At 35.0% G+C, this 143,826-nt stretch overlaps 12 protein-coding genes across 23 annotated transcripts in view; 6 read left to right on the top strand and 6 right to left on the bottom strand.

Annotated features, from left to right (window-relative positions):
• Positions 1–16,531, bottom strand: part of LOC108366614 (venom carboxylesterase-6-like) — a 23,030-nt gene extending 6,499 nt beyond the window's left edge. For both annotated transcript variants that reach the window (XR_001848113.1, XM_017621069.1), the window contains exon 1: positions 16,451–16,531. The gene's annotated coding sequence lies outside the window, so the exon portion shown is untranslated. The remainder of the gene's footprint in view (positions 1–16,450) is intronic.
• On the top strand, positions 9,750–18,302 carry LOC108366629 (venom carboxylesterase-6-like). The gene is made up of 7 exons (XM_017621084.1): positions 9,750–9,973; positions 10,041–10,184; positions 15,222–15,375; positions 15,487–15,672; positions 15,738–16,282; positions 16,334–16,626; positions 18,072–18,302. The coding sequence occupies exons 1-7, from the start codon at positions 9,779–9,781 to the stop codon at positions 18,241–18,243; spliced, it is 1,689 nt and encodes a 562-aa protein (XP_017476573.1). The 5' UTR covers positions 9,750–9,778; the 3' UTR covers positions 18,244–18,302.
• Positions 18,303–33,464: 15,162 nt separating this feature from the next.
• On the top strand, positions 33,465–42,919 carry LOC108366593 (venom carboxylesterase-6-like). Its single transcript, XM_017621046.1, has 7 exons — positions 33,465–33,663; positions 33,731–33,874; positions 41,039–41,192; positions 41,300–41,485; positions 41,551–42,110; positions 42,162–42,454; positions 42,526–42,919. Exons 1-7 carry the CDS (start codon positions 33,469–33,471, stop codon positions 42,695–42,697), a joined length of 1,704 nt encoding a protein of 567 aa, XP_017476535.1. The 5' UTR covers positions 33,465–33,468; the 3' UTR covers positions 42,698–42,919.
• A 9,428-nt stretch (positions 42,920–52,347) lies between these two features.
• Positions 52,348–58,129, top strand: LOC108366587 (venom carboxylesterase-6-like). Its single transcript, XM_017621040.1, has 7 exons — positions 52,348–52,542; positions 52,641–52,784; positions 55,757–55,910; positions 56,028–56,213; positions 56,285–56,847; positions 56,939–57,234; positions 57,751–58,129. Exons 1-7 carry the CDS (start codon positions 52,348–52,350, stop codon positions 57,920–57,922), a joined length of 1,710 nt encoding a protein of 569 aa, XP_017476529.1. The 3' UTR covers positions 57,923–58,129.
• A 3,112-nt stretch (positions 58,130–61,241) lies between these two features.
• LOC108366577 (venom carboxylesterase-6-like) lies at positions 61,242–67,534 on the bottom strand. 2 transcript variants are annotated; one of them, XM_017621031.1, is made up of 7 exons: positions 67,304–67,534; positions 67,070–67,213; positions 64,591–64,744; positions 64,304–64,489; positions 63,669–64,234; positions 63,310–63,609; positions 61,242–61,464 (listed from the first exon to the last, which is right to left on the bottom strand). In XM_017621031.1, exons 1-6 carry the CDS (start codon positions 67,496–67,498, stop codon positions 63,310–63,312), a joined length of 1,545 nt encoding a protein of 514 aa, XP_017476520.1. In that variant the 5' UTR covers positions 67,499–67,534; the 3' UTR covers positions 61,242–61,464. The 2 variants fall into 2 exon arrangements, with proteins under 2 accessions (XP_017476520.1, XP_017476509.1); XM_017621020.1 differs by having other exon boundaries at positions 61,246–61,464; positions 63,314–63,609.
• A 1,506-nt stretch (positions 67,535–69,040) lies between these two features.
• Asph (Aspartyl beta-hydroxylase) lies at positions 69,041–100,964 on the bottom strand. 4 transcript variants are annotated; one of them, XM_017620988.1, is made up of 12 exons: positions 100,510–100,962; positions 84,560–84,742; positions 83,651–84,447; positions 83,395–83,581; positions 81,501–81,578; positions 80,759–80,866; positions 79,476–80,381; positions 78,012–78,118; positions 74,271–74,511; positions 74,090–74,195; positions 73,298–74,017; positions 69,045–70,728 (listed from the first exon to the last, which is right to left on the bottom strand). In XM_017620988.1, exons 1-12 carry the CDS (start codon positions 100,559–100,561, stop codon positions 70,578–70,580), a joined length of 3,636 nt encoding a protein of 1,211 aa, XP_017476477.1. In that variant the 5' UTR covers positions 100,562–100,962; the 3' UTR covers positions 69,045–70,577. The 4 variants fall into 4 exon arrangements, with proteins under 4 accessions (XP_017476497.1, XP_017476477.1, XP_017476483.1 ...); XM_017620994.1 differs by having other exon boundaries at positions 83,654–84,447; XM_017621008.1 differs by lacking the exon at positions 73,298–74,017 and having other exon boundaries at positions 69,041–70,728; positions 100,510–100,964.
• A 2,863-nt stretch (positions 100,965–103,827) lies between these two features.
• LOC108366537 (CDGSH iron-sulfur domain-containing protein 3, mitochondrial) lies at positions 103,828–105,202 on the top strand. 2 transcript variants are annotated; one of them, XM_017620970.1, is made up of 4 exons: positions 103,828–103,991; positions 104,205–104,364; positions 104,433–104,526; positions 104,591–105,202. In XM_017620970.1, the coding sequence occupies exons 1-4, from the start codon at positions 103,947–103,949 to the stop codon at positions 104,712–104,714; spliced, it is 423 nt and encodes a 140-aa protein (XP_017476459.1). In that variant the 5' UTR covers positions 103,828–103,946; the 3' UTR covers positions 104,715–105,202. The 2 variants fall into 2 exon arrangements, with proteins under 2 accessions (XP_017476459.1, XP_017476466.1); XM_017620977.1 differs by lacking the exon at positions 103,828–103,991 and adding an exon at positions 104,045–104,133.
• A 5,270-nt stretch (positions 105,203–110,472) lies between these two features.
• On the bottom strand, positions 110,473–128,634 carry Eb1 (microtubule-associated protein RP/EB family member 1). Of its 6 annotated transcripts, none has more exons than XM_017620925.1 (8): positions 128,440–128,634; positions 119,629–119,981; positions 119,423–119,568; positions 116,819–117,107; positions 112,719–112,858; positions 112,572–112,654; positions 111,915–112,005; positions 110,473–110,684 (listed from the first exon to the last, which is right to left on the bottom strand). In XM_017620925.1, exons 2-8 carry the CDS (start codon positions 119,747–119,749, stop codon positions 110,634–110,636), a joined length of 921 nt encoding a protein of 306 aa, XP_017476414.1. In that variant the 5' UTR covers positions 119,750–119,981; positions 128,440–128,634; the 3' UTR covers positions 110,473–110,633. The 6 variants fall into 6 exon arrangements, with proteins under 6 accessions (XP_017476414.1, XP_017476434.1, XP_017476441.1 ...); XM_017620945.1 differs by having other exon boundaries at positions 111,933–112,005; XM_017620952.1 differs by lacking the exon at positions 116,819–117,107 and adding an exon at positions 113,671–113,929 and having other exon boundaries at positions 128,440–128,630.
• A 1,919-nt stretch (positions 128,635–130,553) lies between these two features.
• Mccc2 (methylcrotonyl-CoA carboxylase subunit 2) lies at positions 130,554–133,426 on the bottom strand. Its single transcript, XM_017620917.1, has 4 exons — positions 132,661–133,426; positions 132,351–132,604; positions 131,413–132,299; positions 130,554–131,353 (listed from the first exon to the last, which is right to left on the bottom strand). The coding sequence occupies exons 1-4, from the start codon at positions 132,790–132,792 to the stop codon at positions 130,878–130,880; spliced, it is 1,749 nt and encodes a 582-aa protein (XP_017476406.1). The 5' UTR covers positions 132,793–133,426; the 3' UTR covers positions 130,554–130,877.
• Positions 133,427–138,027: 4,601 nt separating this feature from the next.
• On the top strand, positions 138,028–138,785 carry LOC108366713 (cytochrome c oxidase subunit 7C, mitochondrial-like). The gene is made up of 3 exons (XM_017621177.1): positions 138,028–138,206; positions 138,297–138,421; positions 138,651–138,785. Exons 1-2 carry the CDS (start codon positions 138,123–138,125, stop codon positions 138,411–138,413), a joined length of 201 nt encoding a protein of 66 aa, XP_017476666.1. The 5' UTR covers positions 138,028–138,122; the 3' UTR covers positions 138,414–138,421; positions 138,651–138,785.
• A 358-nt stretch (positions 138,786–139,143) lies between these two features.
• LOC108366475 (uncharacterized) lies at positions 139,144–139,657 on the top strand. The gene is made up of 2 exons (XM_017620901.1): positions 139,144–139,381; positions 139,439–139,657. The coding sequence occupies exons 1-2, from the start codon at positions 139,280–139,282 to the stop codon at positions 139,559–139,561; spliced, it is 225 nt and encodes a 74-aa protein (XP_017476390.1). The 5' UTR covers positions 139,144–139,279; the 3' UTR covers positions 139,562–139,657.
• A 14-nt stretch (positions 139,658–139,671) lies between these two features.
• Positions 139,672–140,702, bottom strand: sel (canopy family protein seele). Its single transcript, XM_017620889.1, has 4 exons — positions 140,395–140,702; positions 140,170–140,337; positions 139,939–140,090; positions 139,672–139,878 (listed from the first exon to the last, which is right to left on the bottom strand). The coding sequence occupies exons 1-4, from the start codon at positions 140,483–140,485 to the stop codon at positions 139,714–139,716; spliced, it is 576 nt and encodes a 191-aa protein (XP_017476378.1). The 5' UTR covers positions 140,486–140,702; the 3' UTR covers positions 139,672–139,713.
• Between the last annotated feature and the right edge of the window lie 3,124 nt (positions 140,703–143,826).

The raw sequence follows: 143,826 nt of genomic DNA, 5'->3' as shown, positions 1-143,826 counted from the left end.
AGCAAAAGTTTTATGTGACATCAGCTTTATTGAAGCTTTGCTCGATGCTAGCTCTTCGCTCAGCTCTCCGCTCCACTATGTTTCGACCCTAAAAGATGGTTTTTGAACCCGCTAACAGCTTCTACTGGCGATGTAGATCGTTGCTGCATAGTTTATATTTATGTACGAAAACAAAAAAAAAAATAGGTGCCAAATTATAGGTATATAGAGGATCGATCTGTTCGATAGTTTCAGTGAATAAAAAAGGTTTGTTTGACTAAATAGGTGTGTGACAGTACGCATTGGCTTAATGAAAGACCGCTTGACGTTAGTTGACTGTTGCCAACAAATGGTTGCATCTGACTACACTGAGCCAAAAGTCCAATGGTTTCTTCAACCAAGTTATTGTTTGATTTTTTTCACGGTAAATACACCGATTGTAAGAACACATTTGTATGTCTGGTTGTAGCTAAACGTGCAGAGATGCTTGCTGTTATTGCTTGGCTTCCAGCAGGTTTGCGTTCGAATGTGTAATTTTTTTGTTGTTGTTTTTTTGTATTACGAAAAAGCATCCGTGAAGTGAAGAGCACGATCGAACGTCGAAGAAAATTTATTCAAGTTCAACATTTGAGGGTAAATTCACAGAACTGCTGTAGCTGAGCGTGCAGAGATGCTTGCTGTTATTTTCTAAATTTCAGATAATTCTGGTTCAAATCCCGCCAGAGGCTACATGTTAAAATTATATTATACATTTCTGTTTTATATCTCCGAATTTTAAAAAGCATCTATGAAGTGCAGAATACAAACAAAAATTTGTTTAATGTAAACAAAAGTATGTTTAATATTACTAAATCATTGTTGAAAATATCAACCATGGCACTGTAATATTAAACAGAAATAACTTTGATTCCTTTTCAAGTTTGAATTTGGTAATGTTAACCAATTTTTTGTGATTTTTTTTCACAGTGTAAAGGCTTATTTTCGCTATGTCAAATTCAATGGCATTTGCCGTCAAATAAGTGAAAACACATTGTGAAATGGGATTAAAAAAGCGATATATCGATTGATTTCGATGAGTGTAGGTCTTTAGTCGCGTACATGCGCTACTAAATCGGCTATCTATCTGGCTTAGTAGGCCCATAACATCAACGGTAAAATTATGTATAGAGCATAAAAAAAATTTTTCAAAATATGTCCACAAATTTTGGTGGCAAAATATGACATGGTGAAAACCAACCATAGGAATTAACTGTTTCACATCTTTCTATCTGTTATTTTTATAAAAAAAAAATCAAGGATATTACTGGATCCTATTTTACTGGAAAACCCCGTTTTAATTTTCTTAACTGTCTTCCTTCATTTGTTCCATCAAATTATATCATACATTCAATATAATTTTTCCAATCCTGGGGCCCATGTAACTAGATTTTTGAAGTGCTTTAAATACATAATTACAAATTTCTAATTCAAAGGTAAAAAAAAACTCAAAGACTAATTTACCTACTACAATTGACCTCTTCTTTCTCACACTTATCGCTTTTCGTTTGGACAAATTTATTGAAAACAAAATTTTCCCCACAGCAACATTCTACCGGAAAACGACCCGACAAACGACAAATTGTGTAATAAAGCAATATTTTGTCAATTTACATTGGAGTATGATCTTAAATAATCAAAATTGAAACGATGTGAAACAAAAAGGACAACATTTATAAACATTCACAAAATTGGGTACAAATATGATGGATTTTGACATGATCAAAAGCAATTGAGCTTAATGCAATGTTACTTAACATAATGAAATAGTAGAGCTTTAATCAAAGCTTTTAGCAAAAGCTTTTAGTAGAATCTTTTAACAAAAAGCTTTTAACATAATATTTTAACATAACCAGGGTTAACACAACTAATAACATGTATAAATGATAACATAAGTATATAAGTGAACATGATAATAAATAGGGCAACCAAAAATATGTCGTAAAAACATGATTTTAAGCGCTTAAAATATGCACGATAAAACAAGAAATATGCACCAATAAATATCAAAAACTTACTTAAAATATGAATTAAAAAAAAAAATACTAGCTCAATTATCTTTGTAAAAATCTATTGAATTTTACTCAAAAATGTTCAAAAACACTGATAAAAGTGAAATGTTACACATTCAGATCGTATTCACTTACATATGTATGTATAGAAAAAAATGCAAATTTAAATTAAATATTTTTGTTGCAATAAAAAACAAAATATTCAGACAAATTTTCAAAAATGATTGCCTGTCATCGCGGAATACATTCCTAAACATGGAAAAGGCACGAGCTTTCCATTGTATTCAAATAATAAGCACAAATCCAGATAAAAATTGTTTCGAAGTTAAGTCAACATTCTAATTCGATGGCTAAGTGGAAGATCGACCTTTCTCGGCAGCCAGTTCAAAAACGCCCTATTTTTGAAAACTTTTCAAGAACGCCCTACATCAGAATTTGATTCCCTATTGATGCCCTATTTCAGAATTTTATTGAAAAACACCCTATCTCGGAATTCGGTTCAAAAAAGCCCTATCTCAAACGAAAATACATTGAAAAGAAGCTGAGATAGGGCGTTCTTCAGCCAAATTCCGAAATAGGGCGTTCTTCAGTCAAATTCCGAAATAGGGCGTTTTTCAATCAAATTTTGAAGTAGAGCGGTCTTGAAAAATTTTCTGAGATAGGGCGTTTTCGAACAGACTGCCGAGATAGGTCGATCTTCCACCCAGCCATCGAATTGTATATACTCGCAATGTTGTCCTCAGAAAACTACTGGTGGAAAAACTGGAGATTTGATCTCTTCTTTTGTTAAGAGCGAAACGCACCACATAAGCGGCTTTTCCAACCTTCAATACACAATACAAATGGCTCGAAGAAAAGGAAAATTTCGCTTGGTTTTCCAAGCCGCTTGTGTGGTATATTTCGCTCTTTAGTCCACAGCTGTATGCAAAATTTTACGAATCATATAGACGGTTATCGATACAAAAAATCACATTGTCAACTATAATGCAGTGTCGTAAAGTACGTAATCGCGGAGTGGTGAATTTCAAAATACTTATTGTGGGCCTGTAAAAATCAGTAGAAAAGTTCCATGGTGAGAAAATTTTACATTTCAGATGTGCCACTTCGTAACTTTTTACTGCTAGAAATTTTTGACAGTAGCTTTGATGCCACAAAAAGGCTAGCAAGTTAAGCAATCAAAATGAAGTATTTATATGGAAAATGTTTGCCTTTTCTGATTTTTCCAGAACAGAAAGCCATGCACTTATTAGACGTCTTAGCAATAATATAAGGTTCTTTCCCGTATGCAACGCGGTATCCCGCGGGTGCCCAAAACAGCCCAGAAATCATTCCTGTACTCCAAAAATGGGTAATAGAGAGCGAAAATTGGAACGTATTGGAAGAACTAGTTTGTCCTAAGGTCGGGTTTGGCCGGTAACATATGCATATGAGCCTTTCTTTTTTAAGTCGGACGGATTTCGTAAAAAAAAAAATTATGTCATGTCTCCGATTCGCTTCAAATTTGTTTTATGGGTTCTATACATGAAATAAGCTAAAACGTGTTCGAGGAATTTTTTTCTTCTTTTTTTTCTTCTTCGGGCAGATCATATTTTTTCGTGATTCTGACTATATCATTTATATGATATTTTAATAACTAAATATATTTAGTTTAAATTTTAAATTTTTTATATGTTGAAAGTTTATTTATTAATAATCAAAAATTTTCTCTTCAACTACAAACAAATTCATAGAACCATAAATTGAAAATCAAGAATTTAAACAAGTATAAAAACATACAAGTAAAATACCCTCACTGACTAATCATGTACTTCCTCAAATGTTATATCTCGGGTTCGGCTCACCCTAGAGACTTCATCTTAATATCATTTTAAAGCTAAGAAACGGGCTTAATATTTCTATATATAAGATGGTCAAGATTGTCCTAAAGCTATCTTAGCTATTGAATAACTCAGTGAGAGGGGAGACCAGTATGTTTGCATGGATGTATTTATAAAAAAATATTTATTGGTTCAAAAATAGTGGGTAGGCACTGTGGCCAATGGTAAAGTTCATTTACCACCTCTGCACGGTTGTAAGTCATGCAGAGTCCGCAAAATGCTCCGGAAGCAGTGTCCGGAGGATGCACCAGACTAGGCCGAGCATACTTTGAAGTGCCATCTTATTGAAACTAAAGAAAGTTCAATTACTTGGCAGTTGAGAAATGCATGTGCAAAAATTTCTTAAATTGCATAAAGGAAATTTTTGCACAGGCAGCAGTACATAGCACGAATTTAGGCCGTTCCCACGACAGTCGGGTCTACGTAACCGGAACGACCCAGATTTATATTTGGCCAAGGACCGTCACTCCAGCAACACTCCCCAAAAACTCTTTGCGGAATTTGTATGCTGCTACAACAACAACAACAACGAATTTAGGCGCCCAGTGTTAGCAGTCTCGCCTAAACAGCTATTAACCGTTGAACTGTTTGAAGTTGATCTGCATAGTGAAGACCAGTAAATTAGGGATTTAAAATTATACCATCGTAATTCTTGTTTAATCCTCTATAAAAAGCGTGGTTCGAAAAAATTGGGGTTTTTCAAGAACTATTTTTAAAATATTTTTCTTTATGACGAGATGGTTTATTTTGTGAGAATCAAAAATTTTTTTGTAATTTTTTTTTCGAAAACTTATGTTAAGATATATTTGGTAAGGTGCTAAACATCGGGTTTTATCATACACTCGTGTACATCTAAAGGCTTTTGGTATTTCGAGGAATTTCAGAATATCATAGAGGGAGAGGCTTTAGCATAGAAATACTCCACGGGAATAGTGGGCAAGCCTGGATACTTGGAACACTTGCCTGCGGTAGAACCTTTTGGCTGGTATGCGGATCCTTTCGGCGAGCACATCCACACGCCAATGTCCTTGGAAAACAACCATAAGTTTGTAGGTATTTTCCTTGCTCATTCTTAAAGAGCCTGGTTTTAAGCGACCTCGTAGGTATTCCACACCTATCTGGTAGTATTAAGCGATTCTGTACAGCTCCATGTCTGCTTAGCTATAGCATGCTAAATTACGTTAATTATGCTTTATGATTTCCGTGAGCGAGCCGCCCATGTCCACCGAGGTATACAAATTTTGTGCAGCATTTCACAATGATCAGAAATTGAGCCCTGCTCTCTACGTTGGAATTGCCGACTGGCTATTATAGATGACGTTGAGCACAACTTTCAGCTCCGTCCGAATTGGGAAATACCTCTCCGCTCCGTTTGAGACCAATAGTGGATAGAGCCATAAGATCTGCCACCCTGTTTCGCAGCGGCACCATATACAGTAAAAGAACTATGCTGCTGGTGTATGCGGATGACATAGCCATCGTTGACCTGAAACCCAGGGATGTCGGCTCAGCATTTTTCAGCTTAGAAAACGAAGCTAAAAAGGTTGGTCTAGAGGTGAACCAGCATAAACGCCACTAACAATGTCATGTATTACAAGTGCCAACGGGTGCTACTTTGAGCTCGGTAGGCAATTTAAAAGCAGAGCCCTCTTTCGAAGAACAAAAATTACGCTCGCCAAACCGCTCATCATGCCCGTGGTGAATTAATTACTTCATACAAGACGCAAAAGGATCTGTTTAGTTTAATGAATCCGATTTGTCACATATCCGATTCTTAGTTTTCTTATTGACTTCTGAATAATTTCCACTAGTTGCCTTCGTACTCAACTATTTGCACTTTGGTCTCGATCAAAGCAAAGTCTTGAGTTGAAGTTTGTTCTATTTGTATTAACAATACTCGTATTTACCTCAGCTGTTTATTTTAGTTCGCTTGGTTTTGAGAACACAACAGATTTAACTCCAAGCTGAGTACATAAAACGACCACCCTCAAATGATAACAAATAAAACACCTCTATGAGGTAAAATTTTCAAGTAACGTCAGCAGAACTAGAAACCAGTGTACGAAAATAAACTTTTTAGTCCGTGTTACTTGTGCTTACCGATCATTTCTTTCACCGAATATAGCGTCTTGAGCAGGTGCACTTATGAGTTCACAAAGTATGCAATAAGCACATATGTACCTTGTACATAGGACCTTGCCACTGTTGTCCATATGAATGGTATGTTATGAGTGGTGCGGCTTGAGTGGCAGTTTAAAAAATTGCTTTTTTCATACTTTGAGGCACCAGCCACGCCCACAAAGGCGTCCGCATAGTAACGTTCTAGAGCAAGAACTTCTTAGTTTTTTTTTTTGTACTTTAATTCCATAAAGTTTGAAATTAAAAAATACAAACAAAAATGTATTTCAACGAGCTCGATTTTCCTACCGTTGAGTTACGTTTAAGCGGCTGCTTAAACAACCTACTTTTAAAAGCTAATTTCAATTTTCTAGTCAAGGAATTGCATTTGGGATAGCGAAGAAGCGTCGATATCTTTGTTTCTAGGGCTTAGAATAGTATTTATGAAATACATTTGTACAAATACTATATGCCAATACATATTACCTGCTTTAAATCTTAATGTGGTGCTACTGAAGTTTCGGAGTTTTCTTTTTTATATATGTATGAATGCGTAAGGAACGACTTTTATCGTGGACGCATACATTTTGTGTTGCTGAAAGCACATTTCGTGCATATTCTGTAAAAAAAATTAAAATATGTATACTAACTAATTAATTGACTTCAAAAAAAGGAGGAGGTTATCAATTCGTCGGAATGTTTTTTTTTTTATTTTTTTATGTACATACGTTACCGCATAACTTTGTACCGCGTCAACCGATTGGAATAATTCTTTTTTTAAAGGAAAAGTATAACCTCAGAGGTGGTCCCATACTAACTTGGTTTAGATCCGAGCATTGGATCATGAAGAAATTAACGATAATTTTAAATTTTTATACGCGAATTGTGGTCCGTTTTTAATTAAATTTAATTTTTCAACTTTCAGTAACGTTCTGATGAAAAACTACCTGTCTTGGTTTATATACACAATGGTGGATTCTCTGTCGGCACTCCGAATCATGAATTTTATGGTCCTGACCCGTGCATATCATTTGGGTCCATTTGGTGAGTATTGGTATCTATTTACTTAGCGATCGATCATTCGCTGCGATTTGTTTTAGTCAAAAGCTTCAAAGAGGAATTGAATTCACTGCTTTAATGAAACTTTTTTCAGGGTTTCTAAGTACCGGAGACGAGCACATGACAGGTAAGTTTACACTGAGTGAAAATGTAATGTGTAGAAATGTAATTTTGAAATTTTAAAATTACTACGGTGTATTTTTCTTAAAAACATATGACTCAAAACTTACGATTTAAAAAAATATATTTCATTTATAAACAATATATATATATAATAAAATAAAATGTCTATCATAAATACTTGAGCGTACAAAATTTTTGATTTTTATTCCACCACCAAAATCAAGTTCACGATGCGGCCCAGCCGCATCCGTTTATCGAAAAGTCCGTGTAGGGCAGAGCATTTTGTATGGAAAAAATCCAAATATTGTTCGTTCCCGAAAATGTGTCCATTTATAGGAAATGTCCGCTTATTAGATCGTCCGTCTATGAGAGCTTTCACGATATTATGTTATGTTATGTTATGTTATATTATGTTATGTTATGCTATGCTATGTTATGTTACCGTTTATGTTATATTGTTAAACGCAATTCACCTCAATTCAGCATAGCTCATTTCAAGTCACCTCACCTCAGATGAACTCACCTTCACTTATCTAATTTCACCTCACATGAGCTCACTTCGCTTCAATTCACTTCTCCTTAACGCATCTCGCCTCAACTCCCCTTAATTTTTGTTGTTGAATTTCAACAGCTGGCCGAACACTATGACGTATAACTTTTTAACTAGTATTTTTTTTACAAAATAGTATAATTGTTTTATTACAGGGGACTCTGTAAATGGACCTGGCATCAAAAGTAAAATTATATCACAGAACACTTTACTTCGCACTTCATAAAAATTACTCGAACCTCTATTTCCATGAAAAATATATGAGGGGTTCAAGCAGGTTGGATGGTGTAGGTCACATAGCTTCGATTGGCCACTCCGCTGTGAATCAAGTCAGATGCCTGTAATTTAATGTTATTACACGACAATTTAATCCCAATCGCCCCTCCCTAAATAAAATCCTGTATCTGCTACTGTGTGGGGGGGGAGCTGCTTTGTGAGACCGAAGGTGACGATTTTTGTCATTTCTTTTTAGAATTTGAAGTGTGCACATAGCGGAAAAATGGCAAGAACATTTATTAAGAAACTAATAGAGCAGATGGCTTGCCACACATGACAAAAAACAAGGAGCTTGTCCAACATTTTTAGCTTGAAGGCATCTTGGACTCCATTTGTCTGCGTTGCATTATCAAGCTCAGCGCCCCGAACCTGCATAAAGGCTGCTTCGACGTATGTTTCCTCGTTCACACATACTTTTTCTTACTTTTTGATCAAAATTTTCTCCGCAAGCTCACACTTCGCCGAAAACATTTCGAAGAATACGTAGAAGTTACAAAAAGTGGATACGCGATGGTAATAAACGACAAAGTACCTTATGAATGTGTATACTTACTTTATATTTACAGTTAGTTTTACGCAAGTCATGAGTAAACATAATCGACTAGTTTTTTTTCGTGTCCGTTATTTATAATTAAATACTATTTTGTTGTTGAATTGCTGTTCTTTTTGTGCACAAATAAAGACCTTACATGGCAAATGTTGTCTCTCCGTGTTTCATGTTTACTCATATTTACGTACAATTAGAACAGTTAACCACGCATGTGGCGAAATGAATTTCAACCGATCGTTTTAATTTCTGGTCCGTTTGGACCCTGCTTTAGAGGGCAAAGTTGCTAAGTTCATTTTTTATTTTAATTTTATTTGAAAGGGAAAAACTTCTGATAGCCATTTACTTCCAGTATTTCGCAAATCTTTGAATACAACATTTAAGAGTGATTTAATGGCAGAAATGCTAAAAAATTAAAGTATTATGGTGATGTGTAATAAGGCGCAACGGAAGTAACGTCCATGGGCACTTCTTCTTATTTGGCGCTGTAACCGCCTAAGCGATTTTGGCCGAGTTCAACAAGGCACGCCAGTCGTTTCTCCTCTGTGCCAACTGACGCCAATTGGAAATGCCAAGTGAAGCCAAGTTCTTCCCCACCTGGTCTTTCCATCTCAGTGGGGGCCGTCCTCTTTCTCTGCTACCACCAGCGAGTTCCGAGTTGAATATTTTCAGAGCTAGAGCGTCGGTGTCCATTCGAACGACATGACCAAGCCAGCGGAGCCGCGAAGGCATATTTTGTGCAGCATAAAAGGTCTGCACCGTTCGCTCGATACGTATATATGTACATACTACGTAGTATACAGCTTTAAAAGTGCAGTGAAATTATTTCACTTTTGGCCTGTGTATTAATGTCATTGACATTAATTCCATTGACATGATTGCACGTCACCAATAAAACAAGTACCTTAATCCTATTCGAAACGATACATTTTTTAATATCCCTTGCTTCCTAGTTGTATCAAAACATGCGTTTTCATAAAAACTGGACTTAGCAATTTTTCACTCTAAGCTAGCGGTATTTGCAGAGAGAGATAAACAAATTTTAGTTAACTTAAAAATTCATTTAATATGAGTAAACAATCAATATTTGTTTCACTTTATTCTCGCATAGAAACCAACAACAATAATTAACTTCGAGATAGTATAAAAGCCTGTGCAAATTTCTGTACGACCTGACTTCTTTCGAATAACGTTAATCAAAATGCATAATCGTCTTATAATAATTTTAATATTTTATTTGAATGTTGCTACCACAAAAGCAGACGCGCCGGAAGTTTGCATTGACGCATTGGGATGCATTGAGGGCATTTATGAACCTGGAAACGAAGTTGAAAGATATGCAGCTTTCTATGGCGTGCCATTTGCTAAGCCGCCGATTGGTGAATTAAGATTTAAAGTGAGAAAAAAGTGAAATATCTTAAGGGTTTCGAAAAATGTGTTTAATAATTTTGCCTATGCGACAGAATCCCGTACCAGTTGAGCCATGGAATGGCAAACTTCTAGCAAAAGAGCCGCATACAGAATGTACACAAAGGAATTACCTTTTAACTCCCCTTAATACAACTGGCGATGAAGACTGTCTTTATTTGAATGTGTATCGACCTGCGGTGAGTATTTTCACTTTTCAACGTTTTTCATCGCACACCAATCCAAAATATACATGCAAATATATGTGTCCGATATTTTGCTGAGCTAGTGGCAAGCAATTGGCGAATTTAGATATATATATTTTTTTTTTAATCACACACTTGTGAAGGCCTACAACCCCTTGGAAATTTGGAGGATTTTCAGAATATCATATAGAGAGAGGTGATTGCACTATGAAATACTTTGCGGGAATAATTCGTTGGCCCCGAGCTACTTTATGTCAAGTGACCGACAGCCAACAATGTGGTGAACTATCCGTAGCTTAATGAGCTCTCTTAACTTTGTACTAACTCAGGCAAGCGCGAATGTTCATCTTATCTAAGTGCTGTCAGACAAACTATCGTAACTCAAACGTGTCTAATTTTTGTGTCTTAACTTCACAACTTCACAGCTTAACATAAGGTGCATCAGTCTGCTATTCATGATACGCGGGCAGTCACACAGAATGTGCTCCGAGGTTTCCTCCGCCAGCCCACAGAACCTGCAGTCCGTCTCTACAGAAAGCCCCATTTTGTTTAGATGGTACCTTAACTTGCAGTGTCCTGTCAGGTAGCCTGTAATAGTCCTAAGACCCTCCCGGCTGAGTTCACGGAGTCTTTCTGAGTTCCTCTTGGAAGGAGTTATGAATTTCTTTGATTGTCTCATTCCCTTTGACTTACGCCAGTGGGCAGCAATCTGAGATTCCTCCCAACTCCTAAGTAGTTCTGCAGTGTATCCTATAGATGTACCACAGAAAGGCTCGGGACCATGCATTCGCGTTTGGGCCCCACGTTTTGCGAGATAGTCAGCCCTTTCGTTGCCTTCAAACCCTTCATGCCCAGGGACCCACCACAGCGTAACTCTATTATGGGCTCCTAGGCTATTCAGAAGAGTTTTACAACTGTCCACAAGCCTAGATGTCGTTTTAAATGAGTCTAAGGCCCTTAGTGCTGCCTGGCTATCCGACATAATATTTATTCTGGCCCCGTTTGTCCTTCTCCGAAGACATTCTCGAACACAGACTTCGATTGCGAAGATCTCCGCCTGGAATATGGTTGGGTATGAGCCCATTGGCAGACTTTTCTGGAACCTTGGTCCAAGCACGCCTGCCCCAGTACTCCCGTCTTCCATCTTTGATCCATCGGTATACCATACTTGGGACCCTTTGTCAATCATAGATATTATCGCTTTACAGCAGTCCCTTTCAGGAATTCTGACCTTGTAGGGCTTATCAAAGGATAATTTCGGTAGCATGATATCTGTGAGCTTGATAGCGGGATCATCCAGAAAAGGCTTGAGAACCTCCAAGTGACCCCAAAGATCTCCAGTCTTCATGCTGATTACATTGGGCAGCCGTATGGAGCTCCAGCAGGCCTCCTTTTCTATCAGAATAGATATACATAGATAGATATATATATATTTTTGTTAATATTGCTTTTAAATGAATTTTTAACGCAAATAAAACTTGTATTTTATGTAGAATATACTTTATATTTTGACTTCAGCGCCAATTCAGGGTCAATTTATTAAAAATCTATGATTTATTATGTTTCAACCACATACGCCAAATTCGAACCAAATCGGACCATAAATACGGGTTTTCGAAATATCTCGACCTTGGCACCACCTAGGAAGACCATTTTATGCAAACATGATACTACTTACATAGCCAGTATATACTTTAAAAAGCAGACAAATCGGCCCGTAAATACGTTAGATATAAAACTTTTATTTTTTTTTGTCGTGGTGGACCTTCCGCTGGAAACACCCATATGCGATTTCATTATAGCGAGCACGAAGTATGCGTGTTAGTCTAGCGCTCGCCGAGCTCACACTAGGTCCAACCGTCCAAGAGTGAACCACAGGAGGACAGAGGCGTCCCTAATTACTCCTTATCGGGGGATAACGTTTCAAGGGTGCCTTTCCATCGCCAGGTCAGCAGCCACGCAGTTTTCCGCGATGTTACTGTGACCTGGCACCTAAACTAGAAGAAGTACTGTGGTTCAAAAAAATTAAATTAAATTAAGGAAACGCCTGACGGAATTCGAACCCAGCACCTTCTGGAAGCTAACAAATAGCGGCACGATCCTCTCCTCTGCACGCTCAGCCACTGCTGACTACGAATGCATGCTTTCAAATGTTTAGTTTGAACAAATAAAATACAATTATTGCTTTCAAATTACACTATCTTTTTCGAACGTTTCGAGCGTTTTCTGGATACGAAAATGAATTCGGTTTCTATTCGTTTCCGCATACGAAATTTTTTTTTTAGTTGTGCTTCTTTTGAAGACGGTGATATTTCAAAATACTGACGTGGTAAGGCGATTCTTCTGTCAGACTCCGGACTCAGCACCAAAAAATCTATAAGAAAGCAGGTGTTTCACTTAGGTCTTAAAATTTTGTTACACTGCGTAACCGAAAGAAATCGATAGGGCTACACTATCGGACTTGCTTTGGCAGACTATTTCCGTCGGAATTCATCTGCTCCTGAACAAAGACACGATGCACGATCGGAAAAATCTATATACACTCGCCTTATTAAAGACACTCTAGACATATGTGATATAAAGGAAGTCATGGTAAACTGTTTGTAGTAAAGCGAACTCTCAATCGACCAAACCTGAGCCCTTTCACCTAACCATAGAGCAGGTGGCCAACCGATCTCTGAAAAGCTTTGCAAGAGCGAGTCTTGGGAAAGGAAAGGCCATATCCTCTAAGAATGTGGAGAAGATAGGTTCTCTGCTCTCGCTAACACTGTTTTCTGGAGACGACACAGAGAGAATGATATTTTTTGTAAAAAGGTTAAAAATAGAGTTATGCAACAAGACAACAAGAGGCTTCACTTCCCTTTTAAAGGCTCCTCCACCTTATGTTATTATATATATATTAATTAAAATTATGTACATAAACTTTATGCAAATACGGCCTTCAATTCTTCACTATTGTTAGCTTTCTTTAAAAAAGCCAAATGTGATAACTTTCAATGACTTTTTCATATAATAATTCGGGCAACAAGTAAACCATAACTTCACGTATTTTGTACTTTGATTTCAACAAAGATGTGGAATTATTCATAGAAGCACAACAAACCAAGGAGTGGTCACCAAGCCATATTGTCGAATTTCGCGCAATGGAGGAAAATTAAATACTGCACACGTTATGCCTACGGTGACCATCCGTCCTTTATTTTAAAGGACAGTCCTTTATTTTAACCCCCTGTCCTTTATAACTTTTTTCAAAGTAAAGGACGCTTTTTGTCCTTTATTTCTTGAACTGTCCTTTAAATCGGCTCTTCATTTTTCAGGGGTAAATTTTTAAACGCAGAATATGAAAAATAAAAATGTCCCTTGTAAAATATAATGAAAACCTTCGCCAGTTTGCTTCGCACCCCACTTAAGGGTTTCTATTGAATCGGTAATCTTTGTACAAGCTATAAAGCACAGGGAAAGTTTTGCTCAGGATCGTGTTGCACGCTGAGTTTCCAGTTCCACTGAAAGAGAACAATGAACCCCCTGCTGCACAGTGGTTCAAAACTGGCATTTAGTGTTCGCAATTCACTGGAGCCTTCATTTTTCACTTAATTTGATGAATTTTTATTTTTTTTGTTTATGAAAGCTTAAGGTATTTGCAAGAGACCAGTTGAGCCTGATTTCTGAACTTTTATTTGATAATATCAATTTTTTTAGTGCAAAATACAGATAAAGTAGCAATTTTGAAGAAAATGTATTCTCCTGTTCCAGTTAATAAATGTTACATAAAAAAAACTAGTTGAAAAATGTTGTATGGTTCTCCCTAAACAAAAAAAAAAAAATACACAAAAAAATTTTTAAATATTATAAAAAAGTGTTCACTAAAATAAATATTTTTTTTTGGTTTTTAGTAAAAATTTGTTGAAAAATGAAACCTACGCATTATGAACATTAAATTCCAATTTTGAACCACTCTGTGCGGCTTCGTCGTGCCGTATGAATTATGGTAAACGCATTTTCGTAGCAAAGGATGGCGAAGTCCTTGAAAAGGATTTGGCTTAATTTTTCGCTACAGAAGGGGAACTTGTACAATTAAATAATATAATTAACTGCTATATATTTGATTTAAATTACGATATCGGTAAGGTACTTTTATCACACAAGTTGTATGTACGTATTCCCAAATCATTTTGAAAAAAAATGTCCCTCATTTTACGTTGGTTAATATGGTCACCGTAGTTATGCCGCATGTGGTACCGTGTTTTTAAAACCACATTTCGTCCATATCGTTGAAAAAAAACTGAAACATGCATACTAAAGTAGCTGTTAGACGTGGCAAGTGCAAGTCCTTTTCAAAAGTCTGTCAAACTCAAGAATTTCCAAAAGAGATTACAGGAGCAGTTACACCGTGCATTTACAGTGGCTTTCAAAAGCAGTTTTTATTTCTGAAATCAAATATTCTAATACTAATTTTATCTGTTTACACGGTGAATACAGACAAGTTCACTTTAAACTATGTTACCAGACGTTTTAATGTTTATAACAAAATTAATGACCTGAAAAATTTACTAAACCTGCTAAAATGTACACAAAAGAATCACAAGATGCCTAATACAATAATACTTAAATACTCCATATCAGTAGAATAAATGAATTATATGTATTTTTTCATATTTTAATCAACATCTTTATACATTTTTGCAAATTCGCCAAAAAACGCGTCACACGGCAACACTCGATTGGTTTGACAGCACTTTCAAGCTGAAATTATTTCTCGAAAGCGATTTGCGTATTTTAGGTTGCGGTTACACCTTGCAATTTTTCTTGCCGAAAGTGATTTCTGCAAATACGCAAAAAGGACTTTCTGACTGTTTACACGGGAAAGTAGACTTTCGATTTCCACATTTTGACAGCAAAATGCTTAAAAAAGCGCTTGCATTGCCACGTTTAACCGCACCTTAACTTTTTATTTCAATTGCAGTTAGAAGCTAATCATTTTTTTTTCTATCTACAAATGCAATTAACTACATTGAAATTTTCTACTTTCAGAATAGTTCTGATGAAAAACTGCCTGTCTTGATTTATATACACGGTGGTGATTTCATTTTCGGCACTCCAAATCGTGAATTTTATGGTCCTGAATATTTTATGGATACGAACGAGGTTATATTGGTGACCATTGCTTATCGTTTGGGTCCATTTGGTGAGTATTGGTATCCATTTATGTACTTAACGATCGATCGTGCGATTTGTTTTATTCCCAAGCGCCAAAGACTTGAAGATTGAATTCACTGCTTTAACGAAACTTTTTCAGGTTTTCTAAGTAGTGGTGATGAGCACATGACTGGCAATTTTGGATTAAAGGATCAAAATTTAGCTTTGAAATGGGTGCAATCGTATATATCCGCATTCGGTGGTGATCCTTCGCGTGTTACCATTTTCGGTCATAGTTCTGGCGGTTTGTCTGTCCATTTTCATATGCTAAGCCCTGCTTCACAAGGTATTCCTTTGTGTTTCATTATTAATAAACAAAAAATTAGAATGCAATGTTTTGTCAATTTAAAGGCTTATTTCGTAATGCTGTTCCAATTAGTGGTCTTGCAAATACGGTTTGGGCACAGCCAATTGACCAAAAGGCGCAAGCCATTCAATTAGCCACAGCTGCTGGAATTAGAAATGCTTCCAACATATCTTCTATAGAACTTGTTAATGCTTTGCGTAATTTACCGGCAGAGCAATTGATGGAAGCCTACGATGCATTGAAAACTTTCATAAGTTTTCGAGCCACCATTGAAGAGGCATCATGGCCGGAGCCATTTTTAACAACGAATGTGCGCAACTTACTTAACAGTAATCCGCCGGAGACAGTGCCATGGATTGCAGTTAATACACCCACGAAAGGCGAAGGCGTGAGCATAGCTCCAAGACTTGCTGGTAATTCGTCTTTGCAAGCTGAGTTCAACGAAAACTTTGATGACTTATTTAAGCTACTCACAAATTTGCCTGCTGACGAATCGAAAGAGGTCAACGATGTGGTAGAACGTTTAGTGGCAGAATATATGGGTGGAGTTCGAGAGTTGAATAATGACACGTTGGATGGTTTCTTAGAGGTAGTTTATGAAAGCTGTTGTTGAAATAAATATCTTATTCCCTCTACTTAGCTTTTAGGTGATTCCTGCTTCATGTATCCAGCATACAAAGCAATTGCCGATAATGTGGAATCTAGTAATGGAACAATTCCTGAAGGATATATACTGTTCAATTATCGTGGGCCTTACTCATATTCAGAGCGGTTTACGGGTAGCACAAAAGACTTTGGGACTACCCACGGCGATGATTCATTATATCTTTTCACCTCGCAAGTAATAGCACCGGATGGATATTCCAAATCGTCGGCAGAGGCTGCGTTGGTAAAACGATATGTGGAAATTTATGTGGAGTTCGCTAAAAACGGGTGAGTTAAATTAATTTGGGTGTATGACCAGTGATCGGACTTAATAAAAATTCTGTGTGGTAGATTCTGGAAAAAAAATGTGGTAGATTTAGCAAAAATGTGGTAGATCTCAGGTTTCGGATCAAACTTTTTGCAAAAATTTAAAAAAGAATCTGCAAGGTTTCACCTTAACTGAAAACTTTTTAATTCGAATCTCTAGAAAAAACTTTTAACTTGGGTTTTGCCAATTTTGACAATCCTCAAGTAAAAGTAGTCAACGCGTTAAAAACTTTAGATGCACTGTAATGTGCTAACTTTCACAAAAAACGCCGATTTTTCTCATTTTCTTTATTAGTTCTCTTTATAAATCATATATTTTGCAATTTACCACAATGAAATGACGTTTCCCGACGAAAAAGTTTAATATTGAGAAATTGAGAAAATTCATGGTTTGACAGTTTCTTTTCTCCTCACATTCGGCTTTGCTTACTTTTACTTGAGAAATCTCATCGACGCCGGGAATGCGAAATCTTGTATACTATCATTCTTGTTAATTTCGATATTTTTACCATTCGATGCCGATACTTTTTACTCGAAATTTTTTAAACGATAGTTTTTGGAATCGAGTATCTGAACCCTTGTATCGCATCGAATCCTAAATGTACATGACGAAGTTAATGTGAATAATGATACATTTGTATGACAAATTATTAGAAAATAAAATGAAAATGTCAAAATTTAATTTTCTGGGAATTGGGCAAGACAATTTGTATAAAACTTTTTGTAGTAATATTTGAAATATTTAGAGTGAATTTTCCAAATTCCAAGATGTAAAAATTTGTCCTTACTAAAATTCCTATTGAAAGTTTTGTTGTTAATATTGTTTTTAAACATTCCATTTTTTGCAAATCTATGTCGTACTGTAACCTTACTTACATTGGAATTTATATATATTTTGAGCTTTAAAGCGCAGAAATGTGAATTATCTTAAGTTGGTATGTTGCGCGCCTTCAGAGATGTACATACTTGTCATAGTGCAAAGTGTTTATTCTTTATTAGAAAATGAGACCAATATTCAGATTTAATTTTTTGAATTTTATATCGATATTTGGATCATCGAGTCTTTTTATTACGATATTTTTACAGCCCGATATTTTTACAGCGATGCTGTAAATGAGTACTATATCGGTACTTTCGATTCGATATCGTGTCCCCACCTGTTATCACATAGTGTTTAGTGTTGGACAACTTTTGCTCTTAAAATTAAGAAAAAAAATAAAGAAAATCATGTGGAGCTAAATTTTAAATACTCAAAAATGCGAATATGTGGTCGATTTCAGACCTTGTGTGGTAGATGTGCTGGATGCTCCAAAAAGTGGTAGATCTACCACAATGTGGTAGAAGTCCGATCACTGTGTATGACGGGTATTATACTATTTTAATATGTGCTTATATTCTATTTTCAGAGAAGTTGAAGTGTTCAATAAAATACAGCCCTGCACTAAAGCACTGTTTGGAAAACAAGGCTTTTGTGACTATTTGTCCATCGTCAAAGAAGAAGAACCATTCGTGGTTGACAACTCATGGAACACTGAGCGCATGCAATTGTGGGAATATGTATATAAAACCTTTTATTGAGTTGTAATCAAAATAAATACACGACTGGTCAACAGTGGTTTTGATGACCAAGTGTTATAGAATAGAATAGAATTATGCTGGGGTAAGCACTGCGACCAATAGGTCTATTGTGCCCCGAGCTAATCACAACACTGAATCCAGACCCAGGGACTCCAAGAATTTCAGAATGGATCCCGGGGGCAGGGTGTGTATGTGATATTCACTTGGCCATATGTGTCCTAAGCACCTCTCCCTTCTTCGCGAAACGGCCTCACACTCCAGGAGAAGGTGCATTGGAGTCTCTTTGGCGGAGTCACAGAAGCGACATAAGTCGCTTGACCAGATCCCCAGATTAAACAAGTGGCCTCTGAGCCTACAATGACCCGTCAAAATACCTGTNATGAGCGAACAAGTTTTATGTATTTATTTATACTTGTAAATATTGTTTATTTTTTACTTTTGTTAAACCCAAACTGTTATAAAAAAGTATCCTTCGATTAAAAACGAGTGTATGCTTTTAGTGTGGTAAAACACTCTTTTTTCCAGAGATTTGGTGCTTTTTGAAACTCAAAAGTTGGCAACACTGCATGTATTAGTAAAAATCGTTGCCCACTTCCTGTTTGCCCGTGATTTCCCCTGATCTAGCCCGCGAAATGAGCTCGCTTGCCCGTACTTGCAAAAAAGCTACTACGGTCCATGTGACCATGTCTGGTCTACGGTACTCGCCGTCGGCAATGCGTAAAGGCCCGTAAATCCTCCGCAAAACTCTTCCCTCGAATACTCCAAGAGCCGCCTCATCAGATACTGTCATTGTCTATGCCTCTTCGTCATATACCAGCACGGGCATGATAAGTGACTTATAGAGTGTTGTTTTCATATGTCGAGAGGACTGAACTCCTGAATTGCCTACTCAGTCCAAAGTAGCACTTGTTGGCAAGAGTTATTCTGCTTTAGATTTCGATGCAGACATTATTATCGGTGTTAAGGCTGGCTCCCGAGAAAACGAAATTGTCTACGTTTACGAAATTATAACTATCAACAGTGATGTGAGTGCCTAGGCGCGAATGTGCTGACTGTTTGATTGATGACAGGAGATAAGTCGTCTTGTTCTCATTGGCCACCAGACCAATTCGCTTTGCTTCCTTATCCAAAGGCACAACAGACGTCGCGATTCTTGTCACCGATGATGTCGATACCATCAGTATAAGCCAGCAATTGCACGCTCTTGTAGTAAATTGTTCCTGAGCGGTTCAGTTCTGCAGCGCTTATTATCTTCTCCAATATCAGATTAAAGAAATCACATGAAAGGTAGTCGCCGTCTGAAACGCCGTTTCCCAATTCTATTGCCCAACCTCATTTTACACTTCCGTATCAGTTTCGAGCGGATACCAAATTCAGACATCGCGGCTAATAGACAACTCCTTTTAGTACTGTTAAAAGCGGCTTTGATGTCGACAAATAGGTTTTGAATGTCAATCCTTTTCTGACGGGTCTTTCCCAAGATTTGGCGTATTGTGAATACCTGGTCTATGGCGGCTTTTCGAGGTCTAAAGCCACATTGATAAGGCGCAATTAGTTTGTTGACGGTGGCCTTCAGTCTTTCACATAGTACGCTCGATAAGACCTTGTAGCCTATGCTTAGAAGGCTGATCTTGAAACCTTCCGTAAGTCTATATAGTATTTCTTAGAAATGATAAAAAATAGTATAGTTTGGTGAGCTACAACGTTCGCTACATTAAGAGGCGGAACTTTAATGAAAATCGTGGCGCGTATTCGATGAAGAAATTCAAATCACAAATTCAGACTTTTCAATTCTGCTTCTGTAGCTTAGCAACAACAGAGAGGATTAATCAAGAGTCCTGTTAAATTATTTCGTGTTGCAAAGCGAAAAGGTTATTGACCTTCGTAAAAGGAATCTTTTATGAAGTTTAAGTCTAACGGGTTTCCTGGAATAATTTCTGCAATTACATAGGAGAACCCCCGCGGAGGGCAAGCACTTGAAAATAATACCGTAAAATAAATAATTCTGCTTCTCCAATTTATATTCACAAACTGATGGTAGCTGAACGTCTTCAACCGACGTAATGCCAGATGTACTTTTGAAGGCACTTCCATGTAAATCCGAACGCTCTTCTTTCGTGCATTGCTTGATTTTTCGGTCAACACAACGGGCCATCTGAGTTGTTACATGCAGAAGTTCAAAGAAACTGGGTAGGTGCAAAACGTGATGACACCCGTCTTTCTTCGTACAGGTCGTTCGGCCGAAAATATTGCTGTTGTGGAACACAATGTGGACCAGGCCGCGACTAACTTAATTCGTCATCGTGTACAGCAATTTAACTTTTCGTTCAACGCCGTTTAGCAGATTTTAAGTAAAGGACATATGTTTACACGCCTACAAAATGCAATTGACACAGGAACTGAAGCTTTGAGATCACTCGTAGTGCCGTATTTGATGTCGATTTTTGAAATCACCTAAACCGATACGTTAGCAAGCAGCGCTAGGATATTTGGGACACTCAAAATCCACGAGTCATTGTTTGGTGTGGTTGCTGGGCTGCGGAGTCATCTCTTACTTCCTCTAAAATTCAAAATTTATTTAATTAAAAACGGCATCTTTCAATTTATTAAATGTTTTGCTTTGATTATGACGATATTTGTGCTCATTACATACTTAAATGTTTTATACACATAGTCCCACAATTTCATGCGTTTAGTATCCCAAGCGTTGTCAACCTGAAATGGTTCTTCTTCCTTCACGATGGACAAAGAGTCACAAAATTTGTTTCTCAAACAATGCCTTAGTGCAGGTCTGAATTTTTTTAATCACTTCAACTTTCCTGAAAACAAGAAAAAGATACCTTTTAAATACATACATACATCTTTAAAGGCAACAGATAAAAGTTTGTAAATTTTTGTTTTATCATAAACTTAAACACCTCAAAATTTACATAAATATATTCCTAAAGGTACATATTTCACTCTTGATTAACTTAACCCTTGTGTGGAAAGCTGAAAACTGCACCGCATAATATAAACCTAAGTGCAGGCGTAACTATGAGCATTTTTTATTTCATTCAGGGTATGCAGTTATATATGTATGTATGTATATAGTCCATTCAATTCTGATATAATAAAGTGAATATTCGATTACAAAATATCGTTGATCTTTTCGCAATTTGTTTTGTTCAAAAAATATATAAAACTCGTTATACATATGTATGTATGTAAAACTCGGTAGGATTAATCATTTGTTAAAATTAATCGATTACTTGTGTCTAATTAATGATTTAATTGTATCGGAGTTCTGTGTTTCATTAATCGATTATTAATCGAATCAAACAGCCATAAGAATTGTTCAACTTCAGGGCATACAATGGTGTAAATAGTTGTGCCTGTAAGCCCATTGCCACGGCTACAAAACTAAGGGCTGGCTACAAAAACAAAAGCAATGTCTGGTTATGGCTACCTCCCAGTTAATTACACATGTTTAATAGCAAAAATGTTCAACAGCTAGTTTCTGACAAATTATTTAATCATTCCATTTTTTTTTTTATTTTTTAATAAAAAAATTTAAAAAAATCGAACTTTAGCAGAAGAAAAATTTAAAAACTAACAAGTTTTGTGCCAAATTTTTGCATTTGTGCTAGAGCTTGTTCTGTTGTAAAAAAAAAAAACTCAAGTTACTAATGAAGGAAAGCGAGGGATTAAAAGTAAAGAGTGGTCGAATGAAAATGCGCCAAGATTTTTTGTATGAAAAATGAGCAGGAAAGAAAGTTACTCATACGTCACGTACACCTGAATAACATGCCATACGACCCGTGTGCTGACTGCCTTACGCACGCTCGCGATCACATATCACATATTGTCACGCACATTCACATATTGTTTTTGTATTTTGGCTCATGTTTACGCACATTCGCGAAGCTATATATTATCTCGATAGCAAATATTTTTAACCAATTATGCGGGGAAACCAATTAACCGGGTTTGATTATGCGGGAAAATTTATATGAATACTTTTTTTATACAATATTTTTTTTTTTTCGCCGATAAAAAGATTTAAATAAGCTGGTAAATAAATAACCCGTGTTATGAAAATATTTGAGGGAAATAGTCACCGCAGGTTCTGCAAAGTAATTCCTTTGTATAAATTCTGTTTGCGGCTCATTTGCTAAAAGTGTACCATTCCATGCACTTTAGAGGTGATTATTGCCAGTTTATGTGCAAAAGTTTATTATTTTATAATATTGTTTATATTTTACTTATTTATTTTTTTTTTTTTTTTAGTTATTTAAAGACATTTCTCTATCTCTCTGAAAATGTACCGTTGTTAAATTGCGCTACAGGTTTAAGCTTTCTGCAATTCGCTAACCAAACAGCAATGTGCTTATTTGTAAATACGTACATATGTTTCCGGAATGTACCATTAAAGCGAAGAAATTTTGTTCTTAGTTTAGCATAACATAAAAATAAACAAAGCTGAATAAATATGAAAGTAGACAAGATGCCAAACCATTATCTTTACCACTTGTCTGCTAGTACCATATTTTTTTTCTTTCGAGAAATAGGCCTAAACAGATAGAATAATTACGGTTCTTATGCAATTAGTGATGGGGATAATTAATATTAGCGGTTTATTTGAGGAAGATTATTTCGCGAGCAAACATTCTTCTGCTAGCTGGAAGCTAAACAAGGCTAAAGCTGACTGACTGTACAATGGCAAATGAAGAATAGAAGTTTGCGCTATGCTTTCTAAAAAATGTTATTCGCGGAATATTTGTAAAGCAAAAACCTTTTATAACCGAGCTCATTTGCGCACAAGGTAATTAAATATAACTAAGTAAATACGAGCGCTGAGAAAGTTCTTACATTACACACTAGCGTTGCCAAATGTACCGTATTTACCCAGACGTCCCATATTTTGCATTAAATTTGAAATGTTCCGCCGGGACAAGATTTTTTCCGAATTTTCGACAATTTCATCATTAATTTAAACCTGTAAACTTCTACTCAACATGGCCATGCTTTAACGCGGCTATTGTGAGCAGGTCATTAGCAAGCATTTATTGCATGCAACTCTGTAAGAGAAATATAGCTAAAAATGACCGTTGATTTTTAATTTTTTTTTTTTTTTTTGTGGTGGATGTTGCGAATTTTCCTCCATATAACGCATGAACAAACTGACTTCTATATGGAAGAAAATGCGCACTATGCCTCCACAAAAAAAAATAATTCTCAGAAATCCATGGTAATTTTTAGCGACTTTAAACTTGCACTTTATTGTACTAGAATTGAATGGGCTATAAAACCGCGTACTCGAAAAATTTCTAGGAAATCCAAATAAAAAAATTGAAAAATTTTGATGAACATTTTTTTTAATTCCATTATTTAGTTTTTGTGAACAGTACAAGCTTTAAAAGTTGTATCTGATACAGATCAAATTATGCGTTTGTTCTGTAGGGCTGGAAAAAAAAATCTGGCAACACTAACACATACATGTGTACAAAGCTTGGTTTCATCCGAACCTCGAGACTTCTTTAATGTTTTATGTTAAAAACACGCCATGCTTGAATTATGTTTAACCGAAAAGTTGTTGCCCGTCCAGTTTCTCTTCGGATTGTACCTAGCAGGGATGCCAAATCATTTCACCCCTCTCCCCGTTAGCAGCCGAGAAATTCCCGGATTTTCGGTGAAATTCCCCGCACTGGCATAATTCCATTAAAAATTGCTTGAATTTATTTACGAATGTACTTACAGTATTTTAATTTTAAAAATTTTTATTTTCTTAACTGAAACTTTTTTGGTCCAATATAAAAAAATAACTACTAAGCAGCGCACTAAAATTAAAAAATTTGGGTATACATATATGGAAGGTGTCACGCCCTCCTTTCCAATTGCTCCAATTTTTCTCCAATAGTATGCGATTGACTTCGTATATCGCAATGCCAAGTTCCACGAACACTTTCAGAGATATGCAGTATGAAAAATTCGGTTTGTATGGGAGGTGCCACGCCTAAAACCATTCTTATTTATTATTTGCGTTCGTGTACCTGTTAATTATTGAAAGTTATCAAAAACTATCAGGTGTTTGCGTTCGCGTACGCAAAAACTTGCAAAGTAGGGGAAATTGAGAGAGCAAAGTGACATTTCATTTTGAGGGGAAGCTATACGTGTACTTCATTCCATAATTGTGTACATTCAGAGTGGTATAAAAGATTGTATGAATAGCGGTGCGATCAACTATATACCTGATTTCGTTCAGGAAGTGTTGTTCAAAATGTATAATCTGCTTTCTTTGGTTTGGCTCCACTATGCTTCGACCCTAAAAGATGGTTTTTGAACCCGCTAACAGCTTCTACTGGCGATGTAGATCGTTGCCGCATAGTTTATACTTGATGTACGAGAACAAAAAGAAAAAATTAGGTGCAAAATTATAGGTCTGTAGAGGATCGATCGGTTCGATATTTTCAGTGAATAAAAAAGGTTTGTTTGACCAAATAGGTGTGTGACATACATACGTTTAAAACTGTTGCCAAACAAATGGTTGCATCTGACTACACTGAGCCAAAAGTCCAATGGTTTCTTCAACCAAGTTATTGTGTGATTTTTTCATGTTAAATACACCGATTGTAAGAACACACTTGTATGTCTGGCAATAGCTAAACGTGCGAGATGCTTGCTGTTATTGCTTGGCTTCCAGTAGGTTTGCGTTCGAATGCCCTCGGAGGCGAAATGTAAATTTTTGTTGTTGTTTTTTTTTGTATTACGAAAAAGCATCTGTGAAGTAAAGAGCGCGATCAAACGTCGAAGAAAATTTATTCAAGTCCAACATTTGAGCGTAAATTCACAGAACTGCTGCAGCTGAGCGTGCAAAGATGCTTGCTGTTATTTTCTAAATTTCAGATAATTCTGGTTCAAATCTCGCCAGAGGCTACATGTTAAAATGATATTATATTAAATATTTTTGTTTTGTATCTCCGAATTATGAAAAAGCATCTATGAAGTGCAGAATATAAGCGCTGTCTAACGAAAAAATCGACAAACAAAAATTTGTTTAATGTAAACAAAGGTATGTTTAATATTACTAAATCATTGTTGAAAATATAAACCATGGCATTGTAGAAGGTAAAAGAAATCACTTTGATTCCTTTTCAAGTTTTAATTTGGTAATATTAACCAATTTTTTGGTGATTTTTTCACAGTGTAAAAGCTTGTTTTCGCTAAGTCAAATTTAATGGCATTTGTCGTCGAATAAGTGAAAACACATTGTAAAATGGGATTAAAAAAACGATATATCGATTGATTTTGATGAGTGTAGGTCTTTAGTCGCGTACATGCGCTACTAAATCGGCTATCTATCTGTTTTAGTCCCATAACATCAACGGTAAAGGTATGTATAAAGGATAAAAAAATGTATCAAAATATGTCCACAAATTTTGGTGTCAAAATATGACATGGTGAAAGCCAGCCTTAGGGCCCATGTTACTAGAATTTTGAAGTACCTTAAATACATAATTACAACATTCTAATTCAAAGGTAAAAAAACTCAAACAGGCATGTTCTGAAACTCGAATCTTTGAAATCGACTCGATTTGCAAAATATTTTTTAATTATATCTGATGAAAAGAGTGAATATTCTAATTGAAAACTATAAAGGATGCAACAGCGATATGAAGTAAATCATTTTAATGCGAGACTTAAAAATTTTTGGATTAAAAACCATCGAAAAAATTATCGAAATCGAGTCGATTTCAAATTTTCGAATTTCAGAACATGCCTGAAAGACTAATTTACCTACTACAATTGACCTCTTCTATCTCACACTTATCACTTTTCGTATGGACAAATTTATTGAAAACAAAATTTTTCCCACAGCAACATTATACTGGAAAACGACCTGTTTTGTTTTATATATACGGCGGAGGATTCTTTGCTGGCTCCCCGAATCCTTTATTTAATGGTCCCGAATATTTTATGAATACAAACGAGGTCATACTGGTGATATCTGCCTGCCGCTTGGGTCCCTTCGGTGAGTATTTCTACAAATTGTGTAATAAAGCAATATTTTGCCAATTTACATTGGAGTATGATCTTAAATAACCAAAATTGAAACGATGTGGAACAAAAAGGACAACAGTTATAAACATTCGCAAAATTGAGTACAAATATGATGGATTTTGACATGATCAAAAGCAATTGAGCCTAATGCAATGTTACTTAACATAATGAAATAGCAGAGCTTTAATCTAAGCTTTTAACAAAAGCTTTTAGTAGAATCTTTTAACAAAAAGCTTTTAACATAATATTTTAACATAACCAGGGTTAACACAACTAATAACATGTATAAATGATAACATAAGTATATAAGTGAACATGATAATAAATAGGGCAACCAAAAATATGTCGTAAAACATGATTTTAAGCGCTTAAAATAAGCACGATAAAACAAGAAATATGCATAAATATGCACCAATAAATATCAAAAACTTACTTAAAATATGAATTAAAAAATAAATAAATACTAGCTCAATTTTCTTTGTAAAAATCTATTGAATTTTACTCAAAAATGTTCAAAAACACTGATAAAAGTAAAATGTTACACATTCAGATCGTATTCACTTACATATGTACATTAGACTGCATCACTAATAATAATAATAGATTGGCGCTTACACATATGTTAGTGTTTGGCCGAGCTTCTCCTCCGATTTGTGGCGTGCGCCTTGATGTTGTCACACAAAGCGGAGGGACCTACAGTTTTACGCCGACTCCGAACGGCGATTGTATTTTTATGAGAAGCTGTTTTTCATGGCAGAAATACACTCGGAGGTTTGCCATTGCCTGCCGAGGGACGACCGCTGTTAAGAAAAAACCTTTTTTCTATATTTTTGCGATGTTGCTTTGACCAGGGTTTGAACCCAGGCATTGTGGAGTGGAAGCGCGCACTGCTTACCACTACACCACAGCGGCCGTCAACTGCATCACTCCCCATACAAAAAAAAATCGGTACTATTTTTCCATTGGAATTATAAAATCTATTATATTCTAAGACGTCCACCAAAATATTTCGAAAAAATATTAAGATTTAAGTGAGCTGGACCGATTTGAAAATACCTCCAAAAATCGAGTTTTTTATAAATTAAATATTTTTGTTGCAATAAAAAACAAAATATTCGGACAAATTTTCAAAAATGATTGCCTGTCATCGCGGAATACATTCTTAAACATGGAAAAGGCACGAGCTTTCCATTGTATTCAAATAATAAGCACAAATCCAGATAAAAATTGTTTCGAAGTTAATTCAACATTCTAATTCGATGGCTAAGTGGAAGATCGACCTTTCTCGGCAGCCAGTTCAAAAACGCCCTATTTTAGATATCTTTTCAAAAACGCCCTACTTCAGAATTTGATTGAAAAACGACCTATTACAGAGTTTTAATGAAAAACGCCCTATCTCAAACGAAAATACATTGAAAATAATCAATCAATTCAATCAAATTCTGAAGTAGGGCGTTCTTAAAAAGTTTTCTGAGATAGAGCGTTGTTGAAAAATTTTTCTGAGATAGGGCGTTTTCAAACAAGCTACCGAGATAGGTCGATCTTCCACCCAGCCATCGAATTGTATATACTCGCAATGTTGTCCTCAGAAAACTACTGGTGGAAAAACCGAAGATTTTATCTCTTCTTTTGTTAAGAGCGAAATGCACCACACAAGCGGCTTTTCCAACCTTCAATACACAATACAAATGGCTCGAAGAAAAGGAAAATTTCGCTTGGTTTTCCAAGCCGCTTGTGTGGTATATTTCGCTCTTTAGTCCACAGCTGTATGCAAAATTTTACGAATCATATAGACGGTTATCGATACAAAAAATCACATTGTCAACTATAATGCAGTGTCGTAAACTACGTAATCGCGGAGTGGTGAATTTCAAAATACTTATTGTGGGCCTGTAAAAATCAGTAGAAAAGTTCCATGGTGAGAAAATTTTACATTTCAGATGTGCCACTTCGTAACTTTTTACTGCTAGAAATTTTTGACAGTAGCTTTGATGCCACAAAAAGGCTAGCAAGTTAAGCAATCAAAATGAAGCATTTATATGGAAAATGTTTGCCTTTTCTGATTTTTCCAGAACAGAAAGCCATGCACTTATTAGACGTCTTAGCAATAATATAAGGTTCTTTCCCGTATGCAACGCGGTATCCCGCGGGTGCCCAAAACAGCCCAGAAATCATTCCCGTACTCCAAAAATGGGTAATAGAGAGCGAAAATTGGAACGTATTGGAAGAACTAGTTTGTCCTAAGGTCGGGTTTGGCCGGTAACATATGCATATGAGCCTTTCTTTTTTAAGTCGGACGGATTTCGTAAAAAAAAAAATTATGTCATGTCTCCGATTCGCTTCAAATTTGTTTTATGGGTTCTATACATGAAATAAGCTAAAACGTGTTCGAGGAATTTTTTTCTTCTTCTTTTTCTTCTTCGGGCAGATCATATTTTTTCGTGATTCTGACTATATCATTTATATGATATTTTAATAACTAAATATATTTAGTTTAAATCTTAAATTTTTTATATGTTGAAAGTTTATTTATTAATAATCAAAAATTTTATCTTCAACTACAAACAAATTCATAGAACCATAAATTGAAAATCAAGAATTTAAACAAATATAAAAACATACAAGTAAAATACCCTACACTGACTAATCATGTACTTCTTCAAATCGTTATATCTCGGGTTCTGCTCACCGTAGAGACTTCATCTTAATATCATTTTAAAGCTAAGAAACGGGCTTAATATTTCTATATATAAGATGGTCAAGATTGTCCTAAAGCTATCTTAGCTATTGAATAACTCAGTGAGAGGGGAGACCAGTATGTTTGCATGGATGTATTTATAAAAAAAATATTTATTGGTTCAAAAATAGTGGGTAGGCACTGTGGCCAATGGTAAAGTTCATTTACCACCTCTGCACGGTTGTAAGTCATGCAGAGTCCGCAAAATGCTCCGGAAGCAGTGTCCGGAGAATGCACCAGACTAGGCCGAGCATACTTTGAAGTGCCATCTTATTGAAACTTAAGAAAATTCAATTACTTGGCAGTTGAGAAGTGCATGTGCAAAAATTTCATAAATTGCATAAAGGAAATTTTTACACAGGCAGCAGTACATAGCACGAATTTAGGCCGTTCCCACGACAGTCGGGTCTACGTAACCGGAACGACCCAGATTTATATTTGGCCAAGGACTGTCACTCCAGCAACACTCCCCAAAAACTCTTTGCGGAATTTGTATGCTGCTACAACAACAACAACAACGAATTTAGGCGCCCAGTGTTAGCAGTCTCGCCTAAACAGCTATTAACCGTTGAACTGTTTGAAGTTGATCTGCATAGTGAAGACCAGTAAATTAGGGATTTAAAATTATACCATCGTAATTCTTGTTTAATCCTCTATAAAAAGCGTGGTTCGAAAAAATTGGGGTTTTTCAAGAACTATTTTTAAAATATTTTTCTTTATGACGAGATGGTTTATTTTGTGAGAATCAAAAATTTTTTTGTAATTTTTTTTTCGAAAACTTATGTTAAGATATATTTGGTAAGGTGCTAAACATCGGGTTTTATCATACACTCGTGTACATCTAAAGGCTTTTGGTATTTCGAGGAATTTCAGAATATCATAGAGGGAGAGGCTTTAGCACAGAAATACTCCACGGGAATAGTGGGCAAGCCTGGATACTTGGAACACTTGCCTGCGGTAGAACCTTTTGGCTGGTATGCGGATCCTTTCGGCGAGCACATCCACACGCCAATGTCCTTGGAAAACAACCATAAGTTTGTAGGTATTTTCCTTGCTATTCCTAAAGAGCCTTGGTTTTAAGCGCCTCGTATGTATTCCACACCTATCTGGTAGTATTAAGCGATTCTGTACAGCTCCATGTCTGCTTAGCTATAGCATGCTAAATTACGTTAATTATGCTTTTGATTTCCGTGAGCGAGCCGCCCATGTCCACCGAGGTATACAAATTTTGTGCAGCATTTCACAATGATCAGAAATTGAGCCCTGCTCTCTACGTTGGAATTGCCGACTGGCTATTATAATGACGTTGAGCACAACTTTCAGCTCCGTCCAAATTGTTTGGCAGCGGCACCATATACAGTAAAAGAACTATGCTGCTGGTGTATGCGGATGACATTGCCATCGTTGACCTGAAACCCAGGGATGTCGGCTCAGCATTTTTCAGCTTAGAAAACGAAGCTAAAAAGGTTGGTCTAGAGGTGAACCAGCATAAANTGTCTACATATGTACATATATCAATAAATGTATGACAATGTATAGTTTTAAATATCAAATGACTTTGTGTTTTAGTCAAAATAGAAATTCAAAATCATATTTGAAAACGCATATTTTGGTATATAAAATAAAAATTTTAGAATCTCATCTGAATATGAGAATTTCCAATTATCACATGATCGTTTTAAAAAGAGATTTGAAAATATTAATTTTAAAAACTAAAATATACATTTTAGAATATGAATTGAGGATGTTTTTTTCTCAAAACTAAAATAAATATTGTAGGTGCAAAACCTGGGTCAAAACGTTTTTAAAAATAAAACGTTCCATACAAATTTGAAAACGTAAATTTCTCTGTGTACATTTTGTGTTGCTGAAAGCACATTTCGTGTATATCGTTAAAAAAAAATTAAAATATGTATACTAACTAATTAATTGACTTCAAATAAAGGAGGAGGTTATCAATTCGTCGGAATATTTTTTTTTATTTTTTTATGTACATACGTTACCGCATTACTTTGTACCGAGTCAACCGATTGCAATAATTCTTTTTTTAAAGGAAAAGTATAACCTCAGAGCTGGTCCCATACTAACTTGGTTTAGATCCGAGCATTGGATCATGAAGAAATTAACGATAATTTTAAATTTTTATACGGGAATTGTGCTCCGTTTTGTTTTTTGCTGTAAAATTTCATGTTGGGGGAGTTGGATGCCTGTGTAGGTCACATAGCTTCGATTGGTCACTCCGCTGTGAATCAAGTCAGATGCCTGTAATTTAATGTTATTAGACGACAATTTAATCCCAATAGCCCCTCCCTAAATAAAATCCTGTATATGCTACAGTGTGGGGGAGCTGCTTTGTGAGACCGAAGGTGACGATTTTTGTCATTTCTTTTGAAAATTTGAAGTGTGCACATAGCGGAAAAATGGCAAGAACATTTATTAAGAAACTAATAGAGCAGATGGCTTGCTACACCAAGTATATATATTAGGCCAAAAATGACAAAAAACAAGGAGCTTGTCCAACATTTTTAGCTTTTAGCTAGAAGGCATCTTGGACTCCATTTGTCTGCGTTGCATTATAAAGCTCAGCGCCCCAAACCTGCTTAAAGGCTGCTTCGACGTATGTTTCCTCGTCCACACATACTTTTTCTTAATTTTTGATCAAAATTTTCTCCGCAAGCTCACACTTCGCCGAAAACATTTCGAAGAATACGTAGAAGTTACAAAAAGTGGATACGCGATGGTAATAAACGACAAAGTACCTTATGAATGTGTATACTTACTTTATATTTACAGTTAGTTTTACGCAAGTCATGAGTAAACATAATCGACTAGTTTTTTTCGTGTCCATTATTTATAATTAAATACTATTTTGTTGTTGAATTTATGTTCTTTTTGTGCACAAATAAACACCTTACATGGCAAATGTTGTCTCTCCGTGTTTCATGTTTACTCATATTTACGTACAATTAGAACAGTTAACCACGCATGTGGCGAAATGAATTTCAACCGATCGTTTTAATTTCAGGTCCGTTTGGACCCTGCTTTAGAGGGCAAAGTTGCTAAGTTCATTTTTTATTTTAATTTTATTTGAGAGGGAAAAACTTCTGATAGCCATTTACTTCCAGTATTTCGCAAATCTTTCAATACAACATTTAAAAGTGATTTAATGGCAGAAATGCTAAAAAATTAAAGTATTGTGGTAATGTGTAATAAGGCGCAACGGAAGTAACGTCCATGGGCAATTCTTCTTATTTGGCGCTGTAACCGCCTAAGCGATTTTGGCCGAGTTCAACAAGGCACGCCAGTCGTTTCTCCTCTGTGCCAACTGACGCCAATTGGAAATGCCAAGTGAAGCCAAGTTCTTCCCCACCTGGTCTTTCCATCTCAGTGGGGGCCGTCCTCTTCCTCTGCTACCACCAGCGAGTTCCGAGTTGAATATTTTCAGAGCTGGAGCGTCGGTGTCCATTCGAATGACATGACCAAGCCAGCGGAGCCGCGATGGCATATTTTGTGCAGCATAAAAGGTCTGCACCGTTCGCTCGATTTTCAAAAATGGGGTGTAAAGTTAAAGCGCTTGGCCTTTAGATGTGCAAACTGGTTTTATTTTTTGAAGTTAGAAACGTTTTATCGGTACAGGGTGATTTAAAATTAAATTAATTTAAATAATATTGAAAATTTACTATGCGAGACGGCTACATGGATTTGGAAGAAATATGGGCGTTTTAACGCCATGCCGGTTCACTAGTTTCTTATATTACCTTTTCGAAAGCGCAATGAAATTCGTGGACGTTACTGCTCTTTCAAAATATATTGACAAAATCCACTTTTAATATACATACATACAGGGTGTCCATGAAGTCATGGATAACCCTTCAACCGCCAGCGCGCGACACTATGGTAGAGATTTCCAAAAAATCTCGAAAACCATGACACTTTTTATTAGTTTATATCTTTTTATCTGGTAGACCGTAATGTCGCCCACTGGCGGTTGAAGGGTTATCCATGACTTCCTGGACACCCCGTATATATGTACGTACTACGTAGTATACAGCTTTAAAAGTGCAGTGAAATTATTTCACTTTTCGCCTGTGTATTAATGTCATTGACATTAATTCCATTGACATGATTGCACGTCACGAATAAAAAAGTACCTTAATCCTATTCGAAACGATACATTTTTTAATATCCCTTGTTTCCTATTTGTGTCAAAACATGAGTTTTCATAAAAACTGGACTTAGCAATTTTTCACTCTAAGCTAGCGATATTTGCAGAGAGAGATAAACAAATTTTAGTTAACTTAAAAATTCATTTAATATGAGTAAAAAATCAATATTTGTTTCACTTTATTCTCGCATAGAATCCAACAACAATAATTAACTTCGAGATAGTATAAAAGCCTGTGCAAATTTCTGTGCGACCTGACTTCTTTCGAATAACGTTAATCAAAATGTATTATCGTCTTATAATAATTTTAATATTTTATTTGAATGCTGCTACCACAAAAGCAGGCGCGCCGGAAGTTTGCATTGACTCATTGGGATGCATTGAGGGCATTTATGAACCTGGAAACGAAGTTGAAAGATATGCAGCTTTCTATGGCGTGCCATTTGCTAAGCCGCCGATTGGTGAATTAAGATTTAAAGTGAGAAAAAAGTTAAATATCTTAAGGGTTTCGAAAAATGTGTTTAAAAATTTTGCCTATGCGACAGAATCCCGTACCAGTTGAGCCATGGAATGGCACACTTCTAGCAAAAGAGCCGCATACAGAATGTATACAAAGGAATTACATTATAACTCCCCTTAATACAACTGGCGATGAAGACTGTCTTTATTTGAATGTGTATCGACCTGCGGTGAGTATTTTCACTTTTCAACGTTTTTCATCGCACACCAATCCAATATACATGCAAATATATGTGTCCGATATTTTGCTGAGCAAGTGGCAAGCAATTGGCGAATTTAGATATATATATTTTTCTTAAATCACACACTCGTGAAAGCCTACAACCCCTTAGAAATTTGGATGATTTTCAGAATATCATACAGAGAGAGATGATTGCACTATGAAATACTTTGCGGGAATAATTCGTTGGCCCCGAGCTACTTTTTGTCATCTAACCGACAGCCAACAATGTGGTGAACTATCCGTAGCTTAATGAGCTCTCTTAACTTTGTACTAACTCAGTCAAGCGCGAATGTTCATCTTATCTCAGTGCTGTCAGGCAAACTATCGTAACTCAGACGCGTCTAATTTTTGTGTCTTAACTCTACAACTTCACAGCTTAACATAAGACACAAAAAATAGGCGCATCTGAGTTACGATAGTTTGTCTCAAAGCGCTGAGATAAGATGAACATTCGTGCTTGACTGAGTTAGTACAAACTTAAGAGAATTCATTAAGTTACGATAGTTCACCACACGGCGTTCAATATAAGACAAATTGTTGGCTGTCGTTCAGTTGACATAAAGTATCTCGGGGCCATTGAATTTGCCAAGTGTCAACTTACTCAACTTTCTCTTAGCAACTCTTGCGGCTGCGGTAGAACCTGTTGACTGGTATACCTAATGTGACCAACTATTTCTTAGCTCAAAGAAGTACAGGTTAGGTTGGGTTAGGTTAACGCCGCGAGCCGATTACCTTAGCCTCACGAAGGTTGGACAGTCTAAAAGAAAGTGTGGAGATGATTCCACTTCATTTTCCCGTTGACAGCTAATACAAAAGGAATCTGTTGAAATTCCTAGTCTTACCGGGTGAATATCAATCGCACAATGGCCTTTCAGAACCCCCATCACTAGCTCTTGAGAGGTAACGTGGCACCTTTAAGGGGTAACGATGGATCACTCGTTACTAGCGCTACAAAAAGTATTTCAAAGTACCTTATAAAAACATTTTCTCCAGTGGATAAACGCCTTCTCCTCTTTTATGCCACAAAAGGAGCATCGCTTTCTGTTGTCCATTTTATTATGTATTTAATAGAATATGCAATTTCATTATAGCGAGCACGAAGTATGCATGTTAGTCTAACGCTCGCCGACTAGGCCCAACCATGCAAGAGTGAACCGCAGGAGGACAGAGACGTCCCTAATTGCTCCTTATCGGGGGATAACGTTTCAAGGGTGCCTTTCCAACCCCAGGTCAGCAGCCACGCAGTTTTCCGCGATGTTACTGTGACCCGGCAACTAAACTAGAAGAAGTACTCTGATTAAAAAAAATGAAATTAAATTAAGGAAGCGCCTGATGGAATTCGAAATAGCGGCACGATCCTATCCTCTGCACGCTCAGCCACTGCTGACTACGAATGCATGCTTTCAAATGTTTAGTTTGAACAAATCAAATACAATTATTGCTTTCAAATTACACTATCTTTTTCGAACGTTTCGAGCGTTTTCTGGATACGAACATGAATTCGGTTTCTATTCGTTTCCGGATACGAAATTTTTTTTTTAGTTGTGCTTCTTTTGAAGACGGCGATATTTCAAAATACTGACGCGGTAAAGCGATTCTGCGGTCAGATTCGGACTCAGTCATAGTAAACTGTTTGTAGTAAAGCTATATCCTCTAATACCATGACCCCACCAAAAAGTTAACCATCTCAAGTCGAACTTAACCACATTACTAACTATTGCTGTCCACACTGCGGTTTGAGGTTTATAAAACAGTACAAATGTAGGGAACAGTGTTCGGACCTCCAAAACTCGATTCAGGACTAAATCGCTGCAAAAATCGGAGCAAAAACAAATTTTCCGTACTAGAATGAATTTTTTATTTTCGTTTCTAACATTAATTGTTTGACTTAAATATTTTCTATTCATGCAAAAATAAGAACGCGTGGCAATGTAAGGATAACATGTTACATATTTAGGTAATTTTTAGCATTTTCTATAAAATAGAACGTATCTAACTCTTAATTTTTTAAAGAGCAATAGGATCTAAACCTTTTCTACTTTATATAAATTTCATTCTACGTATATTTTTTAACTGCTTTATTTAAGTTCTGCATCCGCCAATTTCTACAGCCATACATCAAAAAATAACGAAGTTACTTTATTGACGCATTGCTATGAAAGAGTTTCTTTTTAACAGTGAGAATTGGCTAACTTTCAATTTTTTTACTGAAACCGGTGGTGAACACTCAAAAAAAGGCCCCAAGAGGGTCATAACATAATAGATTTGAAGTCAAGCGGAGTAGAGAAGTAGATACCACATTTTTTTTTAAAACCGGACTAAATCTAATCTGATCTTAGTTAAGTCCAAACACCAGTAGGGAACGAATTTTTTACATTTTAACGCTAATGACCCACAGATGGCGGGAAAACACAGGGTTGTATCAGACTTTCGACGTGGTTTCGAGTTGATTAGCTTTTAACCTTCTCAGTGAAATGGTTAAATGCTGTCATTTTTATATGGCGAAACAACGCTAGATCAAGTGGGTTATCGGGATAACCAACTCAACAGCCATAACTACGTGGTTAAGCTCTGGTGGGGACATGGTATAAGAATGTGGAGAAGATAGGTTATCCGCTCTCGCTAACACTGTTTCCTAGAGACGACATAGAGAGAACGATATTTTTTGGAAAAAAGTTAAATGTATGCAACAAGCAGAGCTGGGTAAATGCAATTACATTACAATTACAATTACATTCCTCAGTAATTGTAACTAGGAATCAATTCCTCCAGTTTACAGCAAAGGAATCGATTACTTTTTCAATTACTTGAAGTAATTTCAGATGGAATTGTTTTTTTCTTTAATTCCATTACAAGGAATTTCATATTGTAATTGGAATAAATTACGTGCTAGTAATGTAATTTTTTTTTTCAATTCCTTTGAAAGGAATTGAAAATGTAATTTTTTTTTTCCAATTCCTTTGAAAGGAATTGAAAGTGTAATTGATTTTTTTTGAATTCCATTCCTCAAAGTAATTTAAAAAGTAATTGAAAAATTTCTAAAAAAAAAAATTTTTTTTACTGTTGAATTGCAATAGCTTTGATAAATTTCTTGGTTGCTAACTGCCTTGAATAAATAACTTATACCTAAGTAGTTTTACTAATTGAACTTTAAGAAAACTGAATAACTTAAACTGTATCTGTTCAGTCAGTAACGGATAAATTTTCCAGATCATACCGCGAACGCGCTTCGCGGCAGATGAGACCCGTAAATGTCGAAGCACGCATAACCCGCCCGGACTGTTGCTACCTTGGGCACTGCTGTTCTCTTGGACTAATCCCTGCGTATCTATAAAAATGCACTGACTTAATTGTGTATATTATGGTACCCTTAATTCCACCCAAAATGGCGTGCCTTCTGGAGCCTTTGAAGTACTCTTACTGGTATCCTGCGTTACAAATGAGGATAGACTCCGCTTGAATTACGAACCCTGTCAGACTGGAGATCCTACCACCTAAGAGTTTTATAAACAAATTGCATTGCTATGGCTAAATTTTGATGATAACACTGTAATGACGCTAAAATTACACAAAAAACGCCGAGACACGCAAAATTAATTTTGGGTAGTATGTTACAGACCTGTACACCGTTTTTTTTAGATAAGGTCATTTAGTCAAGTTATTTTCATTTTAAGTTTGCATTGCGAATGAAAAAAATTCAAACTTAAACATGATCAAACGGTCATGTACGATATGGCGTATGAGTAACATTATTTCCTGCTAGTATTTCATACAAAAAATTATTGCAGTTTCACTTAACCCTTGCAAACTTGTTTATATATCCATCGATTTTCATCGTTAATAGTGTTTTAAGCCGCAAAGCAAGCAGATATTGGCTAGTCTATACTAATATATATTTTGAAAGCCGTTTTTTTCTGTTCGCAAAGCTCGAGAAAGGCCGTACCGATTTTTTTGAAATTTAGGAATCTACTGCAGACTTTCCAAGGATGGTTATAGGCTGAAAAAAGTTTCGATATAGAAAAGGGGCGTGGCACCTACCATACAAACCGAATTTTTCAAACTGCATATATTTGTATTAGAGGACTAAAACTGGGTATGGGGATATATACATATATAAGATCAATTCCATACTCATGGGGAAAAATTGGCATGGCTTTTTTCATTGAAAATTCTGCTGAAGCACTAGAGGCATGAGACTAGAAAGGTATGACAAACAGTATTTTATTGCCGGAGATTGAAGACATGAACTTGGAAGATATTTGGTGTTAGCAGCCATGCCCTAATCCATATTTTTTTTTTTAATTTTTATTAATTAATTAATTTTTTTTATACCTATTTTTTATTTTTTCTTCCTCTCTTGGTTTTATATAGATTTGTAAGTTTTGCCTAATGCTATTTGTCAGGCTTTCTGAAACTTATTTAATTTGATACCCACATTGCAATATTGCATTTATTTTATCAATTTAACAGAGTTAAACTTTTAAATAGGTTGAAACGCTCTTCAAGAATGTCTCCAACAGTCATATTTCTTAAACCTCTTTAAATTGATACCGATATAATAAGTTTTCTTTTATCAATTAACTTAAGTTAAATTTTCAAACAGATGACAACCCTCCTCAAAAATATTTTCGGCTGTAAGCTTTCGTAAAACTTTAAAGTTTAATACCCACATTGCAATATTTCATTTATTTTATCAATTTGACTGAATTTGACTTAAAATTTTCAAATAGGTGGCAACACTCCTCAAAACTATTTCCAGCAGTTATCTTTCTTAACCGTCTTTAATTTGATACCAATATTGTAATATTTAATTTATTTTATCAGTGTAATTTAGTTAAACTTTGAAACAGGTGGCAACCTTAATCATACATATTTTCGGCTGTAAGCCTTCTTAAAACTCTTTAATTTGATACCCACATTGCAATATTTCATTTACTTAATCAACTTAACTGAGTTAAAATTTTAAATTAGGTGGCAATCCTCCCCAAAAATATTTCGATCAGTCATCTTTCTTAAACCTCTTTAATTTGATACCCATACTGTAATAATTCATTTATTTTATCAATATAATTGGGTTTAAAAATTTTCAAATATGTGGCAACCCTCAAATTTTTTGCGATATCATTGGTTCTGTATAAAACAAAAAAAAAAAATATATTCAAGTCGGTTCATCCGTTCTCGAGTTTTGACGACCGTGACATACGAACACAACATTTTTATATATATAGATATAGAAGATATACATACATAGAAAGATGTCCAATGTGTGCTTTCGATTTTAATCTTTGACCACAACAAAAATTCCGTATTGTACATTCGTGAATGAACTTTCAGTTTCTCGATTACTTTTACAATTCCTTTGAGGAATTGAAAAACTAAAGTACTCTTGCAATTCCAGGTAATGGAATTGAAAAAAAAAATCAATTACATTTTCAATTCCTTTCAAAGGAATTGAAAAAAAAAATTTACATTACTAGCACGTAATTGATTTCAATTACAATATGAAATTCCTTGTAATGGAATTAAAGAAAAAACCAATTACATTTGAAATTACTTCAGGGAATTGAAAAAGTAATCGATTCCTTTGCTGTAAACTGAAGGAATTGAATCCTAATTACAATTCCTTGTAATCTGTAATTGGGAGTAATTTAATTCCTAAAGGAATCATTACGACCCAGCTCTGGCAACAAGGCAACAAGAGGCATCACTTCCCTTTGAAAGGGTGCACCAGGCTGACACTTTGCATTGCTAAACAGACGGACTGCGTCAGACTAAGTGGGCACACGATTAGGAGATTCCAATAACTAATCAATCTCCAAAAAAATAAATTTACAGAACACTGTAGGATAAGAGAGAATATGAATAGATTGGGGAATTGGTCAAATGATCTCTGTTGTTTCTGCGACTCAACCAGGAACACAACAGCTCATATTGTCATTGAGTGCTATGCCGTCTGGGCTCAATGAGGCCACAGCTTAAATATATTTATTGCCGAAACGCTTTTGAATTATCTGGGGGACCTACGGCCGTCTTCTCAAGTCGGTTTTAAAATTTATTTAACCTCTAAACACAAATTTTGTTCCGAAAAAATCAGTTTGAAGGGCAGATAAATTTTAAAATCTATACGGATGGGAAATCGGCACTTAGTATAAGACGTGTTGTGAAGAGTATAGGTACGGTGACCATCCGTCCTTTATTTTAAAGTACAGTTCTTTATCTTAGCCCCCTATCCTTTATATTTTTGTTTTTCATAATAAAGCACGACTTTTGTCCTTTATTTCTTAAACTGTCCTTTAAATCGGCTCTTCATTTTTCAGGGGTAAATTTTTAAACGCAGAATATGAAAAATAAAAATGTCCCCTATAAAATATAATGAAAACCTTCGCCAGTTTGTTTCGCACCCCACTTGAGGGTTTCTATTTAATCGGTACCGGGGAACTGGTACAATTAAATAATATAATTAACTGGTAAATATTTGATTTAAATTACGATATGGGTAAGGTAAATACTTTTATCATACAAGTTGTATGTACGTATTCCCAAATCATTTTGAAAAAAAAATGTCCCTCATTTTACGTTGGTTAATATGGTCACCTTATAGCTTATGCCGCATGCGGTTCCGTGTTTTTGAAACCACATATCGTCCATATCGTTAAAAAAAACTGAAACATGCATACTAAAGTAGCTGTTAGACGTGGCAAGTGCAAATCCTTTTCAAAAGTCTGTGAAACTCAAGAATTTCCAAAATAGATTGCATTTTTGCGAATTCGCCAAAAAACGCGTCACACGGCAACACTCGATTCGTTTGACAGCACTTGCAAGCTAAAACTATTTCTCGAAAGCGATTTGCGTAATTTAAGTTGCGGTTACACCTTGCAATTTTTATTGCCGAAAGTGACTTCTACAAATCTGCAAAAAGGACTTTCTGACTGCTTACACGGGAAAGTAGACTTTCGATTTCCACATTTTGACAGCAAAATGCTTAAAAAAGCGCTTGCATTGCCACGTTTAACCGCTCCTTAACTTATTTATTTCAATTTCAGTTAAAAGCTAATCTTTTTTTTTACTATCTACAAATGCAATTACATACATTGAAATTTTCTACTTTCAGAATAGTTCTGATGAAAACCTGCCTGTCTTGATTTATATACACGGTGGTGGATTCTTTTTCGGCACTCCAAATCATGAATTTTATGGTCCTGAATATTTTATGGATACGAACCAGGTTATATTGGTGACCATTGCTTATCGTTTGGGTCCATTTGGTGAGTATTGGTATCCATTTATGTACTTAACGATCGATCGTGCGATTTGTTTTATTCCCAAGCGCCAAAGACTCATTGAATTCACTGCTTTAACGAAACTTTCTCAGGTTTTCTAAGTAGTGGTGACGAGCACATGACAGGTAACTTTGCATTCAAGGATCAGAATTTAGCCTTGAAATGGGTGCAATCGTATATATCCGCATTCGGTGGTGATCCTTCGCGTGTTACCATTTTCGGTCATAGTGCTGGCGGTGTGTCTGTCCATTTTCATATGCTAAGCCCTGCTTCACAAGGTATTCCTTTTTGTTTCATTATTAATAAACAAAAAATTATAATGCAATGTTTTGTCAATTTAAAGGCTTATTTCGTAATGCTGTTCCAATTAGTGGTGTTGCAAATACGGTTTGGGCACAGCCAATTGACCAAAAGGCGCAAGCCATTCAATTAGCCACAGCTGCTGGAATTACAAATGCTTCCAACATATCTTCTATAGAACTTGCTAATGCTTTGCGTAATTTACCGGCAGAGCAATTGATGGAAGCTTGCGATGCATTGAAAATTTGGTCCATTTATCCTTTCATAAGTTTTCGACCCACCATTGAAGATGCATCATGGCCGGAGCCATTTTTAACAACCAACGTGCGTGAATTACTCGATAAAGAGCCGCCGAAGACAGTGCCATGGATTGCAGGTGATACACCGTCGAAAGGCGAAGGCATCATCGTAGCTACAAAACTTGCTGCTGCTGCGAATTTGCAAGCTGAGTTTAACGAAAACTTTGATGACTTATTTAAGCTACTCACAAATTTGCCTGCTGACGAATCGAATGAGGTCAACGATGTGGTAGAACGTTTATTGGCAGAATATATGGGTGGAGTTCGAGAGTTGAATAATGACACATTGGATGGTTTCTTAGAGGTAGTTTATGAAAGCTGTTGTTGAAATAAATATTTTATTCCCTCTACGTAGCTTTTAGGTGATTCCTACTTCGTGTATCCAGCATACAAAGCAATTGCCGATAATGTGGAATCTAGTAATGGAACAATTCCTGAAGGATATATACTGTTCAATTATCGTGGGCCTTACTCATATTCAGAGCTGTTTACGGGTAGCACAAAAGACTTTGGGACTACCCACATCGATGATTCATTATATCTTTTCACCTCGCAAGAAATAGCACCGGATGGATATGCCAAATCGTCGGCAGAGGCTGCGTTGGTAAAACGATATGTGGAAATTTATGTGGAGTTCGCTAAAAACGGGTGAGTTAAATTGATTTGGGTGTATGACGGGTATTATACTTTTTTAATATGTGCTTATATTTTATTTTCAGAGAAGTTGAAGTGTTCAATAAAATACAGCCCTGCACTAAAGCACTGTTTGAAAAACAAGGCTTTTGTGACTATTTGTCTATCGTCAAAGAAGAAGAACCATTCGTGGTGGACAACGCATGGAACACTGAGCGCATGCAATTGTGGGAATATGTATATAAAACCTTTTATTGAGTTGTAATCAAAATAAATACAAGACTGGTCAGTAGTGGTTTTGATGTCGAAGAGTTATAATTCTACATAGATTTTTACTTGTACATAAAAACACTAATTTCCATAAAAAAATGTATTAATCATAATAGCATGTGTAAAGGCTATTCAATCGTTATGAGCGAACAAGTTTTGTGTATTTATTTATACTTGTAAATATTGTTTATTTTTTACTTTTGTTAAGCCCAAACTGTTATAAAAAAGTATCCTTCGATTAAAAAAAAAAATTTATGCTTTTAGTGTGGTAAAACACTCTTTTTTCCAGAGATTTGGTGCTTTTTGAAACTCAAAAGTTGACAACACTGCATGTATTAGTAAAAATCGTTGCCCACTTCCTGTTTGCCCGTGATTTCCCCTGATCTAGCCCGCGAAATGGGCTCGCTTGCCCGTACGTGCAAAAAAGCTACTACGGGCCATGTGACCATGTCTGGTCTACGGTACTCGCCGTCGGCAATGCGTAAAGGCCCGCAAAACTCTTCCCTCGAATACTCCAAGAGCCGCCTCATCGGATGCTGTCATTGTCTATGCCTCTTCGTCATATACCAGCACGGGCATGATGAGTGACTTATGGAGTGTTGTTTTCATATGTCGCGAGAGGACTTTACTCCTGAATTGCCTACTCAGTCCAAAGTAGCACTTGTTGGCAAGAGTTATTCTGCATTGGATTTCGATACTGACATTATTACCGGTGTTAAGGCTGGTTCCCAAGGAAACGAAATTCTCTAGCTTTACTAAATTATAACTATCAACAGTGAAGTGAGTGCCTAGGCGCTTCTTGTTAGCGATGATGTCGATGCCATCGACATATGCCAGCAATAGCATATTCTTGCAAAAAATTTTACTGAGCGGTTCGGTTCTTCTCCAATATCAGATTAAAGAAATCACATGGGACGGAGTCGCCCTGTCTGAAACGCCATTTGGTAGAAAACGGCTCGGAGAGGTCTGACGAAGTTGGTGGTATTGCCCAACGCCATTTTACACATCCGTATCAGTTTCGAGGGTATGCCAAACTCCTCGCCTCCGTACTTCAATAGCTCAGCTGGCAGGCTGTCAGCTCCAGCAGCGTTGTTGTTTTTCAGCCGCGTTATTGCTATTTGTACCTCGTCATAGTCAGGTGGTAGAACATCGACTCCGTCAACATCGACCGGGGACTCCGGCTCATCTTCTTCACAACTTTCAGTACTTCTACCATTCAGTAGCGTGGAAAAGTGTTGCCTCCATAATTTAAGTAGGAAAGTTCTGGACATCAGTCACTGGGTCGCCATTGTTGTTCTTATAAGAGTTCGCGCTGGTCTTGGAACCTTCTGTAAGTCGCCTAACTAAATGATGAAATATAAAAAGTGGTATAGATTGGTGAGCTACAATGTTCGCAACAATAGGAAATCGTGGCGCGTATAAAATCAAAAGTTCAAACTCTTCAATTCTGCTCCTATAGCTTAGCAAAAACAGAGAGGATTAATTAAGAGTCCTGAGAAATTATTTCCTGTTGCAAAGCGAAAAGGTTCCCGACCTGCCTACAAGGAATCTTTTTTATGAAGTTTAAGTCTAACGGGTCTTCTGGAATAATTTCTGCAATTACATAGGAGAACCGCCGCGGAGGGCAAGCACTTGAAAATAATGCCGTAAAATAAATAATTCTGCTTCTCCAATTTGAATGTCTTCTACCGACATACTACCAGATGTACTTTTGAAGGCACTTCCATGTAAATACGAACGCTCTTCTTTCGACAAGCTTTGCTTCTAAAGACTATGACATATTTATTACGCACGACAGAAAATTCAGTCTGGCTTGCAGCCTATTGGTTGACAAAGTTTCCTAATCAGATGTTAACTAACCGTTGAAAAATCTCTAGCCTTTAAGGAACTAGCACTTGGTGTGTTCTTGGGCATCGAAAGTGCCTCGAATAACATTTTTCCGGATACTTGGAGTTGGATTACACTCTTATAGAATTTGTTCGTAGCCACCAAGGTACATTGAACAGGTAGTATCAGTAGAGCAGCTGATTTGATTTATTTTCAAATTATTTGGTCTCGAAAATGTCAAATATTTTTAATTTTTTCTCACAAAAATTCTGAATTGTTAAAATCCATTTGCATGTGAAACCTTTTTCCATACAAAACAAGCGATTGAATAGCAGCTTTTGGAACGTTCGCCCAACTCAGCAGCACAACCGCTGATTACTGGCCCTTGTAAAGGATGGATCAATGCTTCGAGAAGCAAACAAATTTACTAGGAAAGAAAGTTGCAACAATTTTTATTTTTTCCAATTTCAATTTTTTATTTTTTATAATTTTTTGTATTTCACATGGCACGCTTTGATTTAGAAGAAAAAATTCAGAACAGTTGTTGACACTTTCGATACCAGAAGCAACAACAAAATACACGCAAATGTTGTTTTTGCCCTACTGATACTACCTGTTTAATGTGCCTTGGTAGCCACTTAGGCAGCAGAACTATTTATGTCACATCAGAAATATATAGGGTGATACAAGTTTGATACAGATCATTGAAAGCAATTAAATATTTGTGATATGTTACTGTTTCTTTTTTAATTCTTTTAGAAAATTGGTGCTACAGGTTTTGGCAACCAAACCTGTTATGAAAATCGTTGTTCCCAGCAAGAGGTACATTTCGTGCATTGCTTGATTTTTCGGTCAACAGAACGGGCCATCTGAGTTGTTAGGTGCAGAAGTTCAAAGAAACTGGGTAGGTGCAAAACGTGATGACACCCGTCTTTCTTCGTACAGGTCGTTCGGCCGAAAATATTACTGTTGTGGAACACAATGTGGACCAGGCCGCGACTAACTTAATTCGTGATCGTGTACAGCAATTTAACCTTTCGTTCAGCGCCGTTCAGCAGATTTTAACAAAGGGCATATGTTTACACGCCTACAAAATGCAATTGACACAGGAACTGAAGCTTTGAGAGCATTCGTAGCGCCGTATATTTACCAAGCAGTTGATGCCGAGTTTTCAAATCACCTAAACCGATGCGTTAGCAAGCAGCACTAGGGCATTTGGGGTACTCAAAATCCACGAGTCATTGTTTGTTGTGGTTGCTGGGCTGCGGAGTCATCTCTTACTTCCTCTAAAATTCAAAATTTATTTAATTAAAAACGGCATCTTTCAATTTATTAATTTTTTTGCTTTGATTATGACGATATTTGTGCTCATTACATACTTAAATGTTTTATACACATAATCCCACAATTTCATGCGTTCCGTATTCCATGCGTTGTCAACTTGAAATGGTTCCGTATCATTAACGATGGACAAAGAGTCACAAAAACCTTGTTTCTCAAACAATGCCTTAGTGCAGTTCTGAATTTTTTTTTTTAAACACTTCAAATTCCCTGAAAACAAGAAAAAAGATACCTTTTAAATACATACATACATCTTTAAAGGCAACAGAAAAAAGTTTGTAAATTATTGTTTTATAACTATTATAACTATTATTCCTATTATGTTCCTATTATTATATTTCACTCTTGATTAACTTAACCCTTGTGTGGAAACCTGAAAACTGCACCGCATAATATAAACCTAAGTGCGGGCGTAACTATGAGCATTTTTTATTTCATTCAGGGTATGCAATTATATTTGTATGTACATATGTATATAGTTCATTCAATTCTGATATAATAGAGTACATGTTAGATTACAAAATATCGTTGATCTTTTCGCAATTTGCTTTGGTGAAAAATATATAAAACTCGGTAGCATTAATCATTTGTTTAAATTAATCGATTACTTGTGTCTAATTAATGATTTAATTGTATCGGAGTTCTGTGTTTCATTAATCGATTATTAATCGAATCAAAGAGCCATAAGAACTGTTCAACTTCAGGGCATACAATGGTGTAAATAGTTGTGCATGTAAGCCCATTGCCACGGCTACAAAACTAAGGGCTGGCTACAAAAACAAAAGCAATGTCTGGTTATGGCTACCTCCCAGTTAATTACACATGTTTAATAGCAAAAATGTTCAACAGCTAGTTTCTGACAAATTATTTAATCATTCCATTTTTTTTATTTTTTAATAAAAAAATTTAAAAAAATCGAACTTTAGCAGAAGAAAAATTTAAAAACTAACAAGTTTTGTGCCAAATTTTTGCATTTGTGCTAGAGCTTGTTCTGTTGTAAAAAAAAAAAACTCAAGTTACTAATGAAGGAAAGCGAGGGATTAAAAGTAAAGAGTGGTCGAATGAAAATGCGCCAAGATTTTTTGTATGAAAAATGAGCAGGAAAGAAAGTTACTCATACGTCACGTACACCTGAATAACATGCCATACGACCCGTGTGCTGACTGCCTTACGCACGCTCGCGATCACATATCACATATTGTCACGCACATTCACATATTGTTTTTGTATTTTGGCTCATGTTTACGCACATTCGCGAAGCTATATATTATCTCGATAGCAAATATTTTTAACCAATTATGCGGGGAAACCAATTAACCGGGTTTGATTATGCGGGAAAATTTATATGAATACTTTTTTTATACAATATTTTTTTTTTTTCCCGATAAAAAGATTTAAATAAGCTGGTAAATAAATAACCCGTGTTATGAAAATATTTGAGGGAAATAGTCACCGCAGGTTCTGCAAAGTAATTCCTTTGTATAAATTCTGTTTGCGGCTCATTTGCTAAAAGTGTACCATTCCATGCACTTTAGAGGTGATTATTGCCAGTTTATGTGCAAAAGTTTATTATTTTATAATATTGTTTATATTTTACTTATTTATTTTTTTTTTTTTTTTAGTTATTTAAAGACATTTCTCTATCTCTCTGAAAATGTACCGTTGTTAAATTGCGCTACAGGTTTAAGCTTTCTGCAATTCGCTAACCAAACAGCAATGTGCTTATTTGTAAATACGTACGTACATATGTTTCCGGAATGTTCCATTAAAGCGAAGAAATTTTGTTCTTAGTTTAGCATAACATAAAAATAAACAAAGCTGAATAAATATGAAAGTAGACAAGATACCAAACCATTATCTTTACCACTTGTCTGCTAGTACCATATTTTTTTTCTTTCGAGAAATAGGCCTAAACAGATAGAATAATTACGGTTCTTATGCAATTAGTGATGGGGATAATTAATATTAGCGGTTTATTTGAGGAAGATTATTTCGCGAGCAAACATTCTTCTGCTAGCTGGAAGCTAAACAAGGCTAAAGCTGCCTGACTGTACAATGGCAAATGAAGAATAGAAGTTTGCGCTATGCTTTCTAAAAAATGTTATTCGCGGAATATTTGTAAAGCAAAAACCTTTTATAACCGAGCTCATTTGCGCACAAGGTAATTAAATATAACTAAGTAAATACGAGCGCTGAGAAAGTCCTTACATTACACACTAGCGTTGCCAAATGTACCGTATTTACCCAGACGTCCCATATTTTGCATTAAATTTGAAATGTTCCGCCGGGACAAGATTTTTCTCGAATTTTGGACTATTTCATCATTAATTTAAATCTGTAAACTTCTACTCAACATGGTCATGCTTTAACGCGGCTATTGTGAGCAGGTCATTAGCAAGCATTTATTGCATGCAACTCTGTAAGAGAAATATAGCTAAAAATGACCGTTGATTTTTAATTTTTTTTTTTTGTGGTGGGTGTTGCGAATTTTCCTCCATATAACGCATGAACAAACTGACTTCTATATGGAAGAAAATGAGCAATACCCTTCACAAAAAAAAAAAAAAATTCTCAGAAATCCATGGTAATTTTTAGCGACTTTAAACTTGCACTTTGTTGTACTAGAATTGAATGGGCTATAAAACCACGTACTCGAAAAATTTCTAGGAAATCCAAATAAAAAAATTAAAAAACTTTGATGAACATTTTTTTAAATTCCATTATTTAGTTTTTGTGAACAGTACAAACTTTAAAAGTTTTATTTATGTGGTATCTGATACAGATCAAATTATGCGTTTGGTCTGTAAGGCTGGATAAAAAAAAATCTGGCAACACTAACATATGCATGTGTACAAAGCTTGGTTTCATCCGAACCTCGAGACTTCTTTAAGGTTTTATGTTAAAAACACGCCATGCTTGAATTATGTTTACCCGAAAAATTGTTGCCCGTCCAGTTTCTCTTCGGATTGTACCTAGCAGGGATGCCAACTCATTTCACCCCTCTCCCCGTTAACAGCCGCGAAATTCCCGGATTTTCGGCGAAATTCCCCGCACTGGCATGATTCCATTAAAAATTGCTTGAATTTATTTACGAATGTACTTACAGTATTTAAATTTTAAAAATTTTTATTTTCTTTACTGAAACTTTTTTGGTCCAATATAAAAAAATAGCTACTAAGCAGCGCACTAAAACTAAAAAAAAATGGGTATACACATATGGAAGGTGTCACGTCCTCTTTTCCAATTGCTCCAATTTTTCTCCAATAGTATGCGATTGACTTCGTATATCGCAATGCCAAACACTTTCAGAGATATGCAGTATGAAAAATTCGGTTTGTATGGGAGGTGCCACGCCCCTTTATATATCGAAATTTCTTTTAGCCTAAAACCATCCTTAGGACGTGTGCGGCAGGTATTCGAAATTTCAAAAAAAATCGATTCAGCTGTTCTCGAGCTTTGCGAACACAAAAAAACGGCTTTCAAAATATATATGTATTAGTATATATTTTATAACATACGCCACTTAAGTCAAAGTAAAAAACTTTGGGCAAAACTGACAAAAATTCAGTAAATTAAAAAAATCATCAAAATTTTCAAACTTATACTCGTAATTTTTAGAAGCCAACTAATTTTTTTATTATTTAATTTATTATTAAGGTAAGGTAAAAGGTAGCCATTCCCCGATTCCCCGCAACGAGAAAATCTCCCTGCAAATCGGGGAATTCGGGGGGAGTAGTGGAATGCTTAGGTAAGGTTAGGTTAAGAAAGCGCACACAAACGACTCGCACTCCCACTCGGAGGCAAACTTGCCCATTGTGAATGCCCCCTATGAGGCATATCCTTCTAACCAGCCCGTCGATAGGGAGGGGGCAAAAGGGGTGAATCCCCCCGGGCCCGGGCTTCTTAAGGGGCCCGAAATATCAAAACCATAACTTGTTACTATTTTCTACAATGTAATTGCTCCTTCGTTATAGGCTTTTATTATAAATATTATAAATATTATAAATATATTCCGTTTCGTGCTGGTTACTTCTGGCCCTATAAATAAAAGAAATTGATCATATGGACCAAAACGCGTACTGTTTCAATACGTTTTGGGTCACAGCTGTAGGTCGTTTCGGAAGTAAATATCCCAGATATTGAGGTTTTTCGCGGTTAAGTACACGAAAACGGCTTTAGTGGCCATTTAGTACTATTCTTACCCTTCAAATTGCGCCTTCGAGTGGTGCTTTACAAATTTACCTTCAGAAATTATGACCATTGGAAGGTGATATAATGAGTTAGAAAGCAAATGCTGGGTTTGGCGATGTTAGATTCGAGGACGCGGCAATTTAAGTGGCCGTAATTCTCGAAGGAGAAATGGTATTTTGAAGGAGAAAAAAATAGCACAAAATACTTGAAATATTTCTAATAGATTTTTGCTAATTAACCAGAAAATCTCTTCTTCTTTTTTGAAGTAATAAAATTGTAGCGTTTTTTATTTTTCTACATACGTAATTTTTATTTTCTGAGCCTATTTAACTATGGGTTAACTATTACGTTAAATAGCTTACAATGTTGCTGAGCCCTATTTCTAACTAAATAAAAAATAATTTTACGTGAAAATTCAATCATAAAAAGACTTACGTTACAAATAGTTTTGCACCGAAACACACATGACTAATGAGGAGTCCCTATAGGAAACTGCAAATTCCGCGCCAAAAAACTTGTTGATATTTTGGACATTACCGCAGAAAATAATGCCGACTTTATTTTCATTAAGAAAGTTAATAACTGATTATTACACAAGGCAATCGAAGAGAAGCAAGTATAACGCAAAAAATTGTGACCTTTAAATATAAACAACCCTTGATTTCATGTTGTGCTTTTTTAATTTTCATTAATTTAAAGGTGTCTCAGGATTAAGTGAATTTTTATGTTTGAGAGAAGGAGATTCGTATTAATGTTTCGTTTTCGGCGCTTTTGGATGCTTTTAGTTTTATACACTTTATATAGAGGGGCCCTTGATTTTTTTAGACCCAAGCCCGAGTTTTCTCTCGACTGCCCTGCTTCTGACCGCTGTTGTTCCATATTGTCAGTATAGTGTCTGCTAAATCACTTACTACTCCGGATGAAGCTGAGCTGAGCTCCGATATTTTCACTTCCGCTATTGCGAACAAACTATTGAAAAAGTTGGATCCCAAATGGTTGAGACGTGTTGTCTGGAAAGCTAGTCATTGACAAAAATAATGTGGTGGGAAGCTTGTTGGTATACGCCATCGATGGATCATTGGCGCCCTGTATTGATACCGGTAGAGCCCTTAATTCAGGTTTTCTTAGCGTCTCTTACTGAGTCTCGGCCATAAAGATGTTGTGATTAAATTTTTACAGCGACACTTTTTATGCTAAAACAGTTAATTGATAGAATTAGGAAAAGAAAAACATTTTTCCATCGATAAATTAGGGCAACCCTAATAGTTAAGCAAATATTTTCGGTATCCAACTATATAAAAACTTAAACACGAGTAAAAGCAAATATTTGCTGTCTCATTTTCACCTTCTTCAAATATTTTAATTCAAACTCAAATTTCACTTTCGCCTTTGGTATAAAAAAGTAAATAAATATTTGGCGTTTAGTGTCCAACCGAGCTTTTTTCCTAATTTGTTGTTAGGGTCTTGAAATTAAAACACAAACTGATGGAATTTGAGATTAACACCGACTTCGAACGATAGGTGGTTTCTTATGAGATGCTTTTTTCTTGATAGAACCACACTGGTAGATTTGTCTTTGCTTGGCCATTGGCGAACGCTATATCAAAAAACAAAAACTTTTGGATGCTACTCAGATCAGGAATGGAATCTGGGACTACCAAGTATTAGTACGCACCTTTAACTATACAGCTACGCTAAATATTTCACGTGAATTTACGACCTTGAAAAGCAATCGTAAAATTTTATGGGAAGTACACGAATAGCGTAAATTGAAGCGACGAAAAACAGAACGCTTAAGCAATGGGGTAAACTTAAACGAAGGTTAAAACTACACAATAAACAGTATGAAGAAGTACCTACTACGTAAAATTTAAAATTTATTCGACTGTCTGAAAATTACACCCTTAACAGAGCTGAGGATTCCACCTTGGATCACATAATGGCACACAAAACCAAAATAGAATTATAACATCCAGCTTAAGATTAGCTTTGTCTTTAGAACTAGCATTTTGTGTAATTATACGCGTAATATGTTTAACAGAATCTTCGAATAAGGTGGCGCAAATATGTATACATATTTCAAGGGGGATACATACGTTCGTGTACTGAGTGTAAATTTATGCGTTTCGTAATTTTACTTGTTTAGGTGAATACCCTAACAATAAATTGCTATTCATTTAAATCAGCATTTATTCCACTGCCAACTGATATAAAAGCTTGTCTGAGTAGAGGCACGACGACGAGTTATAGCTGAGGTTTTTCAAAGAGTGCTTCTCAAAATGCGTAAACGTCTTATTGTAATCTTAGTAGTTTATTTAAATTTTGCTAATACACAAGCAGACGCGCCGCAAGTTTGCATCGACTCGCTGGGATGTATTGAGGGCATTTATAAAACGGGGAACGAGGTAGCAAAATATGAAGCCTTCTATGGTGTGCCATATGCCAAGCCGCCGATCGGTGACTTACGTTTTAAGGTAAAGAGAAAAAAACAGAGCACGGAAATATTCCTTAAAATATGGGAAAATAGTTACAAATGTTAATGGTTTCGTTAATATGTATTCTTATGTAATAGAATCCCCAACCAGTTGAGCCGTGGAACGGCACCTTCTCAGCAACAGAGCCGCATACAGAATGTTTACAAAGGAATTACTTCGCATCACCTTTTACCACGTCGGGCGTAGAAGACTGCCTTTATTTGAATGTGTATCGTCCTGCGGTGAGTAGTTTTTTTTTGTTTTTAATTTAACTTCGTTCATCCCACGAATATTTAGTAGAACTTAATTGTAATACTAGTATATAGTAAATATTATTTCTTTTTATGATTTCGTTAAAAAGCTTCGAAGTGTTATTTAGTATCCAGAATTTGAAAACTTATAGTAAATTTATAAGAACTAAGAGTGTCAGCTACTATCGAAATTCGACCGTATTTCTAGGAGGGTTTTAAACAATTTATTTGCGATACAGTTTTATGAGTGACTTTTGAAAAACTATTCGTATAAATCATCGTATTCGTATCCGTATTAATCTTTGTTTTCGTATTCGCCCTTTTTTCGTATTCATCTTCGGTTGGTCTTCGCACTCGTGTTTGGATTCGTTGTAGTCGTCGTCCACGTATTATCCTTCACATTTGTTTTCGCGGTCGTATTCGTATTAATCTTTGTCCTAATACTCGTCTTCATAGTCGTGTTCGCCTTCGTTTTCGTCTCCGTAATTACCTTCGCATTCGTGATCGAATTCTTCCCCATAATCGACAATCGCTGCTAGTCGTTAAATTTGTACACGTGTTCGCCTTCGCATCCGCCATTACATTCGTGTTCGTTTGGGACTTTGAAGAAAAAAAAAACATTCAAAAAACCTCAACAACTCTCGTCATCTACAGGAAAATACCTTACGACTTGTTGTTTTGGTTTAAAAATTGGTCCGACAAACGAAGATGCCACAATTCAATTTTTTGTTTAACAAAATTCAATCATTAAATTCGCTCAATTAAATACTTAACTGCAACCACTAAAAGCAGAACAGTAATCAGTGTTGCCAGAACTTTCTGGACCAACCGGCTAAATTAGCAAAAGATAAACCGACTAAAAACGGCTAAAATCTTTCTAAATCACAAGTAGAAAGACTACTTCTTGAAGACAAGTAGCAAATTTAAGCTGAAAAAAATTTTGCCAACAAGAATTTGCAATTAGGAAAAACATATGATTGTGGCACATGGTTAGATTTTTTTGTCGACGATAATTTGAATAAACAAATTGGTTAAATTTAAAAATTTACAAACTTCAGCGATTTTAAAATGAAAAATTAAAGTAAATACTTTTTTACTTAATTAATTTAGTTAATTCCAATGATTTGAAAGGTACTCGGCTGAAAAAAAACTGTACATATCGGAATGCAATCTCAACCAGAGTCGATATAGGAAAGACGGACTAACAAGAAATATACATATGTATCCAATTTTTTGCCCCTTGAAATGCAACCGTGGACACTAGCTGACAAAAAAAACTTTGCAAATTCCTGCAAATTTGCGTTCGTGCAGAAATTTGCAAGTTTCTCTACTTGAGAGAGAAATTGGGAGCATCTTTTCTTCTTGCTGAATTTTCGACGAACTTCGTTAACTCGATATACATCGATAGTTCGATAATTCTCGATAACTCGACAAATTTAAAAAATGTTATGAATTTAGGTAACTCTTACATTCCAGTTAGTCGATAAATTTCAATCGTTTTATAGATATCAAAACTCGGTAAATTAAAAAAACAGAAAATTCAAATAACTCGATAAAAGATACTTTCTCCACACATTTCGATATGCATCGACAAGTTACTTGTAAGTGTGTTACTGGTAACTTGATAAACTTCGATAAATAGTGATAACTCGATAAACTTATAAAATTCGATTCGATAAATCGACTAATTTCGATAACTAACAAAGTTTGGTTGAAAAAACTCCATGTGTTGGGGGAATAAATTACGATAAATTACGTCAGCCCGATAAACTTCGATTACTCTAAACATTTCGATGACTCGATAAATTTTTATGTCAGTAATCGGTATCGGTATCGGTATTGAACAGCTTGCAACGACAAGGATGTACAATTACGGACACTTTTAAACGAAGATTTTGGCCGTAATTTTCAACCAATTTTGAAACCATACAAACTCTCTTCTACTACAGAAAAATATATTTCCAATGCTTTTCTTCATTTCTAAATCAATCCAGTAGAATAGCTCCGACATACACCCCGATTCACCTGAATAGGACAGTTTAGTTAGATACATAAATAGGTTAGGTTGAAAGTTAAACATTAATTTCATTCCATTTTATTCCTTTTGAGAGGCCCAGTACATAACTTTTTCATAATCACTCCTGGAATCGATCCGCACTATTTCAGGAATGAGCCCGAACTAGTTACAAAATTGTGCTGAATAAGTCATGAGGTGGTTCGGAAAAAGTCGTCGAAAAGCTTGATCTTGAACAAGTATTGAAAATGTCCTGAAATGCTCCTGAATTAGTCACAAATTTATCCAGACCCACTCCCGAAATATTACTGAAATAGTCTCGAAATGAGCCTGAAATATTGGTGAATTATCCTAAAATGGTAGTGAACAAGTCCCGAAGTGAGCCCGAACTAGTCCCTTTATAGTTCTGAACTAGTCTCAAATGGTACATCCATCTTGTCAACTTAAGTCTAATGCCCCAGCTCTTCCCTATTAATTTCCGACAGATCCAGATCACAGCCCTAGCCTTTTAAATATTCAGGTGTAGGTTCTGTGAGAACCTGTCCTCAAGGATGACTCCCAGATATTTGACTTCTTTACAGAAGTGATTTTTGTCTCCCCGAAAGAATGGTTCTGGCAAATTCTTAGGTTAGAAATACTTAGGGCTTTCAAACCTACCTCTAATTAGGATGGCAATGACGTTCACGTAGCTCTCACGAGTCATAATTGTTAACAATTATTCTAAAATTTCGAATGTTGAACTCTAACACTACTCTTAAATCCTCTAATAAATACTGAAGAGGTCGTAGAAGAAATCCTTAAATAAATTCTATTGAGTTAACGCGAAAACTGAAGACACAGGCACTAAAATTAAGCGCTTCTGTCCAACACATGTGAACTTTCGCTTGTATGAGACGATGTTATAACAATTATATGGTTACTTGTTTTAATGAGAGTTTTCTACCTGCAGCAACGTTCTGATGAAAACCTACCCGTCTTGTTTTTTATACACGGCGGTGGATTCTTTTTTGGCAATCCGAATCCTTCATTCAATGGTCCTCAATATTTTATGGATACGAGCGAGGTCATACTGGTGATACCTGCCTATCGTTTGGGTCCATTCGGTGAGTATTGAGTATTGTTTATTTACTCAGCGATCGATAGAGAGATAAGCTTAGTTTTACGTTGTTTCGCTAAAAAAAAAAAGAACTGTATTCCATGTGTAAACAAAACTTTTTTAGGTTTTCTAAGTACCGGTGATGAGCACATGACTGGCAATTTTGGATTAAAGGATCAAAATTTAGCTTTGAAATGGGTGCAATCGTACATATCCGCATTCGGTGGTGATCCTTCGCGTGTTACTATTTTCGGCCATAGTGTTGGCGGTGTATCAGTCCATTTACATATGCTAAGCTCCGCCTCAAAAGGTAAGATTTTTGTTGCTGCATTACTGATAATAATAATAATAATAATAATAAAATATTGGGTCCATCCAAAGGTTTGTTTCGCAATGCGATTCCAGTTAGTGGGGTTGGAGGTACACAATTTATCGCACCAATTGACCAAAAGGCACAAACTATTAAATTTGCCACAGCGGCAGGAATAAGCAACGCTACCAATATGTCTTCCATAGAACTTGTCGATGCTCTACGCAGTTTAGAAGCAGAGCAATTGGTACTAGCTTCCGATGCCTTGAAAACTTGGTATGCTTACCCTTTTGCAAATTTTCGACTCACCATTGAAGAGGAATCATGGCCAGAGCCATTTTTAACCACCAACGTGCGTGAATTACTCGATAAAGATCCACCCAAGACAGTGCCATGGATTGCAGGTAATGCACCCACGAAAGGTGAAGGCCTGACCATAGCTCTAAGACTTGCTGGTAATTTGTCTTTGCAAGCTGAGTTCAACGAAAACTTTGATGAATTATTAAAGGTGATATTGGAGTTGCCTGCCACAGAAAATTCGGAGGAGGTCAACGATGTTGTAGAACGTTTAGTGACAGAATATATGGGTGGAGTTCACTCGTTGAATAACGACACACTGGATGGCTTCTTAGAGGTATGTATGTATGTTGCTAATGAGAGTATATTTTTAATGATTTTGTTGGAACAAATATTTATGTATGTACTTACTAAGTACTTCCCCTTAGCTTTTGGGTGATGATAACTTTTATTATCCTGCATATAAAACAATTGCCGATAATGTGGAAGCCACTAATGGAGGGCAAATTCCAACAGGATATATGCAGTTCAATTATCATGGTCCTTATTCGTACACTGAATTTTTTTCGGGCAGCACGAAAGACTTTGGTACCGCACACTATGACGACACTTTATTTCTTTTTGGTATGGAACTATTAGCACCGCTTGGATATTCCAAATCGTCGCCAGAGGCAGCGCTAGTAAAGCGTTATGTGGGTATTTATGTGGAGTTCGCTAAAACCGGGTGAGTTTATCGATTGTCACATGATAAAGTGTTATTTGGTGAGCTTGGATTTGTTAAATTTTTGCAAACCTATGTCTAAAAATCTCAAAATCATCCCGCTGTTTGCTAAATTCGGACAGTATATAGTATGTATGTACACTGGGGATGGTTCTGAATTTGTGTAGAAGAATTAAGGAAAGCTTGTGAGTTTCTCGTCTAGCGACTGCAGCCAGAGTGGTAGTAACGGGGAGCACGTAGATTATTGAACGCTCTCCTAATGTCACCGTAGCCTAACTTAACCTATAGTGAAGTACTTATTAACGGAGTATCACTCGTAGAATAAAATGAGTTTTGCTGAAAAAATAGATACAAACCCTAGAAAAGAAATGTCCTGTGAAATAAAGTGAGAATATTGTCCGTAATTTTAATTACTCTAGCGGCTGCTTAGTAGTTATCGTTTTTGTTGGCACTAAAAGCTTAATATTTTTAATACATATTTTTTACACACAATAAAATACTTTTTTCTTTTTCTTTTAGAAATGTTGAAGTCTTCAATAAAACACAGTCCTGCACTAAGACATTGTTTGAAAAACAAGGTTTTTGTGATTACTTGTCCATCGTTAATGATACGGAACCATTTCAAGTTGACAACGCATGGAATACGGAACGCATGAAATTGTGGGATTATGTGTACAAAACATTTTTCTAATTTGAAATCATTACAAATTTTGCATACATAAAACAAATTGTGCCATCATTCATCACAAAGTAAATTTTATTTGTAAATAAATAATATATAAATTCACCTAAACGCGTAAAAGCCTCATATCCACGTAAAGCTCGTAAAATTGTTTAATTTTGTATGGAAAACCGGTTTATTTACGAGGTTTACACAGTTACAAGGCATTTATGCATTTATATGAATACCCTAAATAATGTTAAATGTGTTTTGATTTATACGAAATCAGGAAATGATGTAATTTGATTATAAATACATATCGCATGCTTAATACTATACAGAATAATTTCAAAATTTGACGCTTGTGGGAAAACACAATCAGAGTTTGATCAATTCATATAGTTGGTATACAAAAAGACAGATGGAAACTCATATATCTTAGCCAAGTTTGGGAAGTTTAGTCATCTGGTAGGCTGAAGGAATTCTCCTCAACAAGCTAATCTATTAATTGAATGATGAAAACTTCAAAAACTTAGATATATATGTACATACAGTGACGAACACAAGTATTAGCACAGTGAATTTTTCGCAATATATGCAAAGTTTTTTATTCTAATTTATTTTCGACAGTTTTTTATAAAAACATAGTTCATACTACACCAAGAAACATGAAAGTAAAATCTCTAAACTTTGCGCAAAACTCAGGAAAATTCAATAAATTTGCATCCTAATTTGCTTTTCAGTTTTTTTTTAAGTATGCAATTTTATAGCCCATTCTATTTTAACAAAGTGCAAGTTAGAAGTTTCTAGAAAATCGCGTTGATTTTTGGCAATTTTTTTTGTGGAAGGTGTTGCTCATTTTCTCCATACAAAATATAATTGCCGAATTGCTCTTTGTTATACTAAAATTAACTGGGCTATAAAACCGCATACTTAGCTCTACCAGCTTTGTTGTTGTTGTTTTCAGCCGGTGTCAGTTAGGCGGTGGGACATCGCTGCCGTCGTCATCAACTAGGGGCTCGGATTCATCTTCTCATTACGTTCAGCGCTTCTAACATTAATAAAAGTGGGAACGTTTTCTCTCTATAATTTAACTACCTTCTGGAAATCTTTCGTAAGTCGCCTAGCTTTCTGGTAAAATTTCTTGTCCGTCAGTAACATTTTTTATATCGAAAAATATATCTCGCTTCTTTCTTTAGCTCCCTATATCTACTTACATAGCTCGCGTTGCGTCCTAATGTAGCGTGGCTCTGTAGGCGGCATCGTTTTTTTCTCTGGCCTTCGTGACATTCCTCAGCGTACCAGTTGTTCTCTCTTGTTTTGTTATTGGCGTACCGATACCACCTTATTGAATACGCTTTGACCTACTTCTCTTCACTCTGCTCGCATATATCAGTTTGTTGAAGCGTGCTCTCTGAGGGCAGGTGCGGGACTCGATTGCCAAGTAAATCGGCCATCAGTTGTGATTTCTGGTGGTAAGAGGAAGTTATGAAATAGTATTAGATATGTACTATATGTAGGTATGGCGATATGTTTCGGAAACTTTTCTGTTTTTGGTAAGCGCTTACTATTTGTATCGATGGAGTAACGCATTACAATTCGCCTCAAGACAATATTAGCGCGGATTTTCAGATGAGATGAAGAGTGCCAATATGTAGTTGCATATATCTTAAAACAAAAAAAAAAAAAAAAACAGTATAAAACACGCTTACCGAACTTCCTCAGCCACACGCATTCGCGTCCCCAATCGGCATTTCCTTGGCCAACAGTGGGCACCCAGCAAAAAATCGGTAATCGCTTTTAGTGGTAACGTGTTCTAGAAGGCATAGCGTTATAATGCCTTCGAATTTTTTCGCTTCTTTTATGCATTGCCGGTAATGCAAAGTAGAATGTCCAACAATATTTTATTTATTTCGCTTCTTTGTTTGATTTCGGGGAATGCAAAGTAGAATGTCCTATAATATTTCTTTTTTAATTCGTTTCTTTGCTTCATTTCCGGAAATGCAAAGTAGAATGTCCTACAATATTTTATTTGTCTCGCTTCTTTGCTTCATTTCAGGGAATGCAAAGTAGAATGTCCTACAATATTTTTTTTTTATTTCGCTTCTTTGCTTCATTTCGGAGAATGCAAAGTAGAATGCTGCATCGTAGTCAGCTGAAAAATAGAATGAATACCCAAAAATTCTTTTTCTACCGTTACTTTCTGTGGAAATTTGTCTCGCATAAAAATCATGTTTTGCTTTGTTCAATTTGCAGCGAAGTTGAAGTCAGTCAATGAAGTGAAGTACAAGAGTGAGGAAGTACAATTTTAAGCTTAGTTAAATATGCATGTATGTACATACCGATTTTTAAGAAAATCTAAATACCTAAATAAATACATATGTATGTATAAAAGCTGATTTATAAAAATTTTAATTAATTTTAATCTTTTAAGACATTTTCTGATTTCAATTTAATATAAATAAGTATGTACTTATCTAGGCATTCTACATTAGTTTCTCTGTAAGGCATTCTTTGTTCGCTTCTCTGGATTCTGTTTATCCATGCGTTCTCCCTTCGTTTGAAGGTAATGCTGCGGGTAAGGGCTTACCTCCAATGACATGCCCATGTTAAAATAAGGCCTTCTTGAAGCGAAAGGGTAAGCGATTCCCATCGCCTAGCTCGTTTCCACTTTCGTTTCTGTGGTAATCGTGTTTTTTGCTGGGCATGCACATGCGCTCCCGGTTGTATGGCTTAAATTTTTCAATTAACTCTCGCTTTCAAATTGCCACTAATCGCGCCGGTATCACGCCAACTTTCCACTTCGTCGATGGTTTAATTTCAAATCCCTAATTTACTGGTCTTCACTATGCAAATCAACATCAAAGAATGTGGATAAAGGCCGTTAACTGTTTAACCATATTTTTTTCATTTTGAGTATTAAAGCGCAGTGTTTGGGATTTCACATCCTCCCACTCAGGCAGATAAATTGCATAAATTTATTGTTTTACAGAGGCTCGAAAATGTCTTAAAACCCGTTTTTCGCCACCTTTAAACATAAGTTGCTCAAAAACTGTCAGATTCGGATTCTAAGGGAAAAATGCTATAGGAGTCGGCTACGATTTTTTACTCAACAGAATTTTGTTGGGCAGTGTAATTATCATCTTTGATCGAAAAAATAAAAATCAAGTAATAATAATTTCCTCTGAGCGAAAAAATAAAACTCAAATATTAATTATTGCTTTTAATCTTAATTGATTAAACTCCAAAAATAAAAAAATCCTTATAAATTCCAGTAGGACGTACGAGCACAAATACGTGATTATAACCTGTTGATTTTTTTGGTTAATATTTGAAAAATAATGATTATTCTCTTAATAATATGTATATAAGATATTTATTTGTATTACATATTTACATCTTAATACAGTGTTTTGTATACATAATCCCACAATTTCATGCGTTCCGTATTCCATGCGTTGTCGACCTGAAATGGATCGGTTTCCTTGACGATGGACAAATAATCACAAAAACCTTGTTTTTCAAATGAATCCTTACTGCAGGGCTGCATTTTTTGGAAGACTTCAACATTTCTGAAAAGAAACATATATATATGGATGGTTAATCCAAGTAAAATAGCCTAAAACCTCCATCACACTACAAGCAGCGGTCAAAGCATTTAGGCAAAAAGTGACAATTTTCAAACTCCTTTTTTGAAATTCAAGTATAGCGTCTCAAATCATCCCCATACATATACCGAAGTCCAGATTAACTAAAGTCTTTGGTGCCATAGTGTAACGAATCCTGTTTTTATCAACTTGACCCCAAACAGAACATTTCGAAAAACTAACCAAGGTAATGCAACGGAAAAGGAAAAAAATATTGCCACACTGAGAAAAAATGAACCATATCCTCTCTGTGTCAAGCTAAAACATAAATGATTATGCGCCATTTATTGATTTATTTTTGTAGACTATTTTGTTTGAATACGATTTCGTTCTGCACTTCACAGACGCTTTTTCCAAATTAAGAAAATCTAAAAAAAATTAAAATTATATGTTCCGCTAAATGTGATTTGAAGCTGGACACTCCTGACATCAACACATGGAAGCAAGCATCTCTGCGCACTCAGCTGCTTGTCACAATATGTGAGTGTCTTTTCAACGCCAAATCACGCGATTGGTACATTCGTACAGATTGGTTTTTGGTACCTACAGAGTGGTGTAATTTGGAAATTTTTTATTGGGCTGAACTGATTTTTGATGAAAATTTCTAGGCAACTCCATTCTGTGATCGATTAAACAAACTTATGTTTAAGTTAAACAAAAAAATTGTTTTAAAAATACTTTTTCTGTTCAAAAATTTCTAATTCGCTAACATGAAAAAACCAAAAATAACACTGCTTGAAATATTCACGTTATTTTTTCGTATGCTGGATTTCCGCTAGGCATTATACGGCAAAAATGACAAATTACAAAGTCGGGCACTAAAAAATAATCGTGTTATTATGTTAAAGAAGGCATTAAGTTCATTTCCATATGGCATTTTTTTAAATGGCATACATTTTTTCTAATTCCAATGCTTAGTGGAAATCCGGTATTAGTGTGGGCTTGAAACAGTAGCCAGATTTGCCACTGGGAAAAACTTCAAGTTTCCAGCGCGCCATTACCGAAAGTTTTTATTGTTTTAAGAAGAAAAATAAATATATTTGTAATTTAATTTATTGGAAACTTATTACTAAAAGATGAACAGAATAACGGTAAGACCACCTTGTCAGCAGATATTTCAATTAGTCTTTCGAAATACGGAAAAGAGCTTTCAAGGTAGTTAATAAATTTGACTCATTATTGAAACTTATACATAGGCAATCATAAACTCGCTGAAATATAGCAGATCAAAGTCAAAATTTTGCCCAATTAATGCGATTTTTGAAAAAAAAATTTAATTTTTTCGAATCTTGGTTGCGACCTCTAAATATTTTTTCTTAATTTTTAAATTTTCGCATACGCCGTTATTTTGTACGCAGAACAAAATACAGGACTAGATATTGATATTTTTAAGGAACACCCTAGTGTACAAGTTAAATTTTTTAGCCGATGTCCTTCTTACTCTAGAGAGGAACGCCACTGATGTGCCCCTAATTTGGATTAGAGTGGAAAAGCTGGTACAAAAAATACTAAATTTATTTGGCCCTAGTTTGAATGCTTCTTTTGATACTATTTAAGCGTCATAAAAATATTCAAAGGATAAGTCGGGATCTTATGGATCGGCCAAGTTAACCTAATCTGACAAACATATATATGTATGTATGCCTCATAAATGAAAGCTAAATTATTACACTACGAACATCTTTGCACTGCACCTTGTATGGATTCGGCTCAGCTAAATGCTAACGAATAATTTCCCTTAACACATAGTTATTAGAAGCTCTTACGTACTCACCCGAATTTGGCAAATTCCACATACAGACCCACATATCGCTTTACCAACTCAGCGTCCGCCGACGATTTTGAATATCCAAGTGGTGCTATTAGTGGCATACCAAAAAGAAACAAGGTGTCATCAACGTGTATCGCACCAAAGTCTTTCGTATTGCCCGAAAAAAATGTAGAATGTGTATAAGGTCCCTGATAATTGAACTTGATTATCCCTGTAGGGGACTGTGTTTCGTCACTAGATTTCACATTGTTGACAATTGCTTTGTATAATGGATAATGAAAGTTGAAATCACCTAAAAGCTAAGCGTAGAAAAACACTTTGCCAACTATGTCATTTCAAATTGACTGTACTTCGTTACCTCTAAGAAACCATCCAATGTTTCGTTATTCAACATACGTACTCCACCCATATATTCTGCCACTAAACGTTCTACTACATCGTTGACCTTTTCTGGGTTACGTTCCACAGCGGATAAATCTGTTGCTTGCTTAAATAATTCATCGAAATTCCCGTTGAACTCAGCTTGCAAAGCTGGATCTCCAGTGAGTTTTAGTACTGCGATTACACCCTCACCTTTGGCTGGCATAACACCCGAAATCCATGGCACCGTCTGGGGCGGCTCTTTATCGAGTAATTCACGCACGCTGGTTGTTAAAAATGGCTCCGGCCATGATGCCTTTTCAATGGTGGGTCGAAAATGTGTCAAAGGATAAACGTACCAAGTTTTCAAGGCATCGGAAGCTTGCAACAATTGTTCTGCTGGTAAATTGCGCAAAGCATCGACAAGTTCTATAGAAGGCATATTGGAAGCGTTGGTTATTCCTGCAGCTGTGGAAAATTTAATAATTTGCGCCTTTGGGTCGATCGGTTCCGCAAATGCTGTATTTGCAACGCCACTAATTGGCACCGCATTGCGAAATAAGCCTTCGAATTCACCGAATAAATATTGCCTCATAGAATTATTATCATTAAAGCAACAAAAAAAAATCATACCTTTTGAGGCGGAGCTTAGCATATGTAAATGCGCCGATACTCCGCCAGCACTATGGCCAAAAATAGTAACGCGCGATGGATCACCACCGAATGCGGATATGTACGATTGCACCCATTTCAAAGCTAAATTTTGATCCTTTAATCCGAAATTGCCAGTCATGTGCTCATCACCGCTACTTAGGAAACCTAGACAAATTTTTAAATTGAAATTGAGAAATAGGTGGCAACCTTTATTGTAGTACGAAACATTAAAATTCCGCATACAATTTGCAGAAATACATACTTACCGAACGGACCCAAGCGGTAGGCAGGCATCACCAATATGACCTCGTTCGTATCCATAAAATATTCAGGACCAAAAAATAGAGGATTCGGAGATCCACAAAAAAATCCACCGCCGTGTATATAAAACAAAACTGGTAGATTTTCAGCAGAACGTTGCTGTGAATAAAAATTTATTTTCAATCAATGTGTCCTTGCGAAAAGCCATATGTGTGAGGTACATAGCTAAAGTTCTTTAAAATTCTAGTTACATATGACGCAGGATAGGAAAAATTATAATAAATCTAAAATTTGAACAGCCAAATTTAAAAATATTTTCAGAAAATGAGGCTCCCTAAATATGCTTAAAGTATACGTATGTATGTGTGTATGTATGTATGTAAATACATAATAATATAATGTAGGCAAAGTAACGACTTTCTGCTGGAAATTATACATACAGTGACTCAAACAAATGACCACGTTTTAATTTTTTATAATATTCATAATGTTTTTCCTGCTAAATTGTTTTGTTATTTTTCTATAAAAATACCAACCAAGCTTTAACCAAATACAAATAACTCACAGTTTCAAACTTTATACAAAATTTAGGAAAAATCAACAAATTTTCATCAAAATTTCAACTGGTCATTTGTTTGAGTAACTGTATCTACAATCCACGTATTACCTCGAGTCTAAATATCTTTCTTCTTTCTTGTCTTTGTTTACAGTGCCGAGTTTGAAAACTGAGTTTCCATTTTTTATTTTTGTTTCAAGTCTCAAAGTGTAAGAAGAGATCAGTTAGATGATTGCGCCTTAACTTTTTTTCAAATGTCGAAAATAGAATGTTCTAGAAATATGCCCATATACATACATACATATGTACATCACTTTGCAACAGGCCAGATAGTTTCTGAGAAATTAAGTAATCATTCCAGATTTTTTGTTTTTTGATAGAAAAAATATAAAAAAAACAAACTTTAGCATGGACAATACTAAAAAAAAATTGTTTCTGTGTACTACTTTTTTTTGTGTTAAAGCCTGGTCTCTTACAAAAAAAGCAAGCTACTAATGAAGAAAATCGATGGATAAATAAAAAAGGAATGAGTGGTAAAATAAAATACGCAAGAATTTTTTTTTATGAAAAATGCAGGGCTTCGGAGCAAAGGTTTTTTTTCATCGCGCCCTAACCGCCAAAAATCAAAGGCGAATTTTTTTTTTTAATTTTTCCTAGGTCCTCTAGGAGCACTTCTACATCCAAAAGAAAAAAAAAATCCAAGTGAATTTAATTTTTCTTTAAGGAGCTAAGGAGCAATTGAATTTTTTTTTGCTCTTTGCTCCAGTTAAAATCCTTTGCTTCTTAGAATCCAATATCATTTCTACGAAAACTTGGTTTTTGTTTTAAACTTGTTTAAGCGCCTTGGGCGACCTCTAAATATTTTTTGATTTGAAAATAAAAAAAAAACAGGGGTAAAATTTTTTTTGGTATAAAACAGTAATAGGGGGTGGGAGCATTAAAATTCCTACTTTACTCTTTTTTTTTACCACCCTAATGAACACACATTTGTGAAGCCGTGTCAAATAAAACAAATACGGTCTCATATTATAATTTCGTCGTCACAAAAAAAAAATTTTTTGCAAAATTTCAGCCCTCTTCATTTTCAGTTAGCGTTCGAGAATTTTCAATGAATAAATTTTTATCCGCCACTTTTTTTAAAACAATTAAATATAGAAAATAAACAAGTAATTTAAAAAAAATTAAGACAAGCTTTGGTCAAGCGGGCAAAATTTTTAAGGAGTTATTCACTTTCATGTAATTAGTATACGTTTTAAATATGAACCAAATCGGACCATAAATAGGGGTTTTCAAAATATCTCGACTCTTGCGCCATCTTATATTAAATTTTACACACAAAAAAATCAATATACCTTTTCGCGAAATCATGGGCCGAATATAGTAAAACTGCGTTTTTATTTTTTCTCTCTGATGGCAGGATTTTTTTAAAGGATATAATTACTTCCAAGAACTTTAAAAAAATTAAGTCAGTTCAGTGTACACAACAGTATGTGTATCAAATTAAAGAGAAAATTCTATTAAATTTCAAAGTCCCTTTAAAAAGAATTCTGACGTCAGAGATAAAAGTCTTACTATATTTAGCCCACAGTTGCCTGCGAAGATTTATTGTTTTTTTTTTTATTATTTTTTTTTTGTCGCACGGTGTAAAATGTATACGTAAGTTTGAATTAGCTAGGACTTGCTGTTGTTGTTTAGCAATTTTTTCCCAGTGTTAGTCATTTTCTTCTATAAAAAATATGTTCGAAAAATTTTTTTTTAATATGGAAAAAATTGATACGTATGTGTTTTTATAGATTTATTATTATAAGATTTCGAATCTGAAATTCTGAAGTTTAAAAAATTTGGAAATACTAAAAACGCAAATTTACTGCAACTGAGTCCCGACCGCGTTGTGTTTATTTAAGAAATATTTTTCAGAAAATACTCACCGCAGGACGATACAAATTCAAATAAAGACAGTCTTCTTCGCCCATCGTAGAAATAGGAGTTGCGAAGTAATTCCTTTGAATACATTCTGTATGCGGTTCTTTTGCTGGCAGTTTGTCGTGCCAAGGCTCAATCGGAACGGGGTTCTACATACATATGTATATACAAGTAAAACATAAGCACTTTTATAAAATAAATCTTCTATACTTCGTAGAAAGCCTCTATGTTTTTCTTACTTTAAATCTTAATTCCCCAATAGGCGGCTGGGCATAGGGCACACCCAAGAAGGCTTCATATTTTTCCACTTCGTTGCCTGGTTGATAAATGCCCTCAATACATCCTAATGTGTCGATGCAAACTTCCGGTGCGTTTGCTTTTGTGTTAGCAAAATTCAAATAAAATATTAAAATTACAATAAGCCGATTGTACATTTTGATAAAAACGCTTTATGGGGAATTCATTTATAATCGATCGTACCGATATTCACACATGCTTTTATACACTTCCAAACGTATGTATGTATGTAGGTAATTGTTGCCAGTGGCTTGCGTGCGTGGAATGAAGTGCAACAAACGTTTATTATACTTAGTAATTATTTTTTATAATATGTAGTTAGGGATGACCTTATTAGCATGCAGTATGCTAACCAAACGCATCGTAACGACTAGTAATTGTAACAGATGCTTTTGGAGGGAACCCTACGATTGTTTTTAACTAGTTTTTACTATGTAACATTTATTAACTGGAACAGGAGAATCGATTTTCTTCAAAATTGCTACTTTTTCTGCACTTTGCACTAACAAAAATTAATACAAACAAACAAAAATTCAAAAATCGGGCTCAACTAGTCTCTTGCAAATTGCAAATTTTATAAGCTATATATGTATATATATTTAAAAAATTAATCAAATTGAGTGAAAAATTCAGGCTCCAATGAATTGTGAATACAAAATGCCAATTTTGAACCACTGTTCTATTCGGATTCAAATGCTCTGCTGCCTCAGCGCTATTCGATGACTTTAAGAAAATATTTGCTTAGCTTAAGTTCGAGAGTTGTGACAATGGATCCCTAATATCAACTAGCTCTTCCTAGCCTTATCTCGTTCTTCTTATTGAACTATAGTTTACCTAATTCAACTAGTTCGGTAGGAGGAGCTGAATTACTGGCATGCATATCGTCGTTTAAAGTACAAAACCGCATATCGTCGTCACTCTGCAAAACCGCGTAACTGACATTTTCTGCCAAAAATTGGATTTGCTCACACAAACTGTTAGCGCAAGCCTTATCCATTCGTCCTGAAATATACTAACCAAAAATGCGATTGCTTTATAAAAAAGAGAACCATTTTGATATAGGAGTGTTTTTACCCTCTAGAAAATAATTTATGCCACCTGATCACATACGCGGCTTTGCATTTTGTTGATACGCGGTTCTGTACTTTAAACGACGATATACAATAAACAGGGTAAAATTTCAAAAGGTCATTTTAAATACTTACCAGTTCCTCTTTAATTTGATACCCATACTTTTTCTCTAGGCACATTTCAATGGATTTTTTTAAATTATTTTTGAATTACTGACGTCAGAGTGAAAAACTAAAAACACAATTTACTATAATTGGTCCATGGTTTCGCGAATATATTGATATGTGTGTGTAAAATTTACTATCGCACGGTATTTTACATATGTATAATGAGCTAGACATTTATAAAAAAAATATTAATTATTAAATAAAAAAGGAAGATATTGTCAATAGTGGGCAAGAAAAGGAGTTTCTATTATTGCGACCACTGCAAATAACAAATCCTGAAAATTATGGGATTATTTGCCAAGAATCCGGGGATTTTCGGGACCTAAAAAAGGCCGGAATCCCGGCATTAACATTCCTAATGTATATGCTTATATCGAGTTTTAGGCAATCAAAAGCTTCTTGAATGGCCGCCGATTCTAATTGAAATACAGTCAGGTAGATGGAAAGATAGAGTCCTTCCCCAACTGTAATGGATATAAGAAATGTTCGAGGTTCCTTTTGGAAATTCATAATATGTATTTGATTTCGTCCATAGTGCTGGCCTCCATACCACTTACATCGTAACGAAGTCAATTTAAATATAAATAAAACAAGCATTTTGTCAGGTGTAAAAAAGGAAAGCTACTTCATTCCAAAATTCGTATTTACAACACATTTCTTTTCTCTGAGCTTTTTACAGTGGCATTTGTTTTAATTAAATATTTTTAATAGTTATTCGCTTCCATTTGGTTAACATTAACTTTAAATAAATTCTTTTATATAAAGTTTGAATAAATAAATATTTAAGCTTATAGCTAGTTTAAAGATGTGTGCAAGAAATATAGATACATATGTATGTTGTATAAACAAGCGTATAAAAATATTAAAAAAAAAAACATATTTCATGTAAAATTTTCTTGGTTCAGAGTGTCTTTTGAATGCATACAGACATATGTATGTAGATATGTATGTGTGTACGTATGTAGAAAAGTAAGTCGCAATTGACTTCTGACTACAGCACATAATCGTACAATCATGAATCTTTCTTCAGTTAATCGTTTTAAATCCAATGACTATATAAGAAACGACAATTTCACGTTGATGATTTCATCATGAAAAAAATAATTAACGCGGAAATCCTCCTACAGCATCTTGATACATTTCTAAATCAAAAAGAAAATTTTGAAAAAAAATCGCTTACGTTTTCATTTGGCTAGGGCACGATGTGTAGGCTATTATGTTTTAAAAATGCAATAAACCAATTAGTCTTTTTTTTACCAAACCAAATCATTTGATATACATTTTCTTTTTAAATTATTTCAATGTGCTTGCTGCATACACAAATTCATTTCAATTTTCAGCTATTCACAGTATATATGTACATACATACATCTGCATATACATATTTACATACAATACTAAATGTATTTATCAAAAAAAAATATATATATTCTTATTTATTTTTAATTTATACAATAAACCCTTGCACTTCTTTTCATTAAGTAACACAAATATCAACAGATGGTTTATAGTTTTCACATATCCCAATTAAATTGTTCTTATGGCGCTACATACGATTGCTTACATACATACTTACATCGAATCTTAAAAATATACCTTTGAGCCACATTTTCTAATTAAATTCATTTTATAATTAAATTAATAAATATTTTGTTTTAGTAGTGAAATCGAAACACAGTTATGTATACAAAATGAGCTGTTTGCATGTTGTTAGGCGTGAAAGCTGAGCTTAAAGTTAACAAAGCTGTTACAGATTATGGTTTTTGTTTAAACGAAGAAAGCAGCAATTGCTTAATACATAAATTATGCGTTTATAGGTATGTATGTATTTATTCGTTTGAACGTGTGGCTAATTATTTATGTACGTAAGTAGTATTTCGTGTAATGCGAACAGGAACTCAATACAATAATCAACTAGTATCTACATATGTACGTATGTAGTATGTATGCAGTATGAACGACTATGTTCATGTTTCAATCAAATCGGTGTTAGCGTTCGACGTTGCTGCACGCTCAAATCTGGATGCCAAACATCAACGATCAAGACAAGCCGGAAACTGCTACCGTTATGCCATACCTCGTGCTCAAAACTGTCATCGAATATCAGAAATTCGCCTTCAATCCATGTGCTGTAAATATTATTGTTAAAATAAATTCTTTATGAGTAAAAATGCATTGTATATATGTATGTATGTATTAAGTTTTTTTCATTGTCGTAATAAAATATTAGCTTATTTCAATGTACAGTAAAACCTCGATATAAAGCAATTCGAGCGGTTGGACAAATGATTTAGGAAATTTTGATAGAAGAAAATTTCTTTTTCATTTCTTGTGCGCCATTTTATAGGAATTTTTCGTTTTTCTTCAGAGCTGCAAACATCCTTTGAAGTGTAAAAAATAGTCCGATTTTTTTAAAATAACTTAGTAGACCATGTAAATATTTAAAATTAAGTTGAAAAAATTAAAAATTGGTGCGGCTTTCTCTCTCAGTAAATTTGTTTGCATCCTTTGCAAATACCCAAATTTTAACATTTGGACTGCTTACTTAAGCGAACGTTCCAATAGCTGGTTTTCAATCGATTTTTTTATCAAAAAAGATATTACAGGCAAATACATTTCGACAGTTTAGAATTTATCTAGTTAAAATACATAGCCTAAAATGAGATAAAGTTTGAAATAAAAGTCGCTTATTCCTTAATTTTAAGGTACAAAGCTACATCAAAGTAAGGAATAAGCGACCTTTATTTTAAAACTGATTACCTACATTTGAAACTATTTTAAGAAGTTAACTAAAAAAAATTGTGGGTTAGGCCACTTCTGCTCCATGGCCTAATTTATGGATACAAAGAAAAACACAACATTAAAAAAAAAAAATCGGCATAACTACCGTTTTTTTTTTTAACTGGACTCTAACAGTCAACATATTGATAATTCCCTATGCAGAGTAGAGATGGGCGATCTCGTGACTTTTGAGGAACAACGTTATTTGTGACTGACTTTGCAGTCACGGTGACAAAAAAAGTTGCAAAACTGAAATCTGTTACCGAGTGAACTAAGGGCATTATCCATCTATTTGCCTCACTGACTATTTTCGTCGTTTGTTTTGGCCATTCACACTCGTTCTTAATGGTGTGAAATTCTAATATCAAACCACTTAATCAGATTTTTTTCTTAAATAACATGTCATTATAAGAAAATTTCTTTATGGTTAACATAAGTGGTCGCAGTTCCTTGATAAGTAAATGCGACCGCTACTTTCTCACAGTCACAGTTCGTAGCAGTGACTGTGACCGTTACTGCTGTTTTGGAAAGCGAAATTCTACTACCATAACATCATTGTGACTGTTCCTTTGTCACAGTTTGTCGCGGTGACTTTTTTGAAGTTGTCACGGCAGTTACCCGTGACTTTTGAGTAACCGTGACAAAGTCACACGTATGCAAATATCTGCTACCTATAATGAAGAGGCTCTTGAGTCGACAGTTCGTTATGTAGAGGCTTTAGCTAACGGGACGTGAAACTGTAGGTCCCTCCTCACAACGTCAAAGCGCAGGCTACAAATCGCAGGAGAAGCTCGGGCAAGCATCAGCAAATGTTTGAGGGCCAAATATTTATTTATTTTTGTATACTCGAAATATGCTTGGTATGCTTTGCAGCTAGCATCGCCCTAAGGGTAGTACGTCCTATATTACTTGACTGATGGAGAAGTTGTGTACTCAAATTTTTAGAGTCGGGGTAGAACGTATAAAATGTGAATATCAAATGACGGAGATGTGGCCAAAAGATTCACCTTTACGGACAGAATTACTTAGAATTCGGTTTAGGAGATTCCAACCTCCACCAACATTTCCAAAATGGGCATATTACTGCTATAACTATAACTTTTTAACTGTTGAAGTGCCTTTCACGTTAAGATCAATACAATTAACATGCCGCCTAAATTGGGGAACATAAATAATGGACCCAGCTTCCGCAACAAATCGGTAATTTATACAATCAAGGAAGTAGACGAGTGTGCAAGGAAAGTCTCGGAAACAATACTTGGAAAACTGGGGTATCGCCCCCATTTTAACCATTGTTCGATGAACAAAAAAAAGCACGGAACTTGCTAGGCCTCTTTAAACTGAACACGAAGCTTCGCTATGTTATTCAAGTACGTTGCGGTTTCGGCGTTGTCAAATCTGTAGTTTCATTTTTCATTCTGTCGCCAAAACCGATATGTTCCACACCGTATTTGACAAGATATGACGGAAATTCGTTTCAAAATACATCATTTTATCATTCTGTCTAAGAATAAGCCAACGCCAACTTTATACGACCGCCATTTAATGTATCGTGTTTTTGGTACTTGATTTCGAAAAATTACCAACGATAGTTGATCCCCAGAGAGTTTACAGAGGTGTGGAATGAAGCGTCGAAGGTCCTCTATTAGCTCAACGCTTCTACCACAGCTCTCCAGGTTTCAGTAGTAGACCGCACTGGCGTCTGTACGACCGCACAATTGGTTACAGCTTACTCTCTACAGCAGTTAATTTGCATAAATTCCAGTACACTTCGTACTTCTTTCGCCTAAAGTTTCTTATTCGGTGACCTTTGGAAGCAGCTTGGCGTTGATGGTTACGCGCATTTCCATAGATATGGTCTATACATATAGTGCTAACATATGTGAAAATCTTAAAAGAAATATAAAGCACACTCACCGCTCTTCCTCAGCCACACGCAAACGCGTCCCGCTCGGCACAACCAACCCTAGGTGAGCACGCAATCGGCAATTCGTAGGCCCACAGTGGGCATGCACATGCGTTCCCGGTTGCATGACGCTGAATTTAACTTGACCACGTCGACAACTGGCTGCCGCGCTAAATTTTTTAATCAGCCCACACGTTATGGGCGCTTTCTGGCAATTCTCTACGCGCCGCTGACCGCGCGCATACAATTCGAATTGCTGCCAATTGCCGGTATCACGCAAACTTTCCGCTTCATCGAGGAAATGGCCACGCCTACCCAGCAAGCTTAACGCTTCATCACGTATCGCCCGCCAATTTAGCTCCAATTCACTGAGGTAACTCACATAAGTGGTTTCCGCTTTGGTCCAATAAGGTTTTGCACGCAAATTGGGTTCGTTGTATAGCGAACGCTGATAGGCAGAGGGAAAAAGCTTTAGCGCGGCGCCGCGCTTATACACCTCAACTGCTTCGGCTTGACGACCCAAACGCTGCAATGAATCACCGAGATTGAAGTAGAAGCGACCATCCTGTGTGCCGCTCGCATTCGATTTGATGCCTTCACGCAAGTAAATAACCGCATTTTCATAGTCTTTGTCCAGCTGTCGCAGCACGAAACCGTAATGCACCTGCGCAAAGCCATCCTGTGGCCAGCGGCGTAGCACCTCTTGCAGAACTAGCTTGGCGTCGGATAAACTGAAAATGCAGCAGCTGGGTTAGTGTGGAAATCGAATAAAGAAAAAGCCACTCCATCACCAATATACTTACCGATTCTGCAGCAGGTAAGTGATAGCCAGTTGGTTTCGTACATCTGGCTCATCTGCAAAGCGTTCAATCAGCTGCTGATGTATTGGCACAGCCTGCATATGATGGCCTGCAAATAGCAGAGTCGATTAAAATAAAATAGACTACTCGCAAGGTCTTAAATCCTACAGCCAATCGCGTTTACCCATGAAGCGCATACGTTCGATGCAGCGCTCGGCCGCGGCGCGAAATTGTGCATTGTTGGTGATGGCCGAGCCTAGTGCTAAATACCGCTTATACGCCTGCAAAGCTTCACTAAGCAAATGATTACTGCGCTGCAGCTCTGCCAGTTTATCCAGCGCGTTTGCTTGGCCGAGAAACGCTTGTGGCTTATCGGGGTACCGCTGTGCCAGTTGGCCATATCCTTTAACGGCTTCGGCATAATTCTGTCGAATTTCGATCCGTCGCAGAGGGTGTGGATGTGTGTCGTATTAAATACATATGTATGTATGTTGAGGTGACCAGGTGGCGTGTAGCAAATTTAATCATATGAACATTTAAAAGCAGCAAACAACAGCATTGGGAATAAACATTAAACAACAACAACAATAAGAAAAAATGCAATATTAGTAGGAACATTCCATGCAGAAAATAAAGAGAAAAATTCTGCATACATATGTATGTATGTATGCCAGTATGCATATATGTATGTAAATGTATCAGAGAACAGCACGGGTGCCTATTTTTGTGACTCTAATGATCGATTACTTTTCATCACACATTCCTTTTTGTTATATGCGGCAAATACTATAAACGTATATGAACAAATCTCACGAGTTGTTTTTTTTAGTGTCACTTTCTTCTCTCGCCAGAAAAAAAAGCTATAGCATTTTTCTTGCATATATTCCAATCAGTGGAGTTCCAGAAACAAGTACAATAAAAAACAAGTCAAGAATTTGAACCATTTTAGCCTTAAAGCGTTTATATAGGCGAAAAAGTACCGAAGTTACTCACTTTTTCATTGTCTCTCGAAAAAATTTCATTTTTTTTAATAACTTTGGGAAGTTTTCAAATAAAATTTTCATATTACAGTCAAAGGACGTTGGCATCAAATACAACATATCTGTGAAGTTTCAAGAGAGTGCCACCAAATTCAAAAAAAAACGGCAACATGCAGAATATCTATCGCAGCCATTTTGTAATTTTTGAATTTTTACGATTTGTTAAAATTAAACCACGCCAATGTTTAATTACTTTTAAATTATATGACCATTAAGTTAAGGCGTGCGCATAAACGTGGTAGCTGACTGTGTATGGTGCTACGGGGCATATACGTTACATACACAACTACGGGTATATGAGCACGAGTTGTTATTTTTCTTTTTTTAGTATATCGTTTTTAAGCTTTCATTTAAATACAATTTCGCGATGGAGTCTCGTTCTTTACCGAAAACGGAAGAGAATTCATTGCCTAAGATAAGTGTGCCACCATTTACGGCCAAAAACACGTTTTTTTCGAAAATTGTTGATATGTACGCGAGTATGAAAAGTAAAAAGTACAAATGCAACATATTTTTGGTTGCGGTGTACTCGTGCCGTTCTCTGCTATATATTAGTAAATATAGTATATGTATGTATATGTATGTGTTAGCAAGTGCGCCTCGCACAATTGTGCAGTGGCATAAATTTCAATTAAAGTCATTACTTAATTGGTTGCCTGTGGCTCAGACGCGCGCGCGCGCTGCTTAAGTGGGTGCTGGGCGCGCCCGCTGGCCCGGCACAGTTAAGCAACGAGTTAATTTGTTAATGCAATTGTACTACATAAAAAATATCGTTCCGCTCTGATTGATGTAACTTAGCAAAAATGCAAAACAATTTCCTTTTGGATAGTACTTTCCTTAAAAAATAACAGAGCATATCATTCTAGGCAGCAGTTAGTTAGTTAATATTAAGTAATTTTTTTTTTTTTTAACATCTGAATGGAAAAAAATATTTTGATTGTTCATAAAAATTTAACAAATTCGTTTAGTAAGAAAGTAAATTAAATTTTTAATTTTTATTTTTTTTACTTGCGTATGCTTTCCTTATTTTATTTTAATAGTAACTATAAAAAAAAATTTATTTTCTGTTTAAATCTTAATGATAGCAATTATTAATTTAAAAAACGCGTTTAAAGCTATGCAGAGGGAGTTGGGGAAGTTATTTCAACTAATTATTTGTTTCATTGATATGAGAACTAAAGAAAAAGAAAGGAGAATTAAATAAATATAAATACGAGATTTTCAAAAAAAACTAATTTTACAACAAATAATATAAAACATATTTAAAATAATATTTTAGTATTTAACCTCTTCAGTACTAAAAATCAACCGTTAAAGTTTAAAAATTGGAACATGTTTATGCCGGCTTATTTTTATAAAACTGTTAGTTTTACCGTTATTCAGCGCTCATTATATTGGACACTGGTACCCTAGTATAATTTTGTCGGAGTTCAGAAAGCCGCATACATACGGACTACAGAGGTAATGAGAACTTGCCCTATGGACAAACCTATTTCTCGTAGACCTTCGCATAATGCATACCGTAGATAATCTGCTATAAGACTGGGCGTGTGGAAAGAAAAAACGTTCGGACATATCCATATAATTTCCCCATTTCCACTTAAGATGAGAGACTGTCTACCGATTACATACGACCTGAAGTACAATTTCACAGGCCTTTGCGGCTCATTCTCCCCTCTAGAGCCGACTGGGAAGGGGATCTTGATATCTCTGCCTGGATATTATCATCTGTATACTGAAGGCTCCAAAATGGAATGCGGAGTTGGAGCGAGCGTTTTCCCTGAATCCCTGGGATTAAGAATAGGCTACCGTTTTTTAAAACGTAGTTGTTTACGTTACGGCAAGCGTGTAGGCATTTTCTCGTATAACCAGGCGGCCAGTAAAGCCTTGGTGTCTTTTACGTAATAAAACTCGTTTCCCAGTGCATAAGGTCGAAACTGATCAAAGAGTGTAGGACTCCTTTAAACGCAGTAAGTAGTCAGCTCGATCTAGATTTCGTTTGGGTCAATGGCCATCCCAACAATCCCGGAAACGAGGCTGCAGAGGAGATCCAGTGAGGGTTCCACAATGGCATCGATCCATGATCGGATCTTACCCAAATTGGAGCCATAAGTATTAAAATCTTTCTCGAAAAACTACATAAATCGGATGAAAGGTGACGCGCGGCGACTAGCTGCCGTATATCCCAACTCATGTGGCCCGTGTACAACGCTAAGAGTACACACAACTTATTAATAAAACCCAGTCCTGACGTTTCGAGGCTAGTAGTGATTCTAACTGGACATGGGTGCGAGAAGGCTGGGCATCATAGAGAACACCTGGGTCTTGCTTAAGACCAGTAGTTAATGTCGGCTGATCTGGGCACGATATGATGAAAATTCCTACTCCAACGGGTATACAAGTAACGGTACTGACAAGAAAATTACCCAGACTCCAGTAGCAGGAAAGTTTTAGATCTGATTCTAAAGAGTATGTCTGTAGAGAGGTTGGAAGGTCATATGCATGAACAAGAACTGTCAACACTTCAATTTCATCATAGAAGAGGAAAGAATCAGCAACAATTGTGCACAGAGCTCAGGTAGGTCGGTAGAGATCAACTTGCATACCATCGTAAGTCCGACATAAATAAAGTCTTCAAAAACTACTCATGGTATAAAGCAGAACTTGGCAAACTTTTTTTCTCGCAGAACACTTTAAAAATTTTACTGGTTTCGGCGGACCCCCTGCTGTTACATCACGCAAACCCCCGTCTAATCTCCCATTGATCCCTGGGGGTCCACCTGAACCGCTTTGGGAATCACCGCTAATAAACTATGCTTTCATTATCAACTTAAAACTCAAGTAGTTTTGACATTCAATGAACTACGGTTAGCAAATTTACTCACCTCTCGCAACATTTCTTCGTTTGCTCTACGCAATTCTCGCTCATATAAGTCATAGTCATCGTTATGCGCTTGGGGTCCACCTCCTACTGCTTCTTTTGGTTTGATTTCTAAACATATTTACATAGATAGAGAAAATAGAGAATATAAACTTCTATGCAAAATAAGAAACATTCAAATGTACTTTATATAAAAAGCAAACTATTGATAGTTTCTATCTAATAATTCAATAAACTATCTTGTTCTTAATACAAATGCATATACCCGTAAAATATAAAAAATGTACAAGGTAGGGTTGGGATTTCTATCCGAATAATTCGAATATTTTTTTACTATCCGGATAATTCGAATATCCGAATATCCACATATCCGAATAGCGCAAAGATATCTGGATATTCGAAACTAAAAAATAACAATAAATAAGAATTGTTTCTGCAATGAAGTGTGCTATTATTTTTTTTTTTTTTGCAACTCGATAGATTCAGTAATTTTGAGAACAATTTAACAAATCCGTACAAATACTATAACGAAATTAACGAATATTACCCGATTAGCCGGATATGCGTACCTACTGCGAATAGTCCCAGCCCTAGTGCAAGGTAATCATTATATAAATAGGCAATCATGTTTCCTTTACACCCCTTTTACGGCTAAACTATACTTCTAAGGTATAAACAGTTATATATCATTAGAAAGGTATTTTGATGCTGATGTGCAGGCAATTTTTAAAATTTCAAATCAGTTTAAAATAGAGCGAAAAAATCAATTCAAAAGTCACACCAATACCAATGCACACATGTACATGGTTGGGGCGGAAATGCCCCCTAAATGTATGCTTTAATATTGATAGCGAATTAAAGAAACGTGCTAAGCAGCAGTTCAGGAATAAAATGTATGTATGNTTATTTTAGCTCATTCAACTTACATAAACTATCCTTAATTTTATCGGTTGAATTTCAACCGCTGGGCGAACACTAGTTAACTTAAATCGGCAACACTTACTATTGTCAAATTGTTACATGAATATTACTTTAGTATAATACTATGTAATTATAAATGTATGTTTGCATGTATGTATGTATGTGCTCTTATTTATTCGCTTAACTCGCACAGAATTCTTTGCATTCATTTCTTACTGCTAACCGATGGCTATTAATTAGCTTTGATGATGATAATGATGATGTTGCTGTAGTCACAAGCAATGTTTTGTTGCTGAGCGAATTCTCGTGAACCAATTATTTAATAGTATTTAATAAGAAAAAAATTTATTTCTAATGTTATTAGAATTCGCATGCTAATGTAGCCGTTTAGTGAGTTGGCATATGTACATACATACATATTTATACGTACATACGTATTTGCATGAACATATTTCTAATTTTTCATCATTTACATACATACATATGTATGTACACACATAAGTATTTGTTCGCTAACAAAGCCATTCAAGCAGTAATTAGTAATTACGTGTCCAAGTCGGATCATCCGGATCTTCGTCACTTTCATATTCTTTTGCTGGTAAGCGACCATACTTGGCTTCTAATCTATTCATTAATTCGGTATCATCGATATCAGAAATATCCTCATCGTCTAATAAATCGTCATCGATATCTTCCTCGTCTTCCTCGCCCTCGCCCTCGCCCTCCTCATCGTCTTCTTCTTCTTCTTCTTGTTCCTCATCCTCCCACTCATTTTCGCGCTTTAATACCTCGCGTACATATGCTGCTGCTCCATCAACACCATCATCATCATCATCATCATAATCAATGTCCTCATCATCGGGCTGATAATCCACATCATGTGTAATTTCATGCTTTCGCAGCGGTTTCGGTGAGTCTGTTATGTATTGTTTGGTAGTAGGTTTCGGCGAGTGTACTGCCGAAGAACTGATAGTTGTTTTTGTTGGGGCTGCTATATAGCTTTGCACAGGCTTTATAGTTGATTCGAATTTAGTTGTTCTTATTGTACTAGCTGTTGTTGTTGTTGTTGGTGCAGGTGTTTTTGGTGATTGTGTTTGCATTACACTTGCAGTGGTTTTGGGTGGTGCTGTTGTTGTTGTTGTCGTTAATGTTGATACCTTCTTGAAAGGCATCTCGGCAGTTGTTGATAATGGCCGCATTGGCGCAGTCAATATAGCAGGTGATTTCTTTTGACTCCAACGTTGATCCCTTACTTCTTCAAAACGCTGTGGGTTTGAATTACCCTCACTGTGCTCGGACTCTGCTAATCGGGAGCGATACAGATCGTTCAACTGCTCAAAGCTTTCGGGTATATATTCGCCTGACAAGCCGGATAATTCATCGTAGGGGTCTTCGACTTCTTCTTCATATTCATACTCCTCTTCTATTTCGATTTCTTCTTCAGAGTATTCGCCTTTTTGTGTAAATAGAAATCCAGTTTTTAACGAGAAATTATAGAAAACACCTCAGACCAGCTTGTTCAAAGCGATAGTGTAATGAAAAGAGGTTAAGTCAAGTAGGCAATTAAAATAATTCATTTTTTAAACTAATTATCGGGCTGAAACTTGAAAGTAAATTTGGACCCGGAAAATACGAAAAGTTTCGTAAAGTCTCAAAAAACAAAAAAAAAAAGAAGTATTTCGAAAAGCCCCAAGAAAGCTTTCGAAAACCCGGAAATAATACGAAGCAACTCCTAAAACCAAAAAGCACAAGTAAGAAAGTTAACCTCTTTTCATTTCAACAGATCTAAAAACATGCACGAAAAAATTAATGTATGTATGTATGTTTAACCATCATCATCCGGCAGCGGTGGCGGTTCCTCATCCTCGGCATATTTATCTTCCGCTGTTGCTATTGTTAGGCGTCGTTTCATTACCAACTCTGGTGCAGGTTCCTCAGCTGAGGATTTTAGTTTTTTTTTTCGTTTTTTCATTGAAGTAAAAATATATTCATATTTAGTTAATAATCACAGAAAATCTTTGTTAGACTATGTAATAAATACAGTTTGCAATAATAAAAAATGCCAATATTGCAGCATACATACAATGGCGCAAAATATAATATGCGTATAAAATCTTAATCATTTCAAGAACTAAAATGTAAAAAAGAAAATACATTTACATACATAAGTAACAAACATAATCGTTGACAAATAAAATATTTATTTTTTGTACAAATAATTTGTTTAGAATCCTAAAAGAAAGTGCAAATAAGGATGGGTTAAAATAAAACAGTGACTATTATTTTTTATTAAACCAAAAAATTAATCATTAATTGTTACAACATCAAAAAAGCCATGCTGACATAAATATTTGAAATAAATTTTTCCAATTTTGCTTGTTGAAATGCACAGCAGAAATTTTAAAGAAAACATTAATGTTTAAATTTTTCTTTATTTTTGGCTCTAGGTTAAGTGGCACAAAATTTGGATTAACGTAAAACGCAAAAAGCGGCACTAGTAAGCTTGATTTTATTAATTTTACTTTATAAAAAAAAAAAACACAAGACACATTTTTGAAACTTTTCAACTCACTTGTATTTGGATTTTTCCTAATCAATACAAGGCGTGCAACTAGCGCGAGTGCCACACCGACGCCAATTTTAACCGCAACTGCAAAATTATACACACATACATAAGTATATAGGAAACGATTTTAAGTCGTAATTTTGACTCAATTTGATTTTTAATAATATATTAATACTTAATATTAAAAAAAAAAATAGCTTAAGAATTATTGGGGAAATAAGTAAAGGATATTGAAAAAGTAAATACCAAGTATGGACACAAAGAAGTAGTGAATAGTGGATGGTATGAAAATAAAGGATATTTGCACTTTCTTGTACATTGTCATAAAAAAAAACTTACTTTATAGATCATATTGTGAATTTTTGATTGCGAATACATATGTATGTATTTATAATAGACCGTACCACCTTACAAGCAATTGAAAAAGCTAGCCCCTAGATGCCTGAGCCTAAAGTATTTATGCAAGGCAATTTCGAAATATTTTTTTTTTGTTTTTTGGTCGAACCTAAAAGTCGCGTCTTTTACATTTTTTGGTGATACCTTTATTCGGCAATACAATTTTTTTAATAAGTTCTACTGGAATAATCGAAGTATGTATCTACTACCTTAGCAAAGATTTAATGATTTTTGGGGGGTTTTACTTTACATTAGGGTGGTTCTTTAGGGTGTTTAGAACTGAGATTCGGCTGATATGTACTAGAACGGGGTATATGAGGTCAATGAACTTTCTGATACATAAAATTGTCTTGACAAGAACATCGATATATCATACTTTAACCCAATTTAAAATCACTAAAATACAACAAAAATAAAATTGACTGAATTCTGAAATTTAACGGAAACGTTGTTTCATAACAGTTATTAGATGATAAATATTTTTTCCGTTGCTGTTAAGAGTTATTTCAAAACGTTTATTTTTTACGTTGCTCGATAACAGTTATTGCCCAACGTTTATTTTTTACGTTGCTTGATAACTGTTATAGCCCGATGTTTTTTTTTACGTTATCTGATAAGAGTTGTTTCACTCTCTCACTTTTAATTCATCATCTTTATCTTATTCTCCACCTCCATCTTCATCAATATCCTAATCTTACAACGTTTATCAGACAACGTAAAAAATAAACGTTGTAAAATAGCTCTTATCCAGCAACTTAAAAAAATAAACGTTGGGAAATAAATCTTATCGGCAACGGAAAAAATATTTTTCCTGCCTAACAGTTATCAGGCAACGTAAAAAATAACCGTTGGGTGATAACTCTTATCGACGAAATAAAAAATATTTCTCATCTAATAACTGTTATGGAGCAACGTTTTTGCTATAAAACTTATAACTGTTATGTCCCTGCATATATCAATTTTACCGGCCATGCCTATTGTGCTTATTTTAATGTACATACATATCGACACCTGAGTGGGAGATCGGCGTATCTCGGCAGCCAGTTCGAAAACGCCTTATCTCAAAAAAACTTTTCAACAACGCCCTATTTCAGAATTTGGTTGAAGAACTCGGTTCAAAAACGTCCTATTTCCTAGGGCGTTCTTGAAAAGTTTCTCGAACGATCCTCCACTCAGGTGTGTAAATTTAGAATCAACATTATTGTATTTCCACTATGAATATGACCCTGTATTCTACCGCTATCTACAAAGTTACATGTAAGCACATACATACAAACTTACATACATACTTACACATGTACATATGTTCTTAACTGATGCTTTAACAGATTTAAATAAATGTTGTACTATTGAAGGTTAATTCACTTTATGTACGTAGGTAACAGAGACGATTGTTTCCAAACTACAGATTCATGCATACATATGTATGTAGACTGCCTATTTTCATTCCTTTTCGATTTCCCTCTCCTTACTACTATGCATGTATTCAATAAACTTTACTTACGAGAAGACGCCCAAGATGGCACCGCTTCAGCTGCATCTTCCTTATCAACTTTCTCTGCAGATGCCGGTTCACTTTTGGCCGCCTGTGCTGCCTGTTGTCGCGCCTTTTCTTGCAACAGCAATAACTCCTCGGCATCATTATCGACTACATTTTCTATAGAATTAAATGTATCATCATCATCATCTTCCTGCAATAAAGAGGCGAAATTAGCAAATTATTTAAACGCTAAAGCAAATGCAATTGCATGCAATTTAACAACCTCATAATCATCATCATCATCATCATTGTCGTTAGCGTTGTTGCCTTGCGATCGTTCACTTTTTGTTTGTTGTTGTGCTGAGCGTTCATAAATTGGTTCAATATCATCATCGCCGTCGTCGTCGTCCTCGTCGTCGTCTTCGTCGTCATTTTCATCATTCACATCGTTCACATTATTATTGCTGGCATTTTCATCATCATCATTATCATCAGCTTCATTCGCCTCCTGACTAGCTTCAGCAGTTTGTTCATTTGTGTTATTCTGTTCCTCATCATCTTCTTCTTCTTCTTCATTATTATCTCCTTCAGCATCAGCTTCATCTTCTTCCTCTTTTGTGGTGGCCTCTTGTGTTGCCTTATCATCATCATCGTCATCATCCTCTTCTTCTTTATTATTATCATTATCATTCTCATCATCATCATCATCTTCTTCATTCGTTCGCTCCAACGTAGCCTCTTTGGTAGCATCTTCATCTTCTGCTTCGTCGTCATCCTCGTTCTCTCCATCTTCTTCATCATTGTCCTCATCTTCTTCCAGCTCTTTTGTTTGTTCTGTTGTGGCATTTTCATCTTCTTCGTCATGATCGCCATCGTGAGCTTCATCTTCATCATGCTCTTCATCTGCCTCCTCATCCAATTCTGAGTGATCTTCCTCTTCTTCGAATGGTTCATCGTGCTCTTCATGCTTTTCTATCGACGCCTGTACGGGATCATGATCATCATGGTCTTGACGACTCTCATCTACCCAGCCATCGAAATAATTGGAGAAACGTGACTCTGACAATGGTGTATCCACTGTAACAAAGCAAAGCAAAGGCAAAAACGTTATTGTATGTAGATTTGTATGTTCGAGTACGTAGATTTATCATTACGAAAAAAAAGTAAGTACAGTTCATTGAATACTCACAATCAGATATACCGCGATTTTCCAATATAATCAAACCCACAAGGCCAAATAAAATGGCTAGCAGTGAAAAGAAGAATATCTTTGCGCACCAATGACCTCCAGTGCCGTGATCGTGCTGTACGTGAAGATGAACATCTTCGTTGCCCATCTTGGTGATGTGCACGCCATGTGAAGATTCGTCATCTGAACGAAATGATATAATGAAAACGAATTGGTATGTATGTATGTGCATATATGTATAATGGATAAAAACCAAAAGACATAAAAACAAAAATATGTTTGTAAAAAGATTGAAGGAGGGTAATGATAACTGGATAGGCATATATATTTTTTAATCCAATTATATGTATGTATGGTTTTGTATTGTTCTAGGAAAAACCTCAGGGTATTTATGTATGTATATTTGTATTTTTTAGATATGGAAAGGACAATTCAACGAATACGCAAAGGGTTCTGCAACTACCTTCAAAGCTTGAATGGCGCGAAAAAGATAATTCACCCTCCGATTTACGATCGAATGCATCTAAGTAATATAAATAAATAATATAATAAAAATATAATTAACCATAAATACTTATAATACGAAATCAGGTTAAATATATACATAAGTACATAGCGAATTTTGCAGGGCAATTCTATCAACTGTCTTTCAACCAACCACAGTCTTTCGAAAGACTAAATTCTGTCTGTCTTTTAGCGACAAGTTTTCTTAAAATTAAAATAAATTAAACTATATATCTGTGCTCGTATGGAATAGTCGCTTATGTCGGTAGGCCGGCTTTAGTATAATGCGGCATTCGCAGCATACGATTGTGAATGACTCACTAGCGCCGAGCCGTTGAAGACCTCTTGACAAATAAACGTGAAAGAAATTGTTTCGATACTCTATAGCAAGTCAATATTCTTATTAAGTCTCATCAAAAAAAATCCTTGTGGTTTAAAGAATAAAGTGAATGGTGCATTGTACTAAGGCCAGATATATATACATAATGTGTATGTATGTATATATTAGAGCGAATCAATTGGCATGGGAGATTTTCTCGACTATAGGCGTATAGCATAGGAGGATTCTCCGTGTAATTCTAAGCAAATTTGTCAAAGAAACCATGGGTATAAATTTAATTTGGAGTTTGCCAAATTGCGAAAATAAGTTCATTTTACTTAGCTTTTTGCTGCAGTGTCTTAAGAAGTGTTTAAATGAGAAAAATAAAAAGAATAGTGAAATACCTTTTCACTGATACCTCATAAGTCTAAATTGGATTAGCTTTGGCCCAGTTATTATTGGGAATATCCTGAATAGAAACAGAGTTTTCCGATCGAAAAATATTCATTTTAAAGAATTCTACACTATTTCTACGAAAAGTGGTTCTTTCCCCATATATAAAACATGGTAAACATTGAGCGCTTTGAGCACTCCCTAAATAGGGGTATATTTTTTTCGGTATAGAACAATCCTAAGAGGTGGCAGCATTAAAATTCCGAGTTTACTTTTTCACATGCATTTTTGAACCACTCTAATGTACGTGTGCATGCATGTAGTTTGTATTGAATTTTTGTTGTAAGAAAAAAAATTCAAGGATAAGTAAAATGTACGTTTTTTTTATATTAACACGTAAGAAAATTTGAAAATTTTCACTGTTGCGCCCTTTGGCGTATTTTTTTTTTTTTAGCATTTTATTCAAATTTAAGCATTTCTCTACGGCACTACAGCAAAATGCTAGTAAAGGAAACCTATTTTCGCAATTTGGCAAACTCCAAATTGATTTTATACCCATGATTTCTTCGGCAAATTTGCTTAGAATTACACTTACAATCCTCCTATGCCATATGCCTATAAATGTATCTATGTACATACAAACAATAAAAACTAAAAATTTAAAGAAACTTAAATTAAAAATAGGAAACAAAATTAATTTAAAAAAGCAAAAATTGATCATATCAGTTTCTAAAAAATTAAAAATATAAATATAAAGTTCCCACCCCAACAACAGCATTTAACGCTACAAACACTCAGATAACTCAAGGCCTAAACCGAAACCGCTCATATGAGAGAACAATCCTAGTAGCGTTGGATACCGTCAGCCACTCCACGCTACTAAAAAACATTGAGACTTCCTAGCTTCCACAGGGACTCAAACGGTGGTCAGCGAATTATCTAAGTGGTGAGTGAGATATTCGTCAGTAATTTATAGAAACAAAGTAGCAAGCTAAGAAAAATTAACCAGGTAGTCCCTCAGGGGGGTGTCCTTTTCCCACTATTGTTTAACTATTATATTTCAAAGCGCCCTCAACCATCAGGGAGTCTCCATTGCCTCATATGCAGACGATTGCTCCATAATGGCGTCCGGGAATGGAATTGACTGATTCTATTTAATGCAAGGAGCCTAGCCCTATCCCCTACGAAATCCTCGGCAATCATTTTTACCACCTGGACGAAGGAGGTCAAACTACAGCTGAACATTCACGATGGCGTACAAATTCCAAAGGTGAACAACCCAAAACTTCTCGGAGTTACCTTCGATAGTCTGCTCCCCTTCTCGGAGCATACAATAGGATGAAGAGCTGCAACAAGGTCCTCAAGTCGATAGCCGGCAGCAACTTGGGCAAAAACAAAGAAACTTTGCTGACAACATACTAGGCAATTGGCTGGCCGGTTCTAAACTATGAAGCGCCGGTGTGGTCGCCGGTGACTGGTAGGATGCAGTGGACGAAGCTGCAGACCTGCCGAAATACCGCACTCCGAACAGCCACCGGATGCATTCTGATGTCGCCACAACACCAGGGAACATAACACAATGCTCTGCAAGCAATTCTTGGTAGGGTGTCACAGACGTGGGTACCCGAACAGACACCTGCTTGCAGCGGTACCCTTGTCAGAAGGCGTCTATACGAACTGATGGGTGAATTCCAGACGTTCATAAAGCAACCTCTGGACCCGTCAGCTTACCGACAGGCCCTGAGTGGCATTCACAGGGAATCAGTATTGACATATACTCCACCTGTGAATGCCGTTTTGGGAACAAGGTGGTTGACCTGACGTGGACGAGATAGAGTTTCGTCTGTCTCGGGAGACTCGCATCATAACAGTCCAACTTCGCTGTGGCTACCGCGGCAAGCTAAACTCGCACCTGAGCATATTGAATGCCCCCTAAATTCCATGGAGAAAAGTCATCTTTGCAGCAACCAAATCTTGTATCTTTTAAGTGAGAGTTTTCGTCAAATGGGCTCTTAACCCTATGCAAGCCATCCAGTCCACATAAGTGTTTTTAAACACCCAGGGCGCCTGTATGGCTGTTAAGTGAGGTTTCTCGCGCAGCATAGTCAGTAGGGTAGTCTAAAACAAGTAAAGTCGGAATTTTAATGCTCTCACCCTCTATGATTGTTCTATACCGAAAAAAAAAATTTATTTTGAAATCCAAAAAATATTTAGAGGTTGCTCAAAGCGCTAAAAATTTTTGCATGTATTTTATATGTATGGGAAAAAAACAATTTTTCGTTGAAATGGCATAGAACTCTTTAAAATCTGTATTTTTTGATCGGAAAACTTTGTTTATCTGCAAAAGACTTTCCATAACAATACCCAATTGTTGATTTCAAAATAATAAAAATAGGGGTATATATTTTCGATATAGAAAATGGTAGGGGGTAAGAGCATTAAAATTCCGAATTAGCTTATTTTGGACCGCCCTAATGCACATACATATTTCCATACATCTGTTTGTCATTTTTTATTACCTATGTAGTTTGTAAATATAGTATGTATACTACTATTAAAATTTATACTATATATAGGCAAACAAAAAAACAATTCAATAACCTCAAAGCAGCAAGGCAAGCGCAAACTTTTGCGCTAAACGGTATTTATATGTACGTTTGTACACACGTATCTATGTATGTAATTAATTAAGGAAGCGTGTGAAATGCGTACTAGCACAAATGTAGCTAAAAATAAAATTGAATGACGACGTAGAAGCGACGTAAACAAAGAAAACCGACAGACAGACTGACAGTAATAAAAACAATTGTAAGTGAAAAAAAAACGGAATGGACAAAATAAAAGTCAAGAGAAAACTTTGAAAACAATGCACAAAATCAAAAAAGACAACTCAATAGCAATGCCAAAAATACGAAGTGAAAATCATACACGTCCAATTTTAATGGACAATTGCCAACTGATAAATATGTATGTACATTAGACTGCATCACTCCCCATACAAAAAAAAAAAACACTCGGTACTGTGTTTCCATTGGAATTATAAAAATAAAATGACAAAACGGTTAAGCTTAAAAAAATTTTATAAAAATATAAAAAAATTTCAACGGAATCGTAATAATGGATTTTTGATGCTGTTTTTTAACTTTTTTCAAAGATTGGTATAAGAAAAACTTGCATAACTGAACTTAAACTATTCCGATTTAGACTTGTGAGGTATCATTGGAAAGGTATTTTTCCGTTTTATATCTCTGCTGATAAACTTATTCAAATAATGAAAGTTAGGATGAACGGGCGTTATTCCAAGTTGAATTAAGATGTGTTGGTATTCGGAACAAAAAAAATGGGATACTGAGACCCGACAAGTCTAAATCAGAATATTTTTGGCCCAGTTATTCAGTTTTTCGTAAATCAATCTCTGAAAAAGGTTAAAAAAAACAGCATCAAAAATCTCATTATTACGATCCCGTTGAAAAGATTTTTAAATATTGTTATGTAGATTTTTTAAGCTTAAACCGTTTTGTCATTTGAGGGGATTTTTTTCAAAAAAAATCTTTAAGAAAGTGTTTTTATTCATGAAAAACTCCATTTTTAGAGGTATTTTCAAACCAGTCCAGCTCGCGCAAATTTTAATATTTTTGCGAAAAATATTTTGGTGGAAGTGTTAAAATATAATAAATTTTGTAATCCCGGCGGAAACCCGCAAATTTTTTTGGTGAAGCATTCTAATGTACATACATATTTATGTATATACCAAAACACATCCGAGGGGTGATCCACAAGTAAATATATGCGCATATGTACATAACTGAAATGTAAAATAGTTGCGATCGTCTTATAAGTACTACACTACCACTGAACTGAAATCTGAGATCTCGCGAAATTTTTCGGTAATAGGATCACCGACAATACAATACTTTTATATAAACAAAAAACGTGGGGGAAAAATTACCGAACCCCTCGTCACCATGCTCGGTGTGAAGACCCCTACTGTGTTTACTGCTATTACAATTGATTGTAGTATTCGCTAAAAGAGTTCCGTAACACAAATATAACCGTCTTGTACAAATCAATCGTGCAAATCTATCGTTGCGAATTCGGCTAATAATTTCGAAACCGCAAACTTACGCACACTTGCGCGAATTTTTCACATCAAATTCCGATGTACAATTATTCACCTACCTTGTTTGTCATATTTTTATACTCGGCGTGTCCATATCATATAAAATAGTATTGTTACGTTTTCTACTAGGTTTTCACACCAAACATTTTTTCTTTGAATTTATTACTTTCCTGCCGCTTCTTTAGCGCCTTCAAAACACTAAACGCCGGGTTTCGAATGCGTCAAAGGAGTGAAACATTGATGATATCGTAGCAGTATTCGCAGCACAAAAGTCTCGAATACAGTCGTTCCAGTAATACCATTTTATTCCCGAGTACTAAATGCTGTAAACCTGAATGAAGGTGAAAGTATCCATTACTTTATTTTTTATTATGAGTAATTATTAACACAAAAAGAGGCCCCGCAAGTATCCGGGCCCAGGGCGCACACATTCTTAATCCGGCCCTGTAAATATGTATGTATATAAATAAAAATGTGCGTTACTTGTGATTGTTTTTTTAACTTCCAGTTATACGAGTGCCAACGTGTGATTCCGTCGCCCACAACTTCGCTGTGAATGACCCCCCCCCATATGTATATTTACATACATATCACACAAACAAACATACGTTCTAAATGCATACTTATGTATATTCATACAAGCTTACACTACCTGGCGGTGCAATCAGCCACAATAATAGCGCCAATCCATAGAGCACAAAAATTGTGGAAGATGTATGTGTGTACCTACATACATACATATGTATATAAAAACATACATAAGTACGTACGTATAGATATGTACACATATGGGCACTTCCAATCGAAGTGACATAGGTAATGAGCAGGAAACGGATTTTATGGAAATTGCCTTTTTTCTGCTAAAGAGATAGAGTATAGTTATATTCGATTTAGCTTTTTCTGATTCCATATACATTTGATGTTGCTTTTTTTGCCTATTGTTCCATTAAAAAAGTGATTATAGCCCTTATTCCTGATAATATAAACCTTTCAAACGTTCCACACACACGTTTTAATGGTATCAACTTACGCCGAGCGCACGTTTAGTATATTCAAAGCTGTGTTAAAGCCTGTTCTATTACAAAAAAAAATCAAGGTGATAATGAAGAAAATCGATGGATAAATAAAGAAGTAATAAGTGGTCATATGAAATTGCGCAAAGATTTTTTGTATGAAAAATTTGCAGAAAATAATATTACTCATACGCAATGTACTCCTGGAAATATCTCGAAAACTTAACCATAGAATAAAAAAATAACTCGATTTTCGGAATCAGCGAGCAATTCTATATTGGAATTATTTTTAAGTTTTTGCCTTTTTTAGTGCCTTCTTTAGCCTTTTTCACTATTTCGAGTAGCTTGTGGAACAAACAAACCTTTATTTGTAAACGAATGTTTAAAGCAAATAAAACAGGAATTTTATGTCGAATATGTTTTTTTTTTTTTTTTTTTAACTTCAGTGCCACCGAACGAGACCATTTTTTGCAAATCTATGCCCTACTACTACATATGTATGCCAAATTTGAAACAAATCGGAGCGTAAATATCGATTTTCAAAATATCTTGCGCCTGGCGCAACTTAGCGAGAATAAAAAAAAAATCTGCTTACATAGCCCATATATATTATAAAAAGCAGCCCATTCGCCCATAAATAAGTTATATATATGACTTTATTTTTTCGAGGGAGACCTTCTGCTGGAAACGCCCATTTAAGACATTTACATATGTATACATTAGGGCGGTCATTTTTTTTTTTACTATGCGCGTATGGCATAGGAGGATTCTACTTGTAATTCTAAGAAAATTTGTCGAAGATACCATAGGTCTAAAATCAATTAGGAGTTTGCCCAATTGCGAAAATAGGTTTCTTATCATTTTGCTGTCGTTTCGTAAAGAAGTGCTTAAATTTTGTATAAAAACATGCTACCCATGGCTTCTTCGGCAAATTTGCTTAGAATTACACGTAGAATCCCTCTGTGATATACGTGCATAGTCGAAAAATCTTTCATACAAATTGACCCGCCCTAATATATATACATACATACATAGATAAATACTCTTATAAATACGGCGATAGATAGTCGAACGGAAGAACTCATTGGCTTGTGGGTAGCCAAGTTGCCAATCAAGTACAATCAAAAGCAAGTCATTAGCAATATAATTTTAACTTTGCGATCGGGCTTTTGAAGGTGTTATACAAATATGGGTTATCTTAAAAAAAAATGCAGAACTCTGCTACATGCGAGTATTAAATGTGTAGCTGTGTAACGCGCTCGGTTGGCTAAAAACGGAAAATAAAAATGACTCCAAGCAGATAAAAAATATTGGAATAAACATCTGACTTAGAGATGCCATTTTTAAATCGAAGATCGATTAATGGAGTCCTTCCGATTCAATTTTTTAGTTGCGATTTGATCTGTCAATCGGCCCCAAAAAATTTGCGAATCGATGTTTTCTAAATTGATGCGGCTCCATTAGTTATGACCGCGTGTATGAAGACCGCAATCCATAAATGAAATTGAGCCGCGCGGTCATACTTAATTTATTTTAAAAAGTGAAATTAAACCGCAGCCTTTATTCATGCGGTCTTTTTTCTAAACCCGATTTTTGAGTTATTCGAAAAGTTGCAACTTGAAAAAAAACCGGTTCCCGATTTTGAGCGAAGCAAAATAAGTTGAATGTTTTTTAGATCAAAAGTAAAACAGGTAAAAAAAACGGAAAAATTCACATTTAGTCCTATTTTAACTTTTTTGCAGATAAAATTAAAAAAAAAAAATAAATATAAAATATAAATATAAATCTACAGATAAAATAAAAAAATATAAATAAGAAGCCGCAAGACGGACACATATTTTTCGAAAATACAAGAATGTCAATAACTACATTTTGTCCAAAATTTTGCCATTACTTGAAAAACGCATTTCGCAAACAATTGAATAAACAACAACATCTTCATCTTAGTCTTCGCTTGCACTGTGATCACTTTCATATGCATTGTTTTTCATCTTCGGCTTCGCTTCAGACTGCAAACTTTGATGTGCCTACTACTACTCGGGAGGTCCATAGTTCAATTTCTGGTATCAGCAACATCATAAAATTATTTTTCAAATAGCGGTTGCCCCTCGGAAGACAATGGTAAACCTCCGAGTGTACTTCAGCTATAAAAAAGCTTCTTCGGAGGTGCAGTAAAAGTGTAGATCTCTCCATTTGTGTCACAACATTAAGAAGCAGAAACACGAATTGGAAGAGAAGCTCGGCCAAACACCTAGAAACCGTGTAAGCGCCGAGCATTCCGCTTTCCCCTAACTGGAAAAATAGTTGAAAAAACTTTAAAAAACTCGAAATTTTTATTGAGAGGTAAAATTTTGTACGAAATGAAAAAAACCGGTTTGTTCGATATAAAAATCCGGTTTATAATCAAGATTTCAAAAAAAAAACCGCCTCTATATAGCCAAAAAAACCGATGGTAACCGGTTTGGAAAAACCGAATCAATCACCCTAATATCGACCTACGGTTTGCCTAAAAAATCTCCATATAAAATTAGCTCCATATAAAATTATGGGTAATACTGTAACAAAAAGTGGAATTTCAAACTTTGTCCAAATTTTCATTAAAATTTTGCACTCCCCTATTACGCTTTTTAAAAATACTGAGTATGGAGTTTTGTGTCACATTGAATTTTAGTAAATAAAAGTAAAATTTTAAAGATTTTGGCTACCTTCACCTTTCTTGACGAGCTCGTAACTGGATATTTTCTCGAAGATAAACCGGTTAAAAAGTCCTTTATGAACGCCACTTACGATTCGTTTTCGAGTACTTTTTTGCTTGAAATTATGGAGCGCCTACGAACAGTCGTAAATGGATCGAAAAAGCATTCGTATGTGAATATATTATAAATATGTATTATAAAATAGTGCGGTTCAAGAAACATTTCCAACAGAATGAAAACTTTTTCTTGTGCTGACAAATTACTACAAGCATCCTTCTATTCAATTTTTTTTAGCCTTTCGTAAAATATAATGTTCGTAAAATGTAGGAACGTTTTCTTGCTGGCTGGGAAAGTATGCAATTCGTCTACATATGTATGTACATATTTCTAACTACAGGCGGATAATAAATAGCAACGCTTTAAACTACATACATATCGCACACCGTCTTCAAAAGAGTCACAACTCAAAATAATACGTTTGTCAGAAAATGCGAAAATCTATTTCTTAGCACATGGCAATCATATGGGCAAGGGCGACTTTACTTCAGGTTTTTTTTACAAATTATAACAAAAATTTGCTCCAGATTTTGCTGAAAGGTAAAAGGTGTGCACGTTTTAAGCGCATAATCTCTAAAAATGCCAAATTTTGAGTTGCGACAAGTTTCAATTAATAGAACAACATGCACCAAGATTCTGAAGAGAACACCTGCGCATTTGATATGCCTACATATAGTAATTTGAATTGAATCAAATAAAAGTTCCAAATACAAAGCACTTTGAATTTGACTCGTTCTGGCAACTCTTAATGACTTCTACTTATCTACATACATACACACATACATATCTCAGGGAAAATATAAATATTTATTCCGTTATTTCTTAGGCTTTGTTCTTAACTTATCGTAGCAAACAAACAAAAGCAAAGAAAGGTATAAATAGCCTTAAGAAATGTTGTTGCAAATGAAGCGTATGTATGTAATATTTAGGTATAAATAAACTTTAAATCATATGCGATACATGAATATGTACAAAGGAAGACAAGGAGGATTTGAAAAGAACGTTTCGTTTAAGACAAATATAATAACTTCAATTATGAAGTGGTAGGTAGGTAGGTATCGTAGAAGTACGTAGAAACATACCAAGTTTGCTGTTGATAGAAAGAGAGAGAAGCTACGTCTACGCCGTGATAACTCGATAAATTTATATGACCTTCAAATTTAATAACTCGATATATTTTGAAAACTACAAAAACTTCGATTCGATATATCGACAAATATCAGTAAATCAAAAAATATCAACTCGATGCATTACGAAAACTCGATAAATTTCGTTAACCACAAAAATAATAATAATTCAATAAACATCGATCACTTGATGAATTTCATTAACTTGGCAAATTTCGATAATCCGATAACTATCCGTTTTGGCAGCACATTGATCAATTTGAATAATTCGATACGTTCCGATAACTCAATAGACATGGATAACTTCGATGATTCGATAAATTTCGATAACTGGATAACTTTTTTGATAACTAAATTTTTTATGACTGAAAATTTTCAATAAATTTTCTTGCACTTCCAGTTACGCTAATTCTTATGTATTTCTCGTTGTTTTCATTTTCATCTTTATCTTCAATTTTGTCTTCGCTCTTTTCTATGGATAGTTTTCATTTCTCTCTTCATCCTCGCATTTATCTTTATTACAAAGTTTAATTTTCAATACGAATAAAAAATGTGAATACAACTCAAATGGAACAGGTTGCCAAAACAACTATAGACAAATACGGAAATATTTAAACGACGATTTTGGCCTTAATTTGCAACCAATTTTGAAACCATAAAAACTCTCCTCATCTACAGACATATTTTCCCAGTGGTGTTCTTGGTTTTACCGTCGCCGAACAAAGGCGAACAAAATTTATGTTAGTATATTTCTAATATACATACATACATACACTGCCGGAACAAAGTATTGGCACAGCGAATTTTTCACAATATATGCAACAATTTTTATTCTAATATTTTTCCGCCGAATTTGTATAAAAATATGGTTCATTCTACAACAAAAAATTAGGTATGTATTTGGCCTGAAGATCAGAAATAAGTTCAAACATAGTACATACATACATATGTACATATGTCTGAGAAAAGAGGGCGGTTACGCGTGCGATAAAAATGAGATAAATAGAGAAAAGATAAAAGCATGTTTGCCGAGATCAACAACTTGTGCGACTCACGGGCAGTGTTGCCAGAAAATTTTGTTAAAAATCTTCCAAGTGACGATAAAAACTTCAAGACACCATAAAAAGGTTACTGAAACTGGAACAAAATCTTTTTTCTCTAGAAATATCTTCATTGAAGATTTTATAACAAATTTATTAAATTTCATTTATTATACAAAACCATAACACATTTTATTAAAAAAAATATATATATAACAAGTTCTTGAATTCATAACAGCCTTACTTGACTAGTTCACAAAACAGTATTTTTACTTGTATTTTTATATTTACATATGTATTATTTAAAAATTGGAATTAACAAAAAATTGCAGATAACTGCAAAAATATACAGCTATGATATATAAACTAATAAATACTTTTTAATTTAAGTCTTGTAAATTGCGCTTTTCAAGTATTTTAATAAGTCTTTGTTCTCATTTAAATATATATCCTTGCATTCATGGCCGTACCTTTTTAAGTAAGTATTTGAGAAAAAAAAATTTTCCAAGTGCTGCCAGATATCTTCACTGAGAAGATTTTTTGTGTAGTTTTATTTTGTTGCAAATATCTTCATGTGAAGATTTTTTTGATTATTTATGAAAAATATCTTCATTTTGAAGATAAATCTTCACGTCTGGCAACTCTGCTCACGGGACAGTTCTTAAGTGGACGGCGTACGTATGAAGCTATATTTTTATAAACACAATGTACAGCTGTACATACATACATAAATAACTAAATATGTAAAATGCTATCTAGGCGTGAGAATATTTTGAAGACACATATGATTTTCTTTTCATTGCAAATATTTGTAGGTTTCCTTAAATAAATTTCAGCGCAAATCTCTGAAAAATAGCACGCAAAGTTCGCCGTCGTCATGAAAACATACATACATACATATGTACAAGAAGATTTACATACCAACGCGAGTGCTCTTATATACGAGTAGGTACTGTACAGACAAGTAAACACATACAGATGTATTTATGCATATTCACTTAGAATAAAGGAAAAAAAAATTAAGCTGATTAATAAAAAAAAATAAATAAAGATATGTTATGTTTAGAGAACAATAAATCACATGCAAAGTTTAGGAATGCTGAAAAATGGAGGGAATTCGCTCATGAGAATTAAAGCGAGGCAGACCTGCAAGGTAATCATAACTACATACATACTAGATACAGTTGCACACGTTTCAAATGGGACAATAATGGGTACGACTGTTAACAACCTGAACTTGAACTTATCGTGCAATCATTTTCGCTTTTATTTTCACGTGGTATTTCTTGTTCGTTTGATGTGCTTATTGATATCATACGTCAAGTTAAACTAATTTGTGGTAGGGTTGTCGGAAAAACACCGATGCATCGAGAGAAGTGAGTTTGACCAAACATTTTTTTTTTAGAAAAACTCTTGATTACAGATTTATTATCCATCTTATTGAAATAGATTAAATGCCGGTTTCGCCAGCAACTTAAATGGAAAATTATTTTTTTTTCTGTCGATTTCCGTATAAAATTCAAAAAATTTAAATCATTTTTCACTTAAATTACTTTCGTTAAATTTACTGTAAGGTTCACAAATGAAGCCTTTTTAATGATCATCCCCCACATTTCCTCCATACAAAATTAAATTACTCTTTAAGCTACACATACATATGTATGTATGTATCTAGAAATCATAATATCGAATGAAATGGACAACAGTCTTGCAATCAAAAGTTTTTCTAAAAAAACTTGAAAATCAGGGGAGAATTAATGTTGACTTAAAAATTAAAATTTTTATGATTTCTATAGTTTTACGAAAAAGTTTTTGACTTGATTCAATAGTCCGTTAGAAACGAAATTAGCTCACACACAATTCCACAATTTTCCTAAAAAGCTTTGTTGTGTAATAATATCTGAAAAAGCCCATGCTATTCGATGCTTCGATGTATGCCATCCGATGTATCGAAAATTATGGATGTACATTTCAATGCATCGAATCAAAGAAATACATCGATGTATTAATCACTGACGTCCCTTATTTCGGTACTTATCGTCATCATTAATGCGATAAACGCCCGCGCCTAAAGTGCTCATACTTACGGTGATCATTCGTACCGATTTTGGCGGGACAGTACCAATTTTGAGAAAATTGTCTCGCTGAATATTTTTTGAAAATCGGGACGTATGTATAAGCATAATTTGTACTTAATGAATCTGGTGAAACGCAGCGCTATGGAAATTTTAAAAAATAATACTAAACCCTAAGTTTCACCAATCGATTTTAAAATTTATCAGACTTTTAAAATTTAAAACGACAAATTTTCCGAACAAAATTAAGTAATTTTTGATTTTAACAGGCTGATAAATTTTAAATTAATTGGTGCAACTGGGCATAATTCCCTCAAAAACTGCATGGATATGAAAAACATAAGCTGTAGATATTATGTATATTGTGTGTATGCATTTTTGCGACCATTTGTCAAGTTTTTTTCTCTTTGTTTTGTCTTAAATAAAAGTGAATTAAAAGATGTTGTATTTTTATTCTAAAAACAAAATTGTATGTTCGGATTCGATGCTTTAGAAATGTCTCGATTTTTGTCGACAGAAATCTAGTCGCCGTAGTTATACTTCAACTATAAAATTTAAAAACTGCCAAACAAGAACCTTTTCATTGATAATGGCTATATGTTTGTTCATACGCATATATATGTATGTTTGTAAATGCAAATAAGAAGGTACGGGTGAATGTACCTTTATTACAGTTTCCCGCTAAAGCTTAAAAAAACGGTAAAGCCAAAAATTGTCATTATTTCGTGTGTGTGTGTGTGTGTGTGTCCAAAAAAATGTACCTCTGATATTTTACAGCTTGTTGCCTCCCTCACAACACAGAAAACGTAGCAAATTACTTAAGAACTGCGTACTGCCTTGATAAGCTTTAAAACGAACATATATTTTTTGAGTTTTCTGGTTTCATTCCGTTCGTTTGCGAACGCAGACCTCTTAGAAATGGGCAAATAAAAAATGTATCTGAACAAAAATAAAAAGCACGACAAAAAAGCATCTTATAAATGGACAGGAGACCCTTATAAGCGGACAACACAAATCGTTGATTGAAAGTAAAATAAAATAACTAAACCAAACTGTCGAAATCTGCATACATACATATGTATGTACATTAGGGTGGTCAAAATAAGTAAAGTCGATTTTAAAATATTTATTTATTTATTTATTTTGATGTATGGGAAAAAAAATTTCGTAAAAATGGTATAGAATTATTGAAAATCAATAGTTTTCGAGCGGAAAACTCTATTTCTTTTCAGAAGACTTCCAAAAATAATACCCAATTGTTTATTTAACCTATTTGACTTGTTTTTCAAAAATAAAATTGTCAAAGTTTACTTTCAGTTTTGTGGTTAAATTTTCTTTACACCTCCTATGCATAGACAAAACCTATGGAATCGTGAGTGTCCGATTATGGGAGGTTTCACTGTACCTCGAATATATTACTCCGCTTGAATAAGTTAAAAAATTAGAATTGCTAATAATGTGTATACCAAATAAATTCGAAATCATTGGCTTTTGATACTGTGTATCATTTCGTGCATAATTTACTGTAAATATATATATGTGCATTTGTGTGTATACAAATTTACTACGATGTGTAAATTTATGCACATGTGCTTGTACAAAAAAAGTTGTGGAAAATAATGCACAAGAGAACAATGCTATTTCGCATGCATAATAAGAACTTTATTTATTTCCATGTTGAAATTTTAAAGATGCTAGAAATTTGGAAACCCTTTAAAACATTTCACACCAAGTTCATTCGATTTTAGTTTTTTTTTTAATTATATATTTAGATTTTTCCTTTCACCTTTATATTTACTTTAAATTGCATGACTTTTTTTATTATACTTATTTAAATTTATTTCATATAATTTATCGTTAGCTAAAATATAATGTTTAATAAGAAACAGCACTTCGACAAAAATTCGCAACTTTATAACTTTGCTTTTTGCTAAATTTTCAGACTATGTTTGAAGGAACAAAAATGTGAGCTAGGGCCTTTCTTTATTAAGGAAAACAACAGCAACAATGCTCCACAAAATATTTTTTTTTTACGATTTATAATTTTTAAAACCCGCTCCTGTTTAAATAATAAATTATTATAAAAGAATACTACATATATATATGTATCTACAGATGTATCAGGAAGAAAAAAGGTCAAGTTTTTACACTAACGCATGAAAACATACACACACCCGAATTTGAAAAATGTGATTTTACTCTTATACAATAGATATTGCATATGACATATCCAAAGGTTTTTCTTATGGCAGCTACTTATGTATGTATATACATATATATGTACTATGTAATAAGAATAAAGTATGTGTTTATTCTAATTTACATTATACAACCACAAACACTGTGTGAAAATCATGCGTTTCGCCAAAAAATTTTTGAAAATATAGAGCTACTCGTACAGCCATAAGTAAATGCACATAACTGTCTTTACAACATAAAGCACTAGAAATTTTCGCTTTACCACTCTTTAACAAAAAAAAGTTATACAAATAACTACATTTATTTATACATATCCATACGTACATATGTATGTATGTATGTATTCATACATACATTGACAGACATGTACTTTAATAATTTATTGTTGGTTTGCAGTGTAAACTCACCACGTCTCTTTTTCTTATCCTTTCGCTTGCGCGGTTGCACGTCACCCGACATATTTCACCGCACCCTTTTCGAGACCCTTACCTGTTCTATCAATTCTTTCACTTTTCTTCTGCACTTTTACTTATTTTCATATATAAAACTATAAAAATAAGTTAATTTAGTTAGTTTTCTTATATTTTCTACTATATTTTAGCGCTTAACACTTGAATTGAAAATTTCGGTCGGACGTTCTAAAATAAAATATTAATAAATACTTTTAACGAACGAAACCGCCGCGTTTTCCACTCAACAACACAGCCCCAACACGGCTAGTTATCCACTGGACCGGTAATGCTCCCCATGCTATAGAAACAAATGCACGATCGTTATTGGGCACAGTGCGAGCACAACAATTTTGTTTAAAAATAAAATTCTCTCTATCTGCCAATTCGCCGCATCCGGCGCAACCGGCTGATTGGATTCTTGTTTTGGTATTCCGGTGTCATAATCAGCTGAGTTTGACCGTTTGGAACGTTGCCAGAGTGTAAAGTGAAGTTAATGAAAAGCAAAAAGGTGGTAGCATTGGGCGCAAAATTTTTTTTAAATTTTTTAGGCAAAGAATCGAAATCTATAGAATTCTCTCTTAAAACAGATTTCTTCGAGAAAAAGTTTTGGCCCCTATTGCGAGTGTCGACTGGCAGTAGAATAGAAATTTGTCGATCGAGTCGATCATCTTTTATTTTGCTATTGTGTAACTTGATCGATAAAAATTTGTACTATTGTGAATGGTTGCGGAATTGTAAACAGCTGTTTGTTTGTTTACATTTGTTTCTTTAATGTTTCATTTACATCATTTTTAAAATAATTGCTTTTATTATAAAATTTAAAAAATGGACACAGTTGAAATATGGTTTAGTGATGAGGAAGATGATGTGGAAGCTAATAGATTAGTAGAGTTGGCTAAAGCAAGGAGGGAATTGCGAGATTCGTCGGATCCCATGGAGTTGGAAGATGAAGTGTATATACATATGTGAATTTTATGAATAGAAGTTGCGTTCCCGATGCTTCAAGGATTTTAGGTTTTACAGGATTTGCAGGAAAAGCTGTTTTCCTCATTAATAAATTTTATGGAAGTTTAAGAAATACGTTACCGTTTAGTTATTTGTACAATGATGTTGAGTATTTGTCCAAACGCGTGACCCGCCTTTTAAAACTTTAACATACAAGTGTAGTGAAAGAATTAAACTTTAATTTAACATAAAGATTTCAAGTTTCCGAGCATTAGTTAATTAATAAATTATGCAGTTTTTTGTAAACTTTGATGTTGGTTCTGCGCAAAAACACTGTGGATGGCGTAGCCGGAATTATATGCACAAGAAATATTGTATATCTTTCACAAAAGAAGCGGAGCTTCCTCCCGTGCTCTTTACGGAAATTCCTTTGCCTATGTCCTCACTCTCCTGCATCAGCTCGACCAACCGCGCAAGTTGCCTTTTGTTGCTTACAATTTTTTATCTGTAATTCAGACACATATGTACATACATATGTATATTTCACAATTTTTAACAACTTCCAATTCAATTGACTTACTTTTTATCCATTATAGTACCACTTTCTTATCGATATTTTATAAACGCAAACTCCAACGACTAAAAAACAGTAATAGAAGGATGTGCGATTAAAAAGTTTCACAGTCGCTGATTGAGCGACTAATACTAGGTTCACATATAAGTAGATTATCCTCATTTTCGAGCTTAACACCCTAATCTGTAATTATAACAAGAGATTAGCCATATAAAATTCGTCCCTTGTTAATCTGTAATTATAAAATAATCTCAGATTTAACCGATAACTTTTCGGTGTCCATCCTAGTTTTATCGATTGTTTTTGCGAAAGAGAAGAGAAACGCCAAATGTAAAAGTAAACAAAAATGTACGCTAGCAAATAAAAGAGGTTTGTAAAGGCATTTTTAATAAAATGTTAAGTTAAAATATATTTATATTGCTTATTATAGCAGAAAAACGTGATCACGGTGGCACAGAGAAGAAACATAACTTTTCCTTGAGATGTGAGAATAACAAGCACAACAAATTTGACGGCTAATAATCTGAGATTTGCCTGTGTAAACGTGGTGATTAAAAAACGAGCTTTGATTGAGATAATATTGATATGTGAACATAGTTTAAGCGACACTCACAATAGCATCGATAATCGATAATCGCTTAATAGTCGTTTATCTACTGCCAGTCGACACCCGCAATAGGGGTGTTTGTTTATTTTTCCACAGGTCCACTCGTATAGTGCAACAGAGTAGGTACCGTAGTGTAAAAAAAAACCTTTGATGAGGTTTTTTCTTGCACTAAACTTAAACCTTTTCTCAAGACCGATAGAATACAAGATTGCGCTGGTTAATGTAAAATTCGGAAGAGTAACGTGACGTCATAGCAAATTTTCCGGTGGCTGAGAGAGATCTGTCAGTATGTATATTTTTGTATATGTATATTACACAGACAATAAACAAAATCTGCTATGACGTCACACTTCTGTCAAAATTTCCAAGAGAGAGCGGTATCACAATGAGCGCCTTCTGTATACGTTTCACCATGAGCCTTTTCTTGCGCTAATTGTGGAGATAGTTATACCATGTTCTGACCGACATCGAAAACATGTTTTCGTTGCTAAAACTGGTTTTCGACTTAAAACTTGTGTTTTCGTCCATGTAAAATCTGTCAAACGAAAACCAGTTTTCGCTGAAAACTACTTGAAAACTCACGTTCCACTCATTCCAATCGGTGTCTTCACTAGTTTTTTCGATTGTTTATCGAAGTGGAAGTCATATTTTGTAATCTTTAATACGCCATTTCGGATTTATTGTTAATTGGCTGGCAAAAGTAAAATAAGAATGAAAGTAACAGGTTGCTAATGAAAAGAAAATGAGGGAAAAGCATTTTGGTTTTGTTTTTGTGTAGCAAAACTGTAATCAGAGGTTGTAAGAAATGTCAACGAAAACACTAACAGCCGGTGTAAACAGCCTTCAGCCCACAATCCCAAAACACGTTTTCAAAGTGTTTTCGTTGTCGGTCAGAACATGATATTATAGCCTGTTCCCATACTTCACGATTTGCAGGTTTTACAGGAACAGCTGTGGACGTGGCGTTCGGGAACGACTTTGGTCTAAATCCTACAAAACCTGCAAATCATAGACGTTCTGGAACGCACTAATTGTTATGCACTGCACTTTTAGTGATTTCTTCGAAGAGACCTCATATGTATTCGAAAACTCCGAAAAAGTTTATCACCTCTAAAAAGTTCTCTGGTTAGATTATAAAAAACTCTTGGCAACACTGAAAAACATTTGTGTACTGTCAAAATAGGAGAATAGTCAATAGATTATAAAACGAGCCAATTGTAGATTAAAAGAAAGGAAAAACCTTGTAAATATATTTTTAATTACAAAATGTCGATTTTAATAAGATGTGCGCGGATACGGCAAGTTTTACTGGTAAGCTTCCTATAGCTGACACTACACCTTAACTGCTCAAAAACACACGAAACCAGCACTCAACCCTGCGGTGGGCTTCTTAAAACTAACCTATTTTTCAAGAGGAATATAAGATAAACGCATTCCATTTTAATCAAATAATATATTCGATCATTCATGGCACAATCACCATACTGTCAACTAACCTTGCGCGTTGATTTGTTTTCTTTTCAGCAACGGATGTATTCATCTTCCAAGTCTTCTAATCCATCAACAAACACTGAGGTTAAAACGATACCCAAAAACTTACTCGAAGATAGTCAAACATCCCATCTGCAAGCAGAGAATGGTGCTATCTTTGACAAGAAGCCATTCAAAATTCATTTAGAAGCGAGTAGGTGAATCAAATCATTTGTAAATAATACTATACTCCTATGTATACCTTTTTCAACTCTCCTTTAGATAAAATTTATAGCTGGTGTCTATGTGGAAAATCGAAATGCCAGCCAATTTGCGATGGTATGCATAAGAATGAGTTCTTAAAAATAAAGTTACGGTAAGTAATTACCAAAGCTTTAGTGGCCCCAAATTATTACATTATACAATTTTTTCCGTTGCAGACCTGTACGATTTCAAGTGGAAAAAACTGGTGATTATTGGCTATGCAATTGCAAGCAAACCAAACATCGCCCTTTCTGTGATGGCACGCACAAGCAAGCGGATATTCAAGCCGCTGTGCGATAACTAAACCGAATATCTGAAAATACCTACTTTTTAATGAATTAAAGTGTATTCATTTAAGTGTTTCTTTGTTTATTATTATCTCTGCAGGCGTCCAAAAGCAATAAAATATCGATACGCATGTTTTTAGATGCAAGCAACAAATGTATATATAGTGTATTTTCACTTTTATATGTTGGTTATACTTTATACATACATAATATTTACTTATTTTCTATATTCCCGCGTTTTATGTATTATATTTTGTTATTAAATGAGCAACACTTCTCATATTATCAGATGAATGTCTATAGTTATGCATGCAAAATATTAATATCTTAATAATTTGTATAACTCAAGATCAATATAAAGGCTTCATTCAGTTCTTTAACAAACAAGTAACAAAATACGTATTTACAAAAACTCTTGTTTTTTCAAAAAGTTGATGTTTATACATCTTCATAACGTTACCTTTAATTTTGGTGACTACTAAAAAATTAAAAAACAAAAAAAAACACATGGGTAATTTCCAAACAAAGAGTACATGGCAAGTATTTTTTATATATTTTTGAAGATTGGTAAATTTATCCTCCGAAATCGTTTACAGACGTGAACATTTCGGCAGAGTACGAAAGTACTTTCAGGCTTCAAAAATTATTATATTTTTCTTATTTTTGTATAATGTTTTCCGGAATGTCACTTTTTTAAAAGTAAGTTAAAGGATTAAATCAGTTTGGAAACTATTAGAAAAAGTATACTAACCGATAAGCATTGTACTGATTTTTAACATTAAATATTAGGGCCTTTGCATACTAATTTAACGATGGGTATGTATGTATGTGTATGATGATAATGTGGTTACAGCGTTTATGTTGGTTTTTTTTGCGAAAGGCGTTTACATATTACAAATGTACATTTTTATATTTGTTTTGTAAAAGCTTGTTACTGCAAGTAAATTTGTATATATTTATATAAAATAGATAAGGGTTCCCTTCTAATAATATGTATAGTAAGCACTTTCTCAGCAAATTTTGGTAGTACCGTTATTTTGTTGAAAAACCAGTGTTTTGGCAAATCAAAATCTCAACAAATCACATAATAAAATCTTGGTCGAAAATATAAAACGCCACACCAAAAGCATTTTTTGACTACAATATTGATATTGAAGGACTCTTAAATAGCCCACAGAATATTTTATGCTTCAGTTTGTATTATTATAAATGTAGTTGTACGACAAACAACAATATTAAGAATACTATTAATTTCGCTATAAATATGCACCTGGATATGTTTTACTATATGTATGTATGTATGCAAGTATTCATACTAATTGTTTACTAGTAATTCAACTAAACAGATATCGGTGTAATCGTTGCATCAGTTTTCAACTGATAATTTGCTTTGCAAAGAGGGTCTAACACAGTATGGTGGTCCATTAGCATGTTGTAGGAGCCTTTTTATAGCTTCATTAGCGACGTTAGTTAAACAAATAGCTCAAACCTAAAGCAAGCAAGACAGGAATAGAACGAAATAGAAGATATTTATTTAATATCTGGCTGTATTAATAAAACCAACTACTATGTAGTGTGCATTTGAGAGTTTACAAAAAATTCCAATTGATATACTGCAAAAAATCTAAACAAAACAAAAGACTTAAGATACGAACAGCAATCAAATTTTATACTAACAAAATTGAAGCGACAAAACAAAATCGTATAAAATCATAAACAAAAAATGAGTTGAGGCGTTGATCCCCGAATTTACTCATTCCGTACTTTAAATAAAAGAAAAAGCAGCGAGAAAATCTAACTATACAAATTAGGCGGTACTAATAAATATTGCCCATAATAAAGCAAAAACCTTGCGAATAACCAAACAACTTTCTGCAAGTTTTAAGAGTTCGGGTAGTTCATAAATGCTTCTACATCACACTACCATATGTGTACTATATGTACATTTCGCAAATTTTCTATAAGAATGTCATGACTCAAAAAATTAAATTTTTGAAATTTAGTGCTAAAGTCTTTTGGGGTTTCTGCTAGCGCTGGAAGTTCTATCAAGATATTCAAATATCTGAAAATCCGCTTTTTTGAGTTATGGAAAAAACATTTTGATTTCACAGAGAAGCTTTAGCAATTAACTTTGCGATACATATGAAGACAGAGATGCTTCCAGACCAGATTGTTCCGATGAAACCACAGCCAACCAACCAGCCGGTTTAGAAGCAAGATACCTACACGACAAGAGTTATGAGCCAGTTCGTAAACGCATTACTGCAAAAAACAGCCCAATTTATTTCTAAACTATAATTTATGGAGAAGTCCAGCATTCGTAGACACGGTTTAATGCCCAATTGGAACTAAGCTGTGAAAAAAACCTTTGCAGTAAAACTGGGGGTTGCATTTACGAACTGACTCTATGTACGCCCAACTTAACTTGAATAGGCACACTTAATGAAAAACCTTTTGGCGCCTTTTTTTTGCAATAGATATGTATGAGCCATGTATTCATTTGATGAATCAAGGAGTTAATACCCAATATACATATGGTCGTTTAAAGCACAAAACCGCGTATCAAGAAAATGCAAAACCTCGTATGTGAGGTTTCCCAAATTTTATAGGAGAGGAAAACTTGTCTTGTGTCAAAACGGTTCCCTCTTTTATCCCTAATTATCTTTTCTGCTTATTCAGCATGCCTGTGCAGTTGTATGGCGCGGATACATGCACAATTAAAACATCTGATGAAGTGGCTCTTGGGAGTTTTCGAGAAAGATTTACAGGCCTTTGTGTGTTGGCGATGGCGAATACCGCAGACGATTTAACGATGACCTGTATGAGTTTTACAACGATATAGACATAGTGCAGCGAATTAAAATTCAACGGCCTCGCTGGCTTGGTCATGTCATACGAATGCACAGAAACGCTCCAGCTCTGAAAGTATTCGAGCTGCAATAAATGCGGTAGCAGTACTTTTTATGCAAGAGCATCACGAAAATTTGGGCAACTCTGCCGCCATCACGTGTTCGAGGAACGAAAGTTGAACAATCCGTCGCTTATCACTAGCAAATCAAATGCAATACAAAAACTTTTACTGCAGCATTTCAGTCGAGCATCAAGGAAGCGACAAGGTTGCAGTTGAAATATTGCGGTAAATTAAATTATTACGTTGCACGAACATACCCAAAGTTATGCCATTCATACTAAATAGACTATTTTATACTCCAAGCCACTATGTAGTTATATTCTATATGGTGAAATTTATACACAACATGAAATTAGGAAACCTGCCAAGTATTTAAATGATCGCGTGAGATACAACAGGGAGGTTCACAGCTATCAAACAAGAAATATGAATAATTTTCATTTGCCAGTAGTAAGACCTAAATTTTTTATAGGAATATTATTTTGGTAAAAACTGAATATAAGCCCTCGATACATTATGAGGGAATAAGAGAACATAATGAGCTGCCAAGCAATATAAAAGACTGCAATAACACCACAAAGTTTATTCAAATTTTAGGCATCTTATGTTCAAAACTCTTCAAGCAGTTTGAATTAAATGAAAACATTAAAGAAAGTATATATGTACATACAGCAAACAAAAGGTAAAACTAAAAAACTAAAACCAAAAACACGAATGCAAATGGATATTTTAGTTTTAAATTTTAATTATATTTAATTTGCTTCGTATTTTATTTTCATTGAAAATAATTGCTGCACTGTTTAGCTACATGGAGATATAGAGAAATAATAACAAGCGCAGAAAACATAAAATAAATTTTTCAAAACTTAAAAAAGGTAATGACGTGTTGTGCACGTGTCAGAGCAGACGAACGGATGTGATACATGGATGTGAACGAAGGTTCTGCGCTCACTTGCCAATATGCAATAAAATAGAGCTTTAACAGTAACTCATAATGGTCAAATCAAGACGCAGACATAATTTTTCCAATTTAGATATATGTATATATGTATGTACATATGTACTACTTTTACCGCTAATTTTTTTGTGCAATCTTAAAGAGGTAAAGCCAAGATTATTTATATTAACAGCCGGTTTCACCAGCAATTTAATGATTTTTTACTTTCTGTCAATTTCCATACAAAATTTAAATAATTTTTCACTTAAATTGCTTTGGCGAAATTGGCTGTAAGTACAATTTTTTTGTTAATTTGGAAAGTATTTAATTAAGCCGTAAAATGTTAAAGCTGTTGTACTTTTTTAAATTTGTGAATATCAATAAAATAATGGCCCTATTATGTATAGCGACTGGTGGCTAGTTGCTGGTCTAATAGCCGTACTTTGTATTATATATAGCGATTAATCTCAGACAACATCCGAATTTACTTTTTTGACATGTACATTTCGAAGTAATTGGCAATTTTGCTCTAACGTGTTTAACAACTTATATAAACAAATAACAAAATCACATAAGCAGGAAACAGAAAATTGCGCTACTGAACTCTGGCTACTACCATACCTAATGCGAATTTTAGTATATGGTTGCCCATCGGCTATCAGTATCCATGCATAATAGGGTCATATGTATATTCTAGTTTGCCAACGTAATGCGCACTTCAGCAAAAAGTAAACAAAAAATAAATCTAAGTACAGTGTCCCCTCCCTCAGTAATCGCGACTCTCGATAAACGCGAAACCTCGATTTTCGCGAAGCACCAATTACATTACCACCTTTTTAAACGTGACATTTGAAATTGTTTGAGCTAAATAACCACGAAAATATGCACAAAATTAACTTACATATCATATGTACATATGCCAGATGATAATTCAGGTAGGCCTTCTTAAGTAAAGCCATTCTGAAAGGTATACCCAAGAAGGGTTGAGAAAGGAGCTTCTCTGCATGCCTTCTAGAAGGGCTTTTCATTTTTACCATTACGCGAATATATATAAATAAACATTATTTAGCAATGCAAATGAATTATGTATTTTCAGTTGCAATATGCCAAATTGGGTATGATCTTTAAATAAATATATTAAAGAAGTATAATTTTTAGATCTTTAATTTGTGCCAAACCATACAAAATAGAAAGGAGAAAGGAATGCAAAGTGGAAGGCCTCCTGTATCTCAGGAAGGCGTTTTAACCCCTGAATTTGTCTACTGGAATTGGTGACTACAGTATTTTATCTATTTTCTTTAATTGTATAGTAAAAAAAAGGCCCGGTAATCGCGACAACCTCGGTAATTGCAACAACCAGTGATTTTAATCTGTCGCTATTACCGAGGGGGTACTGTACCCGAAAAACTTAATTCGCAGTGCCAATAAATAATTAGGTTTAAACTTAATTTGCCAACGCACTATTTTTATACACATGAGCTTCTCCAGTTTACGCTTTTCATATTTTCCATGTAATACTTGTTATTTATGAAAAGAAAAAACATTCCTCAAAACTGAAAGGAGCACATTGCTACTGTAGTCTCTCCGATAGCGCACAAAACCTTGCTGCTCCCCAGTTGCTCGGCAACGCACTCCTCTAACTAAATCTTACTAAGCAAATCAGTCATATGTGTGTATGTACAGTTAGTCACAGTCCCAAGAACATACATTTACACACATGAAGTAGTCAATTAGTTTTTATAACCTTTTATTATTAACGTTTTATGTTTAAACATTTTTTTTTTTATTGAATTTCTTTCGTTAGATTGTTTTCGTGTAGTTTAAAATATACTTCGCCTTATCTGTTGGCTTCATCAGTGCTTCATTGATTATAGCAGTAGCGCCATAACTTTCCATTCTAAATTGTCATTGAGAGTACATCAATATTTTCAACATTTATCCATCATGTTTAACATAGTTTATTATGCTTAAATTCTTGTATTATTATTTTTAATCTTCTTTTGTATATTATAATATTTTTTCTCAGTATCTGTTTCTGTTTATGTTGCAGTTCTGTAATCAATCCTCCTTGTGAGTTGTTGCTCTTAATACTCCTCATCCTCGGGCGGAATTTCATCCGGAGGCGCAAAACCATCCTGTCAATGTGTAATGTATAGGTGTGTAAAAGTTTCGAATGAAATGTAAATGGGCAAGGAGTAAATGAGTGTTAGGCAGATGAACGCAAGAAAATGTTGACAGACGCACGCATAAAATGTACACACATATGCAAAGGTGACACACATTGGAGCAGTGCAAATATGAACATATGCACATTGTGGGATGAGTAATGCAGCAGGTTATGTGACAGTTGGTGAAGGTTGGTTGTAGACGAGATGTGGTGTCAGGTGCCAGGAGTGCGTAAAATGATATTTTCAAAAGATTTTTATCGTTCCAATGATAAATAACGGCCACGTGGTGTTTTTCGTGTTGTTTTAGGTGTATTGATGATAACAAAGAAAGAAAAAAGAAAAAAGTAAAGTTATAAATTTAAATCAATAGAAGTCATTGGCTGTTAAGACGATATGCCAAAATGTGTTAGTATTTTATATGAACGGTTTAATAAAAAAATGCCAATTAACCGCGTATAATCTAAAGAAAAAATGTCAATAGGTGGTACATAAAAACTGTAACCACAGTGCGTTACGCGCACAAAGCCGCTAGAAATATTTTTGTTGAATGCGCCAACGCTAAAATAAGCATTTGCATATTTAGATACTTAATTAAAAATTTTTAATTTTGTACATCATTTTAATATTTGAAATATTATAATTTAAAAAAAAAACTTCGCATAATAGGTATGTATGTATATACAGAATTTCTACAGTTAACAATAAAGTGAGAAACCAAAAATAAACAGGAGCTGTGTAACATTATAAGATTTTTATTTAAAAAATTAGTTTTTCCATAAAACTCGAAAAATTACACTGCCACATAAAAAGTGTCGGGGTCCGGAGGTCTCAGGCTATCCTTTTCGTATGTATTTTGATGCGTTGAACACGACTCTGTAGTCCGTTTTGCTCTGTCAGGCAGGATTTTATCTTAACCTCGAAAATACAACCCCAACCCCGACACTTTCCTTTATGTATAACAAGTACTTTTTAGTTATTATTCCTTGCTTAGAAAATGCAAGTTAAATTTATATTTTTGTCTTTTGTTTGTTCGAGTATTGAGTTTAATTTTTGCATTTTATTTTTTGAAACTGGATTCAACTTGATTTCTCACTTCATAAATTGGCATTTGAAATAACTAGTTTTTAATTTAAAATTTTGTTCAAAGGAATATTTTTGGGGGTGAAAAAAGAAATATACAAATGAAATTACACATACAGAAGTGTTGCGCTTTACCTCGGTCGCATACATAATATCCAAAATCTTCTGTATTAAAGGATGCGGGTCACCTTCTGCAGCTTCTTGGCAGCTATTAGAAAAATGTGAAATTTTTTATTTTGAATGCATAAAATATGAATGCGTGTATAATAATGCAGAAGCGTTGGTTATGTTTGTTGAATGAGAGATGTTGTTGAGAATTGAAAAAACTGAACAATATAATGCTTTTTGGATTGTGTGGTTTCTATTCGTTCAAATGTATGTATATGAAACTTTAAATATTTAATTAACAAAAAAATTCGGATACCAGTTAACGACTCTACAAATATGTATGCATTATTTAAGCTATATAACTTTGTTACTAAAGTTTAATATTTTTAATTTGATGCTGAGCACACTACCGCAATCAAATCCGAAAGCGAATAACTACTATGTACATTTATCGGCAATAGCACAAAGCTAGAAAAGGATGTCCGAATTATTATTTCTTTTTAACTTGGAATAAGTGGTCAAAGCTACAAAAAAATAAAAAATAAATTCTTGGATCGGAATTTGAAACCGGCTGTGGTCGCCCCGCTACAATTTTCAAACTTCTTGTCTTTTAACTGTACAACGCCAACGCTTCAATAACTTATGCACAATTTTACTTATACTTACAGAATTTCTATGTCACGCAATTTTGAGAAATAGAAATCTCTCTCTTTCTCCAATCCTTCCAAGTTTAAACGCATATCCATTACCTGTAAATGTGCGATAATCCAAGGATGTATTTAAGAACATTTATTCATTCATTAAAAATCTTGCCTGATTGGACAATTCTTCAATTTGTTGATTTGATACCGCATTAGAGGCATCGCCAGACTTCTTGACCGCACCGGTGGTATTATTCACGGCAACTGTCTTAGTTACGACAGATGGTGCAGCGCGAGGTGGTACTTTAGAGACTGCGCAAATGCGTGGGTTATCAGGATCAAAAATAAAAAATTACAATGTAAGTATATTTACAGACAGTATTAATACAAATAGAGGAAAACATTTTATTATTTTAAGGGTAAATTTAACAAACGTGAAGCACGTACGCGTTTCAATTACCAAAAGGAGATTTTTAACGCTTTTTTGATTGCTTGTGATTTCTTTTCATGCGGAAAATGTTTTTTTTGGAAAAAATGTGCTCTCAATTTTGTTAAATGAAGCAAAAAAAAACACAAATACTATGAAGCAATGAATAATGATTTTGAACGAATATTTGATGAACTAAATATATAAATAAATAAATTTTGATGAAATAAAATAAATACGAATAATTTTTAGACGCCAACGAATTTCCAATCGTTTCTGTAATATAAAATGTACATATTGCTCATTTATGTACCTCAATAGTGTCCTAATCCAAAAAATACAAATATTAAGTTAGGTACGCAGAAATTAATCCTACTACCTCTTCTTCTACGTTGTGTAAAAATTTCAAAGATGTATCGATTACCCGTAGCAAAAAGCCGTTTTTCTCGAGTTTGGTTTTTTTTTTTTGAGTTGACATTATTGAAGCTAATGAGCGATATGTGAGTACATATGTATATTATAGTAAACATAAACATACAAAATAAAAAAATAAGTGCAAACATATAAAAACATGAAAGGATATATATAAAAAAAGAAGCGAATCGGGGAGGAACAAAGCGCTTTTAGAAAGTGATGATTGATTTATATGTACACATGATATAGATACTATATAGGTAGGTAATTTAACACCACATACTGGGCCGTGTCGTCGATGTTGTTGAGGGACGCGTCGGTGGTGCTATGGAAACTGGCTTGCGTGAGGATAACGAACCGCCACCAGTGCCAGGTAACGCTTTCACCACACCCGAACCAAAACCCATTGGTGCACCGTCTCTAGCAGCGCTGGCATCATAATCTCGGCCATCATAATTGGCATCGAAGAATTTTTTAAACCATTGCAAGAATTCGAAATTATCTTGAAAACGGCCCTTGATCAGTTTGTCAATTGGGATTATCTAAAATATGGAGTATACGAAAAAAGAACCAAGGTGAAAAGCAAAAGAAAAGATAAGACAAAAATCATAAAAGATAAAATGTGAGAAATAAAAAAGTAATGGAAATGATGCAACATAGAAAACGCAAATGAAATGTTTTAAAAAAGTAGATTACTTTTTGTAAGACACCTTAGCAAATTCAGAGTTGCAATATATTGCAAAACCATATTATAGGCACAAAGAGTTATGATACGTAAAAGTGGCAGCATAAAACTGTAAGTGCGTTTTCCAATAAATGAAAAGTAATTATATATTCAACTATTATTTTGCCACTCAGAAATCAACACAGTTGATATTGTAAATAAAGTATTTCGTTTTCACTAAGCTCAAAGCAAAACGAGTGCATATTTTAGTGATACAATTAGCCGTGACGGCGTTTTATTGGTGAATATATGAGATATGTATATAATATAAAAAACTATTTTTTTTGAAGATCAAAGCAATTAAAAAATAGCCAAAGCGTCATTTAACGGGAAATGCTAAAAAGTATGATAAAAAATGCTAATTTTTTCAAGTCGAATTCGGAATACGCAGCAGTATAAGCAACTATGTACATACATACATACATATGTACATAGATATGTAGGTTTATTTAACCACATTTTTTCTTTAACTTCTTCTTCGAACTCCCGGTGAATCAGTATACTAGTGCGAAGTGCTTGCTACCTTCATGACCAGTAACTCCAAGTGCATATTTCATGGTATAATAAAAAATGTGACATTCTTTTTATTAAAAAGTGAAATTCAAACAAAACAAAAAACTGAAATTAAATGTGTGAATAAAACTGGAACAAACCAAAATTACGAGCTTCAAAACAACCTTTGCAAGACGACATACCCCAACATTTGAAAATACACTAAATACGTAACAATATGCATTTGTATATACTAAACAGCTGCACAAATGCACTTTAAGCTGGTTTCAAATCAAGTGTTCATTTAAAATAGCAGTGCAATTTTTGGGTTTTCTTAAGTTAAAAATAAATATGATGATTCGAGCGTTTTTAACACTGGTAAAGACTTTTTTTCATATGTTCAGTTCAGTTATTGGTGAAATAGGAAAAATTAGCTAAAAAGTAAACTTCAATTTTCAATTGAAAAAATATTTCGAACAAAGCTTTCTTTAAGCCTAAAGACTTATTTTTAAATAGAAAAAAAGCGGTAATTTTAGCCCTGGATGTATTTTCGAATCATCTATAAGAAGCATGATTAGAAAAAAAACTAAAAATTCTAAAAACGCTGCAAAAAATACGAAGAAAACCCAACAAGTCTTGAGTGACCCCCAAAAAGTATAAACTACCGAAAAAATCTGCAGAATTTATAAAAGTTCTAAAAAAATCTCGAAAATGCCAGGAATAATTTGAAAAGGTTCCGCAACAAATTAACAGCGAAAGACCTAATAAATTCCAGGACTTCAAAAATTTTCGGAAAGTTGCGAAAAAATGCTTGAAACCCTTACGAATAACTTTGAAAAGCAGTCGAGCGGTCTAAAGAAAAAGCCATAAATACCAAACAAAAAAACCGTATTTCGTGCTCTGTTGAGATACACGAACGATTGTTTTCTAATCTAGTGTCATTTGAAGTGTTTACTGCAAAAAAGTTGCCTATTGCTTAGGTAAAACCAAATGCACTTGTGCAGCAGTTTAATACGTACATACATGTGTAATATGTTTATACAAAAATACGCTAGTGACGAATATATTCAACGCAAAACACTAGTGACGAAATTGTGAAATGTTCAGGGTCACCAAGTAAACCTGTTGGCAAGAAAATCTGCTCATAAATGAATGTATGTAGAAAGTGCCAGTAAAAGTGATCTAAAGAGCGTATCAGACATGGGAATGCAATATATTTCGAAAGGGCTATTAAATTGAGAAATTTTAGGAAGCAGTTGCATGAGCCACACCTTGCATGTAAAGTGTCTTTCGAAAGAGGGTTTTTATTTTCGAAAAGCGAATTGCAGATTGCTAGGGCAGCACGAGCAAGTTGAAATATATTTCCGAAATCTTTCCGCTATCTCAATTGCAGTCACATCTTGCAACTTTTATTTCTGAAAATGGTCTCCGAAACGTGACAGAAAGATCTTCTGGCTGTTCACACATCGAAATAAAATTTCTCTTTCTCAATTTGACAGTGAATAGCGTTTAAATATTGCCACGTCTGACACGTTCTTAACTGTTCTGATGAAATGTATGTATGTTGTGATATACAAAATGCAAAAAATAAAATAAAATAAATAAGGTCCACATGAACGTAAATATATATGTATGTATTGTATGTACGCAGCTAGCAAACATACTAAAAACGAATATTAAAAGCACGTACATATGTTTATAATTATGTACTAAAGACAAAAACAAGCCCCCAGGGTGTTAGCTCAATGACGGCGAGTAGAAGTCGACTTGAGTTGTAGCAGGTCGGGTCGTGCCCAACAGCCGTTTCGAGTAAGAATTCTACGTAAAGTTCAAGGTGACCTCTGTCCCCTTATTATGACCATCATGTGCCTTCAAATACCTAATGTTTGTGCACGTACATTTGTATATACATACGTATGCAATTTTGTGCGAATGTGTGCTTCTATGTATATTTATGTGCGAGTACTTAGTACAGAGTGCAGTGAGCTTTATGCTTTGGGTTGTCATCATAGTAAAATGCGTCCAATTATTATCCTAATTTCTTGATTTTTTTTTACTCTTCTCAATTATAAATAGGTTCGTGCTTCACGTTGATTATTTAACATTTTGCAAATATTTTGCACCCTTATCTATGAAGCATGCAGAATTTGGAAGCTAAGATGAATCATCTGCTCTCCAACTCCTCGCATTTTGTCTCATTTTATTATTTGCCCACCTCCACCTCTGTCCGGCCTACCGCTAGTGCGTTGAGTTACAGCCGGTAGCGCGTGTGTTCGATTTGGCATCTGTACTATGTGTCGTTTCTCGAGTAAATCGTTGCTACTGCCACGGCCACTACTGCCGCCGCCACCACCAATGCCATTGCCCAGTTTGATACCACTACGTGCTATTAGCGGCTCATACTCGCGCCCATCGTAATTTGCATCGAAGAATTTTTTGAACCATTGTAAAAATTCAAAATTGTCTTGAAAACGACCCTTTATCAACTTATCGACTGGTATAATCTACAAATCATTAATCAGAAGGCAATTTCAGTATTTATATGCATATATATATATACATATATACATATGTAAGTTATGGTATATTTATTTTGAAAAATCTTTACATGAGGACACGAACTACGCATATGGTGTTTTTCTGGGCTCCAAAAATTCTTTCTCTACTACATTACCCGACACACCTGCTGACGTAGCCAATCTATTCGCAGAATTTTTCTCCTCCAATTATGTCTCGGATTCTAATGTTGCTTCTGAACGGTACCCTCTTTCAGATTCTGCCCTTAACTTAGGCGCACTGCATATTTCCGAAAGTGATGTAGAAGTAGCCATCTGCTCCATAAAGCACTCTTTTAAATTGGATTCTGATGGCCTCTCAGGTGCTATGCTCAAACGGTGCCCATCGCTTGTTCAGCCATTAACAATATTGTTCAATAAATCTCTTTCGTCTGGCTACTTTATTGACGACTGGAAAAAAGCTTTCATTACACCAATCTACAAAAGTGGGAACAAAAACGACGTTTCGAATTATAGGCCTATTTCCAAACTGGGCACTGTCCCAAAAGTTTTGGAATCAGTTGTCAAACAGAAGCTCAACTTCGCAGTGAAAAGTTTAATTTGCCCTTACCAGCACGGGTTTGTTAGTGGGAGGTCAACTGTCTCCAACCTTGCTACATTCATGGAGGACTGTGTCGCTGCGATGCAGTCAGGTCTACAAGTGGACGCTGTGTACACAGACTTTTCGAAGGCGTTCGATAGAGTTTCGCATAAAGTCTTAATTAACAAGTTATCGCGATTGGGTTTTCACTCAACTTTTCTGGAATGGATTAATTCCTATCTGTCCGATAGGTGTTGTACAGTTGCTTTTGATAACATACTCTCCACTCCTTTTGTAGCTACGTCGGGTGTTCCCCAAGGCAGTATCTTGGGCCCTCTTTTATTTGTCTTATTCATAAATGATATTGGATCATGCTTCCAGTCTTCTAAGTATTTATTATATGCTGACGATCTAAAGGTTTACTCAGTAATCAGAACCTCACAAGACTCTCTTTTGCTGCAAGCTGAGCTTAATAACCTGCATTCTTGGTGCTCTCTTAATTCCTTATCTTTAAATGTTAGTAAATGTTCCTACTCCACTTTCACCAGAAAGCTTCTTACCGTTCAAACTAATTACAATATTGGGGGCCATGAACTTAGTTATGTCGCAGAGGTTAAAGACTTAGGGGTTTACTTCGACTCAAAATTAACCTTCGCAACCCATATTAACTACGTAGTTTCCAAAGCTTATGCAATGCTAGCATTCGTACGTCGTAATGGTCAGTTGTTTAAGGATCCCTATACTCTGAAGCTTCTTTATGTCACGTTAGTGAGATCTAGGCTTGAGTATGCGTCTTTCATTTGGCGTCCCTATCAGGCTGTCTATATAAACCGGATTGAGAAGATTCAAAAAGTTTTTATTAAATTTGCCTTGCGTTCTCTAAAATTTTCTGAGCCTATACCTCCGTATACTTCCCGTTGTCAACTTATTAACTTAAGTTCGTTAAATACTAGGCGTTCTTTCCTAGCAGCCTCTTTTGTGGCCAAAATATTGGAGGGCACAGTCGATTGTCCTAATCTTTTGGATAAGTTAGCATTAAACGTCCCGTCTCATAATTTGCGTCGTGTTTCTTTATTCTACCTGGGATTTCCTAAATCTAACTATGTAAAATTCTCGCCTTTGTTCAGAACCCTTTCTGAGCTAAATGAGCTCTCTGAATATGACCCGTCTCTCTCATTTGGAACAGTTCGTTTTGTCCTACTTAATTATTTTAGGTAGTATATAAGCTCTCTTGTTTTATAGTCAGTAAGGATTTATTCCATTTGATTAAATAAATAAATAAAATAAAATAAAATAAAATAAAAAAAATTATTTTATAACTGCAAAATTTTTAATATGTTTTTATTGTAAGGAATATTTTTTTGAGCCAAAAAAAGATATTGGTGTACATTCAAATTGCTAGGCTTTATTTTTCAATTACTCTTGAGCTCGTTCCACATGTATTAAAAAATTAACTTTCGAAATTTAATTTTTATTTTTTTCCATAAAACCAAACCTCTTTCAATAACTTCTCTTCTGACATACGCACGTCCTTTCTTTACGCATATCAAACCAAATATCAAATCATTATACATGAACTATGCTAACCACACAAAAAAATAAAATTCATCTAAAACTCAAACAACTAAAGTCTAAATTTGTATAGAAAATAATGCTTTTTAAAACTGAAACTGATAAGTTTTCATTGATTGCAGTAGAAAATATACACTAGATCTCATATTACCTTGTCAACGGCCATCTTTTTGAAAGAAGCTTGTAAGATTTTAAAATTCTGAATATATTCATGTTCCAAATTTGTGCGGAACTTGACTCTTTTCATTGGTACCGAGCCGGGAAACAGCATATCCATGAACTGGCAATAAGCAGCGCCTAAATAATACGCAAGCAATAAATGATTATGTACACATGGATATGTAATCCTCTACTCACCAGTGCAGAGCTCTTCAATTTTACCAAATTGCGCTTGCAGACAATCGTTTACCCAAGCGAGCATATCATGTCTGGATAAATTTTCGGTAGTCACATTTGTGGAGTATACGTTGACTGCCATTGTTGTATTATTATTGTATTCCTGCTCTTTTTTTTTTGTTTTTGCTGTTTGATTCTGTTTTACTGCACACTCAGTAGATGACTAACAGTCTCGTCTTCTCTTCACTATCGTTATGACTGTCTCGATAGGCCGATAAACTGAATTAAACCAGTGCTTATTATTGTGGTGGTGGTGCACTTGCACGTAATCTTTTTCTACTCGTTGCTTACGTTTTGTCTCTTCTTAGCAACAACTGCAATAAATAGAATGAAACATACAAATACAAATATTTTAGCATACAAAAGAAATAAAGTTGTACATAATAAGATGTGCGGCCTAAAACCACAACCAAAGGCAAAATAACTTCAATACATTGTGACTCAAGTTGCAGTCGATTTTCAGATGTAGCGAAGCGGAGCGTATGCTCGGTGTAATTTATAACATTGCCATAGCAAATATCTTCATTTGCGCTATTTGTAAGCAATTTGCTTGCTAGACTTTAAATTTTATTTTACAAATTAGGAAATTTTTTAAGGTGCAAACGGTTTTGGCGCCATCAAAATTTACTGCGTTGCTGTTGTGGCCGCCACTTTAATTACGGTTTCATTGATATACATATGTAACTTTGTATACACTTTTTCTTTTAACTGTTGTCTACTAATTACTGCTACATTTAATTTAATTGTTAAGACAATAAGTGAAGCATGACAGGCGCGTGCGTAATTTGCACTTACGTTATTTTGACGCACATCATAAGCAACAGCAACAGATGTTCCAACGAAACTGAAACTCAATGCTTAGAACAATTTATCTAAATTTGGATATCTGGATCGCGGTGTTCGCAACTACAAATATGAACATTTTTCAATAAACAAAAACAGATGTCTTAATTATATTAGTGTTTACTCAAACGTTTGTGGAATTTGTGAAAGAAATGTCCGAGTATATTAGGGTGTAGTGTGATTGATGAAAACCACAAAATTTCTCCCACTACTGATTTTCAGCCAAATCAATGTTGTACCAATGACGTGTAAACAAACCGATTGACATTTGTGCAGGAAATAGTGCTTTTTGCATCTGTTCGTTCTCCTTTTACTCTCACTTGAGAGAGTAAAATTGTAGTTTGACAGTTCCACAGGTTTTAGTCCGAAGAATACTGAAACAAACTAAATATTTAGTCTGTTGCAATACGAATCCGGTTTACAGGATTTAGTCAGAAGTTACAGCAAGTCGTTCCTATAGACAAAAAAACGTGTCACTGGGAAAACATCTGAGAGAGTAACTAAGCAACTCTTCCTAGTCAGATGTTACAGGATTTAGTACGGACTTGCATTTGTAAACTAAAGCAGTACGCGGTGAAAGCAAATAACCTTACATTTATTAATAAAAAAATGGAAGTAAACAACGAAATATTTGAATATGTACGCAATTATTCTCAATTGTATAGATTTTAATAATTATTTGGTGATCTTTCCGCCAAATCAATGTTGTACCAATGACATGTACACAAACCGACTGACGTTTTTGCAGGAAAAGGTGCCTTTTGCGATCTTGTACACTTCTGCAACTGTTCTCCTTTTACTCTCACTTGAGAGAGTAAAATTGTAGTTTGACAGTTCCTCAGGTTTTAGTCCGAAGTTCAATGGAACAGACCAATTATATTGATTTGGTCCAAAATTATATAGTCGACACTGTTCATATGTACATATCGTTATAGCCCAGTTATGCATACTTAGCGTAGCATGAGAGTTGTCACATAAGAATCTGTTAAATGGGCTTTGCGTGTAGGGCAGTTAGCCAACGCATAGCACTTAACACGTAGAATTCAGTTGGGTATAGCAGTGCAAGTTTGCATAACTGGGTGTATGGAATGGGCTTAACTCACATCGTCGCTGAAATACAAAAGCCGTAACTATTTAAAAATCCTAACTTCACTTTTTAATTGATTATGTTGCATTTCATAGAATTACATACATATATAAGTCCCCACAAAGTTGTATGCAATACAAATTTTAGTTAGTTGAGGCTTTCTTGCATTTCAGCGACGATGTGAGTTACGCCCTTTCCCTTCTATACTAACGATATATACATACATATGTATGTACATATGCACTATGTACAATGAGTAACTATATAAAATCGAAGATTACTTATACGCAAAAAAAAAGAACACGGAAACATTACTTTGCGACACGCAATCGCTCTACCTTGTGCTACAACGAAATGTTTGCGGCAAAGATGTGCCACGGAATTGGTTCCGCGAGTCTATTTTAAACACACCGACAACCGTATGACTCAGGAGGACAAACAGTAAAATATTTAATTTTAAGATTTCAAATCGTATACATACAAAATTGTATTTATGCTGTGGTGACAACCAAGTAGCCGCGTTGCTCGGAAAAGTTTAATGCTGCATGAATATCACAGCATGCTACATGCCGCATGCCACCAAATGACGAAAACCGAATTCCCTAAGTTGATTGCTGCTGCCGTGTGCAACGTGCAACGATCTGCGTTTTCAATTTTTCTCTTTTCAAAAAGGCAAAACAACAAAAATAGACATTACAACAAAATGAGAGAACACCACCAACAAAACGAAGCATTCGTCAGCACTTTCAAGAACAATATCAAGCGAACAATGAACTTTACCGTGCGTCAGCCAACTTAGGTTGGGTCGGTCGGTCGAGCGACCGGCAAGCCTACACAAAATAAAAAACTCTGCATCTGACATTTTGGAATGAGGAAAAACTTTAATGGGGAAATAGGAAGTTGGCGGTGCTGCATAGATAGAATGTTAAACAATTATACTATTGTGAACATAATTAGAGCGAGAATAAAGAAGAACCATAACCCACTATTTATAAAGCGTTTTCATTAAGTAATTAACACTAACAATTGCTAAACAATTCACTGATAAAAATTAATAAAACAACCGCGGAGTTCGAAAACGAGGGACTAGATCGAGTTAGTTTAGTGTTAGACCCTAATTTTAACCTGCAGAAAAAATAAACTTTACATTTAATCACTAAACTTACCTCACAGATAAATACTAAAAAAAAAACAGCGCATAATAAATAAAGAATGCAAAGTTTAAATAGCACAACTAAACACTTTCTATAAACACACCTTTGGATTCGCAGACTACCTACATACTTTTGCTATCTTATATAAGTGCATACATATGTACGTACTTACATACATACATACGGCTATAACCGTACACAACCATTCAGATTTGTGCTTATTTTATTCCATTACCTCTTGCACTTGACCATATGTTGCTCAGTGTATGTATGTATGTATAGAATAAGCGACATTGACGCTGGAACGTTCAAAAACAGGTTGGCATAAATAAAAATTGAGAAAGCGTATCAAAAATATCTGTAAGGCAATGTCAAAAGTTAATCAGCACTTTGATCATAAACTAGGTACTGTAGCACTAGAAATCAGTAAAAATGAACGACATCAAAAAGAGAAGTATTTACTTAGACTTATTATTAAAAAATGACCCAAGGCTAAAATGAAAATAATTTGTTCTTGCGGCATAAATTACATATGGATGTATATGAGGAGAAACGAAAAAAAAAAACATGCTATTCAGCCGAAATCATCTAAGGCTATCAAAGCCAAACGTTAGGCTTCTCACAGGCCACATGGCCGTCAGTTTCGGACCCCGTACAACGATTTCAGCAGATGTTCCAGAAAGCATTTTGATAAACGCGGGATTTCGGGATGCGAAAAATTTTTGTCCCGTGTTTTTTCGGGATGTGATTTGTTTAATGATTTATACTTTTTCGCTCTGAGATTAAAATTGTTATTTAGTTTTATTTTTCCAGCCAACTGACACTTTGGGCATACAAATTTTGAGACTTATTCCTTTTATTCGTATTCGCGAATTATTAAAAAAAAACTTTAATCTTTGAAAATTATAACAGCTTATTGAAAGAAGCATATTTGGCCGAGATCGAGAGTATTTTTTTTATCAAAGCTTAAATAATAATGAGGTTTTTCCCACTTGCCTGGTTATCAGGTTATCTGGTTATTTGGTTATATTTTTTATTCATTTCAAATGATGAAATACACTACCATCATAATACTTTTTAACCAGTAACGGTACTCTTAAATTTTTATATGAGAATTGAAGAGGGTTTTGTTTTTTGCTTAAAAATTACTTATTGACTATTATGTATGTATAAAACATATTATCACGAAATTATTATATTTCAAATTAACAGTTGCTAGCAAAACTTTTTTTTTTTTTTTGTTTAATTTGGTGCTTACGAATTGTAGCTATAAGACGTTTAACATATCAATTAATACAAAAAATTGATAAGTGGGATCCAACATTTTTTATAATCTCTGCAAAGCAATCAATTATAAATAAACTCTGCTTTCTACCGCAATGCAATGCAATTGTGAAACTGGCACTTTGAACGAGTACAACGACCTTAGCACGACTACCCTGTCTTCTGCGCGGCCCTCCACTGTGGTCATTAGTGCATTGCACTATACCTTGCTAGTGTGTTTGTTTGGACTTGCTTATTTTAGCATGAAGCATTGTTATTGATTATATAGACGTCTAGCAGAGGCAAGTGTGCATGATGAACCGACTAACATCTAGCCGGACGGATTGATTAAGTGACTTGCGTAGTAAAAGCTTTACAAATATTATCGCTGTAGTGATTGTAGTGGACGTTGGAAACTCTGCGAAAAGCGGGACAATTTCTAAGCTGTAGGAACATTTTACTTTGTTCTAAAAATTCACCCATTTATGCTGAAGTGCTTGGGTAACCATAAAACCATGGAGTGCACAAAGGAGCAAATAAACAAGTGTATCAATGGAGCTGACGGTTCACCCATTACAAGAAAAGCATAATAGCACAGTTATGCATACTTGGCGTTGCATGAGAGTTGTCAGTTGTAAGGAATCTGTTAAATGAGCTTTGTGTGTAAGCTGTTACCGGGCGCATAGCACCTTACATGTAGAAGTCTGTTGGTTTTTGATTTCTACGTAAAAATGGTATAGCAGTGCATGCAATGCCAAGTATGCATAACAGAGCCTTTACTTGAAATGCGTTTATCATAACATAAGTAGTATAGTAGCTAATAAAACAGAACTTGAAAGGCTAATTGAAATTGTTGATCCGGATGTAGTTCTATGTTCGGAAACTTGCACGACAGAGGAAATATGTGTACGACTATGGAATACAGTTTCCAACATATCAGTGATCAGAAAGATGTGACTCGTACAGTAGACATACAGGAGGGGTAACCATAATTTTGGGAAACGCATTAGATTTTAAAATAGTACTAAACAAATCGATCGATGAAAATGTTTGGTGTGGAGTAGCCCCACTAAAAAATCTCGATACCAAATGGAAAATCGGGGTGGTCTATCACTCACCTAGTTCAAATGATGCTGATTTTCTAGCATATATGGATACTATTTTGTCGGAATTATGCGATAAGATGCTAAATACCATTATTATCGGAGATTTTAATATAGACCTGTATATAATGTCGACATATTGTAAGAAACTGAACATAACAGTTTATTAACGTTAATACTAGGGTTACTGAATATTCCGAAACACTGATCGATTTGTTGTACTCGAACGCTAAGCCAGCTTCATTTGAAAAAGCGGAGGAAAATAGAATAGCGGATGATGAAACTATAATGTTCAAATGCAATATAAAAAAAACAAGGCCCATCAATAAAATGTTTTGAAATCTATAACTTCGTGGAATGGATACAGCCCAGACAACCTCATCAATTTTTCGAAAAAAGAAAGCGCATAAGAAAATGATTAAAATTAAAACAATACAATATATGGAATACTAAGTGGAAATTAATAAAGGTGATAGTCGTTTAATGTAGAAATACTTAAAGAATGTTGTTATTAATACAGACCACAAAGAAAACATCAAAGAAGTTCTGATCAACGGCAAAATATATAGAAATAGTACTGAAATCGCTGACAAATTAAACAATCTCTTTGTGGATAGTATCGTCGATATTCATCGGAATATAGAAAACTAACGTTTTGAATCCGATTCGATAGATAAACATTAGTGGAAATAATTTATTATTCGAGATGTAATCAAAGACTCAGTGGAATGTATGGTTCACTTTTCCGCCCTATTAGTAAATAAAAGCATTCAGTTGGGAATAGTAGCGACAGAGTGGAATAATTCGACCATTGTCTCAATAAAAAAGGTCAAAATCACCATAAAAACTAAGAAACTTAGGCCAATAAACACATTTCCAATTTAGAAAAAATACTGGAAGCGGTTGTAAAAAGTCAACTAATAAACTATATTGAGTTAAAAAAAAATATTCATTAAGGAGCAGTCAGTTTTTGAGGCTTATCACTCAAGCAAAACAGCGCTAAACTTGATTTTATCACAATGGAAGGAGTACCTGAATTCCAAGAAGTTTACCTTGGCGGTGATTGTGGACCTGAAGAGAGTCCTCGAGGCCATCGACAGCGAAATTATGCTAAACAACTCGAATATATTGGTATAGATAACATCGAACTTACATGGTTCCGTAGTTTTCTTTCTGAGAAGTTTATATGAGACGGTTTCGAAACTAGTCATTTCCAACCGGCCAGTTGTGGCGGCTCTGGAAGTTACACTCTTAGAACGCTTGTTGTACCTGTGATATATTTACGGTACTGCTTGGGATCACGTCCGTTACAACAGCATCGAGAATATGCATTATACATAAACTATTTCTGTGTTCGTATGGAATAGGAGCTCATGTCGGGAAGCAGGCTTTAGTATAATGCGGCATTCCGTTTATTCATTAAACGACAAGGAATTTTTTGATGAGACTTGTAAAGAATATTGACTTGCCAGTATTGGAACTATTTCTTGCACGTTTATTTGCCAAAAGTTCTTCAACGACTCGGCGCCAGTGAGTAATTCGCAATTGTATGCTGCAAACACCGCAGTATACTAAAGTCAGAATTTCGACATAAGCTACTATTCCATACGAACACAGATTTTATAGCTTAGAAGGAAAGTTGTAAAAGGTTAAGGTTAACTTATATTAAGCTTTAATTATACTTTTATTATATATTAATTTTGCAATACATATTACAAATGTATATACACTGCTGGAATAAAGTATTGGCACAGCAAATTTTTCACAATATAGTATGTAACAATTTTTATTCCAATATTTTTACGCCAATTTTGTATGAAAATATGGTTCATTCTACAACAAAAAACATAAAAATTTAAGTCCTAAACTTTGTGGAAAGCTCGCAAAAATTCAGCAAATTTCCATGCAAATTTTCAACTTTTTAATCAGATTATAAAGGTCTAGGTCTGCGCTAGTTCTGCGCTTGTCAGATTTTCTGTAGGGTGATGGCGAATTGACCAATACATTTAAAAAATTAAGTAGGCGGCTGAATGCAAACTCAAGACCGGCTTTGCACTCGCCCAGCCACTTACAAGACACATATACAAATACTTATGGTATTTTGATGGAATTTTTAAACTATAGTTTATTAAATGATGACGTAATATGAAAGACCTAAAAAAATATGTAGATATATACTTATATTAGTATGTGCATAAAGATGTAATAAATGCACCCCATTTAATATCACAAAAGCATAAACCACTCCGATGACAAATTGTTTACTCAACAGATATGCCCAATGCATAATCTCATATTATTCATTGCGTCCTGAAAGTATACAAAACCTCCTGTATTCTTGGGAGTGGCCACGCTTTGAACAGGTGTTAGTATCTAACCATGCAATCACTGAGTGCTAACCGTTTTAAATGCATATGCTTAAATTTGTTTTAATTACTCATGTATGCCCTAACGAATACTTTGACAACAGTTAGGTAGGGAATGTAGTAAAAAGATAAGGCATGCATCAGATCTTGCTCCAACGGCGAGACCAAATTTATTTATAACAGCATTGTGTATATCTATAACCCTACGAGAATGAAGCAAGAAATTACCATACCTATCTCTGTGTGTCGCAATTTTTTCTCTGTGCTTCCTACTAGATACTTATTTTAAGCCACAGCCCATTCCAGGCCAGTGCATCCATTTATTGCTTAGTTTCACATTAAACATCCTCTATTAAAGTTTAGTGCATCGTCATCATCGGAGTAGCCAGTAACTTTCTTTTGTTTCTTCATCTATAGAATTAATCATCATCCTTTTTTTTTTTACTCCTTTTTAATTCTTTCTTTTTCTTGTTTAATTTCTTCTATGAACTCGCAATTTGCACTTTCGAAAAAAATTGCCGTACATTTGCGCACTCCTTTCCGCACACATAATAGCCGCGCCTTGCCGAAAACAACACATTGTACTTTCGCACTTGCTCATCCACAGCGATTCGTTCGTTCATCCAAGCGCATTCGTCACTTTGACGAGCGCACTACACGTTTACACACACACATACACTCACCTTTCTACAAGCGGAATTTCGCAGTTTTTTCTTATTCGTTTCTTGCGTTTTCCTCAACTTCACGCTCTAAATTTCCCAAACTCCAGCTTATTTTTTAGTTTTCCCTTGGTAAAATCATAAAATTTTACACACAGAGCTTCAAAATATTTCTATCTTTTTTTCAACACAATCTCTCACAATAATTTCAAATGAAATTGTGTTTTCTTTCAACTTAATGTTGATTTAAAACGCAACGTTTTACATTTTAGAATTGTTAATACTTTGACGCTCTACCTTCACTTGCAGATTTGTCTTTCCTGTCAGCCGTTGTGCTGTAGTAGATTTCTATTTGCAGGAAAATTCGATTGATTTAATATGTATGTGTGGTCAAACACCGCCAAATGAACAAAATTAAACAACGCGTGCAACCAATACCGAAAATGCGAGCAAACTGGCTCCACAAATTCGTTGATTGGCAGAACACCGAGTGAATATTTTCGAATGTGGAATCCTGACGAGTAGGTGTGGGGAATAGTTAAATTTAACGACCAAGCCAAGCCTGCCAACATGATTCAACAACTACAGGTTGTAGCAATCGTACAAAAACAACATTTACCGTTGGTATGAACTCCTTGTGTCATCAACATCTTCTTTATCTATTCATATTCGTATGTATATGTATACCCTGCATACCAGGATTTCATAGAATTCTGAAAGGTTTCACAATTTTTTTTTATAATTTACTTTAAGAAATCGTACAGAAATTTCTTTAATAGTTCTTGTCAGCCGCTTCATATGTTTTTCTTTAAAGATTTCTAAAAGAATCGTAACAAATTTCCGACACTTTTAAAGACTTCGGGAGCATTTGTTTGCGGGGTATATATAGACGTATATGTGTATCTATACGCGGAGATGTAAATAAAGCAAAACAGACGATAATTTGACACAAGCGTGCTCATAAGAAGAAGCATAGCTTCTTTCGCTATCACCTGTAATTGATGCGCCTTGGCCTGCCAACTATTGTTAGCTATGAGGTGCCATATAGAGGATAAAAAGGTGCCAAAATGTGCCAAATAGAAAAAAAAAGTGCCAAAAAAGGTGCCATTCGTTTTAATTCTTCCCATTTAGCAATAAAATTAGAAACACATTTCTAAAACAGAAGACCAGTGCCGAAGTAAGATAAACGAGTTGTATACACTATAGAAATTAGAAAATTTTAGTTGGGAAAAAGAAGTGCTCGCAAAGGATTTCACACCTTTTAAAATATTATTTTCCAAAAGTGCCAAATTGAAGAGTTAAGTGCCACTTGAAGTAAAATAGGGCCAAAAATGGCACAGATTGACCGAAGATGGCAGCCCTGGTAGTCAAATAAAGTCCCCTTTCAGACACGTCAAGTCTTGAAAGCGAATTTTTAACGCATTCTCTTTTGTGTTTTATCTTTGCTTCCACACGCGTCAAGTTTTATTGAATTCAAGTCCTTGGTTCTTTAAATGGGAAGCAACGAAAAGATTAAAAGAGAACAAGAAAACTTGGAACGAATTGACGGTACGGAGGCATCTGTACTCTTCCCACCTCCTTCACCAACGAACGAGCAGACTTGAAAGCAAGACTTGACGTGTCTGAAAGGGGACCAAGACTTGACGTGTCTGAAAGGAGACAGGAATTGTGTGCAGTGTTGCTGTGGTCGACAAATAAAATTGCCCAAAATCGATCTAAAAATTTAACAAATCCCGTAAAAATTAGGCAACTTTTTTAATGGGTCGTAATAAAACGAAAAAATCCTTGGTTTGAATACAGCCGTATTTGAGCTTTTCTTACCTAGCTTGGTTAATTGGTTATAAAAATAAAAAGTATGCAAGTAAGTAAAGTCGATCTAAGGCTCAGTGTTGTCGTCAAAAGTAAGGAACAGTTGCTTAATTGAAAAACTATTATATGCCTACACATACTTTCAGGCTTTCAACATATGTTCCTATAATAGTTAGCTGCCTCTGAATGCATTGCATAAAATAGCAAAATGATGGTATTGTCACGTAAACTGTGGCAACTCGAACAGAAAAGCAAGAAAATTGCAGAATGTTCAAGGAATGACGTAGAATAAACGACAGCGAGAAACGTCAAGTGGATGAATTATGCGAACAGCGCGAGAATGAGCAATAGACGCCAGAACGTTCTAGAGTTGCCATGAGTGCGAGCGCAGGTATATAAGGCCACTACCACAGTAGAAGTCAAGTTAGTTGCAAGGTATACTGCGGTTGCAAGTCAGCAAGCTTCACGACAAGAATATGAGATTGCGCCCAAGAGAGGATTTTTGAGCGTAATTTTTGCGTGACGTCATCTTGGTGCAATTGCGAGAGAAATGCCAAAACGCATAGGAAACAATGCGGAAAAATGTGTTAATATCAATATTAAATGGTCCAACTTTGCAGGAATTAATAAATATTCGAAGTTTAATTAAATAGGAATGTATATATGCAATTTTAGCTATTAGATATTTTGTTTTCAACACCAATAGATTTTGCTTCAAAAAGTTTCCATTTTATCGATAATTGTTTTTATACCTACATAAATAATATGTTTGTATGTATTATGTACGTTTTAAAAGTTGGTAAAAAATTACAAAAACACTTCTTATTTCTAATAAATGCAACAGTTTCCTCAAAGATTATTCACAACCCGATACAAAATATATCTAAATAAAAGGCAACAAGTGTTAACTTTAGATCTTAACCCCATTACATGCGAAATACACCGAACCTTGTAGGTTGGCCCGCATTATTTAAAGCCGCTTTTAAACTTAATCCCAATACTTGACGTGTGTTAGCCGGGTCAATGATGCCGTCGTCCCACAAACGTGCTGAGCTATAATATGGTGAACCTTCTTTTTCGAATGTCTCCACAATAGGTGCCCTCAATGTGTTAGCTTCGTCCTCGGTAAAGCTCTTACCGGCGCGTTTCCGCTGATCTGCTGTTATTTGTGCGAGAACATTAGCTGCCTGGGTACCACCCATTACGGAGATACGTGAATTTGGCCACATGTAGAGAAAACGTGGTGAATACGCACGTCCACACATTCCGTAGTTTCCAGCCCCATAAGAACCACCAATAATAACGGTAAATTTAGGCACATTCGCACAGGCTACAGCAGTGACCATTTTTGCGCCGTTCTTTGCTATACCATGGGCCTCAGCATCACGACCTACCATAAAACCTTTTAAAAGAAAATGGCGTACAATTAGAATTAATAAAATTTATATTGCTATAACATACCAGTGATATTTTGTAAAAAGACTAGCGGTATATTACGTTGTGCGCAGAGTTGGATGAAATGAGCACCTTTAAGCGCACTTTCCGAAAACAATACGCCATTATTGCCGATTACGCCAATAGTATTACCATAAAGTTTGGCAAAACCACAAACTAAGGTCTCGCCATAAAGTTTCTTAAATTCTGTAAAACGACTTCCATCCACTATACGTGCTATCACTTCGCGCACATCAAAACTCTTTGTTAACGTGGTACCTACAATTCCATACAAATCACGCTGATCATATCTGGGTTCCTCGATCGATTCTTTGTTGGTGGATTGAATTGCTTTATTCGCCGTTTGACTTGAATATAATAATTGTTCATTGTATCCATTGGTTGAGGGCAAATTCAAATTTCGCACAACTTGTCTAGCCAAATAAAGAGCATGTTCATCGTCAACAGCATAATGATCAGTTACTCCAGACGTTTTGCAATGCAAGTCAGCTCCACCCAAGTCCTCAGCGGAAACTTCTTCGCCAGTAGCGGCTTTTACCAAAGGTGGTCCCGCTAAAAATATGGTTCCTTGGCGTTTTACGATAATACTCTCATCAGCCATTGCAGGAACGTAGGCACCTCCAGCAGTACAGCTGCCCATTACAACTGCGATTTGAGGTATACCTAAAGCGGACATGTTGGCTTGATTATAGAAAATCCGTCCAAAGTGTAGCTTGTCAGGGAATACTTCCGCTTGGCGTGGTAAATTAGCGCCGCCAGAGTCCACCAAGTATATACAGGGCAGACGATTTTCTTGTGCAATCTCTTGAGCACGTAAGTGTTTCTTTACCGTTATTGGGTAGTAAGAACCTCCTTTGACAGTAGCATCATTGGCAACGACGACGCATTCAGTACTATAATTAACTACTTTAGAGAAATTATTCTTGAGGATTCATAATACATACCCACATACTCTGCCAACGCCAGTAACAATGCCACCAGAGTTTACAATTTCTTTACCATAGAGATTATAACCCGCCAAAGTGCTTAACTCCAGAAATGATGAACCTTTGTCAAGCAATAAATTAATGCGTTCTCTAGCCAAAAGTTTGCCTCTTGAAGAATGACGCTCGGTCGCTGTAGGTCCACCCCCTGCCAGCACATTCCGAGTGATTTCATTTAACTCGTTTACCAATTTAGCCATTTGGCCGTCATTTTCCTGTGAATGTTTAATAGGTGAGTATACTGTAAAAATCAATTTCTACTAGATTGAACCTTAAACTCCTCAGAGGTCTTATCAACTGATGATGACAAAACATCTGCATCGCCCACGTGCAAAAGTCGCCCTGAGTGGCGAGAAACATGTACTGTAATTTGATTTCTGAACACAGACACTAACTTTAACATAATTTAATCTACGATAATTACAAAACAAAATAAGATTTGTAATAATAAAAAAAACAAATTAATTTTGTATTTGGGTCTAATTGACGAGTCAAGCAAAGGCAAGTGGACAAGGTCACGTCACCCGGTGATAGCATTGGATAACGTAGAACAGCTGTTCTTATATTAGGTTTACATATAGGTAGATTATCCTCATTTTGGAGCTTAACTCCTTAATATGTAATTAGAACAAGTAATTTTTAAGCAAAAAACAAAACCGACTTCAATTCTCTATAAAGATTTAAGATTATTGTTAATTTTTTCACGATCCAATTATTGGCTTTCCCATGGCACTCCAATTACATAGTTCGCTCTCTCATTCGTAATTCGCACTCCAATTACCCTTCGAATTACGTTATTCACCATACAAAACTTGCAAAGCGAATTACCTCACTTGTTGGTAATTCAGATCCAATTACCATGCGAATTAGGAATAAATCGGTGCCGTCTCTAATTTTTATCGGAAATTTATCGATACTAGCTCACAAATCAATACTAGCATTTTTTCGAGTACGAATTAATTTAATACGGAAACTTATAAATTTTTAGGTAGAACCTACATTTTGTACCAGTTTTGTAGCCAAGAGTAACAAAAAAAAACACATAGACAGAGAACTGTCAAATCGAATTAAGAATGTGCGCGTGGGAGTTCGCGATCGTAATTGGGGGAGCGAACAAAGCAAAAGTATGTTCACATATAAATATTATCACAACAATTGTAGGTAATTCAGATCGAATTACCATGCGAATGACGAACGAATCGGTGCCTTCTCTAATATTTATCGGAAATATATCCAAGTTTTCACCGGCCTGGCCTATTTGCTGGCACTTTTTCTAGTTGTAGAATAATATTAATAAAATATTATCTATATATATTAAAATTGTTGATAACTTAAATTTTAGCTCCATACTCGATATTTGCAGTATACAAAAGTAATAATAAATAGCGAAGAACTAGAACAAGAACTACAGCTGCCAAACGAATTACTAATGTGTGACGTGGAAACAAGGTAATTCACGAATTACTTAGCGAATTACTTTGGAGCGAATTACGAAACGTGGAAACATCGTATTAATCACCCCGTTTACACAGGCAAATCTCAGATTATTGCCGTGAAAAAAATTAAATATATGGAGAATAAAATTATAACTAACCAGTCCGACAGCAAGTTAATGTGGAAATATTTAAAACAGACGGTTTGCTATGATGGTATAAAAGAAGATATTACATTAATACATCATGGTGGTCAATATATTGAAGATAAAAATCAAATAGCAGAGGTCTTAAATACCTACTTTGTTGAAAGCATAGTGGAAATAAATAATAATATTGAAAATATAGAATATAGTGATAACTTCTATTATAACATCGATAGCACATTTAAATTTAACGAAATAACTACTGATGACATAGTGCGAATTGTCAAGAAATTTAAATATAAAATTGGTGGGAAAAAATTATTATCTGAAGGAGTAATAAAAGACTCTTTAATATACATGGGGTATTTTTATTCAATTATGATCAACAAAAGTATAACAGATGGTATCGTACCTGATGAATGGAAAGTTTCCACAGTGGTTCCAGTCAAAAAAATTAAAAACACAGTTAAAGCTGAAGAACTTCGACCGATCAATACTCTACCAAATCTGGAGAAAATATTAGAAACAGTGGTAAAAAACCAGCTCATGGAGTATATTGAAGATAAAAATATATTAATTAAAGAGCAGTCAGGGTTTCGAGCTAAACATTCGTGTGAAACGACACTTAACTGGGTTATTTCTCAATGGAAAGAAGACATGAGAAGTAAAAAAGTAATACTGGCAGTTTTTATTGACTTGAAAAGAGCTTTTGAAACCATTGATCGAAAACTAATGATTTTTAAGTTGAAACAAATTGGTATTAAAGAGGTAGAACTGAAGTGGTTTGAGAGCTTCTTAACTAATAGAAAGCAACACACAGTTATAGGAGAAGTATTGTCTAAGGATATACCGGTAGATATTGGACTACCACAGGGTTCAGTACTAGCACCAATTCTTTTCAATATCTACATCAACGATATTTTATCATCAATCAGTTATTGTAAGATAAGACTGTTTGCTGATGATGCACTGTTGACTATAAGTGAAGACGATTTGGACACAGCAACTCATAAAATGCAAAATGACTTAGACTCACTATATGTCTGGTTATGCAAAAATAAGCTAATGTTAAACGTAAAAAAGACTAATTACATGATAATTTCTTCAGCAAATAAAACTAGATTAGGGCGACACGATTTACATGTTAGGGATGAAAAAATTACAGAGGTTACTACAATTAAATATCTTGGTGTTTTAATTGATAATAAATTAAAATTCCATGATAACATTGAGTATACCGTCAACAAAGCGTCGAAAAAAATTGGATTTATGAAAAGGACATGTAAACATCTAAGTAGAATATATAAAATTATGGTTTACAGATCAATTATTGAGCCACATTTTATATACTGCCCCACTATCCTGTTTATAACACCTGAGTCGTATATAGAGAGACTACAAAAAATGCAAAATAGAGCTATGAGGCACATACTTAACGCCCGATACGATACCAGCATTTCATCAATGCTGAACAATTTAAACTGGTTAAATGTGAAACAACTAATCTTTTTCCATACAATGAAGTTTATTTATAATATAAAGAATGGAACCCTTCCAAAATACTTGAGTGATAACTTTAGGTACAGCAGTCACACTCACACCTATGAAACCAGAGTCAGGGATAACTTTAAACTACCATTTTGCCAGACGGAAAATCAAAAGAGAGATTTGTACTATAAAGGTTTAAAAATGTTTAACGAACTCCCCGTAGATATGAGAAGCTGCAATAGCTTACAAAAATTCAAAATTTTATTATACGAGCATTGCAAAAAACACATATAAGATTGCTATTGGGCCTCCCCATTCTAATAAGATACTAGCATATGAGAGGAGTTACGAGCATGGATCGGAAACCCGGCCTTTCCGACCATGTCCAACAGCTCGTTCGTAGTACGGAGCGGAAACTAGAGCTTTCCGCCCGTTTCACAGCAACATAATTATGAAAAGAACATGGATCGGAAACTCGGCCTTTCCGACCATGGTAAACGCCTTTATTGACGCAGAGCGGAAACTAGGCCTTTCCGCCTGCTGAACATAAAGATAGACTGGAGACTAGGCCTCGCCAGCTATCCAACCCGAGGCTATAATGTACGTATAATTAATTAATTAATTGTACAATAAATTAATATGTATAAATTTATAAAGTATGTATTTGAAAATAAGTAAAAATTAGTAAAGAAAATAAGAAAAATGTTAATGTATAGTATTAGTAGAAGAGCAATCAATTAAATTAATTAAATTAAATAAGTTTATAATGTAATTGACAAGATTTTTTATAGGTCTTAAAGACTGTCAATAAATAAATAAATAAATAAAAAAAAAAAAAAAATTTTTTTGTGCTTGTTAGTGGCTGCATTTCTTTATTCATTCTGAATGTTTGGAATAAACTCTTTTGTTCATGAACCAAAAATACAAGATCACGTAAGAACGCGACGATGTATTTGTAACTGGTTTTGAGAAAAAAGTTTGCGAAAGCGGGTTCGTCAGCTTAGCGTTTGTTTACATCACAAGCACCACTATTTTACACTTTTATTCAAGTAAAGAAGAGTTAATTCAACATGACAACACATTTTAAAGCATTTTGTTGCATCATTTTACCTAAATTGTGCGTTTAAAGTGGCTGACAATAATTTTGGCTAATTTTGGTTTTCGTTGCTTTCTTTGCTTTTCGCTTGTTTTCCAGTGAAACAAGATGGCGTAGAACCCGCTAAAAAAATCGACTTTTTTCACTCTCTTGTTCTTACGTGATCTTGTGTCTTTCGTTCATGTTTTTTGTTTACTTATTCTTTAGAACGTTCCTGATGATATGTTAACGTATATTTCAAACGCATTCTGTTTATTCCGGTTGTGAAATGGGATTATCCGGAATGTATAAAGAAAGGCAGCCAATAAGGCCCGTTTACATACAACTTTGGCGTTGCGTTGGCGTTGGCGTCGCTTCGACAGCTGACTATGAATACATGTATTTATATGAAAGTCTCCATATAACCAAAGTTGGGCAACGCCAACGCCAACACAACGCAGAAAGATGGCCAACTCTCAACTTTTCGCGCGCGTCGTTCGTCAGCTGTTCTAAATAATCAAAATTATGTGATTTAATTTTAATTTTTAATCAAATGCGGGCAAGAAATATAGTTTTTAATGCAATTATTGATGTAAAAATTTTGATTTATCAGCCGCTAGTATGTTAATTTAGTGACCAAAGTATTCTGTGCTAAGCGTTCATTGTAGCAAGCACGGGCGTTACGCGCGCCGCTGTCAAAGCGACGCCAGCGCCAACGCAACGCCAAAGTTGTATGTGGACGGGCCTATACATTGGTTACCAGTAACACCTGATTTACATGATTCAAGTACTTGAAAGCAATTCTTGCTCACTCTCTTTTGTGTTTTCTATTTTCTTTTACACGTTTCAATTCTGTTGAATTCAAGTTTTTGGTTCTTTAAATGGGAAGCAACGAAAATGCCAAAAGCAAAGCAAGAAAGTTGAAACGACTTGACGGTACAGACGCATGTGTACGCGTCCCTTTTCTTCTCACCACCTCTCTTCCACATGCGAGCAGAATTGAATTCAATACTTGAACTGTGTAAAAGCAGTCTAACTATAGCAACAACGTAGCGGAGTTTGAACAAAATGCTACCATAAAATGTTTTTTCTGGCACACTTGACGAATTGTGTGCCTTATTTCTATGTGTAAACGTATTTTAGTATGAGTTAAATCGTTTTCAAAATTATTTATTATGTGCGAACGTACCTTAACGATGCAATATCACGATGAATATCGAGCGTGGTGCATTGTGGTTAAAATTTCTCGCAAGATTTTGCATACAACCCTGTGTAATTTTGACATTTCCTTTTGAGAATTGTTTTTTTTCTGTATTATTCAAGGCGTATTTAACAAGGTGGTGTTGGCCGTATATAAGTAAAAAATTACACTAACAAATTATACGCTGATGTCCATACTGTCATTGGTATGAGTTACAACAAACACATCATTTTGACGTAATGGCCTCCACGGAGAAAAACTCAGCTGTCGCCCCAACACCACCTTGTTTAATACACCTTGGTATTATTTGTGAAGTCCGGAACATCACGTCCAGGCCAAGTCAAATTTTTCTGTCGGAGCTAAACCAATTTATTCCAAATTAAAAGTAAAATGTTGGGGCGCACAAGTCTTTTGGCTCGTAATATTACCCAAAACTTGGTTAGGCACAGCAGTCATGGCGGTATTCCCGGAGAGGTGTGTAAAATCAACTTTTTTATGGGGCACATTGTTACATAAGCAGTAAATTGCACGATATTGAACATTAATTATTATTTTGTTGCACAGAACTTGCCTTTTGGTCTAAATAACCGCTATAAACTAACTGCCTACTTCGTGCTTTTCTTTGGATCTGGATTGGCTGCACCTTTCTTGGTTGTCAGACATCAGCTGCTGAAGAAGTAAAATGTAAGGTTAGTAATCAAGATCGTACAATTTTCACTAGACTAAGTACAACTCCACAACAAAGCGCGAAACGCCTAAAAAGGTTGTAGAGTTGTACTCGTAAGTCCGTTCCAGGCACTTGGCGATTTGCAGATTTTTACGCCACCTTTCATAAGTTTTAATAAATCCGAAAACAGCCTTTCCTGTAAATCCTGAAGTACCTAAGTGTGCGTAATATAAACTTTTTTCTCTTTACAGATCTAAATTTATAAGAATAAAGATGAAACTCCCAGAAGGCTTATCCTGGCTTTTTGCAGAAGTGTTAATTACAATTAAAATTAAAGTGAAATTGTATTCACAAATAAAACACTGTATGTCACAGTAAAAATTCTATTATGCACAGTTTTAATAATTTTACAAAACCGCAACATCTAGGACCAGAAATATCCATTTTTTTTCAATAAGATAAATAACTATCCTGTCGTGGGGAATGTTTTTTTTTAACCGACTTCCAAAAAGGTCATCAATTCGTCTTTTTTTATGTATGTTACCGCATAACTTTGGACCACGTTAACCGATTTCTATAATTGGTTTAGATCCGAACATAAAATCTTGAAGAAATTAACGATAATTTTAAGTTTTTATATGGGAATTTAAGTCGGTTTTGTTTTTTGCTTAAAAATTACTTGTTTTTAATAATATTAAACTGCCACCCGTTCCATTTTGTTCGATCCCTCTCGCTTCGAAATAAAAAGAAAAAAATAATATTTTCAATGCTTTTCTTGTCATTCCTCTCTGAAATAAAGTTGACAACGCCAATTAAATTGAAGCATTTTAGCTTAAAAATAGTTACGAAACGAAAGTTTTATTGAAGATAGGTCCCAAAAATGACTGGCCGACTAGGAGTGCTCGTGCGCGGTGTACGCCAATTTTCCACTACCACCAAGCTTTATGGAGGTGGACATGGTAGGCCGGGTTGCCCTGGAGAGGTGAGAAGCAACTGTGATTAAGAAATAGCAACGAGGTTTATTAAAATTTTTTCAAAGAATCTTCCATTCGATTTGAACGCTGGAAAAGTTAAGCTAACAATGATCATGACACTTTTCTTTGGAGTTGGGCTAGGCGCTCCATGGCTTGTCGTAATGTGGTCGTTTATCAAAGGCAAATAATAGCTGCATAATTTTATTATAGAATGTACGAATATTCAATAAAACTCGTTATTTTATAACTTTAGTTCTTGGAAGCTCGCAAGGGAAGGTTTTTAGAAATAAACATTCAATAAAAAATAGTATAAAATATTTACTAGTCATTTTCATTATTATCACAATTCATCTTTGTCATCAAAGTTGTATTCTACATCGTTGGCCATGAAGGAACAATATTTCGCTTGGGCTCCGCAAATTTGAGAGTCTAAATCATCGGCAAGTGTAGGAGCTTGGAAGGCCTTTAAGAATACAATTTCTTGATCGTCAAGTATTTCCAAACACTATTAACAAAAAGATAATGTCAATCTCTAATGTTTAGCATTCCAAATGTTAATACTCACATAGTGACCAAGGCTCTTATTTAAATCTCCATCTTGTACAAAGTCAACGAGGGAAGATTCGGGATTCATCTTGTCATTGACAATCATTTTAAGAAGAGTGAACTTGCCATTGCTCTTATATGTTGCTTTCACATAATCTTCCATTTTATCACCTGAAATATTCATATGTAGGTACATAGATCATGATCCGATCATTTGAAATATCTTGTCTCCAATTGAACCACCACTCACAAATCTTTTCCATTAACTCAGTCAGGTACATCTCCGACTTGATTAGCTTCACTGTTTTACTTATGGAATTTCCATGAGCATCCAAACGAAAGCCACTAACATCGGCGGTTTTATTTGGGTCTTCCTTGGCGATAGCATTCTCCATTTCCTGTACTGTAGCCTTACAGACTAGAAATTGCAATTGTCGATAATTATTAAAAATTTACATACGCCATATTTACATACCATGGCATTTGACCTCCTCTGAGGTGAATCCCTCTACAACGGACCACAGTAGCAATAAACAAGTAAGGTTTAACAATGATTTACCGATCATACTGTTTAATATTTATGCACACGGTTATTTTTGATAAAGTCAAATTTTATAGAATTGATAAATTTATATCAGAACATGAATAAAACAGCATTAAGTGTCAATAACTTTGCCCAAAAAGCCGCATATCTCCAACAAATCAAAAATTATTCCACGTCTCCCTGTTTAATTGGTCAGTTATCGTCTTTTATTGGACTTCACACATGGTATGTTCAGTGAGCTAATAGCTTTGTTCCACACGCTTTCCAGGCTGTTTCGGTAATTAGAGCGTAAAAATAAGTTACTCTCTCACAAGTATAAAAAAAGCCGATTTTTGGACAAAAACCGGTAGAAGTGTTAAATAGCAAAATATCTCACACAAGAGAGAGCAACGGTGGAAGAACTGAGAAAAAATGCTGGAACGCAAAAAACTATTTTTCCTGCAGGTATATAAATGTTAGATGTTTCTTTACAGAATTATTTATTAATCCCACACATTTTACATCACACATTTTAATTATCAAAAGATCTCGTTATTTTGGTACAATTGGCTTCCATTCTGTTAAAAATATTTCTTATAAATTGCATCAGCTCTTTCACTTGTTATTTACGAATGCAACACTGGGTAATTCTCTAGGGTGGGGTAAAAAAGGTGCGGAAAAGTCGGGAGGGGTACTAAACGACGCGTTTCGGGCCCCCTAATAACAATCCGGAGGGGGGAGATAATATTATTAACCATTTAAAAGTTATGAACAAAAAACTTTGACAGTTTTCATGAATTTGCAGGAAGAAAAACTTCGGAATAAATCCTCCAACTTCATACCGAGAGTAAGAGCCAATTTACACGATGACTTTTCACCCTGGGAAAGTCATGCGTGTTGAGCTTGTAGGCAAGAAGTGTAGGGAAGTCAGCAGAGTATCAATGAAGTTAATCGTCCTTACGTTGAACTTTCACTTTCCCAACTTTCTACTGTAAAAATATGTTGCTGAAATTCCTCTCACAACGCAGGTTCACTACGACTTTTAAGTTCTAAATGTCAAGTCAAAATTTGTAGTTTTTTTCATGATCATGGTTTTTTTAATATCAGCGAAATTTCACAATTAAAAACACTCTACTTGGCGTTGGTGTGTTTTTATCGAAAAGTTTTAACATCGAGCAGCATTTGGAGTTTTGTCTTGCAGTTAGTGTCAAATGGAAACTATTTATGGAACATGTTTCCGATTATCAGGTTTTGTGTTTGAGAGGAAAAAGAGAAAACTTGCAAAACAGCAAAAAATCAACTGCAAATTGAAAAAAACGTTTGGAAAGCTAATGCATTGAGAATGATTGTGAGGTAAAAGGAATACCGTTAAAAGCGTAAGTCCAACAAATTAGATTTTTAACACTAGCAAAAACAATCAACGTTTCAAACAAATTAAAGAAAAATTAAAACATGAGCCTCATTCTAAATCTATTAAATACGGTTTACGATATGTGCGGAACGATAGATTACGTTCTGTGGCTATTCATCTTGAAAATTGCATCCCTGCCATAACTCGTTACTTTTCAGCGAATTGCTCAACAATCGCACATCACGCTGCGCGCCATATTGTAAAGTTCTTCAGCAGCAAAATGTACGGTCGGTAAAAATAAATTTTTTTGTGTGTGCTAGTTTGTGAAATATAAAAGAATTTTTGTCAAAAGTTGATTCCCTTCATTGATGGAAAAACTGCAAGCGTGGGAATAAATTCTTCGCATAATTTTGTTTACTATGAGAAGGTAAAAAAGAAGGTGAAAAGTTATACGTAAGCATTAGGAAAAGTGTTGGATCGGCAGGAGGGGTAGTAACATTCATAGCACAAACATACAGTTGTAGAAAAAGGGAGGAATCGGACAAATTTTTCTGCTAACGCAAAAAGGCTTGGTGAAAAATTTGTAGAAGGCCAAAGTCAAGAAAGCCGGGTTGATCAAGGATCAAAAATTTGATAATTTTTCCTCATATTATTGTTAAAAGCAATTGAAACGTGCGCTTTATTGAGTTTTCTTTGAAAACCCTACAACAGAGGTTTTGGGGCCTATAAAGATATATCTAGCTTGTCCTATATCCTATGTACATATGCACATATGTGTGTTCAATGGGAGCAGTGATGAGGCGGCATATGATGAAAACGTTGAATACGCGTTAGAAGAAACATCGATTGCACAAAAGAAAATTTTAATTACCAGAAGCACATAGTTGGTGCTGTAAAAACAGTGCTTAAAATCAACCAATTCTCAAATCAGTCTACACATACATATTTGAGACGGTTGCAAAAGGTAAGTGATACAGAAACTAAATTAGTTAGCTACGTACATTTATAAGCATAATAAAATTGTCGAATGGCATTGTACATTTATTATTTCTTTATACATGTAATTTTATTCCCTGCCCCGCCCGCATACTAAACCAGAAATTTATCTCTTTAATTAGGCGTCCAATCTGTTGTTGAGGTACCTACTCCGTAGGTATGTCAAGAGAATTAAGAAAAATGGTGAATTTCTTTATGCTATTGTTGCTTCGTTGAAGTTATTGACGCTTCGCTGGTATAAAATCCTACCCATTTTCTTTACAAATATTTCTTTTAACAAATACAAATACCAATCGATGGGTGCATATAAATTCTAACTACAAATTTGGCCGTTGAGCTTGTTTCGATTTTTCACATTTGCTGTTGGCGAGGTAATCGCAACCAACATGTGGAATATATTTTCCCGTCTTATCCGCTGTATTTTTTCGAAAGAAGATACTTATTGCGGATATTGTTTTTTATTTAGATATTTATCTACATAATAAATTTAGACTTACAGGTTCTTCTCCTGGATAAAAAGTTTTTGGTAAGCGCCATTTTGAAGATTTTTAGTTAAAGATGCAGTTATATATTTTAAAATAAGTTCTTTCGATTGCTGTCGTCAGTTTAAATATATCCTTAAGTTCCCGAGATATTAGATAAAAAGTATCTTTAACTGCGTTGACCAATACAAAAAATAGTGTTGCTATGCAAAAACGGTTTGTAGGTAATGTAAAAATTATTACTTTAATTTGAAAGGACTGAAGAGCAGAACCTTGCTTTCTCATAGCCCAAGAATAATAGCGCTGAGAAAATATATGGCATAAGTACTAATCTCTTTCGATACTATGAGCTCTTATTTCCACCTGTAAGATATCTGCAAGTATTACAAGGTTTGCCGAGAGTGCGTAATCTTCTTCGATAATCCTGCTGTTCCACAGAATGAAAGCGTTTACCCGTCTTTAATTCAGCAGACTTCTTGATATACCGATGACCCGTTGATGTGCCTAGGATATCTGTGAAGCTTAAACAGTTTTGCGCTTCTTTGTATGCATTCT

Source organism: Rhagoletis zephyria, unplaced genomic scaffold, assembly GCF_001687245.7.
Source record: "Rhagoletis zephyria isolate East Lansing unplaced genomic scaffold, Rhagoletis_zephyria_1.1 Rzeph_scaffold_00040, whole genome shotgun sequence".
Lineage (NCBI taxonomy): Eukaryota > Metazoa > Arthropoda > Insecta > Diptera > Tephritidae > Rhagoletis > Rhagoletis zephyria.
The sequence above is the reverse complement of the archived record's forward strand: the minus strand, read 5'-3'. Positions and strand labels throughout refer to the sequence as shown.

Bases quoted from the DNA above. Each gene is read 5' to 3' on its own strand.
- LOC108366475 (XM_017620901.1), top strand. From the start codon at position 139,280: ATGACTGGCCGACTAGGAGTGCTCGTGCGCGGTGTACGCCAATTTTCC. The intron at 139,382-139,438 runs GTGAGAAGCAAC...ATTTTTTCAAAG, and splicing joins GGCCGGGTTGCCCTGGAGAG to AATCTTCCATTCGATTTGAA.
- Eb1 (XM_017620925.1), bottom strand. From the start codon at position 119,749: ATGGCAGTCAACGTATACTCCACAAATGTGACTACCGAAAATTTATCC. The intron at 112,859-116,818 runs GTGGGCAAATAA...GCATTTGCGCAG, and splicing joins TAGGCCGGACAGAGGTGGAG to TCTCTAAAGTACCACCTCGC. The intron at 112,655-112,718 runs GCAAGATTTTTA...GCACATTTACAG, and splicing joins TTGAAGAATTGTCCAATCAG to GTAATGGATATGCGTTTAAA.
- Asph (XM_017620988.1), bottom strand. From the start codon at position 100,561: ATGTCGGGTGACGTGCAACCGCGCAAGCGAAAGGATAAGAAAAAGAGA. The intron at 81,579-83,394 runs GTAAGTAAAGTT...ATAATTTTGCAG, and splicing joins GCCATCTTGGGCGTCTTCTC to TTGCGGTTAAAATTGGCGTC. The intron at 80,867-81,500 runs GTGAGTTGAAAA...TAAAATCCTCAG, and splicing joins TAGGAAAAATCCAAATACAA to CTGAGGAACCTGCACCAGAG.
- LOC108366593 (XM_017621046.1), top strand. From the start codon at position 33,469: ATGTATTATCGTCTTATAATAATTTTAATATTTTATTTGAATGCTGCT. The intron at 33,664-33,730 runs GTGAGAAAAAAG...CCTATGCGACAG, and splicing joins TTGGTGAATTAAGATTTAAA to AATCCCGTACCAGTTGAGCC. The intron at 41,193-41,299 runs GTGAGTATTGGT...AAACTTTCTCAG, and splicing joins TTATCGTTTGGGTCCATTTG to GTTTTCTAAGTAGTGGTGAC.
- Mccc2 (XM_017620917.1), bottom strand. From the start codon at position 132,792: ATGTTAAAGTTAGTGTCTGTGTTCAGAAATCAAATTACAGTACATGTT. The intron at 132,605-132,660 runs GTTCAATCTAGT...AAACATTCACAG, and splicing joins AGACCTCTGAGGAGTTTAAG to GAAAATGACGGCCAAATGGC. The intron at 131,354-131,412 runs GTATGTTATAGC...TTCTTTTAAAAG, and splicing joins CTTTTTACAAAATATCACTG to GTTTTATGGTAGGTCGTGAT.
- LOC108366587 (XM_017621040.1), top strand. From the start codon at position 52,348: ATGCGTAAACGTCTTATTGTAATCTTAGTAGTTTATTTAAATTTTGCT. The intron at 56,214-56,284 runs GTAAGATTTTTG...GTCCATCCAAAG, and splicing joins GCTAAGCTCCGCCTCAAAAG to GTTTGTTTCGCAATGCGATT. The intron at 57,235-57,750 runs GTGAGTTTATCG...TTTTTCTTTTAG, and splicing joins GTGGAGTTCGCTAAAACCGG to AAATGTTGAAGTCTTCAATA.
- LOC108366577 (XM_017621020.1), bottom strand. From the start codon at position 67,498: ATGTACAATCGGCTTATTGTAATTTTAATATTTTATTTGAATTTTGCT. The intron at 64,235-64,303 runs GTATGATTTTTT...GTGAATTCGAAG, and splicing joins GCTAAGCTCCGCCTCAAAAG to GCTTATTTCGCAATGCGGTG. The intron at 63,610-63,668 runs GTAACGAAGTAC...TTCTACGCTTAG, and splicing joins CATTGGATGGTTTCTTAGAG to CTTTTAGGTGATTTCAACTT.
- LOC108366537 (XM_017620970.1), top strand. From the start codon at position 103,947: ATGTCGATTTTAATAAGATGTGCGCGGATACGGCAAGTTTTACTG. The intron at 103,992-104,204 runs GTAAGCTTCCTA...TTTTCTTTTCAG, and splicing joins GGATACGGCAAGTTTTACTG to CAACGGATGTATTCATCTTC. The intron at 104,527-104,590 runs GTAAGTAATTAC...TTTCCGTTGCAG, and splicing joins TTCTTAAAAATAAAGTTACG to ACCTGTACGATTTCAAGTGG.
- LOC108366713 (XM_017621177.1), top strand. From the start codon at position 138,123: ATGTTGGGGCGCACAAGTCTTTTGGCTCGTAATATTACCCAAAACTTG. The intron at 138,207-138,296 runs GTGTGTAAAATC...TTTGTTGCACAG, and splicing joins ATGGCGGTATTCCCGGAGAG to AACTTGCCTTTTGGTCTAAA.
- sel (XM_017620889.1), bottom strand. From the start codon at position 140,485: ATGATCGGTAAATCATTGTTAAACCTTACTTGTTTATTGCTACTGTGG. The intron at 140,338-140,394 runs GTATGTAAATAT...TGCAATTTCTAG, and splicing joins AGAGGAGGTCAAATGCCATG to TCTGTAAGGCTACAGTACAG. The intron at 140,091-140,169 runs GTGAGTGGTGGT...TGAATATTTCAG, and splicing joins TGAGTTAATGGAAAAGATTT to GTGATAAAATGGAAGATTAT.
- LOC108366629 (XM_017621084.1), top strand. From the start codon at position 9,779: ATGCATAATCGTCTTATAATAATTTTAATATTTTATTTGAATGTTGCT. The intron at 10,185-15,221 runs GTGAGTATTTTC...TTCTACTTTCAG, and splicing joins TGAATGTGTATCGACCTGCG to AATAGTTCTGATGAAAAACT. The intron at 15,673-15,737 runs GTATTCCTTTGT...GTCAATTTAAAG, and splicing joins GCTAAGCCCTGCTTCACAAG to GCTTATTTCGTAATGCTGTT.